Raw genomic sequence first — 144,179 nt, 5'->3', positions numbered from 1 at the left:
AATTCTATGATTCTATTCTATCCCACAGTGGTGTTTGCATCAGTTCCTATTGCTGATTTCAGCATCTGGGCAACAGGGAAGAGATGCATGTGTTTGTTCTAGCATATCTATATGATCAAAAGCACAGTAGAGGTATGAGAAATAAATAGGGATACTTCTGTTCCTCATAGGTAAAAGAAGAGATCAGCTTATAAACTCGGTTTTTGCACCCTTTCTGCATAATTTGTTGATCAGTCTTTTCTTTCTTCCCCACTCATCCGTGAGGAGTTGAAAAGGGCAGAACCCAAGCAGCACGAAATGGGAGTGAGACTTGCAAAGACAATGAAATGAAATGAATAGACATAGGTAAAATAATCCTAAACCAATGACAGCTCTCTTTATTGTAAAAACTGAGATGATAAAACTGACAGTAAAACTCTTAATCGCCTCTTTACCACCCTGTGCAAGCCTGCTGCTGTCAGGGTCCTGCAGTCAAACCATGGCTGGGCTGAGTAGATTTTTTAGAGTTTCATTCTTCATCTGCAGATTTCAGGAACAAAAAGATGATTCCTAGGAGAGGAAGTTAAAATGTAAATTGTCCAATTTCTTCCTTAGGCTGGCATAAATCAAAAGTATCGATTGAGTTAGTCTAGTTGGAAAGAGCTGAAAATCTGGACTGCGGTCTTTGAAAGAAAATGCATTTCTATTGTACATTACCAGAAAATTAATTTTTGTTGCCTCCATAAAATGGCTATGGGAAGGAGAGAGAAAATAAAAAGGAACAAAATATTAGATTTAGTTCAGAGTACTGCAGTAGGTTGCACAGTCTCTTCTTGGAGCATCAATCCATCATCAGTACTAAAATAAGATCCTCCACGGCTGCAATGGGCTTTAAAGGAATTCCAAAACTGTGGCCACAAGCCCAGGCTCCCAACAGCTGACCAGGAAAACAGGGCAAGCTACCATCAAAAACCTGTCAAACCCAGAACATTTCCATGAAGCATTTCAGGTTAAACTAATTTCCCCTTTCTCTGTTTTGTCCTGGCTCCCCTCGACTGGAGGTGGTTGTGCCAGATTTCTGTAAGTGAGCAACAGGAAAGCCTGAACAAAACCCTTCCAATTTTGGATGCAGATGATCCGAGAAGCTGTGTCAGGATCTGCCTGGAGTGGGGTTCCAGCTCCTCATTTGTCATTTATAAATTTTTCCCTTGCATTTATTTCAAAACCACAACCCTTCTCCTTTTCAGAGTCTTGGATACATTTTTTGAACTGAATGCCGGCTGCCACTCCTGCTGATGCCTGCATCTATTTTTAAATTAAAGCTGATAGTAAACTGCAGCATTTCTGAGCCAGGCTGGGGCAAGAGGGATAGGAGAGGTGCTTGCAGCAGGGAAATGACATGTCATAGATTTAGGGCCTCTAATTGTTTTCCATTTGGGGAAGGCCACTCTTTGCCCACTCTTTTACAACAGAGGAGAAACAAAGTCATCCCTCTCCACGCCACTGCACAACACAAGAACGAGGGAACGGGAAGAAGGCATTTGCTTGGAGCTTCCATCCACCCTGCAGATCCCAGAGTGCACGCTTCTATGTCCAGTGAGTGCCCTCCTGGAAGCACAGGGTTCCCAGGCTGCATCTGTACATGTGATAGAGCTGGTAGATAATCCAAGGTAGATGTGAAATATCTCCTCCTGAGACAGGAGAAAAACAGATTAAAACAAATGGGCAACACGACGGCTAATAGCACCAGCAATAGCAGCTGTAATTGTCAGCCTTGGAGCGGACTGCAAAGTGCTGCTGTTACTCTATTCTTAGTAATGATCAGTGCTAACTAGCATTTGCCTGCTTAGCGCCCACAGGTCCTTGTCAAGGATCAGGCCTCACCGTGTCTGGCCCTGAATATAACGTAATGAAAAGCCGCCATCCTCGAGAGCCTGAAATTGAAGCACAAGTCAGAAGACAATAAGTGAATTCTGCAGAGGAACAGGTGGACCCCAGGGTAAGAATGAGACAAATGTGTGATGACATGGCCTGGAAGTGGCCAAACAGTTACGTGCAAGAGGATGAGAAACACGGCTATTTCTGTTAATTTGAAGAGTCCCCTGTACAGTCTCCAAGTTAAAGTTGCCAGGCCTTTTGATGGCTTTTCAGAGTTCACGTCCCCCTTCTGGTACACAGCTGTCACAGAGGCGGGAGGAGGCAGCCCCTCGCAAGGTGACGTGAACTGAATGTGGGAGCAGCAGTGTTGATACCTAAGGCTAACTCTCTGCACACAGACCATTTGAACTGCATATTCTGGAAGCCAAACCAGACTTCTCAGGCAGCTAATAAAGGGGATCCATCTTCTGTCCGAGTGCCTGCTGCAAACTGACCAACCGGTCCCTTCCACAGGCTAGTGCTTTTCCAGAAATAATGATGACTTCACTGTCTCTGCTGACCAGCTCCGTACCGAAATGGGAATGGCTCCATACACGTAATAGGAGCTCAGAGACCATGGTAATGAGTATGGTATAAAAAATGACAGATAGGTGGATGGACAGATATCTCTTTATCATTTCCCTGAGCCATCCAGTTTCCCCAGGCACGGAGTGCACCCTGGAGATTTGGTTTTAAGGCAGAGAAAGCTTTACACGATGGATTGAGTGTAGCGTAAACATGTAAATAAAGAATAGCTCTTTAATTTTTTATGAGGAGTGCATTTTAAAGCCCTGCTTTGGCCTCCTTACTCAGGCAAAATTGCCACCTGAGAAAATGGCAGTCATACCTGAACAAACATAACTACCATCTGCAAATAGAGCATCCGTATTAAAAATTAACTAATGAAAAAATATTTGGATAATATTAAGGGAATAAAAAATCTTGCGCTGAGCGTTGGACAAAAAATTCCTGGGGTGTGAAGTACATTAGATGAGGAAGAATCTGAATAGGCCAAATGCTGCACGTTCACATGCTTGGATCCCTAACAAACAGACTTTGCATGGGGAAGCTGGGGGGGTGGGGAGGCAGGAGAGTGTCAGAGCTGCCCTCCTACCAGGCGTGACATGTCTGGAGGCAGTCCGTGTGCAGCAGCACGCAGGGGTGACACCGTGCAGGGCTGAGCTTTTCAGCAGAAAGAAAAGCACCTAGGCGTCCTGAAGGTGCTGGGCCCTTGATATGCCTATTGGGCAGGATTGTCAAGAGAGCCTGAGATGGACTTGTAGCAAGCAAGCTCCTGAACTGGAAGCTGCAGTGCTGTGCCGAGGTGGAGGGTGCATCGCCCGACCTGGCTGCATGTGTGGGGTCTCACTGCTGCCTGCCTGCCTGCTGACACCGGGGAGAGAAGGCAGCCCCACAAAACAATCCGTGACCCCTTGTGAATGATTGATGTGAAGAGTGGTGCGGCAAAGCAGTGCACACAGCCAGGGACAATCCTGAGTGGCAGGAGCGTGGGCAAGATGGTTGTCTCATAATTGCCCTATTTGCCTTCCAGTGCCTTCAGCCTGTTGTGAGAGGTTTCACTGACTGATAACCATCACTCAAAGGAAACCCATTTCCTCAGAACTCTGGTCCCACTTGCATTGAAGAAAAAAATCTCAGACCTGTTGTTCCACAAAAAAACGCAAGGGTAAATATCACCCACTAGGAGCGACTCCCTGCCATTAGAAACGTCCTTGTTTTGTTCCTACCACCAAAGACACCGTGTTTTGCCTAGCTAAAGGTCACAAAAGCAGAAATTTGAATGCCTCTCTCAGCAACCCCAGAGATTTCATACAAAGCCAGTAGCCCGCCCAGAATGCATACACATACATATGCACAGGTAAGTATTTACACGCGTGTGTATATATAAGGAAGGGGAAAATGCTTCCCTTAACAAAGTGACCTCGTTGTGTGGTGCCGCCATTTAGGAAAGGGGCTGTTAATGAAGTCAGCAGAAGTGAAGCAGTGTTTGTTAAGGCAGTGAAAACACCCTTCCCTCTTTTTTTTTTTTTCAGCTGAACTGAAGCCCTCACATGCGATCCACACTCTTGCAGTGTTTAGGTGTAAATAACACTCGGTGTGTACAAAGTTCCCCCTTTCATATTCATTACTGTCATAGCTTTGAAAGGAAAAAAGCAGAGGTCATTTATTAGAGGTTACTTTTCATGCAAAACACCCTGTGGTTGCTGTCATTCAGAACTACTTAGTCTACGCCCTCAGTCATCTATTAGCAGGGCTTCAGGTCATAACCTTTAGTGGCATTTGGAATTCCAGAACCTCTGATTAGTGCAGGATTTACATATCCTTCAGTAAAAAATGCTCCGCTATAGAAATGCATGAAGTGTTGTAAATTTGTTTGGCCTTTTGTCTGGAATACATATGAACTCTGCATTCAAAGTAGGGTGCATTAAACTATATTTGTTTGGCTCCTCTATTAGCATGGCATCAGTTAACCCATTACAGACGAACGGCCCTTTCAAAATGGACTCAAAATTAAGCACAAGAGGAGATGCTCACTGGCACAATTAAAAGATTCAGGTTACGTGAGCAACCACTAGCACTTTTTCAGGCCTGTTATCTTTTTCTCGGAGAAGTAACCATGTCAGTACCAAGTTTGATTTAATGGTCTCTGCTGGGATTCGTACAATGAAATTTTACTGGAAGGTGGGAGAATACTACTGAGTTGTTGCCTCAAATATTGGTAGTAAGGTGTAACCAATCATGAACTTTTTGGGTTTCAGTAGCACAGAAACATTCATTTGCAGGATCAATGCAGCTTTTTTTTTTTTTCTTTTTTCCTGGAATTTGGAAATAAAGCCAAATTACATTGATCTAATATAAATATCATTAACAAGCATTAGCATGACTAACTGGTTGATTTAGTTCAGCAGCAAGGATTTGTCAAACAATGCTAAGTTGGTTTCCCAGATATTCAAGTACTTGAGGTGTTATTCTGTATTTTCATATATATTTCAAGGAAAACATTTTTAAAGGGGAATAAGGTTCACAGTGCATGATGAGAATCAGTCATTTGTGCATCTGAAAGTACCATAAGTGAACTAAGTCATACACACTGAAATGTCATTGATGTTCTTTCTCTTCAGGAAGTATTATGATTCCCTTAACTGGATGTGAATTCTAATAGAAGTAGTCTGCTGCAATGGGGGGCTCCTCTATATCATGACAAAACTTCACCAAGCCTTTGAGCCGAATTAAATGACACCCAGAAGGCCATTTAACCTGTGGTCTTCCTGGTGAGATGGTTAATTTTGATAACAGCAAGTGCTAATACACAGCATCCACAATACCTGACAGAATTATTTCCAAACACAACATGTAGACTTTTCGTCCTTACATGTCCCCTCTGAGATATTTTTGCCCTAAATTTTCAAAAATATGTATTTAGGATCTACTTCTTACATGGAATGAGTGCATGACCATGTTTGTAGGCTGGTGGAGAGCTTTGGAAATCAGTTTATCTTAACATAAAATCCAGTTAAGAGGTGATATGCTGAACTAAGAAGCAGAAGGTGAAAAAGAAACCAAGAGACAGGCAATCTCAACACATAACAAGGCCGTGGTTAAAGGGTAGAAGCATTACTTTTCACCTAGACTCAATCTCAAAGTCCTGTGTTCAAACAGCAATCTCAGCCACCTTCCTGCAAAATTCAGCATTATTTTCAGATAACTCAGTTTTTCATTGCATTAGGTGCAAGTTTAACTCCTTGATGTCCTGAAAATATCAAAGAGAGACAGAATCTGGAATGGTGCTCTCTGCATGGACTGAGCTTTGGCAGACTGATCTGTAGTCAATAAAGAGGACTTCAGCTCCACAGGAGACAATGTCATAACATACTGCCAGTTGTTCAGTTCTGTAGGTAATTTGGTCTTCTGGCAACAAGTTGATAATGCCTAAACTGGTTTTCTGAGTATAAAACTTGACTTTTGATGTCAAGGTTGCACACTGTTTCATGTGAAAGCTGCATTCCTGGAAAAGAAACATCAAATATTTAAATATCTCTCCTGGTTTTAATTATACTCAATTGTAAAGGGCAGAAAGACTACCCACTGCCAGAGTGACTGGCAGCAATGACTCAGAATCAGCTCACCTTCCAGCAGAGCTGATCACATCTCTCTCCTTTAAATTGGCATTGATGGGAAAAGACTGGTGAAATGTGTCTGAGGTGACAGTGAACTTGAGTTTTTCACCTCAATAAAGTATTTCAAGGCACCAGAGAGGAGCTGAGGGCACAGATGGAGACATACTTCAGTAAGAAACCTTCACTTTTTACAGAATCACAGTCACAGAATGGTTTAGATTGAAAAGGCCATCTGGGTTCATCTGGTCCTACCCCTGCTCCAGCACCCAGAGCAGGGTGTCCAGGCCCATGGCCAAATATCTCTGTGAGATCTCTGAGGAGGAGACCCCACAGCTTCTGTTTGTCTCTGTCTTTCTTACCAGAGCAGCAATACCTTTTCATTCATAAGAGATTTTAGGATTCCAATCTGTGATTGGAAAAAGGCTTTAATAGCTATGTTGGAAATGTTGTTTTCCTACAGCATATGTCTAACACTGGTGTCTTCACTGTTGCTCTTTCCTAAGTTCCCAGGGTTATCAAACTCAGCTGAGTGGAAGCACATCTGCCCCGTCTTATTTTACTTTTTTAAGTTCAGCTGAACAGCAGAATCCAAGGAAAGGCAGATACCAATTTTTTCATTCAGCAGGGTCAGGAAAAAGTGTGGTAAAACCAACAAATACATGCACTCAGGATCAACGATGAAGACATTTCCTATGGGAAACTGAGGTGGAGAATGGGCAAGTACAGGGCATCTCCAGACTGAAAACAGCATCAGGATCTAGCCATATCTCATATTCACCTTTTTATAGCTCAGCATGCTTCAGGTTCTCCAACAATGTAGTCAGAACTCATAGGAGGAAGGACACTGCCGGATGAACGTGGTATCTGGTGCATCTTACACAGGAAGAGCTTCAAAAATACAATCTCTGCCATCTAATCCAGATTTGGCATTGCCCCACCACGCATGAATTCTCACAGTAAACACATCATGTTAAGGCTGCTCTGCAGGGACACAGATGAGAGCTAGTTTTCTGCGCTTTCATGGGATTTTGGAAAAGAAAAAAAAAAAAAGATCAACCACCAATGAAAAGAGAAGCTTCATGCTTGGGGCAGTGCTCATCACCCACAGAATAAGAGCTCCAGGGGACATATCAAGAGTAGGGAAGGATTAATAATGGGAAACAATGAATAGAGAATAGAAAGTAAGAAGCAGTAAAAGACATGGAGGCATGGAATTAAAGCAGTAAAACCACTTTGAAAGCAAACTCTTTCTCACATGGCTGGTTGAAAAGAACAGATGGTATACAGACACTCCTTGACTTACATAGCTGTTTGTCAACATAAGTAGAAGGCCAGCCTACAAATACCCCTGAGCCTGATGATTTCTTGCTGCCTGTGACATGTGCTTTTATTCAAAGTTCACATGGAGAAAGGGAGCAGCACTCCCAAACAGGGATTTTTTTGGAGATATGAAGAAAGAGGACTGGAAAACACTACGAAGTCTGTCCCACAGGGGTTAGTGGTGAAAAAGATGGCTAGCTCCAGCAATTTGTAAGGGAACTTGTTTTCTCATATTTGTTCAGCAACAGACCCTCATCCATCAAAGCTTTTGCACTAACTTTATACTGTTGGACACTAACATTTCTACAGACCATCTTCAATTAAGCTGGATCAAAAATATCTCACTCAAATGAGACTCAAGAAAACCATTTGTTTATGCAAAATTCAGGGCATGCTTTGTCATCAACTTTGGCGTGGGAAGACTTAATCCAGCGTTGCAGTTTGCACAACTTGTATAACAGATGGGAACTTAATGTAGAAATACTGCTATTATGTAAACACAATATTTGTGGTCTTCTCCTCAAATAGATCTTCTACCCTTTAACTATTTTCCTCAAAACCTGGTTATGTAAAACTACAATTTTCAGGAAAATATTTTATATAATTTTCAGGTTTAATTTGAAAATGATAAATGCAAGCACTAATTGGTTCCTGCTACTGAACACAGAGTGCAACTGTGGAGTTTAGTGCTGAGAAGAGTTGTCACCAGATCCCTACCATGTCCTAGCAGTTGTGATATAGCAGACACACACTGAATTATTTGGATGAGATGGTTTAACTTCTTGTGGAACTTTAAGGTGAATCAAATATTCTAAACTAAATAAACAGAGATGAATAGAATTAAATAAGTTTAAGTCAACTTCCTACCATAAGTGAAAGTGCTGTGTTTATATGCACTTATATATATCCACATATGCCTGCAGATTTTGTTGAATTACTCTGATTGCCTGCCTTATAGCTGCAGCATTTTCACTCTGTTTAAGAATGCTGTGACCTTCCCCTGCATGAGAGACTGAATGCAAGAGCAGAAGAGGAATCCGTATGTTCTCCCCTGTGCTTTTCCCTCCTCTGCTTCAGTCCTCCCCCGCATCGTGACACTTGCTCAGTAACAAAGGTCTGATTTTTTCCTTCTTCACAGGTTAGTCTGGATTATTACACCACCATTCTTCAAAACTCACCACCCCCATCTACGTTTGCACTACCTATGCTCTACAGCGCCTTCAAATACAACTCTGCTCTGTCTTAAGTGGTTGTGCACTGACCTTATCAACTTCCCTCGGCACGATAATTATAAACAGCACTTTAAACACCCGATTTATTTAAAAATGAAGTGATCAAGTGAGCACAGCATGACCAGGGCTCAGGAAACATGCTTTTCATGCCTGACTCTCTTGCTGACTGAGTGCTAAGACTTCAGGCAAGTTACTGGGTTTCTCTTCAGTGCTCAGACACGTCTCTCTCTAAACCTCACCGTTTTCAGAGACAAGGACTGTCTTTTATTCCACATTTGTAAAGTGAATGACACAGCAAGGCCTTGTTAGCAGCTGAGATCTGTAGCAATTATCGCAATACCTCAAGTACTGTTAGGATTTTATAATCAGATATTGTGTTGCAAATATATTTAACACCACGTGGTCAATTAACATAACAGGTCCCTGCCAGGTAATCAAGGTGAGATTTCACTTAAAACAGTAACACTACAGAAGGCATTCAACTGTGGAAGCTGGAGCAGAGGTGGAGTTCATCTTCCATGATAGTTTGCAGGCTTACCAAACCTTTTCCACCCTCCATTTGTGGTAGAGCAGAGGAGGGGTCTAAACAATTCACGTGTGCTAAGTCTTGCACTTGTGTGAAGCTGCTGAATTCATCTCTGACATATGTTAGCCAAAATTTGTAAAAAACTACCATGTGACATAAAGAAAAAAATCCCTGATGAGCTTTCTCTGTCACAGAAGTCTCCAGCCCTCTGAACTTTCTTAGTAAAACATCCGTGAGAAGCACAATATTTCCATTTTTAGTCATTGTCTCATTTTCCAGCTGTTGGTAACGGACGTGCTGCTCTTTAGCTTATAATGATAAAGCTGAAGCCACACTCTCCATGTTTATAGGTCTCTGCTCTTTCCAAGTGGTGACATGCATGCTAAAGTACGGGGTTTTTTTGCCTACAGCTGGAAAAAAATACACCAATAAGACAGTTGGCTGAAACTTATTTTATTTTAAAGAGGTGAGAAGGATTATTGCAAAAATTCCCATAAACATAATGGTGCCTTTTAATGATTTTTAAATACTGAAGAAGTACTTGGTTCATAAGGAAAAGCAAAAAGCCTGTTCTATACTGTGTTTGGTCTTTCTGTATCTAAAAGTGAAAATTCCTATAGACTCTTTTAGCTGTAGATGTGGTTTTAGCAGGGAGGAAGCCTACCAAATCCAGCCAGAACAGTGTGTTTATGTAGCGTGTATGAGCAAATCAGTGCTGTGGAGACTAAGACTGCCTGATTAAGACTAGGGAAAAGCCTCTAGTCAAACATTTTGCCATAAATGACCATCTGAAGGTTTTTCCAGAAGGAAATCCACTATCAACAGCAAGCAAAGACAGTAAGTGTCATTTCCAAACTAGGAAACATTACGGTCCCATCTTGATGGACTCCAGCAAAACATGATTGATAGGAGAATGCATTGGTACTGGGCTGTTACAGGATCACAAATATCACTGTACAAAATTATACCAGTAATCAACTGTCTGTTGGAGATGCAAGATCTAGGAGACCTCAAAAGATGCTGTTTCTGCTGTGCACCTCTCTGCCCCAGGCTTCATGCTTAATGCTCTTTGGCTGGAAGCTCTGAAAGTTGTGTTACCCACCACCTCCTTTTCTACTTAATGGCAATGCACATACCCACCATATTTGAGCAAACATAGTGAGTCTGGGTTGTGTTTACTTCCCCACGTTTCAAATGTATTCTCAAAAGCAAACACAAAGCAAACTGAGAAAAAAAAATCCAGTCCTTATCCAAAAGAAAGCAGTGACAGTGCCTAGGAACTGCTCCTTTTAGTTCACCCATTAGACCCATCACAATCTGGGTGACTGGAAGGTGAGGAGGGGAGAACACGGAGCAACGTATGTTTCAAAAGCTCCTGCCCAAGCAGCTTGGAAGATGTTTCACATTTGGGAGGGAAAATATTCATGTATGAACAGCGGTAGTCACTTAACCACTACATTCATAGAAAATTTGAGAAGACAGTAAAGACTGAGGCCTTTCTGTTTGTTCCCGTTGAAACCCCCTGTTTTGGCAACCAAACCAATTCCTTTTTACCTTGCCCCTCTCTCCACTCTCACCACCAATTTAATCTGGAAAACAGTTAAGATGTTTTTCTTAGGCCTGTAAGTCTAATTCTTTGTAGTAGGGTAAAGTTTAGGGTTGGGTTTTTTTAATTGAAAATGCCTAGTTATATGTAACATATGGACTTTATAAAGGTGTCTGTGTACTGAAGGTAAAATAGAAAAAAAAAAGAGTGAAGTTTATTATTTTATACAGTGAAGTGGACAGTCTATATGGCTGATTCTTGAGTTAAATGAGTTTTCCAAGAAAATGTTTAGTCTTTCATTGAACAATTATTTTAAATACTTCGCCACCAAGACAGTAAGGCAGTGTAAGTTATATGAACCCTCTTTTTTTTTTTTTTTTCCTTCCATGGAAACATTTGCTTGACTGATCCCTTATAGTTCCAGAAACAAATATGAGTGCATTTGCTTAAAATAACAAAACCACACACAATACTTAACTCATTAGGATGATTTAGCAATGGTTCAGTATTTCTTTTGGCTGAGTGCACTGGATGAAATCCCATATATACAGTCTTATATTTTATACCCCTACATTTTCTTCAGGTTATACAGTAATCTCTGTCAGACACCATGCCCCAAGTAGTACAAAAAATATCTGCTTATGGAGTATCCCTGTCAAAAGGGCATATGCAAAAGAGATTTTAAAAATTAAACACGTTTAATGCTTTACACTTTATGGGTGCTAGATCAGGGAATTAACTGAGATAGTAAACCCATATTCCCCACCACTAGGAACATAAACACAATTGTTGAGCAAAGGCTGTATTCACAATGATGAGGCAAAAATTCACCTCAGTTCTAGAAAATCTAAATCAAACTGCCCTCTCTCCTCTTCATGCCTAATGCATGTAGAAATAAAATCTCTGAAACTGTAAATTTAATTAAAAGAAACATTGTTAAATATATTATTACAATTTCTATGAGTGCTCCTCTATGCAGAACTTTTACTGGCTTCCCTTTTTATACGCCAGAATAATCATTTATGAGATTTTTCCTTTAATTCATTCCTCTCTGGTGATGGCACTCATACTATGCATTCCTGCAGTATTGAGGCAGTTGATTTTAGCCTAAGAATCATGTAACAAGTGTTGCTGCGCAAACTTTCCCATCTAAAACTCACATGATGCCATACTGCAACCCCATGCTCTGCTATCTACTGCTCGAGACCACTTAGGTACTAAAATGTGACTTTGCCTTGGGAAGGGTGACAAAAAGTACTCCTAAAGAAGGACATGTATTTATAGGGGACCTTCTAACTTTTCTGGTCACATTTTATTATCCTTTGATTTTTAGCCATTCCTCTTCATCTTTCTCTTCCTTTTCTCTGCTTCTTTGGTTGGTTTGGTTTGGTGGATTTTTGTTTTCTTGTGTTTTTTTTTTGTTTTGTTTTTTGTTTTTTTTTCTTCTATTTCCATAAACAAAATTAAAAAAAAAAAAGTCCAGAAATGAGCAATATATTGAAAATCAGTTTATTCTTTTGTCAAAGTAATTGCTAGCTGAGGGTGATAATTTCTTTGTTGAAGGCAGATACAGGGCTATTGTCTTGGCCTTCTAAATTGGTACGCCATACCCCATGCTGCCTGCAAGTATCAGTATGGAGCCATGCACAGTGGATGCTGAATATACTATGTAAGAGAAGTGTCTCTGTCTAACAAAAACTTTTTTTTTTTAATGGAAGAAAAATAATGAGACAACCGCACCGCATTTTAGTCCACATTTCTCTATTTCCTTCCCATAAAAGGTCTCAAAGAAATGCAAAGCACCATTGAAGAGTTCAAAGAGGTACCTCAGAATGTGACTGCACATTCAAGGCACACTGACATATTCAAGACTGGATAGCTCTATTGCAGAAAAAAGGAGAAGGAGAGAGAAGAAAGAAAAAAGCTCAGCATAGAAAATAGAATACACAATATCTAGTTCTACTGTGTGAAACTCACTGCATTCATTTTGCTCACTGAGCAAACTGGGTCCCAGAGTATAACACACAATAAATCCACCCCATTTTTTCCATAGGAGTTGATTTCTAGAGAAGCTAAAAATCATTTGGTGTAAATGATGCAGAGGCTGATGCAGCTGAATTTATAAATTGGGTTGAAAAGTTTGACGTGTTGAATTAGATTATACCATAGAATGCATCACTAAGTAATTGATATGTACATTATGTGCAAGAGAGAGCTCTGCTAACTCAAGTGTAACTTTTTTTTTTTTTTTTTTTTTGCATTATTGTGTAACTCGGCCATCAGTTCATTGTCAGTTGAACAGATTTTCAAAAGGAGATTTAGTCCCTTATTAGCTGAACAAAAATATCATTATGTTGTATTCTGGTATTCAAAAAATAAAATAAGAAATAAAGGTTTTAAAAAATGGAAAATAATAGAAAAATGTGAAAGACCTGTTGGGGGAATCTCCCCATCTTTAGGAAGTTTTCTCAGTGTTTGTTCAAGGAATGCAAAAGTCCTGATGAAAGATGGCAATATCAGCAGCAATTGGAAAGGTGATGGGGAATGGACAGGAATGAGGAACAGACGGTATCCTCAGCTAATAAAAAACGACATAATAGATTTCACAAGGAGGTTCTAGGAGCAGAAGAGGAATTTAAAAAATCCTACCAAAAAGACATCTCTGTTTTATACTAGCTGCTTGGTATGTTTCAGGACTTCTACTGACGATCTGCATTTATTTCTAAGAGATGAGAGCATTTCCCTCTGCAATTACTGGAATATCTGCCTTGATCCACTGCTGATTACAGCACAGGGCCTTAAATCTCTGTAATCTGTCTGAAATGTTATTAAATATTAGATTCAGTGTGATTTGTTTTCTTATCACTTTACTTGTAACTTTACTGCCATTCACTGCCAAGAGACCTTGAACTGGAGGCTGCTTTAATCTCAATTTGTTATACTAAAATGCAAAATTAAAGAAAAGTGAAGAAAGTTGAATATTACCAAGGAATGTGATTGATCACATTGTGTCATTTCTGAGTTTTAATATTATAAACTGAATTTTATGATACTCTACCCTAATAGTGACGTATTTAACATTTTAAGACTGGGTATAATAATTTTATGGGGCAAAATGGGTATTGTTAGAAGATTATACAGTAGTACTTTGTCAAATCCTTGTATATTAAATACCAAAACACTATGATAAAATGATGGTAAGAGACTGACTTCTCAGAGAAGTGAGATCATCCATCCTTATGCCTCATCTCTGCTTAAAGATCTCCTAGAGGTCTCTGGTCAGCAAGAACTGCAGCATGCAGCTTGTGCCACCATACTGCAGAGCACGGCAGTAATGGACAGTTAGCATTTATGACATCCTGGCCATTTTAATTTGAAAATGCAAAGTAGGGCCATTTTTATATCCTGACAAATTCTGCTTAGCTTCCAGGCAATTCCAGTTTGATATATACCAAAGGGAACAGGCATGAGCATGCTTTCAAACAGTACAAGAACAGCCAGGAATGGATCCCTTTGTTTTTCTTGAAGTATTTGACAATTTCCCAAAAAAGGCATCCTTTCTTTCATATCAACTTTCTCTACATCCAAGTTCCTCTAATGCATTTCTGGCACGCTGCTGATATTAATGCCTGTTGGTTTGTATCGTATTTTCTTGCGGTGTCCTCCTTCCCTGATCACCTCTACCTTCCTCTCAGCTTCACTTTAAACTCTGGAGATCTTGAAATGTAAAAAAAATAAAATAAATAAAAACCTTAGACATCCAAATCTGTGTTTGAGTGAATGGCCTCACTGGAGTGCAGTAGGAAATCACATCAGTTGTAACATTGGTCTGTCTGGGTCTGTCATTGTAGAGGTTGGTGGTCTATCATGGTAGAGATTGGTGGCCTTATGGCCTCTCTGTCTGAGAACAAGGAATTTTTCTCTGTTGTCAGGAGTCTGAAACTCAGATGATTTCCAAATGCAAAATGAACACAGATTAATAATAATTAACCAATAGCAATGTCAAATGTTGTATATATATAACTGTAGTATGCAATATACAATTGGTAGTAACGTACTGCCTTATGAGGGATATGGTCGGTAGGCATGGTGGTGGTGGGTTGATGGTTGGACTTGATGATCTTAGTGGTCTTTTCCAATTTTAATCATTCTATGATTCATATGTGCAGAGTATGGACTTACCAAGAAAGCACAGGATTTGCAGCCATGGAAATCTGTAGATCAGGAAACAACATGAGCCACTCTGCTGTGCTGTGTCTGTCTGAATCACTGCGAGCTTTCATACAAGCAATATTCCTCCTTAGCAGTCTATTCTTAAAGTGCATACTATAAAACGAGGCTACTGAGACTTGCACATGTCGACTGTCTCTACTGATTTTAATTCACTAAGTAGCAATGCTGCACAAGGTCAGTTTATGTGGAAAAATCTATATCAGTAGGGGCACACATTGACCCTCCTTTAGGGAGAAAATGATAGGATTTGAAATTAGGTTTTCCATATGAAAGTGTAAGGTCTAATAATGAGAAAAATACCTATTGAAAAGAATCACAACAGATTTTTATATATACATTGAGAGAAGCAATGAGTAGCAGTGCCACAGATTTTTAGTTAAATAGGTTTCTCTGTAAAGACTGTGGATTCACAAAAAATCAACATGTCAGATAGTGAGGTCTGCTGAAATTTTCAATCTATTCTAATTAAAAAAACCCACTGTAAATAAGAAAAGACAATGTTACCTATCTACAATTAATGCTCACAAAAGGGTTAATTTTAGCATTGACTGTTCTAGAGTGTGTTACAGTTCTGCTTCAGAAGCTCTGGAGCAGTGATGTAAAGCTCCAAGCACGATAATTTATTGCTTAAATATGTCATCTCTTACTGGTGAGATACAGGAACTGAGCTCTTTCCCTAATCCCTCTCCACCAAACACCAACAAACAGGTTGAGAACAAGCTTTGTCAACAAACAGGTTAACAAAGTTCTTCCTACATGGGTGTTTTCCTGGCACACTCAGATTCCCATTGGTGACGAATACTGTACACCTTGATCATCTATCTTCTGCTCCCTGGTTTTTGTGCACTTGCTCTTTATTTTGGTCTGTCAGAGAGATTAATTTTTTACTGTATTTGTTTAGTTTAGAGAATCACGGTGCAGGAAAACACTGGAGTAAAATTTTGGGAAACTCAGAACTGCCTATCTATAAGGAGAGAAATAAAGTTGAGATTAGTTCACCTGTTGTATTCACTTTAAATCTTCTAGAAACAATAGAAAATATGAAGGACAAACTTCATGCGGAGCTGTTGGAGCCCCAAGGAAGCTAAACAGATTCTCTTTACACCGATGGAGGGTTCTGGGAAGAAAGATCACAACTTTCTGCCACGTTCTACCACCAAATAATTCCCAAGAAAATAGTGTAAAAAAGAAATCAATTTCTCTGCCTTCACCGCTATCCAGGGGCTCAGAACAGAATAGAAAAACAATTTTTAAAGATGCCAGTTTTGCTCATGGTGAAAGAAAAAAACCTTAAGAATACTTTCAAAACAGAAATGAACAGCAACAGCAATTCCCTAATTAAAATAACATAAAATAAGAAATCAGCATCTATGGAATGAAAAATGATCCTATCTGATCATACTGGAGAAATATGTGCACTTTTGTAATACACAATAAGGAAATGACGGTGGTGTTTTTTCCCTCAGTATTGCTTTTTTTTCTCACCTTATCAGAAAACCAGAAAAAAGAAGGGGAAGGGGAAGTGGAAGGGAAAGGGAAAGGGAAAGGGAAAGGGAAAGGGAAAGGGAAAGGGAAAGGGAAAGGGAAAGGGAAAGGGAAAGGGAAAGGGAAAGGGAAAGGGAAAGGGAAAGGGAAAGGGAAAAATTAGGTGGAAACATGATAGAAAAAGGAAGCAGTGGGAACTGTGCTCTCCTTAATTCCACCCCGGGATATGTCAGCAAACATAAAGAGATGCAGTGGCGTTGGAGAAAATGGTTGTGGCAATCTGGAGCTGCATGTTTCATGCCAGGGTCATCCCAACATGCACACCATGCACACTGCATGGAGCAGTTCTTGGTGGCAAGGCTGGGATTTGCTTTGCTGATTCTATGGAGCTGCTTCACAGAGCAGGAATGGGGATTTGGGGCCTGGGGAGCACCATTCTGTGTAAGGGCCCTGCAGTGAGAGGAGAGGACTCAGTGTGCCTGCACATAGCGAGGTGCTGAGCTAAAAATGACTCTTCCTGACACAGCACTGCTGGGACTTGGCACATGTCTCTATAAAAATTTTAAAAATCAAAATCCACCTAATAGATGAGTTAGACTTCTAAAAACAGTCTGATTGTGTATCAGATGTATTTAAGCAAAAAGCCTGAACGGCCAAGAGCCTGTCCCAAAGCTCTAACATCCTAGCAATCATTTCAGGGAACATTTTTATGCTATGAGACAGCTGTGGCACAATACAGTCATGGTGTTTGGGCTTGTCAAAACAAACAAACGCTGCTAGGTGAAATCTGCTGCACAAAAGAGCTAAACAAATTATGGGGTAGAGGCAAAATCAGCCACACCATCAGTATTCAAGACCTGAAGGAAATAGTGGAAACTTTCAGGGTCTGAAGGCAAGAGTGGGAAAGCTAATTGAGCACAAATGAAAGGATCTATTACGGCTGAAAGAATAAGGGAGAGTACATGCAGGACAATCCTCTCATTTATGGTTCAAATATCCAAAGATAGCATGGAGCACAGCTTTAAATACAATTTACAGCCTTGATTACAAATGACTATGTGCATCAACTTGGAAGGAATGCAAAGACCATGAGCAAGAGAAACAGGCTGCCTTGTCTAAAAGGAAAGAGAAGGCAATAAGTGAAGGCGGAACTCAGCTGGACAGTCAGAAGCAATCGGAATGTGTGGAATTATGAAATAGTGCTTTTAGAAACCTGAAGATGAACTGATTAGTGGCCAAGAAGGCTCACATTTAAAATAACCGAATTGCCCAGTGATAAGATTATAAAGGGAGATTTATGCCAGATAATAGCAGCAAGATCAGAGGAAAGGGAGCATCGTTCTGTCCCTGTGTCTTCCAAAAGCAAGATATAAAAATATGAATGCTGTAAAAATAATAAGTGCTGGAAATGAAGAGCAAGGATGGGATCCTGCTTTTATAGGATATGGGTAAGCTTTATTCCCCAGCTTACAGAAGACCCAAAACCACTCTCAAAACACCCCACTTGCGAATTACTCTCTACCCAAAAGCCGCCCGATCCTCACTGTTTTGACATTATTTCTGTAATTTTTACATTTATTCATTCACAGAGTTTGAAAATTCTATAAACCTTACAAAATCTCTGGCATCATTTGGGCTGTGCAGCAAGCATGTCAGCCACAGCCCCCTGGATCTACGCATGCCCAAAAGGCAGTGCAACCTTCAGATTGCATGGGCTGTATCTTCTCATGCTTTCTTTCCCACATCCACTTCAGGCTCCCAATGGCATTATGTACCACTATGGCTAGCAATAGTCAGAAAAAAAAAAAACACATCAGCTTGCCACAAGTCACAACTTCTCTATTCTCTCAGAGCCTGCCTGAAACCAGAAACTCACTGAAAGCAACTGATGGGAGTTACAGCTCAGTTACAGGGCGGGTTATGCACAAGCAGGAGCAAGCAGTTGGCTGAATGTATGATCAGCAGACATCAGTGGCTGAGCACCCAGCCCTGGTACTTGCTATGGGGTAAGGGTAAGGATGCACAAATCTCTAGACAGCCCTAAACGTGGCTCACTCAAGTGTGCCTCCATGATGTCGGACTGAATTATCAGCAGTGCTCCACATGCTCATGGGTAAATCCCAAATTTAAGAAGCCTCCACTCCTAGTGCACCACGCAGCAGCTCCTCAACTAAACAACATTAAGGAATTGTGCATGTGTCACTGCAACATCACTATCCTGCTGGAGCTGTCAGAATTGTTTTCTGAAATTCACAGGTATTGAGAATGATGCAATGGCAGCACCTACTTCCTCTCCCGTAACCAAGAGCCACATTCTTCGTGACTGTGGGGGTCTCTGTCTGTGCAACAAGGAGGAAGAAAAGGAGAGGCATCTTGATGGCTAATTCAAGTCTACAGGGACTGCATCTGTGTGCCCCAAAAGTAACCACACAAAGGACAAAACCAACATCTCCTCTGCTTTCCTCATTGTAACCACTCATTGTGGAGCACAATAGTGCAGGAGTGAGTGTGAGCATTTTTATTTCTTTTGTAAGGGCACTTTTCTTAAGCAAGGCAGTTAACATGAATAGCCAAGCATAGCACCATTTCCCCACAATTACTCATTTTCAAGAACATTGCTTTTAAAAAGAAAAGAGAAACAAAATATATGGCATGAGCTCCCAGTTTCAGACTGGGTGTGGAAGAAAATAATGGCCACACACTGCTATACAATTAGGTCTGTCTTGGAAAGGAATTATAGTGATGTTTTTCTAAGCAATGCCAGGTGGTTTATTCACCAAATAATGAGACACTAAATGGATCTAAAGATTCTTGGCAACTGGTAAATGCTTACCTTGGACTCCCTACTCCTCTTCAAGAACTGGTTTGCTTTTCCCAAGAGTTTTCCTAAGCAGTTCCTCAGCTGTAATCAAAAATAAATAACAGTGGTCTGAAGGTTGGTTAACTTACACTTGTTTAATGATACAGCTCAGGGAACCACAAATGCACGTGAGATGTCTCACTGATTTAATAAACAACTTCAGCTGCCAGACAACCTTGCTTTCAAAGTCCATAATTCCCTTAAAAAACAAACTAACTAACAAAAAACCGAACAAACCAAAGACAACAAAACAACATCTCCTGTTGTGGTTAACTTCATGTCTGTCTATAATCCAATGTAAAAAATCAACATTTTTAGCAAGAGTAACAAAAGAGTACATTTTTAACTATGCTACAGAAGAAGAAAGTCTCAAAAGTAGGAGAGCCTTTAGCAGTAGTGGCTTCCGCAAAGACTTGTAGCCAGAGCCCAGCATTGAGCATCACAGTGGCCAGGCTCCCAATTGCTCCGAAGGTGAGCAAGGCATGGAAAAGCTGTATGTCAGCAGACTTATGGCAGCCTTCTCACTCCACACTGACAGTGAAGCAAATCTGTTCCATGGAGCAAGAGGGCCTTGAGTGTCCCACTTCCAATATCTACCCAAGCCAAAGTGCCAGCCAAAGGCAAAGTTGGGCCAGGAGGTCCATGGACATTCTTGGGGCTCTGCCATGCCCACAGCAAGAGACCCAGCCCAGAAAAACACCATATGAATCTCCCTATTAATCACTGGGAAACTCTGTATACGCAGCATGGCTGTAACCTCGTACACTCTATTGCTCTGTGTTGCTCTGTCTTCAAAAACTGGAAAGAAAGTGCTCTCGCTCCAAACAAAACTAGCTCAGAAATGGTGCACCTCATATACATGTATCCATAAAGCAACATAATGAATAAACCTGGGGTTGCCATGGACTGCTGATGTCAGAAGAGTGGGCTTCTCTGTTTTCCTCATTGCTGCAAGTTGGCTCCTGTATCAGACCCTCATGGACCAGGATTGAAGCCAAGGTGCAGAGAAGCACAAACAGCTAGTGGATAACAGCAACTGAACATAATACAGAGGAAAGGCCTTGCAGAAATACACCAATTTGTAAATGTCAGCAGCTGGCAAATCAATTAGCCCATGTTAGAGGGCAAAGCACACGATAAAAGAAAGTAATGATGTAAAAAAAAATGCTTTGAATCATGTTTTACTTATGATTTCTTTTCCAAAGATTTGATATTTAACATTAGTACTGCTTTGGTCATCTCTGTCCAAGACCTCTCCCAGTCACTTCAAGAGATGGCTAGTTGCAGAGAGCAATTCCAAATATCATTTTTGTGAATATAAGTGGATAGCTATGTAAAATCCTACAATATGTCTACTTAACAGTAATTTTCTAGAATATTCTACAGAATGCTAAACACGTCGAGCATTGCAGGCCTTCTCAAGAAGAGCTAATTACAATGCCCAAATTAATATTTGAAGGAAATCTTGAAGCAATGACTCTGTTATTTAAATATGTGACTATTGTCTTTATAATGTGCTGAGCATAATAACCATTTATATATGCTCCAAGTGATACATTACCAAGTTGAACCTAGAGTTTCCCCTTCTTTTGTTATGGGTTCATAACCCTGCTGTATTATCTTCCATTACTCTATAGCTTGCTAATGCATAATTCAAGCCTCTGTTATTGACAAAAAAGTGGCAGAAAGAAAGAATATTTCAATGACACTTTCCCACATAGATAGCATTGCTTTCACTTCAACTGGCATCATTTCCATACTAAAGCCAAATCCCTTGAAGTATATTAAGTATCATTTTCCTTGCTTCTTTGCAGTTGATTCACTGGGACAACTACACCTGCTTACCTCCATCGCCTGAGAACACATTATGGCAAGGCTGTTTTTTCTTTTTAAGATAGGTTTCTTGCTAAAAGAACAAAGATGAGGAGCTAATGTGTGACATCAGCTGCACGCTAATCTCTTGGTTTAACTAGAGCTTGGCTTCAGAACTGGTGTCACTCTTTCCTCAGATGTGTGTAGGCATTAGGATCATTTTGTGATCATTCTGCATTCCTGGTTTGAATTCCTTTCCTTCACAAAATAACCATGGAAGTAAGCATACTTAGAGTTTCCATGCATCACTGACCAAAGGTCAAATTTGTCCTCATACACACCTATGCAATACTTAAAAATCCCACTCATGTTAATGCTGTTGCTTCGAATTCCAACAGGCGGGAAGAAGTTTGAACTTTTCCCACATTAGAGAAGCATGGTGAGAACTCCAAGCGCTTTTAGTCTTTACCGGGCATCCTTCCAACGGTATAAAAATGACATAGAATCGTGGATAAGCAGAATAACTAGAAACAATAATTAAATTAACTGTAGAAAGAGGGAAGCATCAAACTGAACAGGTTGAGACTGGCAAGTTCTTGCGCCTCCACAGACCCTAAGCTCAACGTCCCCCTTGTTTGGGGGAGGGGAGGGGGACACATAGAAAGGACACCACGCCTTTCTTTACAGATTGCTATAGGGCAGTGGGCTGCTGTCCTCCTTTTGGTCTGGCCCAGTGGAGAGGTTGCCATCATATCCTCTTTATGCTCTCTATTGTTTGCAGCTGGGCATACCACACAAGAGCATGCGTAGGGTAAGGCTCATCCGCAGATTTCCTACATGGTCATGCATTTGTCTGACCTGTGAAATCCTGCTCTTGCATCTAAACTGTGGGGAGCCTGGACTCAGTCTGAAGCCAGACTGCCTGGAGATCCCACCTACCCCTGTGACAAGCAATGCCCACAATCCAGACAGCATTATTTGTAGGTATCCTTGTTGCAGTAAGGGCAGATTGGCTGAAACCAGGTATGCCAGGGCTCATCCACAGGGCAAGCAATGCCTTCAGAGCACTGCACAAATGGCCCCCACACCACACTTCTCTTCTCAGAGCTGCAAGTGGTTTGCCTTACAGGCAGCTGGAAGGCACTCAAGCATGTATGCAAGGTGAGCAGAGGGTGAATTTACCCTCAAGCCTAGCCGAGAGTCACTTCTGCACAGCAATCTACATGCTGCTATACAGTGCCTAGCACAGACACCTACCTAAAAGGACTTTTGTATAATAATGGAAACAGCAGTATTACAAAGGAAGTTGTTCCACCAAAATTAGCGAGAAATATGATCTGAGGTGTCTCTCCAAAACACATGGTATTCCCCAGAGTCACGTTTACCAAACCACACAGTGGCCAAGTCAACATTCAGCCAGGTTTACAGCCATGATGCTTCTTCCCATGCTACCTAAGCACTCACTTCCTTCTTGCAAGTTCAAATTCCTGAAGTGCTTCAGCTCTGGCTACTACCAAAATGATTTCTCTAGACTTATGTGCTTGTCTTCTGAAAGCTCACACAATCTTAATAAAGACTCACTTTCTGCAAAATACTCAGAAAATAAAATTCAAGAAACAAAATTCAAGTGGGTTTAATGGTGTCTCCAGCTGTGTCTCATTTTAAAGACACCATTTATTTAACAGAACCAATGCAAAGAAGAAAGAACTCAGTTACCAAATAATTTAGTGTCATGCTCAGAAAAAAATAGCAGTTTAGGACAGCAATGCTGCTGCTGCTTGAACTATTCCCCTTTTACTTGCCTTAACCTAGAAGCCACGTAATTTCTCACGTCTTGTGCTTGCAGAGGAGAAAAAATAGAAATGATTTAAATAGCTTTGCAGGGAATTCCTTAGATGTTTCTAACCCTGAACACACTAAAAATTCCAGGAAAATTATAGGAAATGGAGTAGCCCATAAACAGTGTGCTAGGAGGTAAATCATCAGCCTGCTTGTGTTATTTCTGATGCTTGCTTGCTGCCTTTCCTTCCTGCTACCTCGAACACAGTGCTTTGTCAAACATCATGTACAATGCTGAGCAAATAAACTGATCTATAAAATCATCCATCAGATTATCTTCAAAAATAACAAACGGTGAATTTGCTGGAATTTCCCTTAGGTCTGATTGGATTTAACCCCAGTGCTGTGGACAGCCTAGCTCAGGAAGTTCCCACAGGCTTCCTGCGTGTTCCTCTTGCCCATGAATGACCTCTGGCTAAATGCTAGTGAGCTTTACACATGCAGAGGATGAAAGCAGTCCTGCAAAGAGCCTCTCCAGAAATTACCATCCAGAGTTACCCACCACACATAGGGTCCTACAGGGATTGCTGGCACAGGTCCCCAGCTCAGGAGCTCGAGGCTGCTGGCTCCTCTAAAGGGATGGTGAGCAACCAGAAACCAAGCACGTAATCAAATTTCCACACAATCCCACCTTTTAATTAGCAAATTTCCACAATTCTTTCACTGCAAAGAGCACCAGAGCCTGTCAGCAGACCTACAATTTCAACATACATACATACAATGTGTGTAATACCGCATCTGCAGCAGGCTTCCTTCTGACTAGCTTTGGAGTAATATAGTCCAGGTATGCTATCTACTTGTAAAGGAAAAACGGAAGAGCTAAGAAACAATCATTCCTATCTTGACAGCAGGTTTTTGTGCCTTATCTGGAGCTCAGTCACACAATTATCTGCCATTTGTTGGCAGGGAGTAACACAACTCATCAAGACTCTGGCAAGGTTTTCTCATCTACAGAAACTTTTCCCACCACTACTCTGGAGGTGCCACCTCCTCCATGATGCAAGAAACCTCTTATGGCTGTGCTCTCTGAAAAGAGAGGAATGTGCGAAACAGGAAAGTTTGGGAAGACAGCAGCCAGCAAACCAAGCATCATCTGCAGTGCTATCAGGACAGACCTCATAGGTGAGCCAGCTGAAGTGACCTCCCATTGCTGGTCCCTTCTGCAAGGGCAGACCCTCTGTCTCCACAGAACAGGGACTGCTCTCTAAAACGTCATGGTAAGAGCAGGAAACGGTGAGTTTGTGACCTCCCATCACTAAGGAAGGTCCCTAGCAGAAGTGTTTTTGGAGCACCATCCTAGTACTCTGTGGCAAGCCACAGATCTCAGAAACCACCAGTGGCTTGGTCATTGTCCCAGGTACACACAGCATGGCAGTGTCCCAGAAAAGTAACCAGGATCCTGGGAGTAAGATGAACCGGAAAACCAGTGCCCCTTTTCTTTTATAAAACACTAGAACAAAGAATATTTAGAAGATGAGTAAGTCATTTTCTCTCTTCTTAGAGAAGTCTTCTAAGACCCCTGCGATACTCAGGTTGATGATGATGAAATATGACATAGAGATTTTCTCTTACAGAAAGGAAACATGGGTGTGTCACATTTTCTAAACTCTTGAAAAGTAACTTACCTCTGTAGATCACACTGATAATATAGGAACAAACAAGTCAAGCCATCCAGTATATCCACCAGAACTGGTTTACAATAGAAAGCAGTTCACAGAGAGAGTCAAGTGGATGGAGCCATCTCAGTGTCACTTATTTTTTAACAGCTTAGAGCATTCCCAGCTCTTTCCATCTAATATACTAAGAGGCATCTTAAAATATTCTGGGTTAGAATACTATCTGAATGTACCCTCGAGCATCCTCAAAGGATTGCTGTGGTTCAGTATCTGCTTAAAACACTATGCCTTCTTGCCTTTTTTTTTTCTCTCCTGCTTGGGGCTAGACAGAGTCTGCTTGTTTCTTGAAAAGAGCACTATGCTCTTCAAAACCCCTTGGGTATTGGACCCTTCAGTCCAGCCTCGACTTCTCATAATTATGGTCCTAACTGCAGCTCGTGTCCCTTGCAATGAGCAAGACCTCTTCTAGTTAAGTTCCAGAGTTTCTGCTCCATTTTCACAATCTTTTGATCCCTCATGCTGTGGACTTTGCCTTTTATTGGCAAACTATTCACTCAGAAAGTGTTGGTGATTCTCTATGGACTTCTTGTTGTGCTGCTACATTCACCTTAGTCCCATCCTCATAACACATTCCATCTACCTATGTGAACTTCAGAGAGTCAAAACTTAGCCTCTTACTTCAATGTGCTTTCTCCATCTCTTTTTTTCATATAGCCCTTTGGCAATATCCACCTCTGTATTCAAACCCACACAGCTGGGTCATGTTCATGCTCTTGACCTCTCACCCCAAGCTATAACCAAACTATCTTGCTTTATGCTTGCTTCCTATTCCCAATATGGTATCTTTTTCTATATCTCTCAATAGCAGAAGCGTCCTTCATGTTGACTAGTAACAGGTGATCAGTTGGGAACAAAACTTGTTTATAGTACAATACAGATTTTTTTCTCCATTCACACTTTGCCCTTTGTCCAACAGCCTTGAGATAAAGGCAATTCTTTGGTGCAATTATTGTTTTTTTTATTTTTTCCTCCCAAAATAGTACGAATGGAGCTCAAAATAGGTTATATATAAGTTTAAAAACATATGAATATATATGTGTAAGTTTCTCTCTAAGCACCAGGACCATGCAGGCACTTCGCTATCTCTTTTCATAGAATGGCCCAACATGGCACACATACTTTGAAGTGTCAGGCATGACAAATGTCTGTGTGCACTCCAAGACACAGCATCACATGGTACCAGGGGAACAGAACATGTTTAGGGGTTATCACAAAATGTGCATGATGTCAAAGCTTGGGAATCATTGAAGATCTGACAGTTATTAGCAGATTTCTTTTTGCACAAACAGAAGATGCTGTCATCCAAAGGATGATTTTAACTAGTTTGCATATAAGCAGTCTTCTATAGGACAGGCAGGGGTGCCAATTTAAACTTAGTCTTTTCACTAAGGACTTTAAGTAGTTTCCAAATACTAAACCAAAAGCTGTTTTGGCTAATCTGCTTTCCACTTTGCACTATGTAATGAGTTACTCATAACATATTAACAGAAAGAATTTCAAGAATGCAAACAGAATTGTGACAGTGCTGTAGCTGACTGTCATCATGGAAAATGTTTCTCCAAGTTCAACTTTCAGTCAGTGCAGGACGTTCAGGACACAACACTGCTGTGGTGAAGAGAGGTCCTTCTTTCATCTGCACTTCAGCTATAATGAAACACACAACAACAGAGAGAGGAGCGAGAGAAAGAGATGGCAGATACACTGAGAACCTGCAGTGTAGATAATCAAACCCTTTATTGTCTAAGTTACATTAGACTTGCAACACCATAAAAACCTGTTAAGAAGAAGAAACAGTAGATTGGTAGAGGTAGTAGAAAGTCCCTGTAACAGTCATAAAAGGGCTTTTACAGGAGTGTATCATGCCAAAGAACTTATCACGTCATTTAAAGGAGCTGATCAAAGCCCATTGACTAAATAAATAAAGAACACAACTCAATTTTAAATACTACGGCCTAGCTAAAATAACAAATCAATACAATACAGCGATAAAGAAAAAAGAAGAAATCATGGGAGTCATTTGAGAAAACAGATGGTCTTTAGGGTTGGCTTTCTCCCACCCACTCTTATTTCTGGTTTAATTAAGTGAAAATCTCATTTCTGTGCTATACACAGCATATAATTATTTTAACTGATTTTCCCTACTGTTGTTCTTCATGTAGCTAAATCAAGATTGTAAACTTTGCTGATTAGTACCCTGGTAATGGTGATGACAGCACTAGCTTCTCTGTCAGATATTTGGAAGAAAAGCTCCAGAAAAAAAGCTTTTGGCTCTAAATGTTAGCTAAGATTTTTTTTTATATCAGCTTGCAAAGCAAAATTAAAATGAAATAAAAAAGAAAGAAATTACAAATGTACGCTACGCTTTTGTGCCATTTTGGGTACACAAGAGTTTTTAATAACTAAAACACAAACAAATAGGCTAAACAACTAGCTTCTGTGCATTCCTGAACCATCACCATTATTTCCATTCATGGAAAACATGACTCAGAAAAGCAACGAAACAAAGAACAAAACCGAAAAAAGAAACTAATAATAATAATAATAAAAACAAATGAGAAAGCTAGTGCAAACCCAAAATGATAATCATTAAGCAACACAGCAAAATATTTCTCTTTTTTTCTCTCTTTTTTTTTTTTTTGGTGTACAATGGAATGTGTCTATGCGACCTCCCTCAGAATAACTTCACAGAACAGTTAATTACAGTCACTTGTAAGCATTTGCACAGACATTCCTAACTACACCAAGACTTACAGAGAATTCTGGTATACATCTGGTGTAATGGTATAAGGAAAAACTAATAAAAAAATACACAACAGAGTTAATTTGCATTGTTGCAAGTGTTGTAATGTAACAAAAACTGTCAAGTAATTTAAAACAAGTAATAAGAAGTATCCAGAACCAATTACCAACTAGATTTTCTCTTTAAAAAAGCAAACCCTCCCCCCCTCCCACCCACCAGAACTGTTAGAACAGAAAGATCTCGCTTTAAAGGGTATTTTTTTTTGTATTTTTGTTTGCTTTTTTTTAAAACAAATCTTTGTGTCAGAAGCCCTACAAAAACAGCACTATTCCATTATTGTATTAAGTAAACTGTTGCTCTCACCTGTAGTAAAGGTTAGCATCATTTCTGTACATGTAAAATTATTGCTTTTTTGAAAAATATATTTAGCATGCTAAGTTTTTTTAAATTCCATCTCCTGCCTTTACAAAATGTTACAATTTAAAAAAAACAAAACAAAACAAAAACAAACAAACAAACCTAGTAAAGCTTTTGCAAAAAATTTTCACAGAACGTTTTCTTTCAAGGCAGCAGTAACTTTTGATAATGCATAAAATTATATGTGCAAAATCTGAAAGTCTCAGAACTATTACCATCACACATAGTGTCACAGCAATAAGGAAAGAAAATATTTATATCTGTGGAATACATTTTAATTGCTTACACTGCATGGTTAACAACCTGTTATGTGCCACAACCCCACCTTGGAAACTTGCAGTTAAAGAGTTACTGTAGAAGAGGTATATAAAGCTTTTTTTTTTTTTTCTTTTTCCCCCTCGTAACACCACCAGTGATCACTGCGTACAAGACATGACACATCGTATGAACATTAACCTGCCACCACAACAGAAGGACCTCGTCTTCTCAGAGTGTGGCCGGGCCCAGGGAGGAGCAGAACAGCTTCGGGCTGAGGCACTCCGTGACGCCTTCTCCATTAGCAACATATGGATGGGTGGCGTTAGACAGCTGAGCAGGTCTATTTATTTAATTGTTTGAAACGTGAAGACTTCCTTTGTGATCAGGTCGAAGAAAGTAGCCCTGTTACAAAAAAAGGTCCTGAGAGTAAAACACAGAAGCCTGTTTTTCTTAGTGTTCAACGAGCTTTTCTTTTCCCAAACAGAATAGAAGCTTTTCTGTGGAAGTGTTTCCATTTCCATATTCACATACTATTAATGGTGCGCAGTCAAGAACAAGAGCACTAGAAATGCAAGTGGTCCCCAAACTGTAATGAAACAAACCATTGCAGAGTGACGGTCTTTCTCTTTAGTCCCTTTAATCCTTCATCAAGCATTGCTTTCTCAGCACCGAATGCCACCTTCTTCCTACACCCCCCTTCTTCCTCTCTCTCTCTTTTTTTTAATTTGCTTTTCAGCATGACAGGCAGTGGCAGTTTCATTAATTAATACTTCTCCAGCCCTCGAATCCACTGCTGTTTTTCAAATGTATCAAATAGTCACTGTGAGCATCGGGGAGGTTTTTGTTACAGTGCTTAACTTCTTCATGCTGTCCAAATCACATAAAGTTTAATTTTTCCAGTGTCTCAAACTTCTCTTGATTAATATAGATGCCTCGTGCTGCCACGGCGCTTGCCAACTCCACTGTTTATTATAAAGGAAATAAGGAACCATGGGACTGATTAGTACGTCAATTTATATATATCTCGTGTAGCATCTTCATTTATTTCCCAACGACGAGCGGCGCGGCGGCACCCCCTGCTAGCAGAGCGCGGTGCCGCTCCCAGCGCCGCACAGTGCTGCCGGCCAAGGCGATGATCCGTGCTCTGCAGGGACGCCAGGATGCCGGCGGGGCGGGGGCTGCGGGAGGCTCCCGGGCTGAGGCTCTAGGTGCCCTTGTGGAGAGGCAGCGTGTGGGCAACGTCGGCGCCGGTGTGGTCTCTGCCCTGTAGGGAGGAAAGAGGGAAAAGCTCATTCTCACCTCCTCGCCTTCCCTACTGCACCTGCATCAAGCGTCCGGCGAGCCCTTCTGGTGCTCGTTCCTCCTGATTAGTGTCAGAAGGGCATTTGTCAGACCTATAAGGTCTTGGACAGACTAGAAGAACAAGGAATGGAGCCGCTCAGAAATACTAAGAACACGGAGGGATGCTCCTCCAAAGAGAGCCAAGAGGGGTTCATAGCCCGATGAGAGCTTCACAGAGGCTAAAGTTGGAGGTCACAGAGGCGGCTCAAAGAAGAAAAACTGAATTATTGTGCAGTCTTGTCAAAAGCTAAGAAGACTCTTTCCCTCCCCTTGTCATCTTCCTTTAGGTTTTTGAGCCAATTTTCATGAATAATTACGTGGAAAAAATAGAAGGGGTATTCTGAAAATCAAGTGAAATTAAAGATAACATCATGAATAAGTGGGAGCCTGCAGCTCCTGAGAAAGGCTTTAAAATGACATTTAGAACATCACTGTCGGAACAATGCAGTTTACAATCTTGATCCTAAAACAACATGGCAAGATTAATCTTATATAAATGCGCTATCCTTAAGCTAAAGTCCTGATGAAGCGAAACAGACCATTTTAAATTAATGCAACATAAAATACGGCACCCATGTAAAATCCAAGCGTGTTTCAAGCTGTGCCTATGGCAGCCCTAGAAATAGCTGAAGAAAGCCCAGCTCTGGTTGACATAATGTATTAAGTGCATCTCTTTTGTTAATAGATTTAGAAAATTCCTAATTAAACCTGGCCTGAGATTCATGACATTTACCAGTCAAAGTTTGGTTTAAGTCGAAAAGATTTGCAACAAAATTAAAGAAAAAAAAAGCTGCTGTACAGACCGCAGTATATTTGAAATGTAGGAAACAGTAACTGAATGAGAGATGTGATAAAACTTCCTTAGTTGGATGCTGAATTTCCTGCAGTAAACTAAGAAAGATGCTTTACATTTTTGCACGGCTACATCATGCCTGAGAGACAGAGCCACAATTCCAAGTGGAGGCATTCATCACTAAAACCTCTTGCATAGAACCAGACCCACGGACATAGGGGAGCATGGCAAGCTTCCTCGCAGCTGTAAGGGGAAGGAAGGGGAGATGGGCACCATGTCCAGGTTTCCCTGGGCAAGAGCTGACAAAGAGGGTGATAGGGGCTGCTGCTCTGGGACAGCCATTCTGTGGGCAGCACATACCCACAGAGCATCAAGTATATGTGAAAGGGAAGATTAATCACTTTCCACTGGGAAGGGATGCACAGAGGGTCAGGAATGTTTCCCCGTTGTCTTTCTTCACATTGGAGAAGTCCTCCTCCTCGATGGGGAAGAAGGCTTTCCTGCAGCAGCACTAGCAAGAGGGAGAGCTGAAGGCTTCAGAACTCAGATGAAAAACTGCGCCAGCAAACAGGAGCTCCTAGAGAATACCAGCAAAAGGAGGGCAAAGAAAGCTTTCCAGAAATCACCTCTTCATAGCGGAGGAGGCTGAAGGCTAGTGGAGGTGAAGACAAAGGCCCTGGGCAGGAGCCGACCTTGGGGCACTGTCATGTTCTCAATTCCATCAGGAAAAGGTACCTGAGCTTTCTGAGGGCAAAAGTGGCTCCCTCCTTCGCATCCATACCCACTCATGGAAAAAAGGGATGTCCTTCAGTTTCAACCATACAAAGTGGGACCGAGAACTGATTTTCCAGTAGATTGAAAGCTATCTCTAAGTCTTTGGGTTTGCAATTGTTAGCAAGGCAGTCAAGTTCCCAATCAAGTTTTGAGCTTTTCTGTAGAGGAAATCTTCAGCTTCCATGACAAAAGCTATTTCTGTACTGAGTTTTAGAGCATTACACCAGTTAACTAGAAAAGAAAAAATCAGTCTGTGTGCATTGTAATGTATTGGAGATAGATGATCGCATGACATCAAAATAAATTACAATAATCATTTTGGACCATGGGCACCTTTTCAGTTTGTTAGCAAGAGGAAAAGACTTAGCAGCTAATCTTGTCTACTGCATTCCTAACCTGGTGGGTTCCTGGCGCATGCATATTACTCAGATTCCAGTACAGCAGCCTCCATGATTCCTTGATTGTTTGCATTATAATCTCCATATGTATGAACGAGACAAATTAGGTTGCCATTTATTTGTTCATTATCTATTATTTTGATTAATGGAATTCTTGTTCTCAGAATAACTATTTAAAAATAACATTTGCAATAATGAAGACTGAACTATTAATCATGATCTTTAGAAGAAACTCAGCAAGGAACTGGGGCAAGACATTTCATATGAGCAAATGTCATAAATAGGACTTCTAACATACAGTGCTAAAACTTCAAATGAAAAAAAAAAAAAAACAACACCCAAACACAACGCTAGCAGTTTAAATAACTTTTTAAAATATGTATTTTATTTTATTTTGCTCTTCCCCCTCTCCCTCCAGTTGGTTAAGGACAAGCAGGGCTGTGCTGTAGTTGGCCTACAAGCCCGTTAGGAAAGGTCCCCAACCTTTCCTCCAAGTTTCTTTGCAACACATATATTGTTTTCTTGGTTTCTTCCAGTCTATCACTCAAATTCTAGCTTTTCACATCATTATCTTATGTAGGTATTGAGCACTACAACCAATGTTTTTAAATAGTCATAGTGGAATAAGTTAAAGCTCACAGGCTCCTTAATGAAGGTGTTGTGCTCCTGTCACAGAGGCTCTGCTGTGTTCTAGCTCTTTCACAGAAAAGGAGTGCCACTGTCCTCTGGCATGTGGAAAGCTTCAGCCACAGATATCCATGATACCAACCATTATCTTTCTTTCTGGCCTGTAGCTTTTCCTTGATCTTCTGTGAGTAAAAGAATGCCTTTCTGGAGAGGGCAGAGGTTAGAATTTTGGGGCTTCTGCTTGCTTCATTTGAGCAAAAAGCAAATTGGCAGAGAGAGATCCAGCGTCTTTGGCTCCAGCAATGTAAATACGCTTCACACACATGTATATTCTCAATCAGAGAGAATGCTGCTAACCAGCAAGCTATGCCCTTTGAAAATCCAATTACTTGTCTTCAAAAAAAAAATAGATTATATATATTTATTGATATAGATATATATAAAAATACAGATATATTTATATCTATTTATTATAGAATACATATATTGTTTACCACAGCAGTGATAAACTATATCCCTAAAGTAGGACATGTTTTTATATGTTTTTAAAAATGATCAAGATAAACACGAGGCATATGCATTAAAAACTGCCACAGTTGATGTTAGCATTTTGCAAAAGCGGACTATGGAATTGATCCTTGTGCTACTGAATGCACTTGGGAGCTGGGCTTCTGGCTGCAGTGCTGCAGTATCAGGCAGTTTCTCTGCAATAATCCTATGCTTTAGGAGAGCTTTCCTTCAAGAACTGCAGTGGTTTTGAGATTCATGCTGTAACATGGGCCCTTCCGAAAGGGAACCAGCTTTTGTCATGCTATGTATAAGCAACTGGAGTGTGTTTTCTCAGAATTCATGCTTTCTAAATCAGGTCTTTTGATGCTGCATAGTGTATTCCAAATTAAGATACATATTCATAGTGGATAAGTAAGCTTAATTATGGACATATTGGGATATTTAGCATTTATAAAAATATTCAGAATATTCAGTATGTTTAATATGGCAGCATTTCAAGAGGATCTGCAAGACTTTGCACAGATTGTTGTATTAGTTGGGGTATAGAATAAGCATTTTTTGTCCTTTAGAAAAAGAAGACCAGGAAGTATTCTGGAGTTCAAGAGAAATTCATTTGGTGAAAATTTTTGTTAAGCATTTGGGTAGAAGAGAACACAGAAATTAATGTTACGAGACACAAACAAAATGTAGGAAATAAGGTATATATTTCAGTGGTGCTAATGCCAAAGCATGAAATGTAGAGTAATGCTGACATTACCAACATTAGGTGTGCATGGCCCTCTTTACACAGCCCCATAGGTGGCCTACTTTTCAGTGCTGCCGAACACCTGCATCTCCTCTGGGTGGTTCACTACCCTAAAGTAGGCTTCCTATTTGAACACCTAAATATAGACCTAACTGTCTCAACTTTGAAAAAGCTGTAGACTCTATTTTTAACACGTGGAATTAAAATTATTCCATGAGAAAACTGCTATATAATGCAGCACTGTTGTAACCTACTGTGTTGGGGAATTTTAAAAGCCCTACGTAACTTTCTTTTATAAGGGAAACCTTCAGAGATGATCTTCTCTGACTACTGAAGGGAATGGGGGAACTGTGAAATACTAATATTAATATTTTTACTCTTTAGCTGACTACTCAAGGGAAGATATTTCACCTGTGAGGAGGAAACATTATGTAAAGTGAATCACTTCCACTTAACGTTAAAAAAAAGCCTCATTCTAAAGCTACTGAATGTGCTAACTATTGTTTCTTGCTTGAAGCATGTGTGTGGCACTCCTGTAATTCGAACTGACTTTACACTGTAAACTCTCAAGAATAGATCTGTCCCCAATTAAGAAATGAAATGAAGACACAGAGTGACAATTTTTAAAGTGGGAAATTGTAATGTTACCAGAGTGCTGCAGGCATTGTTCCTGGTGCAAACTACTTCCCGTGCTTCTAAAGGTCCCTGCAGCTGCGGGTAGAGACAAATGTATTCCCTTGCTGAAGCCCAGGGACTGTGCAGGTGGAGGGGGAGTGCAAAGCCTGCTTGCGATGAGAACAAGGAAAACAGCAGACAACCGAATAATCCTAACTGACACAGATACTGACAAACTGAGACAAAGGCTGATACTGAAGAGCAAATGACAAAAGAAAGGAAACTGTCTCACAGAAAAGTGATCATACTGCTGCTTCTGTGGAAGAAATACCGATGGAGAAGAAACAAAGTGGTTCACAAGCCCAACCTCTACCCGGTATTCCAGTGCGTCGAAAGATGCTGTAATTTAATCAAATGCTTTGAAGACAGATTGATGTGGACTGAGTCTGGAACAGCAAACTACATTTGCTGTGGAAGAAGTCAGTCAATAAATTCTGGTGTAGCAGGTTACTAAGACAGGGTCATGAGTAAATTTGTTGTTCATAAATAAGTACAACACAATTTTTAAGAAGAGTCCAATTTAGCTTCCACATCTCTTTTTGGTAGATATGGCCATTAAGTTTTTGGAAATATATTTCTTACATAGTCTTTTAAAGCAAGACAAGCAAAAACTGTAACACCGAATTCAGAAATTGATTTCAACTCTATAAGAGATAATCACTCAGCATGAAAAGATAAAAGAGTTCTTTCAAGATGTTTAGGTTTACTAAATCTACATCACTAAACTAGAACCAAAGTTTGCAGCACTGCAGTGTTCTGCCCCAGCATATTCTTCTACTAAAAGGGATGTCCTAGTACAATTTGATGCATCATAAAAACAGCATTTTCATCTAATTCTCCAACTAGAACAGAATTTAGCTGCTCCTGTCCAATAAACCTAAATGAGCTTCGCTCAGAACAACAAGTACTTGAAAACTTCATGAGGAGAGCTGCTGGCCACTCTTAAGACAGACCAGATATTCCAGTAGCAGAGGCTGAGTTCCCAGAGTATCCTCCTGGGCAGAAAGAGGCAAACATAACAGAGAAGACTTGAAGGATTTCCACAAAGGGTGCAGCACATGACCTAAGAGATGTGGTGGTGCCTGGTGAGGATGTTTATTGAATAGATTGAAACAGCTCCTCATCTTCATGAAAGTAGGACTACTATCGAGCTCCATTCTCTAAACATGGCCGTAATCATCTGTAATTGCTTACTAAGAGACAAGAGGAAAGTCATAAAAAATTGTTTGTAGTAAAATATTAAAAACAAGGAAGGAGTGAGTGACGTTGAAAGCGGTTCCATATAAAAGAAAACTGCCCATGAGAAAGTATGCCCTGAAACCCATCTGTTAAGCTTGAAGATGGAGTGGGAAGGTTCACATTATGACAGTGATATCCAAAGATACGGGATATACAAAATAAATTCAGTTTAGTGGTTTTCTAAGTAGTAGATTTCTTATGCATAATTCAGAGTGCTGAGAAGTGTTTGTTAAGACAGGAAACATATTTTGAAAACAGGAAAGCAACACCATCTCAAAAAGTCCACATAAAGTGGGAGATAAGTCTTTGAGACACTAGATACTGGCTGTTTCAGTATAAGTGCTAATTGCATTGTTGCAGCAGAAAGCATGTTAGTTGTAAAAGCAAATTATTCCTAGAAATTCTTTAAATACCATCTCACTATTTTATATCACAGTGCATTACAGAGCTAGCTATCCCACCCACTCTCCAGGAAGCCAGTAACATGTTTATTTAAACACTAACTACTTGATCTACAATTAACTAACTCTCTATATAACAGACATTTAACAGACATTGACAAAATGCTTAAAAATTTAAGAGCTAAATATCAAGCAACACCATTATTATTTATACATGCTATAAAACAGTCAGTGCTTTACTGATGAGTATCACCATGCAACTTTTTCCCAGCTACCACATTAAAAACCAAACATCCAATTAATTGTAAAACATACTTGTTTTGGGGCATCTGCGGAGGTGGTGTGAACTTCAGTACCTCGGAGTCCATTAGACTCAAACACCACTGTGGGAACAAGGGGGGTTGTTAACAGATGAACATTCAAGCTTCGTTAGTGTGTGTACATTATTTGAGACCATTACAGATTAACCACGTTCAAAAAAAGACACCAGCTACTAGCCCGTGGCCGGAAAATACCAATTTACCGTAACACTTACTGTAAGAGAGTGTGCTAATGGCAGCCTAGGGCCACTGCCCTTTTTAATTCAGACTTCAGCGCTGAAGAAAGCAATCACTGACAACATTAATTATCGGTGTATGTGTAAAGGGACCCTCTTCTTGCATTACTTACCATTTGGCCTCTGTCATTTTGCATCAGACTGGCTTATGTATGCATCATTCACACTTCTCAGAGAGAACCCGCTAGTCTCACTGCCTCATGCGATGCTCAGGAGGCAACAATCCGGCTGGCTCTGGCCTCCCCCCAGCTCAGCAGCAGGCTGTGCCAGGTTAAAAAGCCTCTGCTGAGGGCTGCTGATTTTGGGACTGACCCGTCTGAGGGAAATCTCGTTTCCCACAAAAATGGTCCTGTCAACAGCAATGATGAGGCAAAACAAAGCCTTATGTTCTGTTGAAAGGAGTACTTTGATTTCAATTTGTGCTGGTGGCAACAGAATTCATTAGCATATTCATTTCTGAGTACCCTACTCTCTAATTAAAATAAAACATTTGCAAACAGACTTATCTTAAATGCATTGCAATTTTATGGAGTTCGGGCAGGGATCAGGTAAGCAATATCCAGAGAACAAGAGCAATAGTCGTAAAAATAAAAACCTGTATGCTAGATTTAGGTTTTGGAATTACTGAGGTTAACGTAGTATGGGAAACGTAATATTGGCATTTTGTCAGCTGAATCTGAAAGAAGGCAAGCGAGAAAGGGAGAAAGCAAGAGCAAGTGTGAAAATATACCTGTGTGGGACCTCTGATGAGTTCTGAGGTGACTGGGTTGGTTAAAGCATTTTCCACATTCCCTGCAGATGCAGTCTCCTTGGCGTGTTTGTGTCCTAAGCATCCCTGTAGTTGATAGGGAGGAGGGAAGGGAGGGAGACAGGGAGAGGGCGGGGGGAGAGGAGAGAGGAAAGTTGAGAAGAAAACATTATGCCAGAAGAAAACATCATTAGTATGTCTAATGTGTCATTATGTGAGACTACCTTCAGGCCCTGGATGACAACTGTCAGCCTTCATCTAGGCACCGGCTGACAGGCCAGGCACACACAGGACTGCAAGAATGCATAAATTACATTGAATTAAAAAATGCTCCCCATGATGTGCCCGCACCAGGACTGGCATGTCAGGTGTGCGCTTTTCAGAGCAGCTGGATCCACTTTTCAGCTATCACCCAGCTTTGTCAAGCAGTACATCAGGCAAATCAAAGTGACTCCAGCGTGGCGGAGACAAGTCACATGGATAATAGGAAGTGAGTAGGACCAGAGCCCGACTGTCCCCCCCGGGCGGCAATACCTCAGAGACAAATGCAGAGTGAGTGGAGCCATCACAAACTGATCAAACCTTTAGCCCCTGCCTACCTGCCTGCCGGTGCTGCTTTGACCCGGGAGCTCCAAGGCACAGACGAAAGACATCTGTGAATGAAAGTGTCATTCCGGACATTTTGAGCTAGTCGGGCACAGCAGCCTTCCTCCAGCCCTCGGTAAACATGTTTTCTAGGCCATTAGCATTTGTGGAAAACCGCTCAAACCTCTCCTTTTTCTCCAAAGGTCAGTTTACAGTATCTGACTTAAAGGGCTGGTCTTTGTCTTTTTGCTGCTGATCAAAAAAGACACATTTGACTTTTATTGGGCTTTTTAAAAAAAAAAAAAAATGGCTGAACATAATCTTTTCTATTTTGGTAAAACGCCCTCCTCAGAAGGGAAGAGTTGATGTTTTCATTTGCCACTGGAATACTTTGGCTTTTAAAGACATTCTCAGGGGGTTGTCAGCAGAAATGAAGTTTGAGCTTTTCCTTTGTTTTGTTGTGCTTTTTTTTTTCCCCTTCCTGTTAAGGCATTTTAAAAGAGTAAAGCTGTGAACAAAAACAGTCCAGTGAAGAAAAAAACAAATACTGAAATCAACTGCAAGATGCCAGAGGGCCCATCCAAAATACAGACTGCTGTACCTCAAAGTGAATGCAAAAGGAGAATGCAAAAGCTAACTGTGCTTGTGAAACACCAAGCATCCTATGATAGCTTTTACCATAACATAGATTATGAAGAAACTGTCCTGGCTAAGGAAAGAAACAGAAAAACAAACAAACAAACAAAAAAAAAAACCGACCAAACCAAACCAAAAATCCCCTGGCTGTTTTCTACTTCTATAATAGCACCTCCTGTAGATGGCAGTACAGTCTCTATAATGTAACTGAACAGAAACATCTCCAAAAAGTTCCTGGCAGACAAGAATCAGCTCGTGACTGAGACACAAATCCAGACTTGTCACACAGACACAAACACAACAACTCTCTGAAGCCCAGGAGACTTGAGTTTCTCAGGTGGCTTTCTGAGATCTCTGTGAATCACAGATTCATTTGAGTTGGAAGGGACCATTAAAGATTATCTAGCCCAACACCCCTGCAATGAAGGAACACCTACAGCTATATCAGGATACTCAGAGCCTCCTCCAGCCTGACCTTGAGTGTCTCCAGGGATGGAGTTTCCACCATCTCTCCGGGCAACCTGTTCTAGTGAAAGACAAATATGCTCTTCTCCAACTTTTTATATTACCGCACACTGTGAAGCAGAAAAATGTTTTTTCTGCTATCAAGTAACAGTAAAATCTGTCCTGTCTTCTTGTTTCCACCACCACAGTAACCCAGTTGCATTCAGAAACAGTGAGGCTCATTTCCTCCTCCATCCACACACACATGTGCACTCTGGTGAACTCAGCTCCCCACCCAGGAACCAGGGCAGATAAGGCATTAGTAAAAGTCTCTGCAGCAGCCCAACAGTTGTCCCAGCAGTATTCATGGAAGCACACTTCCCATCTCACGTTTTTAGGAGAGAAGGCTTAGAATTGCTGTTGTAAGCTAAAGTGCCCAAATGTAGAGGTGAATGGATTAGCCCTTTTATCAATCCCCTCCCTGGCAGTTACTTAATAGCAGTTATCTTAAAACACAGTTGGAAAAAAGGGAGATAGCATCGAAGTATGGTTGCCATTGTTGTATATCCTAAGGACACCATAAGGCTTTTGATACTCCAGAACTTTGTGCTCTGGGCATCACTGCTGCAAGTAATAGCCCCATGACTCACCACTCGGGACACACTCCCTACAAGTGAACAAAAGACACTGGATTGCTGCAGGTGTCAGTGAATTCAGGTGGATGAGGGTGACCATGTGAATGGGAGGTCCTGTAAAAACAGCTTTCAAAGCTGCCTTCAGATGAGCCCCAAGGAAAGAGCACACTTGCTGCCATAACCCCTCCTTTCCAAGGACCACAAATGATATAAATACTGCAAACAAAATAAACAAATGCTGTTTATGTGTAACAATAAGATTTTCTCTATGAGTTGCAGGAAGTTTGGGCAGCACAAAACAAACCTATTCCAAGAACAGAAGCTTTGCAATGGCAGCTGCATCACTACAGAACACACAATTTTCCAAGGACGTGTTGAAATAAACAAAAATGTAAAAGGAAGGGTCCCAGAAATAAACCAAGGCTCTACAGAGGAAGTTAGTATGCACAACCACACTCTAAAATATTCCAGTATGTTCCAAGATGAGGACATACTAATGCACAACACCCAAGTAAAGTCTATCAGGAGCATTCAAAGAGAAAAAAAACGTGACCAATAGGGTATCTAACTAGGATTTTTTCATTGTCCCTTATGTCACAACGGCCATATTCACACTGCCATATGAAGATTTAATTGCATGCTGCATACTGACAGAAACTCAAAGGGCTCAGCCTGGGACTATGTGTTAGTTCAGATAAGGTTCGTTTAGCCTCCTCTATTTGCACTTAGGAGGCTCTTGTTCCTTTTGCCTGCAAAAGCTTTTTACGAGGACTGCTCTGAAAGTACTGCCTCCTATTTTATTATGTTGTCCCACAACATCAGAGGTGGATGTTGGTGGTATGGCAGTAGAGGTTCAACCTTCCCACCAATATCCTGTTGTTGCAAGGCGTCAGATGTCAGCAGAAGGGCAGTCTGACAGAAGGGCATCTGACTGGAAGTGGATGGAGCAAAGGTGTGTCACTGAATTCCTTGACAAAGATAAAAATGCTACCCGCTGACATTCAGTGATGTTTGCTGAACATTTTATAGAGACCAAACAGTGGATATGAGCACAGTGAGGCAGACGGTGATGCATTTCAGCAGTGGTGACAGCAACAGTGGGTCACCTCTGCTGGTGCAGATGTTTACAAGTGCAGCGTGCAGCCTCTTGTTCATCACTGGTGAAAATGCGTAACTAATGGTGGCAACCATGTTGAAAAACAGTGTTCTGTAGCTGAGAAAACTTGACTGCTGTAAAACATTTAAAATGAAAGAAGAAATTTCAAAGCAGAGATAGGCACTAAATTACTTCCAGTTAAAATGTCTCTGGATATCATTGCCCAGCTAAAACATAAAATAAATGTAATAAAATCCCTCTCTTCGAAAGCAGGTAGACAGAGACCTCCTTGGAAACCTTGCCCCTATTTTTACTGTGCTCCAGTGTTCCTTATGGGTTTTCTGGTGCCTGCATTCACTCAAGTCAGTTTCAGTTCATGTCTTTTATTGTTTCTCCCCACCTTTCTTAACATGGCTGGGAGCTCTGTGGATCAGTAATATTTCTCTGAGCAGGTTGATAGGATGTAGTCTTAGATAACATCAGCAAGCTGACCCACACCAAGGTACCTCAAGGTGCTTGTGGAACAATTAACTGGTACTCAGAGCAGGGAGAAACTTCAGACAACATTCCCAGCCACTGTGGTGCTGAAAGGGGACTCAGCTAAGATTTATACATGAACACTGGCCCTGCATTTGTAGAAACTGATAAAATCCTTCTTCTCTTTTCCTTAACAAAAACCATGACCTTGATGCTCCTTACAATAATTACATAGCCTCTAAGCACCTGCTAAATGATTTACTCAGTAGTGATAACAGTCAACTCTTATGCAACATTACTTTTTAACTGATTGAGTAAAACCAACAACAGAGTGGCTTAAAGGTGCACCTCATTCACTATTTGGCCTCCCTGTCTTCTCCAAAAGGCTTGCACAAAGACCTGACCCAACATTCTGTGTCTTTCCCTGCCTCATGGCTGCCAGAGCAGTCAACCTGCATACAACTTCTGGCAACTAGGCCACAACTGGCCCTAGACTACCAGCTTTTCAATGTCCCATATTTCATATGTAAATGTAAAATGGGCTCATAAACTCATACTCCTTTGACAAAAACAGAAAGCACCATGTCATGCAAAGATACTAGGCATTACCAGCTGTAGGAATAAAGGTGTGAAACAAGTGCTTTTTGCTTGTGGAAGTCAGTTCTTGCACAGTTTCTAGTAAGAGAAGAAATGTTTAAGAAACCTGGACAGCTTACAAATGGCAAAAGCTGGGACTCTAGTCCATTCTCCAATCCCACACGCCCATCCCAATAGTAATAAATCACTGACTTTAAGTTTCCAGCCAGGCAAACTAATTTTGGCAGATAGTCAGAAGTGTATGGTTTCAAATGCAAATGCACAGGTTTCTTTTTTGTTATATATATACATATTTTGTTTTGTTTTGTTTTTACATGGCAGTTGACTGGCAAGAGACAGAAGGAGAGGTGTGGTACTTATTTTTTTATTCCCTGAACTTTAAACTGGTTATTTGCACAGCAGTCTTTCCTGCTTATGCGAATTAGGATGTAACATATTCAGCTCCACCTCTTTTTAATTATAAACATAAAAACAGATCAAAAGAATCGTCTGAAAAATACCATAGCAGTCTTTGATACGGACAAGGAAGATCTTAAGACTTTTGTCAAGAAAGACAAAGGACACTGACAAGTGATTATCTCTTTCTGTTCTTGGAATACTTGTTTGCAGACAAAATTGAACAAAACCTCCAAAATAACATCACAGATAAGCCCAGAGGATGTTTATTTTGCCCGAAGCAAAAAGATTATGATGTTTGCCAGCACCAGCATATCGCTAGAATCATAGTGTGACAGCACATCTGTGTAACTCTAGCCTGCTTGAAGCAAGGGGACAAAGGAACAGTAACACTCCAGGTGGAACCAAATATATTTAACCTGCGACAGAAATGTCACGCAGTGCACAAGGGGGGGATGCTACAATGTTAGAGATCAGTAAACAAATCTATTCAAGCCTATCCAGAAACGATAGAACACTGAATTTATAATCCCAACAGCTAAAAGGAGAGGAGGAAACTGCTAAACAACATGTCGTGGCTCAGATTGAAGAAAGAGCAAGCAAGACATGTCCCCAGCCCTGGAAGGGCTTGTGAAATCTTACCTGCGTGATCCAGGACTGGGCTGTTGGCACCACAGGTTTGGTACAGTGAAGCAAGGTCCTTTGGAATGTATGTTTTAAAGATATTTAAAATGTCCAAACGTTTCTCATGCCCATCTGATCCCAGATCCTGTTTGTTGGAGTGTAAAACTGAGGAGACTCCTGCTGCACCAGGCTGGGGCTGCATCAGTGGACTTGCTCGTGTCACGGCTGTGCAGTTTGCCAATGTCCTCATCTCATTCCCAGCCTTTATGTGAGACTCCCTCTGAGGCACCAATGGCTCTTCATGTTTAGTGTACTGCTCGCTTTTGCAAAGGGGATGATACTGCGGTGGTGGGTTGTATTTGGCCTTCATGGAATCAGATGCACAGTGCTTACCTGAAGGGAGAAAACCAGTACTTCCCTGGGAAACCACGTACTTTTCCACTTGTTTACTGTTGGTAGGCTGCATGCTAGGCCTGGATATGACTGTCTGAGTAGGCGTTATGCTTCCACTATAGGCTCCCATTTGCATAAGTTTGGAATTTGCTTCATATTTATTTTTCAGCGGAGGCTGTTGTGCTGCTGTGTTGTATTGCTCCTGTGAATGGTTTACTTTGGGCTGTCTGTACCCATCCAGACCTGATAAGCAAGGACCACAGTGGCCAAATGCGTGACTGTCCTTTGATTGATGCATACTTCCAGACTTTGCAGTCATCCCAACAGGAAGAGAACTGCTTTTGGACCCTGGTAATGCACTTGGCACTTGAGTACGTGTAAATCTGGCAACGGGCAAAGGCTGGCATTCCTTACCACCAAGAGCAGGAGGGGGACCAGTACGCCCACTCCTTGCCAGGAAAACCAGGTTGTTTTTAATACTCTTGAATCCATTCTGTTGAACCCATGGGGGTACCATTGAGTTGCAGCTGATTTTGTGCAAAATTCTTTTGTGCATCCACAGGACCTCAGGGTAGTAGGTCTTGTGACTGCAGAAAGGGCATGGGTAGATAATTAAAGCAGCCTGCAAGGATATATTCAAATTTTTATTGCATGAATTATCCCTTGTTGATTTTTCACTCAAATCAAGTGGAGCTGCCTCTTCAGCTTCAGCACCTTTTTCTATCAGAGGATGCTCCCTGTGTAAGTCTAGTAAATTTTCTCTAGAGTGACTAGCTTGCATTTCAAGTGATGTTTTCAAGTCCATGACCATGTTTGAAGATGTCTGGCCCACACCTGAAACAAAGCCAGCAAAGTGACTGGAGCAAGGAAGCCCTTGGCTGTGGTGAAATGCAGGCATCTTTGTATCTGCGGAACCTTTCAGATCCTGATATTTTGAAAAGGGCTCCTTGATGACACTCTCCACTGCGGACACCAATGCTGGAATCTCTGGTTTAGATTCACTGGCCTCATTTTCTCTGGTGTTGTGGCTTCCCAGCTTCATAGTTTCCTCCATCTGAGATGTTACCATGGGGGTTTCCTCTTCAGAAAAACTGCAGCGGTATGGCTTTTCATCTGAATGGGACAAACAAAAAACATAATTGTCACTTAATGGAAAAAGAAGTACAGCAGACAAAGCAAAAATCAAAAATAAAGTAAGGTAGAAGGATGAAAGAACAACTTTGGAATTAATATTGTAATGACATATTACAATGTGTACTGTAAGTGTACTGTATAAGCAAGAAAACTGTGAAATAAGACACAACTGTTTGATTCCCTTTTAACAATCACTGTGAAGTCTGGACAAACTCTCTAATGCTGGACATTTTGAAGACAAAAACAATTCAATAATATGCCCACGTTAAAATTCTGTGACTCTAAGAAAGATAAACAAATATGCAGCCATTTAATTCTTTAACAAAAGCAAAGATAATGGAGCCAGATAAGACTGACCTAGTTAAAGGTCTGTCAGCATTTCCATTACAAGCCCCTATTTTCAAAGGGTTTATAACCTTGGCTCTACGCTGAAACCAAGAATATAAGCAGATAGAGAATACAGAATAAATTGCTCACTTAAGAGAGACTTTAGCAGTGGCCCAATATAAAAGATGAGTCATGGAGAACATAAACTTTAGGTTTTCTGTCCGTTAGCTTAAAGCAGACACATTTTTATTTTAACATATGTTTATGTTTTGAGTCAAACTTTAGGTAAATTTTATGACAGCTCAATCTACTGATATAAAGAATTCATTCATTGTCAGCCACCGAGATTACAGAATTCAAGCCAGACCTTCAATTCTTCTCAGTTTCTCCTTTGCCTCTCAGCTCTCCAGAGCAAATTTATCTAACACATGTCCTGGAATGGGAACATACTGGGCAGTAATTAAAGCAATTTAGAGGGAAGCAGAAGAATAGGATTTGTTTGCTGAGAGTGCAGTTACCTCCACCCGCTAACACAATGCTTATCTCTCAGAGCTGCTGATAAAGTCGTTGAATCCCTCCAAATCAGTTCACAAATCAATCCCAGAGAGATTTTCATCACAGCAGTAATGCTTACTTCACTGAATCCATTTAACATGTAACTGAATTGAATCATCTGACAAACTTTCAGTTTCAATTAACATGCAGTTAATGAGCCTCTGCCAGGCAAGTGTAAGGAGACTATGCTCCATCTAAAATTCCACCAGTTCAAAGAGGAGTGGTGAGAATGGGAAAGGAGCAAACTGCTCTGTAGCTGCATATCCTCTCCCATCAACTCATAAAAGCGCTTCAGAAAACCAAGTGCTGTTCCTTAGCAAGATGCAGTGCCACTGGCATTCTTCTAAACAGCAAAATGGAAGAAGTATGTCTCCTGGAGTTGGAGTTTCACTTCAAAAAAAGTCTACTTAACCTCATCTTCAATTTAAGGAGCAAAAAAAAAAAAAGAAGAAAAAAAAAAACCAAACCCTAAAAATCATAGAATGGCCTGAGTTGGAAAAGGACCTCAAGGATCATCAAGCTCCAACCCCCCTGCCACAGGCAGTGTCACCAACCTCCCCATTCAACTCTAGACCAGTCTGCCCAGAGCCCCATCCAACCTGGCCTTGAATACCTCCAGAGATGGGGCATCCACAACCTCTCTGGGCAGCCTGTTCCAGCACCTCACCACCCTCACAGTAAAGAGCTAAGTAATTAGGTTAAAAATAACCCATAAGATTTCAATCCTGCAGGGCTGAGTGCTCACTCTGCCGAGATCATTTTCCTTTCAAACTCTCCAAGGGGATAAACTCAGGAAAAAAACACATAACCCCCCAAACTTGTTTTTCCTGTGTTGCAGGGGGCAGGGTTTTGGGAAAGCACATGCCTGGCACTACTGGCTAAGTTTACAGTTTGAAACAAAGACGCTGCATGCAGCAGCGAAATCCGATGCTGCACATCTGCGTTACTTTCAAAGCACATCCGTCAAAGCCAAAATATTTGTGCTCCTAAATAAGATTTTAAGGCTTCCTTTACGATCACAAGCAGTGGGTCCTTTGATCACCGCAGAAAATAATGAAGGAAAGCAAAACCAAATCATTCAATCGCAGCAGCATTCAGTGGGGGCTGAACCAGCCTCCAGGCTAAGCTCAGCCCAGCACAGAGGCACCGGGAGTGTGGAACACTCCAAATGTGCTGCCCCAGCTGAGGAGCCTCAGTGACTCCTCCATCCTCACAGCTGTTATCCCATCATTTTGGTCAACTTGGCTGTGATGATGGTGTACGGCCACAGAAGCTGTGGGAAGCTCTGCCTATCTCTGGTGCTCCTTGGTGCCTTCTGACTTTGTCCAAACCCACACACTGTGCTGTTTCAGCCAAACTGACTGAGGCAGCCTGACGCTGAGGTATAGCAAGGTCTACACCTCTAAGACTGTGCTTAAGGAGAGGGGAGGATACAGATGGACAGATCACAGATCTGTGTGCTCTAACAGTTGGGTAGAAAGCCTGGGAGGTGGCTATGGCCCTTTTTGGCCCTCCCAGGTTAGTGCAGCTAACAAGAAAAAGGGATTTTCCAGGTGGGAAACATAGCACAGAACATGAAAATGCACGGCGGCGGTGATGAGGTAAACCTGGGCACTCCCACAATTGCTGACATCAGACGGTGCCAGTGCAACACACGAAAATCACAGAATCACAGAATGGCCTGGGTTGAAAAGGACCACAATGATCATCTAGTTTCTACCCCCCTACCATGTGCAGGATTGCCAACCACCAGACCAGGCTGCCCAGAGCCATATAACACAGCTTCTAGCACCTTACAGTAGCATCTTGGTACGTTCAGTTCTGGTGGCTCACATAAACACTACTAAACATTATCAGAAATAATTTTAAAGATCAAATAAGGAGCTTCAATAGCAGTATTTGTATTAATTGCTTAAGCAATTAATGACAATTTTAGCTTCTAGCAATAAAATGACAGAAAAAAATATAATTCTAAAATCAGCACTAAACAAACACATTGCTAGCTCTCTCCCCCATGATGTGCACACACACAGCCTAAGTTTCTATGGATGCCCTCCCACCTGCCCCAGGGACCCGACACCCACAGCAGCTCCAGGGATGCCCCATCCCCATGGTTTATTGGGAAGCACAGGCTGGGTGCAGCAGGCAGCAAGAGCTGGGGGAAGAGGGGATGCAGGCAGAAGGAAGGGGAGACAGCACGTTGCCCAGTAATAGCATCACAACCTTTTTAGAAAAATAGATGAAATTTATTTCTGCCCGCTCCCAGCCGCTTGCCCCAGCTGAAAAGGGGTACTAACAATCCTTTTAAATCACTGGTATAAAATATTGCTCTAACCAGTGCAGTGCAGGCATTACTGTCACCAGAAACTTTCGAGATTTTATTATGGCCAGGTCAAAGCAAAAAGTCATGAATGGGATGCCTTCTGCACAATCTCCAGGGACTATAACTCATGTTCTCCATTGAAAGACTTCTTGGCTAAGCACTCTCTCACTTTCTTCCCTAAAGACTTTGTCATTGTCTTATTTTCATCTTAATTCCTTTGCTTATTACCCAAACAGCAGTTTATCTCTAGTACTTGAGAGTGACAAGGGTCCTTTTACCCCAGCCTTAAAGCATTACAGGTTTTGTGCGCTGCAGTCAGCCAGCCAACACTTGCAGCAGAGGAATTTTGCCAAATGCTCAGGAAAGAGGTGGCTGCTGATGCCATCTCATGCCTTCAGTTTGAACATAGCTTCAGATATTGGCGCTCTTAAATTAGATGTAAAAGCTTGTCTTTAGGATTTTTTGGACGTAGCTTAAGACAAAACAGATCACAGCAGGACAAAGTAGAATAGCTTAAAACGCTATATGGGAAGCACAGGTCCAGAAATACAGGAAGACCTGGGGATTCAACCACTTCTTCAGAAACACACATCTGACTTCTACTCCTTAGTTACATATCTTACACAGGCAAACAAAAGAGAATCCAATTCCTCCCCACGCAACGCTCTTCTCTCCTCTTCCTTCTCACAAGCACAGACTCCACTTATTTCCTCCCAGCTCTGACCTCCTCAGAACCAGAATTCAGAACGGGCTGCACAGCTGTTTTAATTCATGAGGCTTCCTATACAGTAAACCAGGCTACAAGCCTGAGGACAATGAAACTGTGATTTCTATTCAGAATCTATTCAGAATAGCAGAACCATCTAGAAAATGGCCCCTTTTCTGGCTAGCACTGTAACACTAAGAGTTGAGGGAAAGGAGCAGATGTGATGTGTTTGATTTTCAGTAAACATTTGTTAGTGATTAGCACTTTGATAGGATTGCTACGTCTTTATTTGGAAACTGAAAATAAATTCTGATAAAAGCAAAAGATAACACTGGAAAAAGGTGCAGTATTGCAAAGATCTGTATATGGGCCTATTTCACGTCATATTTTCCTTAATGATCCAGAAGAGACTCTAGATAGCATGCTAACTGAAGTTTCCAGGAAATATGACATTTGGAGGAACTGCAGAAATAATGGGGACAGGGAAGTAACGCACAGGGACTTGGAGAGAATAAAAATGCAGTCTGAAAATAATCAAATGAGATTCATTCTGAAAGAAAGCAGGCTAAGACAAGTGAAGGGAAGCGATCCAAAAACCCCATGCAGTGGGAGGGCGAAATCTGGGATGGAGCAATGCTGAAAAGAACAGATGTTACAGGAGACAACAAGTTAAATAGGAGTGTACTAGGTGAGGTTCTTCAGTGTAACTTTCAGAAACAAAAGCATGCTATAAAACTAAAACTACTCCTCTAAAAAGGACACTTACATGATGGCAGTGCCAGCTGCATTGTTATATGACCATTAAACCTATTATATACACCGCAATCATGGGCAGTACGGAACAGCCTGCATCAAGTACAGTCCATGGCAAGGGGAAGAGGCAAAAGCAGGTATGCAGTACAAAATTGTGGCATTCTACCCCCAGAAAAGAGGGCCCATCAAAAACACACCACTCTCAGAATATCTGTACAGACCTGCAAATATGAACAAGTTTGGAGGAGTTCCAAAGAACTGTGACAGAAAAGTAACCAAGTACGAAATAAAGATTAAGAGTAAAATGTCCCTAACCTCGCTGGTGGAAGACAGCAAGGTGACAGGCCAGCGCCAGGTTCCCAAAGAGAATTATGTCATCCTGAGCACTGGAGTGTATCACAACAATAAGATATAATTGCAAACAGGAAAACTTCCAATGACTAAAAAAATAAACTCCCAGTTGTGTGTATTTGTAGAGTAAATATCAAGGGAAGAGTTGGAACACCACACAGAATGTGAAACTTAGATGAAACACTACTTATGTAGGATAAAAATCATTCATTTTCATAGGGAGACAGAAAGCATGACTTAGTTCTTCCCTTTGCTCTACTCACACAGAAAACCAAATCCCCTCCTAAGCTGATATCCACACAGTAAGGCTGAGTTGTGCACACACACCAAAAACAGACTTTTCATACTACATCCCCACAGGGTTAGCCAAGAGAGGAACTCCTGGGGAATTCACCAACGAGCCCTGATCCTGTTTAGCAGTGTGCTGATCCTTTGGGCACAGTTCACGTTCTGTTCTGTTGAGTATTATTTGCTTCCCAGTGGCAATGCCCTGTCCCAAGGTTCTTATCCCCTACACCACCCGTTTTTGGTCCCAGCTGCATTACATAGCAGAACCCCAACATGAAGCTAAAGTGGATGCGAGGTGAGAGACAACTCCAGTGCACACTCTTAGGTTTCCTTACAGCACAAGGCTGCTTGCTGCAGTGAGATACTAGGAAGAAAAAGTTATCTTGTTTTGTTACAGCCAGCGTCTCATCTGAAAAGCTCACCTTGCTCTATATGTAGTTGGATATTTTTAGATGCAGCTGCAACAGCTTCTCAATAATTCACAAAAACAGATGAACACGATTAGACTGGAATAGTCAATACAGCGTGACAGGGCACGCTAGCAGATAAGAAAGTAATAGTGAAGGATAAAAAGCACACGACCAACTAATAACCCTGCTTCCTCTTGAACTAATATTAGAACGAGGGTGTTTTTGGCTGACGTTTGAAGTTTTTAACAGTGCAAACCAAATATACCTCTTGAGACTGAGATGCTGCCCAATACAGGGGATTCATCAGTCTCCTAATTCTCCCCACCCCATAATGATTTCACTGAAGCTATGACGGAGGGAAAGCCAGAAGTCAGCCGTGCATAGAAACAACTCCAAGATGCTCCAAGACGTCCTGTTTTTTTCCCAGTCATCTGGTCACGAACAAGAAGTTTCTGTTTAATACCACACTGCTTTTCCTTATTGTTATCAGCAGCTTTTTTTTTTTTTTTTTTTTTTTTTCTTGACTACATACTGGGGACTTACCTATTCCCTTCTAAGCTACGAGCTGTGTATTTGTAACAGCACTATATTGTCATCTTCAGGAAATGACACCAGAGGCAATGGGAATGCTTGACCGATGCACCATTTTTAGCATACTGATCAGACTAGCTGCCCTGTGGTTTAGCTTTGTTCATGATCTCCATTCTCCTTTTATAAACCTTAGAGTTCCTAAAATGATTCTCAATTACCTTTTTTAATCTCATGTCTTTCAATTTCAAGACAAGGATGCATGATGGTCATTGTCAAATTTTTACTAAACTGGGAGTGGATGTGGAAGACAAAAAAGCATCATCTCCCAAGAACAGGAAAGAACTGCAGATTTGTATCACTGTTTTTTGGTAGTGGCCTAGGGAAGGGAAATTATTATCTGAGCAAGGCAAATTTTAATTTCAGGAACCTTACACCAGCAAAATTTCCTTTCTTTCCACTCTTTTTTTCCTCAAACAGAACTATTCAATTAGAACTATGATGATTAAATGACTAATGCTTGGATCCCTACACATCAACGTTTATTGCAGCAGTATTATTCTTGAGTCACTTTTCTTGCACATTTGTTTCAAGCTTCCCTCTTCCTTTCTATTCCTGAAACAACAATTTATAGGCTTATACAAAAGGCCCATTTGTTTTATTTTATCAATTTTACACTTTGCAACTTTTAACTTCACACATGAGTTACTGTTTCTCCTTGCTGTTGAACATCTACATTCTCATGCTGCCCTAGCTCTTCAGAAATCACATCCCCAGCATGCAAACAGCCAACCGTCCCATCATATTGCTCACTTCTGCACAGAAGAACTGCGGATGGTCCATGAGATGAATGAGAAAAACGACAGCCCAGTCCAGAGCTCCCAACACTGATTCTCCATCTGACTAATCTCTCCTGCATTGTCTGGGAAGACACCTGCTGCTTGTGGAAACAAAACCCACTGAGCTCTTATAATCTGGGCAGCAGAAAACATGAATAGGCAACCATCAGTCTAATTCAATAAAGTTTGCTCAGTGCTGGATTGCACATGTTGTGGGTTGTTGGCTTTTTTTTTTTTTTTTTTTTTTTTTTAATTATTTCAGATTATTATTATCAGAGCCACTGACTGCATTAGTTTTGCACTTTGGAAAGAATGTGAAAGGTCACTGAGCTGATCAGAAAAAAAATACCAAAATTTTTGTTGATTAAATTTGAAACTTAACCTTTAAATGTGAGTGAAATCTGAGTCTGAGAACAGTTACGGTAAAGCACACAAAGGACCTCTTCTACAAGGTATTCCCTAGCTCAGTAAAATTACAAATTCCTTTGCACAGCAGAAATGCTTGAGAGTTATGTCACACTTCAAGGATCACTTTTTTTTTTTTTAAAGGGGCCTGAAACCACCCTCCACCCACACAGCTCCAGCTGCAAATGCCTGCAGGTTTACTGGAATTTCAAGCACTATCTGAGAATATGTACTAACAAAATAACAGAGGAATTAAGAGGGGAAGGGCATCATGTCCAAAGTCTGGCGGAAGCTTGTGTTGATAAAAAAACAGCATGAAAGTTCACAGGGAACTTTTTCTTTCTAGCTACTTGTATTTTTCCTCAAAGAATATTTGGCTTTGTTTTCTAGGGTACTGATGCTACAAGCCTTTCAAAGGCCAACTGATTGCAGAAGCCCCTCCATGTGCAAATGACTCTGCTCTTCCTTTGCATTTCTTTTTATCACCCTCAGCTTCAGAGGTGCTGGCAAGCTCATGCTGATGCCTAAATTCAAGCTCTCTTCTGGGACCTGTCTTCCAGGTATCAGCCTGAACAGATTCAACACAGACTTTTTCTTTTTTTAATCTCAGAGTGAGGGAGGGAAGCATCTGCAGTAGAACAGAGAACAAAGTACAAGCGCACATGTGGGCAAAACGGCTGCTGCTGGCAGCGTGCCACTGACAAACACCACATTTCCAGTGTTTATAGTGTCACTGAACACCTCCTCAACTGCGATTTTGGTAAGTCATTAGATACATGGTACTGATGAATTTTGGACAATGGCAGAGCTAGTGCTCACTCACCAACCCTTTGGTCTCAGCATTCCTCATAAGGAATGCCACATCTTGCTTGCATCCTAAGCAGAGACCTGAGACAGCTTTCAGTAACCATCCTCAGCCATCACCAGTGTCAGGGGCACAGTGGGGAGGCTGGCACCATGCTGCTGGTGACATCAGCAAGCCCCCAAGCAGGGGACCAGCCTGCCCAGCCATGTCTCACAGCCACACACAAGAGCATCAGGCACGCATTGCCTCCGTCAGGCAAAGGAAAGTGAACTGTCCACATTGCACAGAGCTTTTGCACCTCTGTCACCATGTCAAAAACTGGCTTTTCTTCCTAAAAGAAACTTAATGCACAAGCACGTGCACAGGAAAACAGAGAGTCAAAGAATGGCTTAGGTTGGAAGGGACCTCAAAGACTACCTAGTTCATCAGGCAACCAGTGATAGCACCACATGGGTTTGAAAAGTACAGGTATCTTCACAGTCCTTTCACCTTCTGGATGGTGAGAGAATGGCAAGCACTTATCTACAAATTCAGTGGAATAGAGAGAAAGAGAGATGACTACTTACACAAGACTGGTGCAAAATGCTTTTAGACATGGCTTGCCAAAATGAAAACTGTAGAATTTGGCACTGCTTTAATATTACTGATCATGAAGTATTTAAAGAAAATTATGGGATATAAAACCCTTGGAATGCTTTGCAAAATTAGGAAGTAATTAGGCCAGATGATACCAATTTGACTATAACACAGTTTTGTCATAATTCCAGACTTAACAGCAATGCTGCATTAACTGGTCCAAAACTTAAGTGCAGTACTTCCAGTGCACTGCTAGGCATTTCGCTGTGTGTGGTCCTGCTTGTTAACTGCAGCACAGGTAGAAGGGGGGAAAAGGAAAGACTATTAACTCAGCAGGACACATAATTAAATTTGAGAGGGTTAGATTTGGGTGGTGCTTTTTCATTGTTATTAATCAAGGCACAAAAAGAGAAATACAAATGGTTTTGATGCAACAAAACTACTAGAAGAGGAGGTGGAAAACGGTGACTCAAATTTATTATTATATTTTCTTTTTTAAGCAAGTGGCAGCCTGCCTTGCCTGGACAGCCACTCCAAACACAGAACCATGCAGCTGTAAATCTTCCTGGAGATTTTCCCTTTCATTCTTACAGTCAGACATGCCACAATGTCTGCTCCACTGTGTCTTCTTGACCACCACCTGTTCTTCTTACTTCAAGTGTAGTAAGGAAAAAGGCGTTCCAGGCCAGGACTGTGGGCTGGCAGCTACAATGCACAGCTTAACATTCCTCAGCCAATATTTCATTTCTCCTATCATTTGTTAAGCGTGGGCAGCTTTTTGCCATATATCATAAAACCTGTTACTAGACCTGCTCAGTCTAAAAACAGAGGGTACAGCTGTGCTGCAGGCCAGGCTTCTGCCAAAATATCTGCAGCCAATGAACACAATGTGATAACAGAAGGAGCATGGCTACGGAAATACAGAGCTCTGCATGATCTAACTTACCTTGTTTCTCCTATCAAAGGCCATGCCACCAAGGCTGGTTCCTATGTTCAAAGCCTTACAGTCAGTCAAAGATCTCTACTCTGCACATCAGTCTTGTCAAAAGCAGTGGCATATCACTGAAAGGTGAACTTAGATTATAATTACAGGTATTCAAAAGTGCTCTAGTTTTTGGGTATAATTTATTATTATTATTATTATTATTATTATTATTATTATTATTTTCAGATTATGAGAGGGAAATGGAAGAAAATAGTGCTGAAATAATACGGAAGTCCAAAACATGAGATGTTGACTGGACAGACTGACATTGGTGGAAACAAGGGGGTCAGTGAGGGGTAAAACTGCAGGATCTCAGCTACCCCAATTACATGGGATGCAAGCACCAAGCCCAGACCTGGCATGCAGCAGCTCTTGTAGACCTGGTATGTCACATCTCTGTGCCATGGCAAGAAGGATGTGGCAGAACAGATGAGCATGGGTTGAAGTTTCCTGAGGTGAGGCTTGGTGGCAGGAAGGCTCCAAACTACTGATGGACCAAAAGTTGATTTTAACAGTTCTGCTCTGGCTGGACTGAAGGTGAACTGTAAGGGAACAAGGGTTATCACAGAGGATGGGGCTACAGCCAGAAGGGCAGCAAAAGCCACGCTGCTGAGGCCACCACTGATGTGCTGACTGCAGCGACGGCAATGGCCTTCATTGGGTGCTGGCTTCAAATGACCAAATGTGTTGTACGTGTGCTGCAAAATCTGAAGATTTGAGTGAAAAGCCTCAAGAAAAGGCTGAAAGCCCTGCTTGCCAGTCCCTCTGCTGGGCCTCTAGCATGCCAATGGTGGCATTTGCTCCAGCTGACCTTGAACGGCAATGATATTCAAAGGTTAGTTAATTGCTAGGTAAGTAACATTTCCTTTCCCTTTCCATCCAGCATCCTCCCTTGCTCTTTTGTGTAGAAAACAGAGGAAATGGTCACAATAACTATGGGAGGCATTTCCAACAAAGTAAATGGCCTTTCAGACCAGGCTTGAAACAACTCTGACAGCCTTGTGGAAATCACTAAAGACACCAGTCATTTACTGGCAACTTCAACAATACCCCTGAAGAGCTAATGGACAAAGAATCCTGCAACCCACCGCCAGGAACAAGATAACAGAAAAGGCAGTTGTTTGTGGTTGTTTTGAGCTCTACAGAGATTTCAGGGTTTTAATTTTTTTTTTTTTTTTTTCTGGTGCTTTTATACTGAGAGGTAAGTTTTAGAGCTCATGAGAGCACCAAAGTTAGTTACATTAGTTCTTACCTAACTGAAATTCTTGCTTATAAAATCTTTTGTAAACGAGCAATAAACAATAATTTTTAAGAAGTAATTCAAAAGATGTAAGAAATTTGAGCATTTATTCACATCCACCATGCAGGCTTCCCTTTTTAAAAAAGAGGAAGCCGTCTGGAAAGGAAGTCAGATGAGAATCATCCCATGGTGTGTAATGTAGATCAGAAAGGTCAGGAGACAGGGATGTCTCAAAGATGTATTGAAAAAAAGGAGAACTGGCTGTAAATGCATTTTATGAATCTTTCAAATAATAGAAACATTGTTATGCTAAAGGAAGAAGGGGAGAGAAATCAAATCCATTAGAAAAAAAAGAAGCAATAACAGCGCATCGCATTTAAAATAATTTTCATAGACAATGAACTAGTAATTCTGCACCTGTGAGTCATGATTACTTATAAGACACACTCATTTTAATAAAAGATCATGTTAAAATGCTGAAACTCTAACAACTGAAATTAACTATTGCACATAGCACACAGGAAGCTGCCCAACTTTTCCAATTAGTACCGTGGCTTCAGCTTCAAACGCAGAAGCAAAAGAAATGCTGAAAAACACTGCCACAGGCTGGCTTAATTTGGAATTTCTCCTTTTCAAAAGGATTAAGACACACATGCACACACAACCAGAAGGGCTGGAAAGCACTTCAGATTTCTGTCCTTTCCCTAGTCCTTCTTGTTATATACATTGCAAAAGAGCAGGAAAGGATGTTTAAAAGCAACTTGTAATCTTGGTTTGATAGAAAAGAGCATCTATATTCATGCTTACAGCAGACTGCAACCACCATCTTGGGCGAGAGGCCTCATTAACCTCACCTCTGCCTTTTGTTTCCATATTGAGAGCAAGCCCACAGAAAGCTACATAAAAAATCCCTGTGCCTGCCAGAGAGTTATCAAGAGACTTTAAAATTCAGATGATCAGCTACTGAAATGAGGTGTCCTTAAACAGAAAGACACCTGCCGTCTCAGTTCAAAACTCTTATCCTCAGTCTTGAGAAACTAGTGGGATGTAGGCACATCCCACTGAGAACAAGGAAAAAGCTGTGACACTTCTTAGGCAAGGGCTGGGGTCTGGCATATTCTTGCAGTAGCAGTACTGACACCACTCCTCCCCAGGAGCTTCAGTGTTAATTATTCCCCAGCGTTCAGCTCTTGCAGGGAACTGATATTTGGAACCTCAGGGAGACCATCTGCTCTCCCAGCAACACACAGCGGCTCTGCTCACAGAACTCCAGTAGGGTTTAACAGCATGCTGGGGGGAGGGATGGGGGGAATGGAGGTCACCAAACCACCTCCCAGTCCCACTGCCCGAGGGTGCATCAGCTGTGGGCTCTGTTGTTACACGCAGAGAGAAAAAGAAGAGGGTGAAGTTATCAGAAAAAGAACTCTTCAGATTACCTGCTATTTGTCCATATCCTTCTGTTAGAACACGATGGACATGGGTTAGTGGGAAAGGTGGTGATAGGGGTTGGACTAGATGGCCTTTTCCACCCTTAATGATTCTATGAACAAATCAGGCACTCCCCACCCCAACCACATTGCTCTGTTGCCTTCAGTCAACAGAATAAAAACCGGAAGAGGATTGGATTTAACAAATTTGGCACAGACAATACATTAATCTGAATTTATATATATTTTTTTCTCTTAAGCCATAAGGAAAAAACAATTTCCACAGTGCACTGAAGTAGCCACAAGAGAGGTGACACAGTTAATGGAGTCACCAGCCTGCAGCAATTAAGACACACGCAGTGAAATCACTACAGTGCTAGTGGACTGCACTGTGGTCAAGTTAAAATGCTGTGCTAAGAATTTATTGCTCTTTTCAATACTTTACTTCTTAGAATCATCCTATAGTAGTTCCTGCATCCCAAAGAGCACAGTTAAAGAAACCTCTTATGTTCAAACAACGCACAGAAAAAAGAAAGATTCGGAGTTTTCCTTGCTATTAAATGGGCTGATACTTCTGCCTGCCGGAGTCACCTCCAGTACATAAACCTCAGCAGCAAGCAGACACCAGGCAGGTGCCGATGCACAAGGCCATGGCCACCCCCGCTCTACCGCCAGGTGGCGCTGCCGCCCAGCGGATGACTCCCGCCGCCTCTGCACGGCCCGACCCGGGGACGGATAATAGGAAAAAATGCTTCTCATAGAGCGGTGCTGCAGTGGCACAGGCTGCCCAGGGAGGTGGTGGGCTCACCGTCCTTGGAGGTGTTCAGGAGCCGTGTGCATGTGGCACTGAGGGCCATGGGCAGTGGGCATGGTGGGAGTGGGCTGGCGGCTGGACTGGATGGCCTTAGTGGCTTTTTCCAGCCCCAGTGATTCTATGGTTCTATGTCTCTATACTCCAGCCAAGCAGAAGAAACTTCCTGTGCACGCCTGCAAGATGGAGGCATTCTAACATGTTCTATAAGGATGAGCAACTCACCCTGGGTGAACAAGTTTGCAACCACAAAAACAAAGAAAATAAACGCCTTCTTGTGGTTGCAGCCATGTGGTACAGTGATAAGGGGTGTAATCAGAGACAGGGTTAAAACAGTGACAGAAAGTACAGAAACTTGATTATCTGTCCTATGTACGATGCTACATAACGCTCTCTTGAAATAAATATTCCCCAACAGGCTAATATAGGTTACTTAATAGGAAATATCATGTTCACAGATGGTAGGAAAGCATCCATGTTAGGGACAAAAGAAAAACACCCTCAGACACGGAGGTTTTGACTTTTGTTCAGTGCTCCTTGTATGCAGAAAGATCTCAGTCAAAACAGGCTGCAGTTTGTGCAGTCAGCAGTAGAATGAGGTAATGCCAATCTGTATCTTTCTTTTCAGCCATTCTTGATGTCCAGTAATTAGCCCGCATGCATCTCTGCATGCAAGTATCGCTTAAACTTTTGAAGCACTCAGGGAAATACAAAAGCATGGGAGGAGAAAATATACAGACCTCACAACTTTTGCCTGCAGAGTGCTAACTGACAGAGCATTCCTACAGATTGAGAAAGTGCTGTAACAGGCTTCTAATCAGCTAGCAGGAAAGTAAAGCAGTGAGTAGTAATGTGTACAAGAAGACATCTATACAAAGATGATAACCAGCGTCTGCAACTAGGTCAGGTATGAACTATTGTGGAAAGATGTTTTAAGATGTGAGAAAGGCAAGCTATGGGGTTGCAGTGACACATTATTAAATTGAAAATATTAGCAGAGGCCACATGGGAAAACAAACAAGCAAACAAAAAGAAAAACATCTTCAGATTTTGCCAAATTTAACAGTGAAGAAATAATGCTTCTGTGTTTGGAATTCAACTTCAAGTCTAAAACATAGACCAGGAACAGGACAAATGGAGTCATCTCTTAATTCTCAGAAAAAGATAAAATAAAAATAAATTTAAAAAAAAAAAATCGAGGACTTAGGCAAACAATCTCTGATTCAAAGGCCTAGGTTTGTTAATGCAATGAAGAATCTGGGGTTCCCATAAGTTTTTATTTTTATTGTTGTAGCATTAAAGTATACATAAAATACTTTAATTAATGCGATAATGGTTTCAGACACAAAGTGTATTTCATTTTGTTCTGAAAATTTGGAAATGATCATAGAATCATATGTTGAGGGTCACCAACCACCAGACCAGGCTGCCCAGAGCCACATCCAGCCTGGCCTTGAATGCCTCCAGGGATGGGGCATCCACAACCTCCTTGGGCAACCTGTGCCAGTGTGTCACCACCCTCTGTGTGAAAAACTTCCTCCTCATATTTAACATAAACCTCCTCTGTCTTAGTTGAAAACCACTCCCAAGTGCACTTGATGTTTGACTGGCGTCTATTTTCCATTTCAGGGCTCTTCCCTAATGCTACAGTTTTCCTCCAGACTCTTCAGGACCTGAGAGCAACAGTAGCAAAGCCAAAACTTGTGCTTTAAGGATATTTTATGAAAATACAAGAACAGAAGGTACTTTCAGGTTAAATTCTAAAAATAAGTCAATAATAATTAAAAAATTTAAAACTAAAAATAAATACCTTAAGATTTAGGTTTCACTTATATAATAATTCATTATTTCTGAATAAATGTTTCCTGGAAAAAAAAAAAAAAAAAAAAAAAAAAAAAAAAAAAGAAGCATAAATGAGCTTACCAGGGACTTTCCAAGGTCATCTTAATTTTTTTTATTTTTGTTCATGAAATACTGAAAGACTGGCTTTCCCAGCTCTCTGTCTACAATTTCCCTTGTCTCCTCCCTTTTTTTTTTTTTTTTTTTTTTTTTTTAAGAGCCTTTAAAGTTTTCTTTTGTTCACAATTAAGAAATTCCATATGGTCAGGTACCTCTTTCCACTTTGTTTGGTGTTTTCAAGCAGGTTTCCCATGAGAAAAGAATCCTTAACACAACTTCTACAGCTGCTTCTAATCCTTTTCTCCTTTTCCTTCCCTGTTTGAATCTTCCTATCTATCTTTTGGTATTATCCAGCCAGCAGAAAAGCTTGTTACAGCTTGTTTTGTCTTACTCAAAACCATAAAGGTGACTTTCAGAGCTCTCTCTCCTACATCCTTCCACCATCTTGAGAATATATTCTTCTTGTTACACAGCTATAATTTCTGCAGATTTGCTGTGCTCCATTCTCTGTTTCACAAGAAAAAATATATATGTATCACTGAGGATGGACAGTTTTGCAGTTAAAGGCATCCTAAGACATTCCAAGTTACAATTTTCAGCTGTACCACACGCTTTAGTGCCACGACTGACCACGAAAAGGTTTCTCAATCACTCTGAGATTAAAGTCATCTATCTTGTAGAACAGGAGTACTATAACTCAGAAGTACAAGCATTTCTTGGCTCCAGCTAAGTTACATTTGTCCTCTGACTAAGCTCTCTGTGTAAAAGTCTCTACCATAGATTTCAGTTGTGGTTCCTTGCCTTGTTCCTACCTTGGTCAGGACAAGAATCTTGAATTGGTCCACTGCCCATTTTTGAAGATGGAATGCAGTGAGAACAGCCATACACGCAGCAAATCCAGTCTTCATTTACTACAACCAGATATTCAGATCAATCTGGTTATTCCTTCTTCTCACGCACATTAACTACTTGCAGTGAAGCTCTAGATAAATACATACAATGAAGTAACCCCTGTCATCATGAAAAAAATGCCATAAATTTGCAATAAACAAACAGCACTTTGCTGTTGCCTTTCTCCTTCTCTCAACAATGCATTTCATTCTTTTTCCTCAGCTTCTTTATACATTCAGTGGTTTATATTCATGCTTACATAAAGTAGAAAAGCTTACTTTAGGCAACAATTCCTGCCTAAAAAATTCAGCCCCTTTCTAACTAAATGTAAAATTCAGATTTAATTTGAAATACCAGAAATTTTATACAGCTAAATTTTACTGGCACTTGCACTGTGCTAGGTATTTTCTTGCTACTTAGAGTTGAACTTCAAAGAGAAGTAAAGTTTTACCCTGGAAACTTCAGCAGTTTTTTCAGTTTGAAATTGATGCCCCACTGTATTGGTTGCAAGCTTAAGCTGTATTGTTAAGAATATATAACATTTTTTAAAATAGAAACTGTTTCTATGTAAAGTAATTATCCAGGTTACTATCTGAGTCATCTTGTTACTAGGCTGGGAAAAAGAAAAAAAAAAAGAAAAAAAAAACCAACAAAGCAATACTTTGTGTAACAACATTACTGAATCACAAGAAATTATTTTCTATGGAAAGCAGTGATTTAAATACTGTAAGATCAAACTGCCACAAATAATATTTCAAAATACACATATCTGATGCTTAGACAGACTTTCAGCGGCTTCCATGAAATAGCTCACTTCAAAAATTAAGAGAAATCTCATGTATCAGCGTAAATTCAGTTAAAGTTGCTTCAAAATTATAGGCTGACGGGTTTAATAATGCAAGAGGGGTTGTGAATAGTGTCTCTGATCGCCTGCCAGTCTCCCCAACCCTTGCTGATTTTGTTTTCTGCAGTCTCTCTCTCTTTAACTCAGGAGGTTTTCCATTCCCCCAAACCCAGACCCATGCTACCAACAGCTCATTAGTGTGTTTTGTGGAGGGTGGGTGCACCAACCTGCCTCTTTACCATGCTCCTTCCTGCATCTAAGAGGATCTAAGAAATCCCTTATTTGGTGTGGTCTGCCCTCTAAGACATGAAGGCTGGGGGGTGATAATGGGTCAATACAGTCTAAACATAGATCAGCCTGCCCTAACAACTTAATAGCTTGTTACAGAGAGCTGAAGCACTTAATAAGACAAAGAACAGGAACCCAAATCCTGTGAGGTGTTTCTCCCAATTGCTGGGAGTGGCACTCTCTAGCTTGTCCATAAAAAAAATAAAATAAAATAAAAATTGTGGTTATTATCTTACTGTTCAGTTCTAAGCCAATCTCAGGACTGATGACAGTAATGACAATACCTGCACAGCCTAGCTGCAAAACTCATGTTTAGCAGTTGATGCTTGTCACAGATGGAAAGGACGGATCGCTTTTGCCCACTCAGCTGCTGAGCTGATACCTGAACAGACTCACCAGCAGTTTTCCGGAAATGGATGCCAGCTCCACCACATCTCCTCCTCATTGGTTTAAAAGGAAAACAGAAAAGCTGTTGGATTGGCAGCTCTTCCCCTTACCCTTGCTGAACTCCAGCAGTGGATCACCTGCTTGGCAGACAGTCTTCACCCAGCCTTAACCTATGTACCTATCAAGCACTGCCAAAGAAGAGCCCTGACTACAGCCTTAGGATACATGGTTTGGAAGAATGCAAAAGCTCGACCTGCTTAATTAGTTAATTCCTCAGAAGGAGTTCATTCCGAGGAACATCTGTTCTACCAGGGAACTTGAAGTACTGTTAGAGGAGACAAAATGGTGCCAAATCCACAGTATCCATAGGATTGACATTTTTAAAACAAAACTTGCAAGACAGTTACAAAGAAGGTCTTTGTCTTAAAACCATCTCGCTACAATCCACTGACATAAGACTCTGGGAGAAAGCACACCTCTCCTGCCATGGCCTGCTACATTGGAACCCTTGATACACCTCAGATTTGTACAGTTTTATTTTGCAGGAAAAAAAGTGATAAAGGACAGGCTTTTTTTGATTGCTTTTTTCTTAAGAAACTTACTTCTAGACCCAGTGCAGGGCCTGTATTCCGACCCTTTCCATATTAAAATATATAATACCTTGGACTTGGTAAGAAGTAACTGAAATTGCTGTGATTCTTCCCCTGTGAGCAAAGTAAGTCAGGAAGAGAAATGTATGAGCCACTGCCCCAAGTGCACCAATGGTACTTTGAGGTGCATCAGGCTGCCGAGCAGTGAAGCATCCCTGAAGCACCACACTACACCTTGGATTAGAAGTTACAATTCAGAAATCTCCCAGTGACCCCATTATCAGCATAGCAAAGAGAAAGCAAACTTGAACTTGGTATATGACAGCAATGACTATTCAGGGAGCTTTAATCAGGAAGAATTTAACTGAACAAACAGCCACAGCTCCCAGGGAAGGGCTGAACACTTTGAAAAACTGAAAGTAGTTGACCGTATGCTTTAGAACAATAAGATAAAATTATTACACTAAAACCCTTTAATTAATGCATGCAACAGAAGCTGTGATTCTTAAAGCCTAATCTCCCTGTCATTTCAGTTTTTAAGAAATAGTACGAAGCACCCATCTGCTCAAGCTGCCACAGGAGGCCCAAAGTTCTGTTCTCACACCAGTTTTTGTGCCGGATGTCTCAGTAAATGTACTGCTTATTTACATCAGCCAAAATGGAGGAGAAAGCTGCTGATCCCATAAGTTTGCCCTCCTGCAAAAATGGCTAAAATGCATTTTGCCGTTACACACACCCCTTTCACCCTTAAGAGCTGGGGTGCTCTCCCCCCTCCCTCCCCAGAAGAAAACCCGCAGGGCACTTTGAAAATCCTGGCAGATGTTTAATTACAGAGGCACTTGCAGGCATTATTTTGATAAGGTCAAACAAAGAATGACTGTAGCTGACGACCAAATGGTTTAAGTGTCTGCTGTACTAGCAAAGCAAAAACTTTGCTAATCCACATTTTGCTAATTCAAACACCTAATAATTCACATACAAGTAAAAAACTGCTTGTAGCGCAACACTTCTGAATAAGTATTCAATAGCAGGAATCTGTAATGCCATTTCATGTTACTAGGGGCATATTATGAAATACACCAAACAGCAGTCAGCACTGTGTTATGAAATATCAAACCAGACTCTTAGTCTCAACATCTAAGAACAAAGTACCTTTTGTAATGCAGTTTTCTTTTTCCCTGTGCTTATTAATTCATGAAGTTCATTCATTTAAAAAGGCCCTTTAGTCACTGATGTAAATGAACAGGGTTCCACAGTACATCCGTGGGTTTGTGGCTGGAACAGAATAGAGATGGCACTGCCTTCTCCACTGTTATTTCCCATTATTTCTTCACATTCCTCATCAATTCACTGCAAGTTCTCACACCAGGTCCCTACTCAGAAAAAAACTGTTTTATTTAGAAGGCCAGAAAATCCTATTTTGACTTACTAAAAATAAAATAAATAACAAACAAGGCATGCAAACAAACAAAATACAGACACACCTGGACCAGTGACTAAAATTTCTTGGATTTGACTTTGAATGGGGCAAGACCTGCCCTTCTTTGCTGAGTCAAATGCAATAGCAATTAGCCTTTGTACATTATCCACCTTCACAGCTGAGAGCAAAACACAGGCGCTTCTCAGTGTTTCTGCATCGTGTACCGAGCATGCACTAACATGAAATATTTTACTAACAGATTTAATCACATTTGAAGCACATTGTTCTGACAGCACCTGGGTCTTCGTCATCACTCTCCTAACTATCAATGATTCTGGTTAATTTTACAGTCACAAGAGGTGCAAAACTCCATCTGGTCAGCCTACATATTACTGCAGATCTGGAATCATACTGATCAACAAAGTATGTTAGCCAGGAACGCTCTGTTAAGGTGGAGCAGTGGAGCTGGGCTTGAATTTACCCTGAAGATTCATCATGACTACAGGGCAGTGCAGAGCACGAGGATTAAGGCTCACAGTGCTATGGGGCTCCCTGGGCAGGGAAAGCAACCGGAGCAGGACTCAGGTGTGCCAGCTGAACTGCTTGGCAGCACGGTGACCTTAGCCTCCTGCGCGTCTGCAGTGTGCACAGCAAAACCCTGCTGCATATTTTTCCTTGGAATGAATGCAGAAGCTGGGGGAAGAGATTTCCTGGTTTAATGCCTATGACTAAAGCAACCTTGTAAGTTCATGAGGCAGGATTTCCAAATGCTTTTTGTTCCCTGCTTGTTCAAATGCCAACCACAGCACCCTCGCCCACGACAGAGCAGCCACGTAGCTGCTACTACCACACGAGCCATCACCGTCCCCGTCACCCAACCCTCACAGAGAAGCCCTGCCTCTTGGGCTGGCTAGGAATCAGATGGCGAAACTAGCCATTGCTTCAATGTGCAGGGCCTCAAGCCAAGAGTCCCAAGGCTACATCCGTGCCAGGAGCAAAAATCAGACACCCACAGGACTGTTGGTAGGGATGCAGCTATCCTCTCAAGTCTGTCACTTGCACCATTACAGCCAAAACCTCCCTCTTTTGCATAAGACCAACTTAAAATGCTACTTGACTGACAGGTGTCTCTGTACTAAGGGGTCCTTTACATTAGACCTACACTGGCCATGGAGTGACATCCCTATAAAACCTAACAGAGATGATGCTGCTGGCAGAGCCTGCCGTGCAGGCTGCCACTAAGCCTCCTGTGAGAGTTGTCTCCCGCTCATCTTGCTGTGGGCTACCATAGGCTGGGACCTTACCCCACACACTTCTGTGTCACAGTACAGACTCCAGCGTTGATTTCTCCCAAGTCTGTCTGAATTTTACTCATCTTCTAAACATGCCCTCTGCATGAACCCCTGATAAATAGCATAATCAAATGCAGAAGTAAGTCTCCCAATATCTGTACCTACAGCAAGTTCTCAAACTAGCAAACACCAAAGTTACCATGCTTGTAAGTACCATAAGCAAAACAAATGCAAAATTGAGCATTTTCTAATTCTGGACTTCAGAAAACACCTCTTCATTAGGATGTTAAGTATAGAGATGTAAATGCTCTTTAAAAGGCAGGAAGCAAAGCACCCCAACCCTCCAATTGTTTCAGTGCATTCTTTGCATTTATCTAACACACAAACAGAAACAAGCCATGAGCAAAAGAAAGGCACCCCTTCTTTTCTCTGCTTTTGTTGAACGCAACTTCCCATAGCTAACTCACCATTAACCACAGTGCAGAATTCCCCGACCACGTTTTACTTCATTCAACTAATATTACTCCAAATATGTAAAACAAGAAGGCTGTCATGACCTTGCTGCAGTCACTGATGAAACAACAGCTGGAGTCTTTAAAAACCCAGTGGTTCCATGGCATAAACAGTGAAAACTGGGTTATAAAACTCAGCAAAAAGAATTAATAAAAATGACCAAGGGTCACCTGTAGCCTGTCAATCATTGTATCGTTTATAGTTCATACGACAGTAAAAAGGTCCGAATGTTGTCAGAGCTGTACATTGGCTACTCTGAGACCTACCATGAATAATGGATGGAGGTTATCCATTTGAATCCCAGCCTATTATTCAAAACTCTAAACCTGCCGTTCACCAACAGCAAAGAGCACTTTGGATGAAGGATGGAGGGGTACTACAGGGAACCATTTTCAACAACGCCAGCAGTGATGAGGTAATGAAGATTATTTGAAAACAAAAGCTGAATTTTTCTGAGAGCTGAGGCACTACTTTTTGTGATACAGTGAAGCAGCATTTCATGTCTATCTATTTTGCACAGTTTACTTTAAAGGAGAAAACATAGCAACAAAAACTGAACTTGAGGCTTCAGACCTAAATCTCTCAAAAGTTTGGTTGCCTGAGTTAAAGTCTGAAAAGTGCATTCATCTCATATACCCTTCCATGTTTTTGCACTGAGCAACCAATATGTGTCTTTTTGAAAAAGGGACTTCGACCCACCATAAAAGAAAAAAGACCTTAATATCCAATCAGGACCTCCCCTGACAAGCATGGAGCTGTTGTTGGGAGAAGGTCAGGTGGAGAGTTAGGAAAAGATGACGATGGGCATGGAACAAGCTGTCCAGGGCAGTAGGCACAACACTGATCTGCCAGAGTCCTACCACTCTCAGACATAGGGCTTGAATTTTGGGTGGTGCTGTGTGGAGTCAAGAGTTGGACTCAAGCATCCTTATGGGTCCCTTCCAAATTGAGGTATTATATCATCACCATTACAGGGCAATGCTTTGATGATACTTTTAAAATAAGTAATAAAGAGCTGTATTTCTGAACTACAATGGATGCCTGAGGTACTTAAATGTGTAAAAATGACCAATACTTTATTAATCCTGGCACAGCTGTTATCCAAGTACCTTACTCCACTGATGGCATTAATTCCAACATAGGCAAACAGCAGCACACCTTTGAAATGAAGAGTAAGGTAAAAACAGTGAATATAAATCTGTTAACCACTAACACAACCATTAGTCTGCAAGACAGGATGTTCAACAGCTCACCATGACTGAACTCAAGAACCACCATCTTGAATTTTAAGTACGTACTACAGGGTGCAAAACAGATCATAATTTCATGTCAGATTTAAGAAGGTCAAGCTCACTGAGCCCTCTTTGTATGCTCCATAATGTCAGAATAATCCTACAATGCTACAATGACAGGCTGTGAAGATGAATGGCTAAGAACAGCAGCTCTGTTTACTTCTTACAGAAGGAGCTGATCAGCAGTGTTCGAACAAGCCACAGTGTAGTTCATCCTTTGACAAGCAACACCTGAAACAACTTCCTTATCTACATACCTCCCAGAACAAAGCAGAAATGTACTTTTTCCCATTAAATATGAAAGACAGGTAGTAGAAAGATTATTTTGCAAATCCAGGGACATCAGAGCCTGCTTTTAATTCCCTTTGCTGAAACACAAGGCCCTGTCTAGACACCAGCCTTAAGGCTTTCTCTTTGCATATATGGAAGGGTAGACTACACTGGAAGTGTAAGGATTGTCAAAAAACCTGTTTGGACTTTAGCAAGTTAGTATTAAACATTGTGTAGACAGTAAAATTCCTATGTTAATGTCTAATAGAAGCAGAAAAAAAATGCTAGTCCTTTTGAAAAACTCGAATTTTCCACAGCAAAAGCCATCTTCTTTCCAATTCAGCCTGTTAGGAAGCCAGGCCTGAAGAAGACTGTACTCAGATCTTCACTTTTTCCTACCAGGAGACATTTTGACTGTGTTTTGGAGGCTGCATAATTTGGTCTTTTGGACTTCGAAAATCTATAACACTGGTTTCATGCCTGACTTCTTACAATCACACACTCATCATTTCCATCAACAACACAGTGTCATTTTTTTTTTTATTTACCAGAAACTAAGTAACATCCCGCTTTAACAAAAGAGCAGCATTCCTTCTCTTATGCTTCATGTAAACAGCAAAGCCCAATCCTGCTTCCATCTTTCTCAATGATCATCAACAGATTCCACATGTACAGTCAGCAGTTACTTTCAATGGGACAAATCCTCACTTACTCCACTCCTGAGGCTTATGGATACAAACAGCAAGGAAAGAGGGTGACAAGGCGTTGAAACATCATTTTGATGAGCCAACAGTTGAAGAGACCAAGCAGTTTTCACCAAAAAAAACATACCATTGAATTCGCCAAGTGCTTCGTATGGTGGAAGAGTGGCAATTGGGAAGACAGAGAGAGAAAGAGATTCGATTGCACACAAATGATTTATCACTAACACAACTGTGTGGCTTCCATATAATTCCTCAGCTAGATATAAGGTCAAAAGACCACTATAATATTTGATGTGGATAGGCAAATACAAACAGCAGCATTTAGTAAATCAATTACAAAGATTAAATCTGAGCAAAACATTAGATCTAAAGCCCAAATGAACTTCATCATGTAAGAAAAAAAACTAATTGCACTTTAAAGAAAGCTTAGTAAAATTACTACACAATCAGAAGGCAGTCATTTATTAATACATAAAGATTGTATGCTTCTGTTCTCTTAAGTTAAAATTAGAACTGAAATATGAGTCTTATATGGAAAGAAGCTTTGATGACAGTCATTTATTTGGGAAAGCTTTTCCAGCCTTTTTGTTTCACACAAATGATTTGAATGTTTAAAGCATTTAAATAATTCCATATCTAAATATTAATAAAGAGATGCTGTCTTTTCCATCTTTTATGTTTTTATTAAAATGATAGTAAAAATGCAGCTGCTGACTTATAAGAAATTCAAAATTAATATACATACAAGCAGGCAGCCATTTTCACAATCTGGCAAGTAACACATTTCCATAAATAACAAAGAATACAGGGTCATGATATCAGCTGTTGAGAAATTTACTAAGTCACCATATCACTAATTCTGCTGTAACCATTTGCTAGATTGTTTCTCTTATGGCTTGAAACTGAATTTAGAAATGCTTTCACTAAAATACTGCTGAACTTTATATATTACGTTCCCAATTTAACAGCTTTATCTCTGCTGCTTTCTCTCTAGAATTCCATACGTCTTTGTCCACACTGAGCACGGCGGATGATAACAGAGCACAAGCTTGGTGGGCAAAGGTTTATGAACATCCGAGTCTGGTCTTCACACATTCATCTGTACACACTGCAGCAACACGGGGTTATTTGTCCACATACATGGTCAGATGCACTACTACCCAGCTCTTCAGGCACACAGTATTAGTTAATTGCATGGTACATCAGCTTTAGATAATTAGACACAGCTGTACATTTGAAAATAGTAACACACAGTGGGAAATCCTGCTGGAAGAGTTTTGTCATAAACACTTTCGTGGTTCTCAGATATACCATTATCTACTCCTTACGTCTCTATTTTGATCACTGTTTAAAGTTCTTTGTCTTAACTTTTCTCCTGGGGACTGTGCCAAGTATTCCACTTAAAAATAGTTTTGTGGCATTGTCACACAGCATCTTTCTAACAGAAAAATATAGAGACAATTCCTTGAAAATGTAAGCTGTTTCCTTAAAAGAATCAAGGAAAAAGAAAAATACTACTTGTTACTGACAGAGCTAATGGACAATGAGGGGTTATTACATTTTGCTTTTAAATAGCATGCGGAGTAATGCAATTCAATCTTCATTTTCTCCAGAAACAGCTCCCCTGCCCCACCCTCAAAGCTGTCAGGAAGCTCCAAGCATTTTTTTTTTAAATAAAACCATCTCAGATCTGTTTAATTTATCTTCTTCCACAAACATAAAAGTTACAAGCTATATTAGCTTAGAATTGGTTTTGACGATCTGATTCTTTAACGATTCAGGTGACTGAAAAAGAAAGAATGACTTGGTTTATTGTATTGTATTGAAGGAGGATGCTTAAAAATAAAGGAGGGAAATTTATATTGGTGATTCTGAAAGATTAAATGGTCACAAAGGCATGCACGGAACTAAACAGAGCAAAATAAAAATAAAGACATCAATCAAATCTGAAGGCATATCTGACATCACAGAGCCAGAGCACAGCATTAGTTTCAGCAGCATAATGAAGTGATTTCTCTCTTGGTTTCTGGAGTGCAGACACAGAAGCGCTGCGATCACACAAGTAACTCCAGAAAGCAGAGCAGAGAAACACCATTTCATTTTGATTCATGAGCTAAGATGCTTTTCCTCATTTTTTCCTAACTGCTGCTAACTGTATTTCTGGTCTCCTGTCCAAGTGAACTCCAAGCTACTGGGGGATTTCCCAAGTAGGATTACACGTGTTTCTTCTGTTCCTACTAGCCGCTTACAGTGGCACCTGTGACAACTTAGTTGAGCTGGCTGTCAATGACCAGAAACCAAATGTGAGGAAATAGCAAACAGACTATTTCAGAAGACAAAATGTAACTTTGGGGTGGGGCTTCTTCTTCTGTCTGAAATTCATAAGAAATTCTAATTCCTAAGGAAAAAAAAAAGAACAGAAAATTGAACTATACTAAAATTTTCTGCCTTTTGTTCTAGGAGTTTTTCTTGTTGTTCCTCTCAGCTTTTGCCGAGGTACAGTCACAATGCATAATATAATTAACCTCCAATTAAGGAAATAGTGGGAAAATGTTTCCCCTTCTATTCCTAGGAAAAGCACTGTGAGGATAAAAGGTGGGGAAGTCAAAACAGGAGAGGACCACAGCTTAAAGTATAGAGAAGCACCACTAAGACTTCATACAACATCTGTATGACATTTGCACATGCATTCACTTCCAGTGAAGAGACAGAATTCAAAACTAATGGAGAACATCCCAAGTCTCCCAATGCAGGAAGAATCCCGTAGCCTTCCCAGCTGTGTTTTCAGGATTGTGAAACGAGAGGCTGGCAAAGCAGCCTATTTTCTATTAAATTGCTTTCACTGCTATTTTTGGCCAGGAGGTGTTACAAAGTTCTTAAACAGATCTATCGTACTACTGCATGTACTATGAGAGACCAGAGTACACTGAGACTACTGTAAAACAATAGCTACAGAACAAGCCTCATCATCTTCTGCTTGTTGTACACAGTAATTGGTTCTAAGGTCAATGCTGTGATGTTGCAACAAAGGACGATAGCTTAAGGGTAAAGAATGAACAGCAGTTGTTAATGGAAGTTTTGTTCCTATACAAATGCCCCAGAAATGAATGAAATAAAATATCCTGTATTAGCAAAACTGATTATGGACCCTGTTCAACCTTAGCTCTCCATAAACTGTCCATTTCACCGAGAAAACGCAGCAAATGCTTTCAAGAATCTGAAACAAGAAAAGAACACTAATGATGAATTATGATTTTGAAGCAGATTTGACAAACGCAGCACTTGCCATCAGTGCTAACTTATTTGTGTAACAAATAAGGAAAGAAAGGTACCTGGATTTACAGTGTTACTTGTAAAATATCCATTACTAAGAGTAAGGCAGTTTTGTTCAAAGCCCCATGTGGGACTGCTCGACTGAATCTAAACATCTGGGGCAAGTTATGTATCTGGCTTTCATGCCTTTGGAATGACATGCTACATTTAAGCCAAGAGGTTCACACACACCACTTTTAACAGCCATGTTTCAAAAGTCCATGACTTTATCATTTTGAATCTTCCCACTCAATAACACTTTCAATTTTAAAAGTTTATTCTTCTTTTCCGCTATCCAAGTAAAAACAAGCATAGACATTGCAGATGTCATCTTCCAAAGTGTTTTCCCAAATCCGGTGAGTACCACTGAGTACTTAAGCTCTCAGATGGAAAGGTACAAAGGAAGAGTCACCTTGACGAATCACAGTATAAAATGCTAAGATACAGAGCGTATCAAAATGTGTTCTCTCGTTTACACACTTCTTTCTCTTTTAGTTTCCCTCACGACCTCAGAAAGACTTCTATTTGTTTTTCTTTCACCTGTTCTGCCTCCTTACGCTGCCCTGAGCTCTGAGATTGTTCCCGCAGGGCTGTGGCAGCTGCTCTGCTAAATCTCCTGTGCTGACAAACCCCCACCCCGTGCAGACAGGATTACGCTCAGCTACAGCCTCTCCTTCCCCGTACTCCACTTTCTCTGTGTGTGCTCTGCACTCATTCATTTCCTCCCTTCAAACAACACTCGTTTTTACCCTGCCAACTGTGTCTTCACAGCCTAATTCCTCACAGCATGCCAACCTTTCCAGCACGTGCTGACCCATGGCTGGGCTGTCCTTGTGGCTTTCAATCAGCAAGCTAAAGCCTAGGGCTGGGCTGTCCTTGGGGCTCTTCTATCACCAAGCTAATGCTGTGACACCACTTACGCAAACATAAAACGCTTACCTCCAGCTTACTTCCTTATGCCATTAATTCACCCTTTTTTCAAGGCTCTATTTAAGGCTCACATTCGCTACAATTCCTACACGAACCACCTATGGTCAGTAGCTGACAAGAGCAGCTGAAATGGTTCAAGTGGGATTTTTGGAAGTAAATGCTCAGCTGTGTCCTTGATCCCTCCAGCAGGCACAGCCAGGGGATTCCCTCAAGGTCTCCTCCCTTCCTCAGCTACACTACATTGTCTAGCCTAAGCCCAGACAAAACTCTGAGACGAAGTCTTCCACTGCTTCTTTTGAGAAACCCCAAAGCACCTTTACTTCTTTACAGTAAGGGTAACAGAGCACTGCAACAGGCTGCCCAGAGAGACAGTGGATTATCCTTCTGTGGAGATAATCAAAACCCATCTGGACACCTACCTGTGCAACCTTTTATAAGGAGCCTGCTTTAGCAGTGGGGTTGGACTCAATGCTATCTTGAAGTCCTTTCCAACTTCTGCAGTTCTGTGGTTTCTTGTATGATCATCAAAGCAAGCTGGATCAAGTCGTGTCTTCTGAATAAAAGAAAATGTCCCCAGCCAGGTCCCACCTTCCTTGTCACAACACAAGCAGCTCTCTGCCCATAGAGCTGCATCCTGGAGCCAACATGGCAGGCAGCTCTGCAGAGGTAAGGAGAGAGACTGCACTTCTGTCTTACTCATGCTTCAAACTGCCAACAAAAGAAGTGCATGTTGGCTATCACAATGGTTGAGTAAAATATTTAAACTTACTGAATATATCCTAAAAAAAATTTAATTCTTGCTCTAGTATGAATGACAAAGAAAGACCAGTCCAGAAGAAAATTTTACTACCACATATAACTAATTATGCATTAGTAACATCTAATTTCCCACTGTTCATATGAGGGACTCGCATGCTGGCAACACCAGAGATCTAAAAAACCAAAAACAACAACAACAACAAAAAATAAAACACAAATCTAATAGCTCTATTGCAAAATAAAGTGATTATGTTTGAATTATACATAATACATCATGCCTTCTATTTTTATTAATTTTATTAATGAAAACAAAAATCAACACTGCACATTTCCCACACAAACAACTGTGCTGGGCATCCTTGTCAAATATATTTAGCACTACAATAGCAAGTAAGTGATTCTCGTGTGCACCAATTTGCTGTTCCAGAGCAATCCAAGTAAACAATTACTTTTTCCTGTTAGAATTTTACTCTCTGTTCTGTTTTTGGCAATTTTTCCTAAGGCTTCTCTAGGCTTCAGAAGTACTTAAGGTTAAGATGTTTGTGAGAGATTGGTGTGCGTGTGGATACAGCAAGTGTAAGGACAAGAAACTTCTGCAAAGTATTAGAAGAGGTTTAGGATTAATGTGTTCCATGTGCAGTGTAAGCTGTATTTCCTGAATACTCTTTTAAGGAAAGAGAAAGGCCTCTTTACTTCATTACCTAGTAAAAAAAAGTTTCACTACCTACTGAATAAATGCTTAATTGCTGAAAACTGAGCAATCTTGTGGTTCACTGATGCTCCACATTACCAAAACACGCAAAGGGCAAAGTCCAAATGCAGCACTTGCTCCACTACCTTGGGGTACAGAGGGGATAGGAAGAGATGAAGCCTTTGCATCCCTCTATCACCCTGACTCTTACAACACGTTGCACTCAGTCTTTCACCATCGTGACACTTGCTCAAAATCACTATATTAAAACATGCAGAAAATGTTCCACGGAGAGCAAAAGTGCTGTTTAGACTGAGGTTGGTTTTTCTGAAAGAATCCATGTATTTCCCTTGTGGCTGTGTTTTCTTCCCCCCAAAATTTAGTTTTTTGCTGACAGCAGCTTGCCTCAAATGCTATTTAAGTAGTAAGACATCACAAGACATATGCTATTCTGAGATAACACACACCTCTGAAGTACTGTTAGGTGTAGCTGATGCCTTCAACTGCCTGATGAATTTGTTATCTCAAAGAAACACAAGGTTTGGGAGGGTCTTGTATTACGGACTAAATCCAAATTTAGTCTTAAAATTAAAAAAAAAAAAAAAAAAAGAGAGAAAAAAAAGTGTTTTTTTATCTCTTTAGAAGAAAATAGATTTCACTTAGAATAACTACCCCTAATATAAGGCTGCCAAAACAAAACCAAGATTACAGCTGTGATACGACAACAAAATCATTTTAATGGCTGCTTATTCTTCTGTTACTTGAAGTAACAGAGAAAATGAAGTGATATTTGAAGTGTGAGATGGCCAATCTGGAAAACAAAGTTCTAAAAGAATGTAAGACTGTGTCTAAAAAACACGTCCTGTAAAAAATACTGACCCTGACAAAGAGGAGTATCTACACCCATACTCAAGTTACAATAACCGTTTATTGTGAAAGTTCTTGTCTTTCTCACATTAACACTGCCTTGGTAGAGAATCTGCACTTTAAATGAATGAAGTGTTGGATTTTCATTATTAGCATCACTAAAACCTTACTGAACCTATTAACAGAATATCCACAAAAGGCAGTTTTGAGATTTGCTCCTCACAGTATCTTATCTGATAGGACTAAAGTCTGAATGCTCCAGTAGATTTCAGGATATGTAATTTACACTGGCATTGATTACTGAAAAGAAACGTTTCTCTGTTTTTCCTTTAACCTTGAGCCAGCAGGTGCCAAGTGGTTCAACAAAGCAATTAATGATGACTCCAATCCGACTTTGCAGAAGCTGAAAACCAAGCCAGCAGTTACCACTTCTGCTAGATCAGCGCCGAGGCATTCAGCAATTCACCAGTTCAAACCCTTGCTGTCTATAAACAAGAAAAGCTGTGGAGGGACTTTTTAATAAGGGCAGGTAGTGACAGGATGAGGAGAAATGGCTTTAAACTGGAAGAGGATAGATTTAGAAGATTTATCAGGAAGAAATTTGGAAGATTTAGAAATTCAGAAGATTATCAGGAAGAAATTCTTTACTGTGAGGGTGGTGAGACACTGGAACAGGTTGCCCAATAATACGGTTGTGGATGCCCACAATCTGAAGGCGTTCAAAGTCAGGCTGAATGGGGCTCTGAGCAACCTGGTCTAGAGGGAGGTGTCCCTGCCTATTGCAGAGGGTTGGAACTACGTGATCTTAACGGTCCATTCCATGATTCTATAAAAAACAAATTCTCCATGAAAACAAGTTCATTAGACTTTTACAGTTCCATTCCAATAATGCCTGGATGCTGGTCACAAAGCATGGAACAGTAGCAGTCACAGACCAAGCACAAAAAGAATCTGAAAGTATCAGAGACTAGTTCTAGGGCATTGAAAATAATGATACAATGAAAAATAGGAAGTTTTTTCTCCAGTGTCCATAAAATTTACTATATTTGTTTTTAGTGACTCTCAAAAAATCCATGTTTACTGATGATAAATCTTGAAAGCAATCAAGAGCAAACAGAATAATGGGAAAAAAAGGTTATTGACGCTCTCCCTGTAAAGGGTTCCCTTGACTGCAGCTAAGTTGCTCTTGACTTTTAGTGGTTTGACTGATGCCACAGCCAGGTCCACTCAAGCTAAAGCTGAATAACTGAATGAGACTACTGGTGTAGGAAATAAGTAAATAAATACAAGAATAAAGTGAAGTCAGGTGACCTAATAAAATCCGTATTTGCAAAACCCAGCTGCAGAAAACAACTTAGCTATGCATACACCAAGCTAAACTCTGCGTTATTTTTATATCCTGTGCAGCTCTGGATCCCACTAGGTTTCAGCTGAGGCCCATTCCATCCACAAAGACACATCGAGAGCATCCACTGCCAAACCCAGCCCTTAACAAAGAAAACCTGACTCTCAGGTTAAGACGGATCAAAACTGTGAACCATAATGTTAAGGGCAGCAAAAAAGATCAAACATTAAAGACACTCACACTTATCCCCTGTTAGCAGCCATTTACAGACCAGCAGAATACCATCTCAACACAGCCATGGTGCTACAGAAATATTTGGAAATCAGATTAAAGCCACTAGCATTGCACAATTTGCATTGCTTAAATCTTGCTTTACTACTTGGGGGGATGGGGTCCTTGCTCACCAATCAGAAACTACTAGAAAATAAAAGCATTACACAATGTGATTTTATGCCTATAAATGTCAAAGGGTGATACTTCACGTGCTATATATTAATGTAACAGACACATCAGTAAATTGCTACAGTGGCTTTTAAAAAGGACGCAAGGTTAAGGTAGGCATAAAGAAGTGATGTTTTGTGGAAGCTGTTAAAGTTACTGAAAGCTGAATTCAAAAGTAGGTGTCTTACATGCTGAAGTTTAAAAAACTTGCTGAAAAAGAGCTAAAAGCCAACTGCAAAAACTGGACCCGCTGTGCAAATACATTAAACATAACAGGAGGTATTTTTTTGAACGCATAAACTAAATCCAGCATTGCTAATAGTTTTCCACATCCCTGAAAAAAAAGTAGATATATATATTTTTACATTCTTGTTGCATTGGTAAACATGAAATGGACACTGGTGTTTTAGAAAGGATTAGCCAGACACAAACAGTCCTTGAAGAACCTGGTGTGACAGCAATTTCAAAAGCTACTGAAGAAGTATGAAGATATAATCTCGCTTTGGGCATCTCACACAAGCTTCAGGGCAAAGTTTATCTTGGTATCACATCCCTTTAAGAAACCACACTCACCTCCTTGCTTCCTCACAGATAAAATAAAGACTGAGGAAACCTATCTCTCTCTCAGTATCTCTGTACAAGTTTTCTTCCCAGCTGAGCCATGCCTCCGTTGTTCATATCACATACCTACAGCTACAATAAAATAAGTGTAAACAATACACTGACCTAATTGAGTCACTTGCTATTGTGCATGTCAACCAGACAGAAGAAAGTAACAGTTACAACTAGAATACAGTGGAAATATCTACGATGTACAAAATTCTGCAGTACATACACCATGGGACTCCCACTGAACCATTTGCACAGAATAAAATGAGTGCAACAGTTGCATTAGTAAATTCAAAATGTTGCTGAAGTTCGCTCTCCATCAACAACTAACAACTTCTGCGATAACTGCCACACCTGGCACAAGTCATGCACTTACTGAGGTATTTCCATCTCAGCCAGAGCTTGCTGCCTTAGTTCTGACTTGAGCTGACTGTGCGTTATCTGCTCCCCATCACCCTGCCCCACTGCAGGAGCAGCTGGAGCTCCTGTTCAGCTCTTGTGCTGGCCACCCACACAACATCAGGCTGAGTAAGACAGGACCTAGTAACAAGGAGCTTGGTAATCAGGAACACAGTGGAAATTACCCAAGATGCCTACAGGGCAATCATTAAATGTTCCTTAGTTAGTATGATGTCAGGGTAATATATAGCATTAAAGGGTACAGACTGCATTATCCCACAGCTACTGCCCTGTTCCAATCAATCATTTTTGTAAGAGCTTCTTGGAGCACAGCCTCCAGGAGCCTAAAATAAAAGGCTAAACAACTTCACGCTTATGAGGTACATGCACCAAAGAAGGTTTTTAACCACACATCAGGAAGTCCTGTTTCTCTCTTCTCTTGCTCCTTGATACGCACTTCAGTGATTCTGGCTGCCTGCAATCTTCTTGTCATCTATTTCCTTGAGATGATCAGAATTATTTCTATTTCGTTCTGTTCCCTCAGTTCTTCCCATTCATATTGTCCCATCATTAAGAAGGTAAATAAAAAAAAAAAAGCTATTGTGGGTGACAGCACCACAGGAAGATACACTGCAGATTTTCACTGCAGTCCTGAAGATTGTACTAGGGACCAAAGGGGAGGGAAGAGGCAATGGAGTACTGCTGTGCAGATGCACACAGGTCTGTACTGATCAAAAATGCTTAAACCCGCAATGCTTTGCAAAGAAATTTGAGCTCATAAAAAAACACCACCCCCCATGCAGCTTTCCCACATGCATCGAAATGGGGCTACGTGCATTACTGCAAGGTAGAAAAGTTTTTGAATGGTATTATTAGACATGGCACAACTATGATTCAGTAACTGATTCAGTCCTGATCCACTCAATTTGTACATTACAAAGTCCAAACTATGCCTAGCAGATCTCACTTCTGCAAGCACAGGGTCCTTGTCTCTTTATTTCCCCTGATGACTTGAATTGTCACTCTGCTATACTTTTAAGTCTCAGCATTAACAATAAAAACAATTAGTGAGAGTTGTAAAGTTGAGATGGTTTTGTATTCCAACAACCACTCCTGGGCAACACCAAAATTAACTGCTACGTGAAGAGCATAATCCCAGCAAAATGTTATTTTCTTTGTAGGGTTCTAACAGGAGCCACTGACGCTGTTCTGCTTTGAACCTACTCCATTACAAGGAAATCTGGGGCAGTAGTTACCAGCTGTCCTGCATAGAGATATTCCCCAAATTTTAGTACACTTATTCTGGTAAATAAATAATGCTAAATAATTTCAGCACACTTAGGATTGTACCTGTAGAACAAGAACTTCATTTGGTGTAAGACGTCATAATAGCATTGTCTTCAGTGGCAGTTATAGAATCACTGAGGTTGGAAAAGCCCCCTAAGATCACCCAGTCCAACCATCAACCCATCCCTACCCTGCCCACTGACCACATTCCTCAGTGCCACATCCACATGGCTCTTGAACATCCCTAGGGATGGTGACCCCACCACCTTCCTGGGCAGCCTGTGCCACTGCCTCACTGCTCTTTAGGAGAAGAAATTTTTCCTAACACCCAATCTGAAGCTAATGCAACTTAAAGCCAATGCCTCCCATTCTATCACTAGTTATCTGGGAATAGAGGCCAACTACAGAAAGCAATTTGCACTGAATGGGAGAATGGCATGAGAAGTTCCTAAAGCACAGTTATTTGATTAAGCTACATAGCAAAATCTATAAATAGCGGAGAGGATTTCCCTTGTATACCCTCATATACAGATAAACATATTTTCATATAAGCAAAAAAAGGAAGTTCTGGCATTAGATCTTGGCAGCTATATTGCATGCACTCAGTTTTTCCAACAGTATATGTTCACGAGAGCTATCTTTCTTTACTCTTCATTCTTACTCTGGAGTTCTAACATATTTTTATTTTTCTGTTTTCACTTGCAATGCCACTCTACACATACGTAGTGTTCTTCTTCCCCAAACGATAGTCTCACCATTCCACTGGAAAATAAAAGCAACTCTTGAAGGTGCTTACCTTTTATTTACCTATTTTAAATCAAAACCCCCATGACATTAGGCACTTTTTGTTATGGTATCAGTTCTTGGATTTGTAAGAACTTGTATCTGAACAAAAAAAAAAAAAAAATAAAAATCCAAATCTATGCTTTACAAATCTCTGCCAGTCTAACAAATGTCATTATCTTTCTATTCTAGCATTGCAATTTACATACAGGATTTTCTTATAATGTGTTTGGGATAAACGCAATCTGTTACATCTTAGTGTTTGTATAATCTGTAGCAATTCATAGGTAGCTCTCCTCCCTTTCAGCTCACTAACAAATACACTAAGACACCAAATCCATTGGATTTCTAAGAGTGTTTAAACAAATGCAAACAAGCCCAGGCACTTCTTTTTTTTCTTTTTTTTTTCTTTTTTTTTTTTTAATAAATTAAAACCAAGGAAGAACATCCAAATTCTTACAACTTACTGAATCCATATCATCAACCCAGTGGATGTACAGGGAGATGCAAACACAAGAAGCTCCTGCAGCTCTGCCTCCTGTTTGTGTGACTGTACCTGACCTCTTGTTTGTTAACATACAAAACCTCCTGGCATCACCCACCTCAGGCCAGAATGCTGTAAGTCCTTTGGCTTCTGCGCAAGATGCCCAAAATCTTAGCTCTGCCTTGGAGGGTTCAAAATCCAGTGCTGTCCTACCATTTCCTTCCATTCTTTCTTATTGCCACCTCTCGTCTTGCCCTTCCATTGAGCTCATCTTCTCACCAAACCACTGGTACATCCCAATGCAAAAAAAAAACACAGTCACACACAGATGTTTTGTTTTCATTGTTTGTTTTTGTACTCTGTGCTTTCCAGCCATTTATGTCCATCTTATCTTTTCAGACTAGGAGCTCCTTACGCCTCGCACTGTATTTGTACAAGGCCTCACACAATAGTTTTCCTCTGCAATCAGTCCCTTCCTGCATTAGCCAGCGTAATAAAACCAGCATGTATTGAGTAAGAATGAATCAGTTTCTCCTTAAAGCATTTTGAAAATTTGGAGGAGTCTGACATAGGAAAAAAAAAAAAAAAAAAGGAAAAGAAAACAGAGGGAAGAGGCAGAAAAGAAACAAAACAAAATGGAGGAGACTATTCCCACTGAAAGCAACATCACCTCTAAGATGCAAAACACTCTTTCCTTTCACTTGCTTCCCTCCTTGATAATGTCAGGCTAGAACAAGAAGCATTCCTTTCCTTTATTCCTACATAACAATCCTGGGTTTGGTGTCTGACTGTTTCTTCCTCCTTCTAGGTTTATTTTAGTATTTTGCATTCAAACACCATATTTGGCAGGAAGGAAAAGCAGCAACTTTATGACATTCTCCCTTTCCCCAAGATACAGACTGGGATATCAAAGACCTGCTGTTTTAAGTACATGTTTGCTGAGCACCAAGTAGTATTTAAATTGTTTTCACTTCTTTTCTTCATCTTTCCACCTGTCAGAAGCAGTTATATCTTTAAAATCATACTTCCTTCTTTATTTCAGGACTGAAATAGTCCCTGGTGCCTACTATAACAAAATGCAACACTCCAATTCTAAATATATCATGATCACATGAGTGCCTGCATTAAGCCTTAAAAATACTGACCACTGAATACACACATATGTACATGCACACAGACTGAACTGTTTCATTTGCACATTAAATACTGCATTTTAGGAGAGAAGCTGTTAGACTGAAGGAAAAAAAAGTATTTTTTCCTTCCACTTTTATCGCTGTACAACTTCCCTTTTCTTGCTTAGTCATAACACTGGAGTTCTTTTAATTAAAAAGTTAAAATCATAGAACCTGTCTTTAAATTGGTGAAGTGCTAAGCAACAACTTGCCAGTGGCTCAAACAGTGTCAAACTCAACTGAGTGGAAATTCAGGTACAGTTTGCTAGTGACATGAATGCCAAATAAAAACAAAGACTCATTTGGAGCAGGGAGAGCTCAAAATTATTCTAAGTCTGCTCTTAACAGACAGACCGCGCTCTGGGGCTCCTTTTCCCAGGTGGCTGTCATACAAAGCACATGTATATGGTGCATATGACAAGTCTGTATGATGGGTATCACATGGTACTCTGCACATGAAATGTAAGAGAATTGTTTCATTTTTTGCCCTCCTAATAAGATGGAAAACAGTTTGTAACCTGCCAGCTTCCCCCTGGCAGCTGATAAGCAGGGTCTGCATGCATCACTCTCATGCCTGAAAAATCATTATGTTACTCTACGTACACAGCAGAGACAAATTACTGATGTGTTAAGAGCAAAGAAGTGGCTACCCTGGAGGCTCTCAACCCCATTTCACATGCAAAGTGCATTCCTTGCTTTCCTCCCAATAAGCTCTGCCACTTTTCCCCAGCTCCAGTCACCCTCAGCATCAGTTGGCCCTAAGTGAGCATGGAGGTGCACACCCAGCTCCCTTGCTGCAAGATACTGGGCAAGCCAGTTACTACCTACCCTGCATGTCAGCAGGACCAACTCAGATTAGTACATTAAATGCACAGAGGGGCCTTCAGCTGAATTAGGACTAGAACTTTCAATACCTGGTAGTACCAAGACTGACTCTGTGTTACTTCTGACCCTGTGTAACATGGCTAATTTGTCAAATGGGGGGAAAAATAGATATGAAAGTAAACTTATTCAAAATAATCTTGTGATTAATGCAAGATTTTCTTGACCACATTCTGAGTAAAAATACTACCACAACAGGCACGTCAGGAAGAGGAACCGAGAGCACGGTTTGCCCGCCTCTGCTGGGGGTGGCTGCTGTCTGGGGCACTGGAGCTCTGCTCTCAAAAGAAAAGGTTCAGCAGCAAGAACGGCTACAACAAACCACAGCAGAGGACAGCAAAATTCAGCACTTCTAGGACAAAATGCATTTGAAGGTCACACTGGACCATCTGATTTTAACAGGATGTACACGAGCGTGGAATTTGGCCTGCATTCTTAAGACCTTATGTTTATGGTAGCAGAGGAGGAAAAGAAAGCCTCTCCAGTTAAAACTGTAATTTACAGAAGAGTAAAACCAATCCTACAGCTTGCTGGAGAGAAGGACAACAGTCCCATAGCAAACAATGTAAGTGCAGCCTCAGCAAACCTGATACCAGAAAGAGAAAAGTGAGAAACTTCAGTCCTGAAATTTGATGTGCTATGGGAAAAAAAAAAAAAAAAAAAAATCCTTCCTTTTTAATTAAAAAGTCTTGTAAAAGACTTTTTAAGACTTTTTGTAAACTTGTAAAATATAAAATGCACGAGCCATTGTCACAGACAATCAATGCAAACGCATCCCTTTTCTAAGATGTATCTTTATTTAGGCCTATCAGTTTTCTTCTTTAGTATTCAGCAAAATAGATAAGAACCAAATTCACACCCAAAGGAATGAGTTTCCTGGTGTTGGTTAGAGACAGTAGTTAATCCAGTCACCTTAATTCCTGTGAGAGAATCTGCTGTGCAACTCAAACTCTCACGTTTCACTCATGAGACAAGGGCTGAGCTTCAAGTGAGGTAAGAACTGGGACAGGGAAAGAGATGAGACAGCTCCTCTTGTTAAAAATAAAGTGCTGAATAGGGAGAGCACAGAAGAACAGCCTTACTGTTTGAACATCATGTGAAAAGTGTTCCAGTGTTTTCAGCCTGTCTCCAGAGAGATGGTTTTCCATCACAGCGGTTTCCATAAGGGCACTGTACATTACACAGGTAAAATACGGCAGCCCCACTTAACTCCAGTCAAAGCTGCAGCTTTAGAACTACGTTTCGTATCAATTGTATAGAGGTGATTCAAGCAGCAGCTGATGGGTTTACACGCAAAACAAGTACAGTCCCATAAACAACTTTTTTTTTTTAAAGGATTCAAATCCAAGAAATGTAGATGGGAAAACCAAATACTGTGTTTTTTAACTGTGCAAGTAATAACAGTGACAATATTTGAGTTAACTTGTCACTAGGACTTCTTGGAGTTGTGAAATGGACAAGAAAGCATTAAAAAGGGTGGAGGTTCTCAGTTTAGTTTAAATTTCTGTTCTCCTTTGCACCCAACTTGTCCACAGGAGACTTGACCCAAGTTATAGTTAAACCAAGTTGAGGACCCTTCTTGTAATTATTAATGACACATGGATGGGTTTCATGAATCCTCCTTTGTTCCCTCCTCTTCCTGAACACTTTGACAGCCACACTGTCAAAGAGTGGTGGCCCCAACATTAGCTGCCCTTAAAACCCCCCAATATTTTATGAAAAAAGCTTGATGACACAATATCCCAGACTGCCTTACCACTATACTTACTAAAAATGTGCAGTTATTAATACACAGCACTGGCAAGCATTGCTTTGGGGTCACTATGGGGTTTGCGGCCACTGGATTATATACATACACTACAATACACTACATTATATCCACCTTCCTCTACAATGAGATGGTCTTGAAAATGAGTTTAATTTACAGATAACATTGTTCTTCAGAGAGAGAAAAAAAAAAAAGGAACAAAAAGAGGAGGAGTATGCTAATATTTGCCTAACAAAACCAACAAAAAAAATCCACATAAGGCCAGAAAGGAAAGAATGGTTAATCTCATGTTTCTAAGAGGGCATTATAGAACAAATAATGGTAAACAACAAAAATCAGAAGAAAAAAAAAAAAAAAAAAAAAAACATACAAAAGTGGTTAATAGTGTTCTTTTAAATATTTACTTTGCTGTTATTTGGAGCATAATTTGTTCCATTTAGTAGTGTTGGGCTCAAAGGACCGCTTTAACCCGAAGAGATTAATTATAGCCCTTGGAGTTATAAACACAAGTTTGAGAAGCAAAGCAGAAAGGAGAGGAGAGAAACACCTTCCATGCCGGCTATTAATGAGTTCACATGCTTAGGAGCAACACCACACAAGCTGCACCCTTCCTGAATGAGCTTGCTGAAGGTAGGACTGAGGTTGGGTGTCCATAATCTGGGGAAAAATAGCCCCTGAGATGTCACAGAATGGAAAAACACCTCTAAGTCATCTAGTCCATCTACCAATATTGTCCACTAAACCCTAGGTACCCATCTACATGTTTCTTGTGCTGGGAGGGCAGCATGACGTAACAGCAGAGGTAACTTGCTGCAGGTCACTGAGATAATTCTTGGGTATCCCCCACTGAAATACAAATTTATCTGCACCTTCTGAAGACATCCTCTGTCATTACATCTATCGCAACAGCATCAACGAAACTGCCACACGGAGCAATGCATGTTGGGCACAAGGCTCCATCCTGCCCACACACTTTGCTCACTGCGTGCCCCAGCCAGCAGCCATCTTACCTAGCGAGGGGTCGGCCGCTCCCTCCTCCGAGCTCTCCTCAGCCCCCTCTTCCCCCAGGCCAGAGGTGGCCGAGTCCTCCAGAGCAGACGCGGAGTCAGGTGTGCTGGGCCCACTGACGGAACCCAAGTCCCCCTCTTCGCTGCTGGAGCCATAGCGGTCGGGCTGGGCGGCCGTCCCACCTTCGCGGCAGCTTCTCCGTTCCTTGCGGTGCACCCGCGAGTGCAGCACCATTTGGTGGTAGGTGCGGAAGATCTTGCCGCACTCGAAGCACTCGGTGGACTTGTTCTGGGCGGCCCGCCTGCCCTGCCGTGAGGAGGGACGGTAGTCCACATCACCCTGGGCAGGCGGGCAGCTCTCCCCGGGCAGGACGTTGCTGGCCTTCTCCAGGCGCCCGCTGGGACAGCTCTTCTTCTTGGGGTTGCTGGAGGAGCTGGGTGAATCCTGCTCCCGCTTGCGCTTCTCCTGGTTGACGAGGATGTACTCCCTCTTATCTTTGTCGTAAGTCACATCCGCGTCCGCCAGGGCCTCGTCCCACCCCAAATACTTCACATACTCGGAGGGCTCTGCTACTTTTCCTTTGGTGGCCAGCTGCCAAGCTTGGTAGCTACTGACTGGATCCAGCTCAGCTACTCTTTTTCCAGACTGTCCTCTTGTAACTCTATCCATCCCTACAGATGGCCTTAGACTGAGACACTGCAAGAAAAACTGCTTTGTTACTGAGGGGCTCAGGCTCCCATCGATTAAGCCCTCGGCTTTATCCCCAGTGCTGCCCCGCTGAGCCTGGTAGTGCACAGCATTATGTGCTTTTAGGCTTTCCATATTTGTAAACAGATTTCCACACTTGGCGCAGACTTCGTACAGGGACAGGCCAGTCACAATCGTCTCCTCCTGTATCACATCATTGATAGTGGCTATGAGCTCCAGCTCGTTTTTCAGTTTGTTTTTGCTCCCAGATCTCGGGCCGTGCGACTTCATGTGGTTTTTGAGAAACCAGGGCTCTTTGAATCTTCTGCCACAAATGTGGCAGCCGTGATCAAATGAGCCCCTATGCTTTTTCATGTGAGCTTTAAGGAACCAGGTCTGACTGAAAGCCTGGCCACAGACTTCACAAGGAAACTCACCAGCACTCAGCTCGCTCTTGCAGTTCTCAGTGTAGGCCTCTCCATTTGGGACCTGAGCAGTAACATGGTCCTTCTCCACGTGGCTTAACAATGACTCCTCCCTCAGGGTCATGAAGCTACACAGCCTGCACTTGAACGGTTTGTGGATCTGGTGCAGGTGCTGCTCCAGGTCCTTCTTCCTTTCAAATCTGCTTTTGCAGAAGGTGCATGGGTAAGCAGACAGCTTGCCATCCTCCTCAGCAGGCGTCGCCTCTGTGATGTCCTTTTTGCTGCTTCTTAACAAGATCTTGCTGCTGTCTAACTGAGCACTACCATTCAAGATCTTGTTGCAGGCAGACGTGCTTTTGGTGGGGCTGGTGCAGCCGCCAAGGCCCTCTGACACTCCCATTTCACCCAGCTGAGCCTCTCCCATCTCTACCTCATGTCCCTGACTTAAAGTGCCTGTCCTGTGGCTACGGATGTGGATCTTCAGGTTGCCTTTTTGGGAAGCTCTGTGATCGCAGTAAGGGCATTTGTAGGGCTTCTCACCTGTGTGCTTCCTCATGTGCTGCGATAAGGAGCTCTGAAAAGGGAAACTTTTACCACAAATGCAGCAGCTGTGGCACATGGTCTTGTCAGCATCCATGTCGTTCTTGCTCAGCTTGCCTGGGCTGGAGGATCTCCGTAATGCCATTTCTGCTTCTCTGCTACGATCCATCTGTATTACTGCAACAGTGGGTGAGTGGGGCAAGAGGATTAAAGCATGTTCAGCAGCAGAGGAGGGTTGAACTGCGTTCTCAATCATACGGTTCTGCGGAGATGTTTTATTGCTTCATTCTTGGAGTAACATTTCTCCTTGCAGCTGCTCAAATCGCCAATTTATTTCTGCGTGTTCTGTAAGTGGATGGCGGAGATCACCTGGAACAAGAAGAAAAGCACATAAACTTACAAAAATCATGTAAGCAGATTCTTAAATGTATTTCAAGCCATTAATATTTTGACTTCAACAGATTCTGACGCTCGTGCCACACTCGTAAGCACACTATGCTACGATTTATTGCACCAAGAAGCAGCTTCTCTGATATTCTAGACTTCAATGGCAAGCATTCAAAGCACCATTAATAAAATCCAAAAGGAAGAAACTATGAAAAAAGAATTAAATTTCCATAAACTTATATCACGTTGTCTTTATAGAAATGCAAACTTTAAAAATATTTTTTGTTTTAAAACCAAGCAGAAGTGGCTAAAAAATGCAGCTTACATGAGGAAAACATTTCTTGAGGGGGTTATTACACTTCAAATCTGTGGCTTTACCATCATGAGTAATTTCATGTAAAATACTTACTTGCCAAAGATAAAAGGCTTTCCTAGAGACTTTAGCAAATATCCTATTCCTGCTGGCAACTGCATTACTTTGCATCTCAGACAGTTCTGCTGTGCTTGATGTGGCATGCAAGGCGCAGGCGCAGAAACTGAGCACATTCAGTACTTTGATTAAAGAGAAAATGAGAACGCAGAGCCTGACAAAGCATTCCAGGTAACTAATAGTTATTTCCTGATGGGCAATATGGATGAAATCTCCAAATATAATATTTAGTTTCAATCTGACAAAGTGAACTGATAACATGCTTAGGTATCAACTCATCTTAAAAGTGGGTGATTTATGTCAGCAAGACATACAGGAAACCACAAGAGCAACCACCTCAATGACTAAGAGCCTTAACCATAAACAAACAAACAAAGGAAGCAGCAACTTCGATTAACAAAACAGATTAATAAAAGTCAAAAAGCTTTTGTGTTCTGCCACAGTTAAATACGATGGTCATTATCTGCCTCAGCAATGCAATATGCAATGCACCAGCATCCCTCCCCTTTTCATATAGCAAAAAAAATCAATGGTTAGATTTTAATAGATTGCTTCTTTTTCACTTACAACTGTAAAACAAAAATCTTCTCCCATTCTTATCCTCATTAAGAACTACAGACACCACATGACTAGATCAAAGGATACGATGGTCTGTAATGAACAGCACCAAACCATTATTGAGTTAAGAAAACATCAGCATCTTAAAATGTAACTAGCAAAAACAAAACTATGTACTCATGCATCCATCATTTGAGATCTATGACTCAAAAAATAAAGAGCTACAGATCTAAAGTCACAAAGGTTTCTCATTGTATTCACCTTTGAACCTCTTCAGTACATAAATGAGTAAATGCAGTCTAATCACATCACCAGCACAAGCTTAACAAAAAGCAAGGTAAAGCTGATGCAACGCTCATCTCAGTTACACAGTATAGAATAACTTCATTATGTCTAAGTTAATTTAGTCCTCTTATTTGCTACAAAACCATTCATTTCTGGGTTTGATTTTCTACATCTTGTATCTGTACAGCACGTTACAAGCTATCAACAGCATCTATTCAAACCACTCTTTTTTCATAGAGAGCTGATACTAATATCTAAAACAGATGTATCACAAATGCAATTTCATTTCTTGAACAAAGCATTTTTATATTACAACTAGTTTGGAAGTAACATATTAGCCTGGGGGTGAGGGGTGGAAATCACATCAGATCACAAATTCAGAAGTCCATATAAGCAGGAAGTGTGCAAACAAGAGCATCTGAATTAATCTCTGAAATTTGTCATTTAAGACCAAGTGAACGGGCTGCCTGACAGCAAACTGAGTATATAAAGGATGGCAGCCGCTGGAAGTTTTTTGCTGTCTCAGATGGTACAAACATGCAAAATCGCAAATAAAAACATGGTTTCCACTGCTGAGTGAACTGAGGGATGAAACAACACAGAGTAATATTTTCATTTATGTGACTCATAACCCTAGACTGCCAAGTAGCAACCCAGATTGTCTCATAACCAAAGACTTGACCTAAAATTCATTAAACAGTAAGAAGAAACAGCAAGGTAATACTTTCTGCCTTTCACACTACAGTATACTTGAATAGGCTGCAGCTGCTTCTGAAATGTTCTGTGGAGAGAGGGGGGAAAGAAAACAACTCTAGTAAGCCTTGGGGACAGACTGTCCTGGGTATTTTAGATGCCTTCTACATTCCACATTTTCTGCACTTTACACCAGCAAGAACGCTGCTTAATAGTAAGCTTTTAGACAAACAACCTTTCTTTTTTTGTTGTTGTTGTTTGTTTTTTTTTTAAATGTAGGTCTCATTCTAATTCAACTTCCTATACTGTTTCTTGTCTGAAAATTCAAGAGTGTTAAAAGTCAAACGTAGACAAGAATGCCGCACGCCACAGTTAAAGCACATATAAATCCAAAGCTTCAGAGTCCCTTTGTTTACTCGGCCACAGCTTTTCTATGCTTAGCCATGACATATTTCATTTCAATTATTCATAGCATTTTCATTAATGAAGCTTAGTTACGAAAATGAGGATATGAAGAAAGCATTACTTATAAGACAAATACAGTCACTTAGAGGAGATGCCCCAAGCCCTATATTCAATTAGGCCTGGGGGGGAAAAATAAGCCAGAGTTTAAAGATTGCCAAATGATTTTATTAATCTAAAATAATTAATGGAAGTATATCATCTTCATCAAAATATTGCGAGACAATTGGTTCTGCTTTATTACTTAGCTTGGCCTGCGCACTGCAATTTATAGCATAAGTTGAACTGAGCGTTCCTGGTTTTGCACAGCTTCAATTAGTACACATTTAAAACCTGCAGCATTTCAGGTCTGATCTCCCCACCGACAGAAATTCCAAGGGGAGGACGGGCATCCACCAAATCTGAGTCTCTACAAGGTAAGTGGAGGTCTGCTTTAGGCCGTAGTAAACGGACTGGCAAAGACATACAGGAGCAGCTTTCAGCTCCCACTTTGCATCCTCTAAGTGCCTCTTATATGTAATTCTCTTTGAGGGGCTCTTTGCAGAACAACAAAGCTAGCGTTCATTAGAAAGGAGAGAAGCAGCAAATGCAAAATAAAAACGACAACTTTGAAAAATGCTTCCATTCACAATACCAAACATACAAACCAAGGAAAGTAACACCGAGAATTCTACCAATTTACACTTAGTAACTTCCAGATTAATCATCAGGCAAAAATTTCAATGTCAAAAATGGCACAAGAGATGGAAGATGTTGAGTAGAAAACCAAATCATACTTTTTTCTCCTTTGCAGCAAGTAAAATTTTGCCACAGCAGTGTGCATTTTTTTCTGGCTGACTGCAACAATAAAAATATTTTGACCTAATTATGAATTTGAAAATATTCTGAAATAATACTCTGTAAATGCACATGGTATCTGTCCACCTACTCCAAGGTATCAAGTCTAAGTAATTCAGGTAGTAATCAATACCCTTTCATCTCTTTGGTCCAAATTAAGGCTCCACAATTGTCATAAACCGTTCACAGCACAGTTGCATCCAGCCTGTAGATTCCCCGCAGGCTGCCAAGGCAGGGGGAGTCCTGCTAGCAGAGGCCGAAGCTGGAGTTAAAAGTAAATTGACTCTATTTCAAACATTTATGCACCAAAACATCTAATAGGCTCTAATATTAAAACTGAGCTTGGAAAGATTTTTTGGCTTGAGAGAAAATGCATTTGGCCAAAGCCAACCTGCTGTCACCAAGGAGCTTGGAGCTTCAGCATCACCCACAGTTTTGATAGAACAGGGGGAAAGAATGGTTTAATAGGACAAAGGGGAATAGTTTTAAACTAAAAGAGAGGGATTTTGATTAGCTACTAGGGGAAGTTTTTTTACAGAGAGAGCAGTGAGGTGCTGTCACAGCTGCCCAGAGAAGCTGTGGGTGCGTCATCCCTGGAGGCTCCCAATGCCAGGTTGGATAGGACCCTGGGCAGCCTGATACAGCAGTCCAAACGTCGTCTGTGGCAGCGGGTTGGAACTAACTGATCTGTATGGTTCCTTCCAACCCAAGACATTCCATGATTCCCCAGTAGAGCATTGGGCCCTGCCAGCACCACAGCAGAAACACATGGCTCTGCTGTCCTTACAACTCCATTGTCCTCACGGCTAAAATGAGTTGTAAAGTGAGGCACGGGTAAAAGGGCAAGGCACAATGCTTTAAATAAAACAGGAGCACTCTGCAATACCTGATACTCTACTTTTTATGCCACCTGCATGTTCTGAAAGAAGATGAGACACGCTTAGTCCCTGCAGCTGGCCACACAGCCCTCTCAAGGCCTTTTTGTGCCTTTTGGAAAACACTGAAGGAAAGAAATACATAGAAAATAAACAAGGTGAGAAATTTGGAAAAAATACAATGTAAAGAGAAATACCTCATTGAAAAATTGCAAATTCATTTCTGTCACATACTTAGATACAAATATCTTTAGCAGTGTAGACAGAGTAAAAAAGAGAAGAAAATTATCCCTGTTCCAACATACAGAAAACTGTAAATCCTTTGTTTTCCTGCAACAGATGAGAATATTCTTCAACAGGTAATAAACAAGAAGATACATTTTAGGAAGCCTATGCAATCTTTTCCCAAAGCAACGTGTGTATTTTAAAATCAAATGGTTTCAGTTTGGGTGTCAGTATTACAAGTCCCATCTGAAAGATAAATACACTGTAGAAATACTGCTGTTCTCATCTGCAAGAGGTTTGAATACGCACTGCAATCGCTGCATTGTGTTTCTCTGCCAAGAGCAACAGTGACTTTAAAAAAAAAAAAAACAAAAAAAACAAAAAAACAACCACAAAAACCAACACTGCGAGTTGTGATCTTAGGAAAAAAACCTCACTGAAATTCTTTTACACGATGCAGTGATAGGATATTGCATGCAAATATCTATAGGTAAATGGAAGGAAGTTGTATCTTTCAAAGAAGGGCAGCCTGGAGCCTCTCTAGGCTTGTGAAGACTCAGACTGCCCCAAAGTTATACTCTACTTATACTCTACTGCACCACAGAAGACCAAGTGTGTCTTTAAATAGTAAAGCCCATCCTTGAATTTACAGGAAATCCTCACATTCTCTGACCTAGGGACTAAACTTGCCAGTAGGTAAAGGCAGCATAGCTTTCAATTGATTTTCTGAAAGTAATCCAAACTAATCCAGTGAAAAGCTATCAGCGAATCCAGAGACAGTTATGGAAGACGACTGTCTAATTTTCAAATGTATTCAATTATTATGAATGCATCTTAACAACAAGCCTGTTTGAAAAGTTTGTTTAAGCCTGCCAAATTGACACGATGACAGGAAAGGAAAAAGAAAAAGGTCCCGGAAAAACAGGGAATTTCTGCTAGTCTAAGTTTATTCCAGCTACATTTTACAAAACCCAATCCTTAAGCAGACTTTTGCAATACTTGTTGTTCAATCATTTTAAGCTAGCCATCCCCTGCAGCTGAAGAAGCTGGTCCCATCTGGGAAGTTTGCCTTTCAAACACTGAAACATTATTTTGAGCTCCTCTGACTACATCGGAAGGTTTTGTGTCTTCCTCCCTCCATGAGCTAATGGCATCCTGCAGCAGGCTGCAGCCCAGCAGCCAGGGCTGCAAAAGCAGAGTCAGGTCTTTCCAAAGCGATGTGGCACCCTTCGTGGGGGGTGGCAGAGGAAAAAGACGCTGGAATGAAGATCAAAATCACTGTCATTGAAAAAGCTCGAGGTAGCCATCTGTAGCGAGGTGACCTCTCTCAAAACCAAGCCGGCAGGACAATAGGGACAGCGCAACCCAGATTTTGGTGGTTCTTAAAGCAGCAGTGCAGGAGCGTGGAGGGGGGGAGTTTGCCCTGTGCTTCTCCTGGGTTTGTCGAGAAACACAGAGCTGTCACCCACTCAGTACATATTTTGTGTTTTAGTGCACTGTGCGTGTTTGTCTTCTGGAGACAAAGCAGTGCGCTCTCTTGGTTACACTGTAGTATTATGAGCAATGAATTAAAATATATCATTAACATCCAGGACAAGCTTTATCTTGCTCGCAAAACAAAGAGACCATTCTTTGAACAAATTGAGGGGGAAAATCCTATAATGACAATGAAGAGTTCCTCTCCCTAAAACCGGCGCTGTACAAGATTAACAATTACGGGCTTATATCCTACAGACTGGGGTTACGAATAGCTGCATGAAGTGATGCATTCACTATTGGGAAAGTAAGTACCATTGATGACAAGGCCTTGGGGCTTCTGCTGTTCTCAGACCAATCAATAATCCATTATGAACAAACTACATTTCCACTCTAATATGAAGAAATGAATAAAAGGGAACCAGTATCACTAGTACTTCCATGGAATGAAAACAACAACGCAGAAATCACAAAATGCCACCATCACAAGACTTAATCTAGTGGTGATACGTAACACTGACACAACCACCCACAATAACCCTTTATTTTAAAGCAGTTGTGAGTGACCACTACATTATAGTCCAAAATAAAAAGCTTATTTTAAAGGCAAGATTCTTTCAAGACTACTTACTCTGGCTGCAGGACAAAACAAAAAAACAACATTAATCTTACAAGGCAAGAGGAAAACGAACCAACTTCACTCAAAAGCCTACCAGTTTGCTTCAAACTATTTTCTAACACAACGTAAATAAGAACTTCTAATTAGAACTAACTTGTTATGCTTGACCAGTCTCGCATTTGGACAGACCTCATAGCACCAGCTGTGTTGCCATCCAGACAAGAAGCCCTGGAATTGTTGTTCTCCCATTGTCATGTTCACATTCAACAATACAATGAAGAGTGGATCCATTTAAATAGCAAAACCATAGCCAACTTCAGCATCCTCAAATTCCTACTTAGATCACTCAGCACTGCACCATAAGGTAGAAAAGAAAAGCTCTCACGAAAAAATGCTAAAAGTATTAAAATAAAGCAAAACAAAGAAAAACAAGTTACTCATTCTGAGGGGGTAACAGTAAATTAGATCCAAAGGAAACACTGAGAACAATATTATTAATGCATAAAGCCATCCACGTCCTTCATCTGAAATATAAAGACTAGTAGTTAAAGTTGACCTTGCAGGGTGGGGGGCTGGAGGGAATGAATACACAATGTGATTATTGATCAGCCCTAGAAAAGCCAAGAACTGAACTAGTGCAGATGTGATTTTTTTTTTTTCCTAGGGTCATTAATGATATATGTTGGGAAGTCAAAAGCTCTTACTTTGACATGCTGTACATTACTAATTCTGAGTATGAGCCTCATTTTAAGTTAAAAAAAAAAAAAAAAAAAAGAAGAAAAAAAAAAACCCACAATGAACAACTCAGTTTTACTTCAATTTAACAATAATGTTCTCTTATTTGGCCACACCTGCACAAATGAGTTAATTTTGTGTCTTGAAAATATTCAAGTGCTAAGAATTAAAAACTGAGGAAACATTCACCATGCTGTCCATAGCACAATAAACACAAGTCACTTCCAAACACAAGCAAAGTCACCTCAATTCTGCACATTACCTCCTTATTCAAATCGATGGCATTGATGCTGCCCATTCATGCACGTCCATGGAGATGCACACATGTATGTGCAGCACAGTAGCTTCCCAGCATCCAACAGGGCTTTTATATTTAATGATCTTGTTAGGGTTTCCACTGCAAACCAATTTGCAGGGAGTTGCAACATGGCTATTTTAAATCTGCAGCATGGGGGCTGTCTGCAAACTGGCTGGGCAGGGCATTTTCCTGCCAGTGTGCTTCACTACATTCTGCTCAGTTTTTAATCTTAAAATAGGGGGGGAGGGGGAGAACTACCTGCTTTTATTTTCAGCATCATGATAAGAAAATGTTTACTTTTAATGTATTTGTATTTTCTTCAAAAGAATGGGAATTGGATCATCAGCTGGCATAAAATGCTAGTGCATCTCACACATACATCTCCTTTCTCCCTCTTACATCTGCCCCATCAATTCAAGCTCCATACAAACCACGTCCCCAGCTGCTGTGAGTGCACACAGTGCCATGAGATTAATTTATCTCAAATGGGAAGCCATACCATTAGCTAAAATTGGAATGCCTTTGTGCTGTGTGCATCAAGTCTTGAACGCAAGAACATGTGTGGCTAAAAATAAACATTTTGAATGGTGGATTCCCTACCCCAGCAAAAGTTACATTAAGAACACTGTCCAAAGCACCCAGATTCCTGCTGTCACAACACACAATTACCACAGCACACATCAGTGCTGTCATACATGCATACTGCATTGGAATGGCTTAATGCAGAGCAGACCCTGAATGCAATAAGCTGTGTGTTTAATACAGAGCAAATTTACTAGCTATAGCTAGGTGTTCAGTGGGTCAGTGGGAGGTAACGATTATTTCTACAGTACATTGCTATGAAATAAGCTGTGTGCAGAATTAAGAAATTCAAGGTAATAAATTGCTTTTTCTTATACCTAATATATCCTGCTGCTCAAATTGCTACAGTAAAATCATTACCTTATAAATATAAGCATTGCCAAGCGTTAACCTGTTAACAGATCCAGAATTGCAGCACTGTTGTTTGACTAACTACTAAAGCCTTAGTGTAATAAAAAAGATCTCTGAACGAACACCAGCAAGTTATTTGCTCACTTTTTCCCCCAGATTATAAAACAATTGTAAAACACTGGAACAAGGCTTTGGGCTGACGCTGACTTCCTTATCACCTTTCAAAGTCCCATTTTCAAGAGAGCTACAAAAATACCCAACAACAACAAAATGCATGCACAAAAAATAAGAGTGAAAGAGGAAGGGAGAGGAGTGCAGGGGAAAGAGAGGAACTGTGCCCTGAAATACAAGGAGGGATCTTTATATGTAGAAAGCCATAAAAGCCTTCTGTTAAACATTACTTTCCGAGGTAGCAGGGTTTAACATTGAAAAACAACACCAAACTCACAAAGCATACAACACCGAAAACTCATTCTCAGTTGTTAGCTTACTTTTTTTGTAGGCACTATTTTCCTGTAAGCTCTTGCAAAGCACTAAGCAGAATGGACTAGCTCTATTTTAGGAAGCTTTCTTAAACGTTTAAGAACTTAAGCAGGTAATTAAGACATTCAATTACAGCTTTTCCATTCTCTGCAAGATTTCTGAATGTCAAGCACATGTACTATGCCCACTCCTACATACACACACGCTACACGGCAGAGATCCCAGACCAGCAAAGCTGAGACCTTTTACATTACTGAAACTGCAGGCAGCTTTGGCTCAGTAACACCAACCACAAAACAGATGAGAACAGCACAGAAGGCAAACGTGCAGATATCCAGCACCTTGAAAATCTTTTCCTTTTCACTTTCTCTTCACTAATGTCCACAGCGCCCCTAAAGATCACTTAATGCACAATTTGTGATGATGAGCTTACCTTGTACTTGGTAATAAGCCAGAAGACTGCTAGTAGTTTAAAGGAAGGCTTGCAAGTTTCAAAGTTCACCAGCAGTTTTAAAGACCAGAAGATGTTAGATGTTGATTCATCCATCCATAAATTTATTTTAGAGCTTTCTGCAGCTCTTAGCATTAAAAGCTACTTCCATTACGCATTTGATAAACCCAGCTGTGAAATACATGGTGGCTTGCACTGATCTGTCATTGTCAGCACAGAAAAGGACACAGGTACAGCCAGCGTTAACAAAAGCTATGTCGCCATAAAGCATTAGTTACCCTACACCAAGATAACTGTTTTTCCCATCTTTTTACTATTGTATTTCTAAGACACAAAGGGAAGAAACTTGATAATAACTGTATGTCAAAATAACATAAAGCACAAAATTACTTTCTGAATTTCAAAACTCATTAGAATTATAGAATGGCTTAGGTTAGAATGGACCTCAAGGATCATCAAGCTCCAACCCCCCCTGCCACAGGCAGGGCCGCCAACCTCCACATTTAATACTAGACCAGGCTGCCCAGGGCCCCATCCACCCTGGCTTTGAACACCTCCAGGGACGGGGCATCCACAACCTCTCTGGGCAGCCTGTTCCAGCACCTCACCACTCTCTCTGTGAAGAACTTACCCTTGATATTCAACCTAAATCTTCTCTCCTTCAACTTAAAATCATTTATCCTTGTCCTGCTATTATCTACCCTTTCAAAGAGTTGGCTCCCCTCCTTTTTTTGTTTATAGGTTCCCTTTAGCTATTGGAAGTCTACAATGAGGTCACCCTGCACCCTTTTTTTCTCCAGGTTGAATGCACCCAGCTCCCTCAGCCTGTCTTCATACGGGAGGTTCTCCAGCCCCTGATCATCTTTGTGGCTCTCTTCTGCACCCTCTCCAACAGCTCCCTGTCTTTCTTGTATTGGGGGCCCCAGCCCTAGATGCAATACTCCAAATGGGGCCTCACAAGGGCAGAGTAAAGAGGGACAATCACCTTCCTGTCCCTGCTGGCCACTCCTCTTCTGATGGAGCCCAGGATACCATTTGCTTTCTGAGCTGCAAGAGCACACTGCTGGCTCATGTTAAGTTTTTCATCCATCAGGACCCCCAGGTCCTTCTCTGCAGGGCTACTCTCAGGGATTGCTCCTTCCAGTCTGTAACTCCTAGCTAAGAAAGGAAAAATTGAACCCCAAACCAAATATTTCAGCTGTCAGTCAGACAGGCTTATTTTGGTATGAAGTGTTGAGTTATTTCTGTGTAACATCACTGCAGTGTATCACACAAAGAGACAAACAGCTTCTACACATTGCTTACAAATATGATTCCTAGGCACATTTTTACAAGTCCTGTTAACTTTGCTCTCATTAGTGCACAACATAAAGCATGCTTCAGATTTTGGCAGGTTGGGATGTAGTGAATATCACAAGATAAACCCTGATAACTCTGTTCAGGGAAACTCTATTTTCCTTATATAAATAGATACAGTCGCTCCTTCTCCTTATCATTTAATCAAATACTTTGAAACAAAAGGCTTTAAACAGTTGGGCCAGCCCCTCACATACAGAGAGAGTATAATTTTCCCCAAAATCCACAAACACACACCCAAGTGTAGTGCACAATAACATGGCATCACAAAGTCATCCAGGTTGGAAAAGACCTCTAAGTACAGCTAGTCCAGACACCAGCCCACCCCCACCATGCCCACTGACCACATCCTTCAGTGCCACATCCACAAGTTCCTTCAACACCTGCATGGATGGTGATCCCATCCCCTCCCTGGGCAACCTGTGCCATAAAAGAGAAGGGCCCAGCGGGACATCCATCCCCAAAACCAACTCTAAGCTCGCTGCTGGCCTTCTCAGGCATCATAAATCAGGAAGAAGGACCAAAATCCACCCCAAATTAGGAAGCGCTATACAGCCTCGACCCACAGACGCTGAGTAACTATTAGGGAGATGGAAAACAGACAAAGCCCTGGAAGTGCAGCAAGCAAACAAGCCTGCAGGGAAGCAAGGCCTGGCTGCACAGGTTGCTGGTTTGTTTATTTTTCCACACATTACAACTTCCAAGACAGATCTATCAACAGGTAAAACAAATACGAACCACACACACCTTGAGACACATGGAGAACATAAATCTGTTTGCATCGCCAGGTGTTACAGAGTTAGCCTTTTTCCCTCCAAAGCACCGTGGCTGTAACACAGCCACCCTCCTCTCATGCATGCTCTCTGTGACAAGGAAGAAATCAGCCTGATGTTATTGCCACACACACACTTCATTCAGCTTCCGTCGCAGCATATGCCCACAGCATCTCACTCGCACAGCCTGGATGGCGCTGACCTCCTTCATTGCCGGCTCCTCCCTGCCTTCGTCACCGCCATGCCTCCCAGCCCCGGCTGCCCATGCAGGCTGCTGCCCGGCCTGGCTGTCACATCCCTTCTGGATCACCTGCATGCAGCTTCACCCTCCTCACCTCTTTCCCAAGATATGCCCATCCGGCTGACAGAGTTTAAAGGCCACTTTTCTCCACCTCTTCCTCTCTGTCAGCTCACCCTTTAGCCTTTGCTTTCTCAACTCTCCTCAATGCCTCTGCTTCTTCCAGAAGTGCCTTCTCCTCCTCCTCCCTCTTGCAAACCTGTTTGGGCCCCTTTTGACTCATCCTTACATTTGTGCTCTCCTTTGCTCAGCTTTGGCCCTGACTCGTTGGCTCCTCATTCACAAGGTCATTTCAGCACAAGTTTAGCAGCTGTGGCCCCGGGGCATGCAGCCTCCTTCCTTTCCCCTTTCACAAACCTCTCTCTGCATGCGCTGCCCCTCAGCACATGCCCCATCAGCTACTTCAGATCCATATTTAAAAACTCATTGGGCATCCCCAGTCACCAGCTCACAGCTCGCTCCTTTCTGGCCCAGTCAAGTGGGACTGCTCCCAGCAGCATCCTGCTCTTCCAAAAACCAAAGGATACCAAAACCCAGGTCAAACGCCTTGTGTGTTAGGCTCAACTGCCATTCTTCTCCCCTAGGGATCTCCATAGTTCCATCCTCTTTTATTCTGTGTGGACAATGATTCACACTCCCTAATGTATCTTGTATATCCGTTTCCCACATATGACCAACACTGCATTTAGAACCAGTTTTTCTTTTTTGTTATTTTTGTTATTTATTCTTAAAAAAAAAAAAAAATAATAAATCATTTTCCATAAAAGGTTCAAAATTATTTTAAAGAATGAAATCCATCACTGTGTTTATTTACTCAAATGCATAACACTATAATACTTATTACATATATTCTAACTGGTGTTCCTCAAGTCAGAGGCTTGAGACCTTTTATACACTTTTATACAGTGTCAAATGTTCTGACTTCAAATAATTTCTAAGAGCAAATTATCACTCTAAAGTGAAGCTTCACCTTTCAAAGTGTCATAGTCCCTCTTTCATCAACAAGCAAAACTGAAAAAAGAAAAACAAAAAAAATATTTTCCTCTGACCCCCAAAACTAAACCAATACCCTCTGTTGTCTGCCCAGACCTCATCTCTTATTGTGCCTCCATTTACCACCAGGTACTCAACAAACAAACAAAGCATAAATGAAGCGTCACTGGGCTCAGCTCTTCTCTTTGTGCTTGCATAGTCATCCTGATCAAACTTCTTGGTTCTCCTCAGGCACCTCAGCTGATATGTAGAGACCAATGAGAAAGAACAAGCACCTGAATAACACTACTGCTCAGCTCTCTCTGGGAGCTCAAACCTCTCACGTCATTTCCTTTTGAAACATAGGTATCCACTCATTTACAGTGTAACAATTAGAAGCAAGAAGCTTCACAGCAAAAGCATTTCAAGTGCCACATACCACTAAAGGAAGCACTTTTCTCCCCACTTCTTCAATTCACAGGTAACTGGAAAAAATGTGGGCTCTCCAGCATACCAAATTAAGGTGTAAAGTACCTAGAAATGAGTCTTCTATCAGCAAGGTATTCTTACAGCTGTTATCCTCTGTACCCCATTAAAAAAGGGGTGGCCAGTAGGGAGAGGGAGGTGATTGTCCCCCTCTACTCAGCTCTTGTGAGGCCCCATCTGCAGTGCTGTGTCCAGGCCTGGGTTCCCCAGTACAGGAAGGATGCGGAGCTCTTGGAGTGGGTCCAGAGGAGGGCCACTAAGATGATCAGAGGGCTGGAGCACCTCTCCTATGAGAAAAGGTTGAGGGAACTGGGCTTGTTTAGCTTGGAGAAGGCTCCGGGGAGATCTCATTGTGGTCTTCCAATACTTGAAGGGAGCATAGAAACAGGAGGGGGAATGGCTGTTTACAAGGGTGGATAGTGATAGGACAAGGGGAAATGGTTTTAAACTGAGACAGGGGAGGTTTATGTTAGATATGAGGAGGAAGTTTTTCACTCAGAGGGTGGTGACACACTGGAACAGGTTGCCCAAGGAGGCTGTGGATGCCCCATCCCTGGAGGCATTCAAGGCCAGTCTGGATGTGGCTCTGGGCAGCCTGGTCTGGTGGTTGGTGACCCTGCACATAGCAAGGAGGTTGAAACTAGATGATCATTGTGGCCCTTTTCAACCCAGGCCATTCTATGATTCTGAGACTGACCTACAAGCTTTCCGAACCAACTCTACTCCAGGAGGTACCCGCTGCTTGATATCACACATTTTACTATTCTGCAAATTCAAGTACTTCCTTGCTTCTTAGGGCAACACTTAGACAAGTAGATTTTCCACCCAAGAAGCACGACATAACTGTGACTCTTTAACTCTGAGAGTAGAATTTGAGCCACACTGATAAGTCCTTAAACCTGTTACACAACAAATAAGCATGGATTACTGCATGACTGACTAATTACAGGATGTTTGGGGATATTATTCCTAACACACAAACGTAGTTTGCCTCAGCCACGTAGGTGAAGACCAGCCTTGTATTTTCTGCTACATATCTTTTTATCACTTTCACTTTCCTGCACATCACCCATTTATTACTCAGCTATTCCTTCTCAATATACTTACAGCCCTTAGAGAGTGCTAAATAATCATGATGTAACAGCACAGTATTATATTTCCTCTGTGTATAAATGACTGCTTGCGCTACAGTTACTTGGCACTTCTCACTATCGGAACAAACCATTTATAACAAAATAACATCCTTAGTATTCTACGGCTACTTCATTTTCAGTGCTGAACACACAGCACAAACAAAAAGGGAGCAATCTACAATGAAATGAAGAGGGTCATATTTCAGTAAGAATATGAAACAAAAGTAATAGAAGATGCCTGACTAAAACCACTTTTTTAGGCAAGTATAATCTAGTTTTGGCAAGTTTACAATAGTCAGCAACAATGTTTGCCAATACTTCAGAGGATTTTGGATTTTAGCAGGTTTAGATAAGCACACCCGTATTTACTTCCTTAGGTAATGGGTACTTTGATCAAAGTCACTGCTTTTAATCTGAAGAGAAGATTTCCTTGCAAGAAAAACTTGTTGCATAAAGAAGTCACAGTCTCATAACTCAATTAATGATAAAAAACCTCACACATTTTTAATGAAAAAACAGTACTACTGAGTACTATCTAATACGAAACTAGATAGTACACTATCTAATATGAAATATTTTCCAACCATAAGAAACCCTTTTTCATTAAAAAAATATTTATCAGGCTCATAATCAAGTAGGATAACTCCTTATGACATCACGACTTTACCACTAAATGCTAAATATCATTCATCATTCCATTACACTTCTCTACTCATAGGTTTCTGTGCAGGTACCTGAACTTACCACACGTGATTAATTCAATTAACAAATAAAATCAAGAAGGTGTAACTTGAAAACATATCCAAAAAAACAAGTACATTTAAAACTTGCACATAAGGCACAATAAAAATCATGATTATAGAACTGCCAACTCAAAGCACTAAATCTCATGGGTCAGTTATTCCATATCATAAGGTAGCCAAAGACTTTGGAAAGGTTTTTAAACATAACATAGCTGCGGATTCTTTTAGTTGCCTTTTGAGCTTTTACAATACACTTAGTTGATTCTCAAGCTTCTTCCAACAACCACGAAGCACAGGAATTTACTTTCTGTTTTTGGATGCTAACATCCAGGATACAGAAACACAAGCTTTAGGAAAAGATGCTTATTCTTCTCCACTGACAAAATCAAAACACACAACTGAATTGTACAGATGTGGTATCCCTTCTTCCCTCCAATCCATCATTAAAACACTCCTCAGAAAACTATACCAGTTTACCTACCAACATCTAATGCCAGGTGATAGAATAATCTTTCTACACACTCCTTCAGTGGAGGTCAGATGTTCAAACCATAAGCAGACGGCACTTCATGGGATTCATGTGCCTTTAAAAAAGGAAAGAAAAAAAAAAAAGTCTATGAAAAACTATTCTTTTTGGGGGGTAGGAAGAAAAAAGTACTTGATTGAGATATTGAGCAATAGAGATTTAAGTTCATAAATATTTTTTCTCAGCATTTTTGACTAGATTTAATAAAATTAGGAATATTCAAGTATAGTGTTCAAAGCATCTTAATTTGGTAAATATAACCAAAAAAAAAAATAAAAAATTAAGGTACACAAAGGCAGACACATGGTGCCACATTCTCCTTGGCCCAGCTACTTCTCCTGCAGGACACGAGTCCTTTGACACACAAGCCAGGTGCCTTACAGTGCAAACGTGACACAAACACAGCAAAACCGAATGGTACTAATAATACCTCCATCTCTTCTCAGAATCTGTCCAGTAAACTGCAACTCAGTATTTATGTAGAAGAGATGGTGACAATAACATCAGAAGACAGGACTTTTCTCAGGGAATGGACAAACCCCACAGAGTCAGTGGGTTTGTCACTGGGTTGCTTTGACTCAAATTACTAGGTATCCTGTAAAAGAGAAGGTCCAAAGGCCAACTTTCTGAGTTGCACCACTGATGCTAGATGCTACTCGAAGCCTTTATCTTCTGTTTCACCATATTACTTCTTCAGCAGCTGCTAGCAACAACCAAGTTACTGCACATCTAACCCCAAATACATTGCATTTCCCTAGCTGCAGTCATCTTCATCAACCAATCCTAAGGAGGGCCTCACATAGGGGCACATTCAAGCAGTGGCCCTGGAGCAGCATGGTACCCCTTGCACAAGAGTAGTCTTTTCCAGTGACCCTTTCTGGCAGCATTATATAGCTCTTTTATTCCACAAAGATCTCTCATCTCAGGCCCAGCAGAGGGATCACCAGCTCACAGGAGATTCAGGCATGCTGAAAGCCAGTTTTGTTGCAAACCATTAGTAAAATCCTAATCTGAGTCAGTTGGGTGTCAATCCAGACTTACTGCACTGACTTCAGCAGCCACCACACACTTAAGTGTGCACAAAAAGGATGACATCAGCCTTTTGTTTTTAAGTGCCAGGCTGCCATCTTACCTTCCTCATGCACCAGTACTGAGCAGGATTTCTTTTGAAACTCAGACTGAGCCCACTACGTGTATACCAGCTGGAAAACAAGGCATGTAACACTATAAAAAAGCTCTCTATTTACTTATTCCTTCACCACCAACTGACTGGCTCAAATGATGCTGAAAGACAAATGGACAACCTCAGACAAGAAAAGTCCATCCGGGGCTAAGAAACCAAAAAGATGCAGATACAACCTCCAGTTTAGGAAGTGACCGAGCTGAAAATTGGTCAAATGATTGGAGAGATTGGGGAGTGCCCAGGAGGGCTGGTCACCAAAGGCTCATGCTGTTTCTCATATTTTTTTTCCCCCAGCATATGACACCAAGCACTATCAAAGGAAGAATTCTAGAGAACACAACCTTTAATTCTGAGTCAGTTCAGGCCCTCTGAAGTTCTCATGACTACTAATACCAAATATTAAGACATTTCTTGCTGCACAGGAAAAGGCTGTAGGCTTGCTTCCCTTTGCTCAACTCTCACAGCCCGTCCATCTCCAGTTTAAGGGTGGGGAAGTTGCTTTTATGTGACCGCAGAATTTCAGGCCAGGCCTTATCTTTAACAGTGAGTTGCAAAATAGCAAGTACTGGAGTATACTGAGCGGCTCTGGTGGGAACACACCCTACCCAAGGTGAGGCTGTCTCCATCCTCTCTTTTTTACAAACACACGAGTGGTCAACAGTCTAAAGAAAAGCTGACACCACCACTTCCAAGCTGGTAAGAAAAATGGCACTGGTTCCCTAGAACATAAAAAAAACCTACTCTAAAAAGCACATACATCTCCTCCCACTGCAACCTGGTGCACGTCTTTGTCCCAGTTTCCCATCACACAGCAGCACTGACAGCTCCATCGCTGCAAGCTAGACACACCACACTACATAAAAATGACAAATAGTTGTGCCTTAGTCAGATAGACCCCAGTGACAAAACCAAGCCAAGTGTCTCCAAGCTGAAGGGGAAGAACAGAAACCCAGGGACAAAAAACCATACAGAATTATCGCAGGGATTTTCCTCACTTAAGCAAAGTAATTCAAAAAGATGTTGTAAATTTTAAAGTGCTTCAGTAGTCAACACCATTCAATTTCTGTAGTGAATAGTATACTGCTAGGAAGAAACAGGACACCATTAGTGTATTTACAAACAGCCTCCAGAGCTTTTGCTGCAAGATGAACATTTTCTCTGTCCGATATAGTGAAACTCATCTGCAGAGATTTTGTGGCTAACAAGCATTTGATTTCACTTACCGGCAACAATACAGCCATCATATTAGAAATATGATCAAACGAAATTTTAATTATTTTCTAAGAGTCACTTGGTAGCAGTTAATGAAGGCAAACTGCTAGGGAAACCCTGCCAAAAGAAAGTAATGACCAGATGTGTATCAATGCCATGAGGTCTAATTTAACTGAATAACAACTTTAAATCGTTAAAAAGAGTTGGACCCATCTATTGTCTACATTCATTGGAACAGTCATTTTATAGCGTTTGTCCTCACCAAGAATCTACGTATACATGCAGGCTCAAAAAAAGTAGTTTAGAAACCATGAAATATATGGAAATTTCTGAATAAGAGAAACAGTAATGCTATTAAGGGCTTCCACATTTAAATCCCAAATTGTATTCAGCAGCTTCTATTAACCTCTCTTTACAGCTTTTTCAGAGTTCATAACGCTTTTTGCCACCTAAAGTACAACAAACTGCAGAGATGTCATAAAGTTAGATGTACACTTTAATTACCGTACGTTAATAATGTTTGTCATCTCTATTAGCATTGTAAATGAAAACAACATATGCAAATTTGGGGATTTGCTTGCAATAGCTTATATACTTTCCTGCCACACCTATGCGCTCACAGCTCGTTATGGCAGTGAGTTATGCCGATGCTGAGCTGTTGCTAGGCTATGTGATACTACGTTATAACTCCCCGGATTGCAAAAACACCCATTTATATTCCAGCTTAGTTTTAACTGCACAGCGGGTGACTTGAAGAAAAGACTCATTTCTTATTGGTATTATTAGATTAATGGCTTTCACAAACCCAAAGTGAACTATGTTTCTGTATGCATTAAATAATCGGAAAGCGCAAGTGAAAGAACAGTTTGTATCATCTTACATTTCCTTATAAGGCCTTTGCAACCCCAAAATATTTAAACTACTGCCATAGACCTTTGTGACGTAAACATACTGAAATCCAAGGCATAAAACCACATCTTCAGCACAGTGCAAAAATACAGAAATTAAAAGCTACTTCATTTGTAAATGTTCCCTTATTAGAAGAATGTTTATTGCTTCACTGGTTCATATTCCCATGTCTCCAGTCCGTTGTTCAAATCAGTGAAACAACATCTACGCGTTTCATAATTAAGTTATCTCCACGTTATTGTTACTGTTCTCCACTGGCAAAAGCCCTAAAGGAAGAAATGCAGCTGTTCAGGCATTGAAGGCACTCCTCATTTAAAGTACCTCACAAAACATGGAAGAACAAAGACGGAAGCCAAAAGTTGGTCTCATTCACTCAGCACAATAAAAGCTTTCCAGAGAGATTCTCCACAATGATCAAATACAAACACACACACAAAAACAGAGTGGAGGTCTTCACCCAACAATTCCAGCACCCACAGGCAGATTTCCTGAGAGCATTATAATTACTTTTTACTGGATTGTTTAGCCGAAGAATACAGCCAATAGCTGATAAGAAACTGTGCACAAAGTTTTAATTATTCAGCTAGAGTCTGAGCATCAAGTTTGTTCTAACATTTTTTCAGCTGGCCAAGAAAAGCAAACAAGTGTCAAGGTCAGAAAGAAATAGTTGTTTCTTACTTCATCTGAATTCCAGTCCTGGGCAACAAAAAACTGCAATTTAAACAGGAAACTGGCTTGATAGCACTGAATCCAGCTTTTCCGTGAACAGAGATGCAAAATACAACAAATCTGCTTGCTGCTGCTGGATTCATCATTGAAGGGGGGGAGAAAAAGAAAAACACACACACCAAAATTTCAGCCCTGCAGTAAATCTGCAAGGAACTGCTGAGTTTCTGGTTGAATACAGCTACTCTTCAACGAAGTACAGTAGATGTAGATTGCAGAACAAAGAGAGCAAAGTAGTTGTTTTTGCAATATTATATTTGTTTCTAACACAAACTGAGTCTCATGAACAAAACATTTCTAAGAGTGAAAGTATCCAAACGTCAGCGCTGCCAGGTCACCCAATTCATTGCCGTGTAATCCAGAGGAGTTTCAGAGAAATTGCAAGCACAATGTTGCTGTATTTGGCTGAACTAGAACTTCAAGACCATTGGGGGAAAAAAAAAAAAAAAGCCATTTTATGACATACAACGTTCATATTTGGTGCTAAGATAACAGAGCGTGCACCGTCACAAGGACGCTTCCTCAAAATCTGAACTGCTATACCAGCAATTCACAGGAAAAAAACACTTTTTCTAAAAACAGTGGCATCGCTCAACATCAGAACAGCCAGGCAAGATGAGACCGATGCCTCTAACTTTAGAAGACAGAAAGTAATTCAGAAGCATCCTTGTTTAAAAAGTTGTCTCTCTAACTTACTGTTCTTTGTAGCTCTCTTACGCCATAAGGCATATGACATAACCTCCTAATTACTTAGTCTGTAATGCGCTGCTCAGATAGTATCTAGGTACAGTGAGTTCTCCAGATCAAATGTCTTTGGGAGGTCAGCTCATTCCTGCATCCAGCCACATGAAGACATCTCTCTCCTCCATGCAGTTTGTGAGCCAACCTCGTCTTTTTAGATAAGCATCACTCCAGCTCCACAGACTATTATGCAAGTTAACCATAGAAGACCAGTAAAATAGAATGTGACCACAGCTTGAGCTTTTCTAGTAATGGAAGCTTGCTTTTCTTTTCCCATTTGACATGAAAGAGATATTGCCAGGTTTACAATCCAGCACATTTCATACACTTACACAGATACACAACAGTTACACAGAGAGAAGCATAATCTGAAAATTTCAAAGCACTCAAAGAGAATCAAGCACCTAATTCTGGAAGTTCCCTTGGAAACTTGAGCTATGTTTTTACATGTCTTCTCATTTGCGTTTTTTTTTTAATCTAAGGAATAATCAGATAATTTAGCACTATGTACCAAAGAATGCATACCCAGGAAAACACATATATATATATATATATTTTCTTCTCAGTACATGATTTTATATATATATATATATATATATATATATATATATAAGCATACTATATATTGTATACATTATATTTATATTGTATATATTGTATTTATGTTGTATATATATTATATATACACACACACACACACAGTAAAGGGCTGTTAGAGCAAGTTTTTGAGGCATTTTTTTGAAGCACTTTTTTGTCCATCTTTTAGTGCATAAGGGTTTGGTACATTTTCAATTGCTGCTTTGAAAATGCCCCATTTTGTCTGCAGAGCAAGGCAAAAAGTGTCTGAAACCATTAAACTTCCAGGTATTGCCTGGAACATCTATTTAAAAGGACACACACTGAATCCTGTTTAAAATTTAATAGCAATGAAGCATTTTATACTGTCTGAGGAAATCTAGGATGTTCCGAGTCATGTGGTTTGTCCATACTGTATGGCAGTACTACAGAATCTATTTCAAACTATTTTATGAATATGCTTTTCTAAAAGATGCTGTCATACCATTTCTACACGTTCTGTTGTACATTGCCTGAATACAAATACCTGATGCACACGCATCATAATGTCCTGAAGTGGCCTGCATTAGAAGAAAAAAAAAAAGCCTCATCCTTCTCCTCATTCCATATAAAACCATTACCTGCTCAGAATGGTCAAGTCAGCATTTCATAATTACAGCTCTAAATTAAGGCTTTTGTGTTGCTATTCCCCAGGAAAACTTGCGCCTACATTTTACAATGAGAGGGAAAAAAAAAAATACCAGAATACATCTTAGCAAGGTTTTATGAATGAATCCATTGTACCAACCACCAAGCATACACAAAGCCAAAACCCTTTCTACTTTACTTCCCCCCCCTCCCCCCCCTTCTGCAGAAACAGAATTTGACCTGAAATGATTTTCCCTCCCAAAACGGAATGCAGAGAGTGGGTTGTGCTGTAAATACGGGCTTTTCAGAAATTTTCAAGAAGTTATTAAGAACCAAACAAAAAGAAACCTAAGTCGTTAACTGAAACTTTACACAAGCCCCAATTCTGCAAACACTTACGCAACGGAGTAACTTCACACACATAAATAATCTGATTAAGTCCAGTGGGAGCACTCGTATTTTCAAAGCTACTCATACATATTAAGTGTGAGTGGAATCATGTCGCAGTAGATTTAACAAAACCTGAAATCTCTGATTTCAATGTGAGACGTCAAGATTTTTTCCATACGGCAGTACTTAAAACACTTGATCAAATTCTACTCATCCGCTCCAAGCAAAAAACAATGTATTTAAAAATTATTTAATATTAAAGATGAAGTTTTCACAATGATCCACAAATATTTTTCAAACAGTTAATTGGTTCTGGAGATATTAACTAGGTTACTAAATTAGGTGAACACTTCTCAAGTCTCGGGTATCTCTACAAACCATCAAGTTTAAGTGCTTAACAAGGAGAGCCTGCCTTTCAAAGTGCTTATTACTGCAATTCCCGTTGACTGCAATGGGATTTCTAAGTACTCAGCTCTTCTGAGTAAGGGAATACTTAATACCAGGACACGGGACTGCCAATTTAGACATCTATAATGAGGTCACCGAGACTTTACAGTTTTTGTCTGAATAAGTAATTCGAGCATTGTTCTAGCGATGGTAAACCATCACATACTTAAAACTAGGAATTACGACGCAGTAAAACAAAAAGCATGCTCCCTTTCAAAGAATTGCCAATGGAAGACTGGAGCTTTGATCTTCTTTTTAAACAACCACTCACAGTGGATACAGCGGAAGGAATAATCTTAACCCTCCGAAATATATTCAACAAACACTACAAGATGCCTGCGCTTTCTCAACCAGCATTAAATGGAGGATGACCTCACCTGAGAAGTCCTTTAATCCTTCCTGCGTTACTTTGTTGTCTGAGCACATAGCAAAAAGCTCTCCATCACACCCCTCCCTGCATCTGCGGATGGCACTCTCTACAACTCGGATGCAATAAGCTGCAGCTCATTTTTCCAATGCACAATCAATACTATTAAGTGGGAATGTGTTATTTTTTTTTCTTTGTATGAGTGCTTGTAACCATTATTGAATCATTTCTCATCGGCTATCTTGCATAATGTCGGTGTTTGTTCTTTCAAGTCTTCCCTTTGTTTTTGCTGCATCTCCACTTTCAGAACCTGCTTTCAGACTCATTTGGGAGGTGTTTAGTCACAGCAGGGCTGTAAAATCATGTCTTTGGGATGCTCACTCAGTGCTGCGTTAAAGAAACAAACAGCCATGCTAAATATATAAAAAGCAACACTTCCCAATACTTTTGGTTTTTCTTCCCCTTCATTTCAGGGTATCAGCAAGCCAACTCCCAAATGAAATTGATGCTGGAAAGCTGTCAGGAAGCTATTTACATCTTGCAGGTTGCAAAGTGCCGAGAATGTTTATGCTTTAATTTAAAAGAATTACCTGTAACCAACACTTCAGCCCTTTCAACCATTTCATTCTTCACATAGCACACCCCCAGCTGAAAGACCAATACTGGTTTGATAATCGCCAAACACGAACGGTCCATTTGTAGTATTGATCAGCAGCTCTCTGCTTGTGCAATAGTTCGAGTAAGTAACAATCCCTTGGCAGCGCCAATGCCGCGCTGACAGAACGAGAAACCGGCTGGCGTTCGTGCAGCAGCATCCTGTCACCAGTTACTATGTCCATCAAAAGCTGACAGGTTGGCAGATCACTGCCATAATATCATAATGACTTCAATTCATTCTCCGCAGCACCTAAAGGCTGCCATATCTGCTGCTATCTGAGCCTCTCTTCTTCAAGAGGAAGGCTCTGCATCTTTTACATTCTTGACAGCTCTGTGCATTTCCTGGAACCTTCCTACAAGGCATAACAAGAACACCAAGGAACACAAAGCTGTTACCACTTCCCTTATGATCTACACAAATAACTACTTGCTGAAGGAGAAAAGCAGTGGCAGCTGAGGATGTGTGGGCCTGATGAGAACACACGCGTGTCACTGCGTGAAGTCAGCAAACAAGAGTCGCAGGTGTTTCCTCACCGATATTCAGATGTTGCAACGGGGGCAATCATTCTGTCATTCAACAGCTGAAATGAGTTTTGGTATCAGAACCTCAAAAGATCCGTAATCACACTGCACTACTGCTTCTAAGAGGATAGCTGAGTAAGTCCCCCTCTATTTCCTCTTCCTTTGTCACCTCCCAACTCCCTGAGGTTCTCTGTGCTTGCCAAGAAAAGTATTTTAAATGTTTTACATGGCCATGAATAGTACTATTTGGGTCCTTTTTCTTTCAAACAGAATGAGTGGAACAAAACGAAACAACAACAACAACAACAACAAAAAAGCCCAACAAAACAGAAAAAAAACAAAAAAAACACTTTTTTCCTGAAAGAGAACAGAGACTCAGAATTGAGAAATTAAACACGGGTTTCTGCATGTAATATCAGTTTTCCACAGGAAACGTTTTCTTCTTGTAAAGCACAGCAGCTAAACCAACACTTCTGGTAAAGTGTAGGTAGAAAAACACACCCAACTGAGAGTGAAGATGGGGGGTGAGGAGAAAGTCTACCAGAAGACTTAAAAGCCCTCCTCAACTCAAACAAAATAATCTCAGGGCATCCAGGTGAGTACCATTTCCATGTCATATCCCTGCCCTCTTCTGCTTTCCAGTACCTACAGCAAGAAGGTCCCCACATCTCTACCTCTGCCTTCCACTGAGAGCTGCAGTGACAAAGCAAGGCAACAAATGGCACAGCGGTTCTTTTACACAGGATTTGGCTTATAAGGATGGGTACGAAATCATTACAGCATGAGGAACACAAACTACAGGCACAATTTAAGGACAACTTGAACCAAAATACAGTGATTTTGAGTCACCTCAAACATCTTCCAAGTTACTGGGTCAAAATAAACCAAACAAGTCTTTCATTTCTGTTTGCAGAGCTGTAATGGTTACATCCTATACACAGAGCTAAAAGCAATTTGGTCTCATATTCAAAATACAATAATCAAATAAATAAAAACTTCTCAGCAACGTAATAGCTTTCAAAAATGAAGCAATAAGAAACAATCCTAAGGAAAAGATAGATAAACTATTCAGCATGCACCACTCCAAGTGATTGTTATATAAATACAGAATAATTACCTTTTAATCCCCTGCTTTAAGAGAGACATCTCGTTAATCTGGAGAAGTAGGCAAACTCTTTGTTCTGCTGTAATACCTGTCCAAATTATTACATCAGTATGGTAATGAACTAGGTCATGCACACAGATGCTCTGCTACTCTACAGGATGCCTCACCCATCAGTGCCACCAGGCACAGAGTTAGCAACCACAGGAAGAGCAACAACCACGGGACAATCCCAAACTGACTGCACCCCAGCAATTGCACCACCTTGGCCTTATCATGTTTGAGTACACTTCCAAGTTGCTACATCTCAGCCAAATCCTTTCCTCCTCCCCCTTTCATAGTTGCATAGCACATCTATCGTGTTAACAAAAGTTCTCAGTAGTTCCTGTCTTCATAGAATCATAGACTCTTTTGAGTTGGAAGAGACTTTTAAAGGTCATCTAGTCCAAGGACTGAGGACTCCACATCTGGATGCAGTACTCCAGGTGAGGTCTCACCAGAGCAGAGTAGAAGGACAGGACCACCACCCTCAACCTGCTGACACCCAAGATATGATTGGCTTTCTTGGCTTTTTGAGGGCACATTGGTGGCTCATATTCAGCTTGCCATCCACCAGTACCCCCAAGTCCTTTCAGAAGGACTGTGCTCTATCCTTACACCCTCCAGCTTGTGCTGATATTGGGGGTTGCCACAACACAGGTACAAGACCTCATATTTGGCTTCACGAGGTTTCCCTGGGTCCACTGCTAGAGCCTGTCTAGGTCTCTTAGGATGGCACTTCATCCCTCAAGTGTGTCACATGCACCACAACTGAATATCATCCACAACGTTGATGACGGTGCACTTGATCTCAGTGTCTTCATAGGTATTGGTGTCAAACCCAGAAAATAAACAGTGGACGTGGATTAAGAAAAGCAAACAAACAAAAACCTCATCCTGTTGATTCAGCCATTTCATAGCAACCCTTTTCAGAAAGAAGGAATAGAACAGGGTGAGGGATCAACCCAAGCCCAGGACCTCTGTGGAGATCATCAGTCAGCAACCACAATAAGCTGTCATTTCTGTGTCCAGGTGCATCATGGTAGTAAAAACCAAACAAACAGTGCACATTTCTACTTTTGGCTGGGTAAGAGGTTGTATCTTTTATTCTCTGAAGATGTCCTTGGAGTCTGAACTTTTCTTTCAATTCCAGAAGTTTTCTTTTTCTTTCACATAATGCGTTCAGTTTGGGCACCTCAATACAGAAAGGACACTGAGGTGCTGGAGCAGGTCCAAAGAAGGGCAATAAGGTTTATGAATGGCTTGGAGAATATGCCCTACAAGGAGAGTCTGAAGGAACTGGAGCTGTTTAGTCTGGGGGAAAGGAGGCTGAGGGTACACCTTATTGCTCTCTTCAAATACCTGAAAGGTGATTGCAGTGAGAGTAGGGTTGGTCTCTTCTCATTGCTGACAGGTGACAGGATAAGGGGAAATGGCCTCAAGTTGCACCAGGGGAGGTTTAGTTTGGATATCAGGAAAAATTTCTTTACAGAAAGGGCAGTTAAGCACTGGAATAGGCTCCCAAGGGAGGTGATTGAGTCATCACCCCTGAGTATGTTTAAAAACCCTTTGGATGTCAGGGACATGATTTAGCAGAAGATTGTTAAATTTAGGGTAGTACAGTTAGGTTGTGGTTAGACTAGATGATTTTGAATGTCTTTTCCAACCCGAGCAATTCTATGATTCCATGACTGGGGAATATTCCCAGTTCATACATGTCTCTAGATACTGCAAAAGTGATCTACTGAATACAGCAGCCTTGCTTACGAGCTTAGTACGTCTACCCTCCCAGAGAGACCACATAGCTGTGTAAAACACCTCATCAAAGAAAAAGCAGTGCAGTTTGGGTAAAATGAGTACAGTTTGGGTAAAATGAGTATACCTGACACTGCAGCAAACACTCCCTTGAATATGTTAAATCACCATTTTGGATTAACCTAAACCCTTTGTAGTTGCTAATGTGCTTTCCTTCCTTCACCTGGAACTCTCTAAACCAAATGTGTCACACTAAAACAAACAGCTTCTCCTAAGGTAAAGTCAATACTGATATATCATTTTGTAACATTTGTGCAGTTTTCAAGAAGATTTAGTGCTTTTTTTTTTTTTTTTTTTTTTTTTTTTTTTTTTTGAGCAGCAAGTAATTCCCCCTGATTCCTTTGTCTTGGAATCTCCCAACTGCACACCAGAGAAGAATTATCTGCAGTGACACCTGCAGTGTCTCTCTCTAAAAGCATATGTAAGAATGCACTGTCAAAACATGCTTCCCCAAGTTGTTCCAGAGAGGAATTTTGGGCCAAAAGACATCCATATAGGGACTGCAGCAGGATAACTTGGGGACAGGAGCCAGCATGGCCCAGCAGAGAGGTGCTTCCCTGCTGCCACACAGGGCACATGGAGCAATGGGAGAGGTACACAGGCACATTATCATGCCTTTGCATTGGGCAGCTGCTGAAGTGTCTCTGAGGGTAATTGCCATGCTGTCACTTGGGCTGCCTGTAACTCTTTTAACTGAGAATAAATTACGTCTGGCTTGGGGAAGAGTACCAAGCATCCTGGAATAACACAGCTAGAGGTAAGCCATGAGAACTCAAGACGCTTTCTTGGTCTGAAAGCCATATACGAATGCTTAGTATATCCCAGTGTTCAGCAGAGCACTCAGGACACTGTGGACTTTTGACATTTTCAGGAAGACTCTGAATCCATAAACTAAGGGATGAGTTACACAGATGTGTAAACACAGCAGCTCTAAGCAGTAACCAGGCAAAATTGTTCTCCTGCTATGTAAGGTGAATTACCTGGGTTTCCATCCCTGTCGTGAACATTTCAAAGAGAGGCAGAGTTTCTCCTCTTAAATAAACAAGGCAACTATTTGAGCTCTGAAATTAGGCAACAGTGCATCGTTAATTACCTCTGAAATGAAATCCCTGACCATACAGACTGACCCACGCAGGCTGACCCACACGAGCCAATCTCTGCCGTGAGTTCAGTAGGTTTCTACGCAGCCACCAGAATGTGCTGGCGCAGCTCTGCTTGCCAGCCCAAGGACAGGCTTTGTACTCAAGGCAAGGATGTTTATTTTAAACAAGAAGTTACATCCACTTTAATACTAGCAGAGTGGCAACCTCATACAGAATCTTCAAAACCTATTTAAATTTTGAACCCACTCTGATACCAGTTTAAAAATACCAAATCAACAACATCCTTTAGCTAAATAGCTACATTTATTCCTGGTTAAGCTCTGCCAACACTGGAAATGAACCAGAGATTAATTTGGTTCAACGAATTTGGCTTTTAACCTAGACAATAAAATTTATTGTAATAAAAGCTGAAATCCTCACTGGCAATGTAAGGATGCCTTAGGGGCACTCTGGTTCTTGCCAGGACCACGTATCCACCTTTACAGCTTTAAAATAAGTCTTGCTACTTTTTCTTCCACGTGTATAGGCATACACTATGCTCGTGTTATACACAATGAACTCTGATGTGCAAGGGTTAATAATACAGTGCTTACAAGTATATAACCCCAGAAGCATGGAGGACTATGAACAACCTATTTCTGAAAAAATATAAAGAGGGAGAGGATTAAAAACAAAACAAAACAACAAAAAACCAAAAACAAAAAACCAAGAATGGGAAAAGGAAATGTTTTTTTCTTTACCAAGGTAAGAAATGCAGAAATACTGAGAATACTGAATAACTGCAGGACTCTTAAGTCACTGTTAAACTGCATTCTTGCCTGTGGCATTAACTGTATCACACACTGCTATTCTAGCAAGCAAGTTTATTTTTTTAGCAATACTTAGCTAGGCATCTTTTGCCATATTTGAGAAACTGAAGAAAACAGAACTTCTGTATTGACCTAAGGATGCCATAACAATATTGCCTTAATTTTCCCATTGCTTAGCAAGCCACTTACCCCTCTTCTCTAAACAGTGGACCTGTAGTTGGAACAAAAGCACTCAGAACACAGACGTTTGTGTCCTGTATATGCAGAGGAGAAACTTAGCCAGATCTGCTCCCCTGAAATCCTCTCCTCAGTGGGCAGTGACAGCAAGCCATCATGGAGAACATGGTCTACCAGGATGAATGGGAGGCAGGGGACAAAAACACACCACAAAGCGCTGTCACAAAGATGAAGTGCTATACATGATGCTTCGCTACCGAGGAGGCATTTTTACCTACAGGCTATAGGCACTGTGCTTGCCTGGTTTTAAATAGGTTGCCAATATCAAGAACAGAAGTGAAAACAACAATTTCACATTTTTCAAGCCGGGGCCTGGTAATACCAGCACTTAGCTCTGTCTCCAAGAAATGCTGCACTCAGGATGGCTGAGTAATAACACTAGTCGTTGGGGCCAGATTGGTAACCAGTGCTGACGTGGGGAATTTTTACTCATGAGAAAGCACCTGTGAAGTCAGTGAGACTCCTCAGATGAGTGGTAAATGCTCATCGATGTCAGGAGAAGTTATTCCGTGATGGCTTTATGTTGTAACAGCATTTGCTGCTACAGCACGCACACACACACATGAGTGAAGGAGACTAAAAGCCACGGTGTGATCACGATCCTACACAACCATTCGGGTTATAGCAAAATGCAGTCAGAAGATGAGATCAATGAGCCAACTACATGACCCAGAGCTGGCACAGGCTATGGGAGGACAGCACTTGACTCAGGGAGTACAGTGCAGTGCTTGATGTATAATGTAGGGACATGGGAGATACTCCATCAGCATCTCCCTCCATTACCTGATCTTCCTTCCATCCTGCTACACTTTCTATGCTACAGTGCATATTTAGCACACTGAATACCAAGCTTTGCTCTCATATACACTGATTAAGTTTAAATTAATGTGCCTGAAGTCAGGGGAGAAACCCCCCAAAAAAATCAAAGTACCAGTCCCTGGGGTCAAAGTGACACAAGCTCCTAACACGATGGAATTTGTATCATTTTCTAACCATTGCATTGAAAAAAATTACAAAGCCATTGACATGTTCATGGGATACAGCACCACTTTACTCCCAGCTGCAATGCTCAGCAGACACATAAATGTGAGCTTTGTATCTGTGCACATACACTATGCCATAGAGCTCTTACTAATAAGCTGCATCACCAAAACCAGAATGATGTCAGGGCTGTTTGGAAAAGCAGACCATCTTCGCACTGGGGGAAAACTGCACAGACAACACCTTAAACGTGAAAACATCCATGCCATATGTCATGCAAAACTTACTCCTTCCCTGGCTGCTCCCATCTACTGTGACTATTCATAGAACCATAGAATCATTAAGGTTGGAAAAGACCACTAAGATCATCTAGTTCAATTGTCAACCCATTCCCGCCATGCTCACTGACCACGTCCCTCAGTACAACATACACAAATTTCCTGAATACCTTCAGGGACGGTGACTCCACCACCTCCCTGAGCAGCCTGTGCCACTGCTTCACCGCTCCTGCTGGAATTTTTCCTGTTATCCAACCTGAACTTCCCCTGGCTACTCTCCCTCCATACAAAATATAAAGAGGGCCAGTATGCAGATTAGCCACCCCCAATTTTCCAAATAGCCATCAGGTTAACTCACGGGACAATCCTGGTGTGCTCATTACCCGCATATCTGGGTACCCACAGAGCAGGAGCCCCATGGCACTGTTCTCCTGGAGGACTGGGTGGAGCCCACGGTCATGCACAGACACCAGCTGCATTTGCAGGAGAGCAGAAACGCAGAGTGTTTCCAGAGCAAAAGCACACAGGCAGCAGCATTCTCTACCACAAAGAATGCTGGCAAATTACTCTGTGTATGGTGGACAGACATTCAAGTGCCAGCTGAGGATCAAAGGCTGAAGTCGGCTTCCCCCTTCTCTAGTGAAATGCACAGTAAATTCAATTCTAATAACTTAGTATTGTGAAGAGGGCTATGATAATTAACTGACATTTATGAGCATTTAACTTGACAGCAGATATGCTTTGAGGAATTTTAATGACCCATTAATGGATCCATACAACCACATGTACACACAAGATACAATCGAGTCCAGGGACTGATTCCTGCTATGTGTTTGTACACATCCCAGGAAAAACAGAAATAGATCATCATTGCTGCTGGGTGCCACCGTATGACAATGGTTATAATTACGCTGCCCTGATAAATCATTGTCTTTTGTAAGCTTAAACCACTGAGTTTGTGTCAGATGAAAACAAACGCCTGGCACGTTCCCACACACCTTTACCCGATCGTCATGCTGTGGTTTGATTTATAGGATGGCTTAGCAGGAGATAGCACAACTAGAGAAGCTTGGAAGAAGGAACTGCTGCGTGTCTTCGTTTTAACCCCTCTAACGTGCTTGGTACATTAGGTTATTACTCTTCTCCACAAGAGCAGAAAAGTTGTACCCAGCGCATTCTTTGTAAAAGTAATCAGCGTTGAGGTCATAGCGGTAAAGGCCATATCTAGAAAATGCACTTTCATCAGATTCATGAGCATACGCAGAAAGGACAGGCTATGAACAGACTTCCCCAGTTTGTACTACTGTTTTTTTAACGGCTGGTTTTGCTGACACACGGTCTTTCCTAAACCTAGCTACTTCTAACAAACTCTGGCCGTTCTCAGGAATTTCTTTGTTTCCTTTCTCAAGGCAGTTTGCTGCTGAGCTGAGCAGCGATGAGGCCCCAGTGCCATCAGCATTCTGCCAGCCGCTGCCAGCACCCGGTGTTCCCGGCACAGACCCATTCTCCTCCTGGCCCTCTTGTAACACTCACATCGCTCCCATCTTCATCCCTAACACAAACCTGCTCCTCTTCATACTCCTCCTCCAACAACCCCACAGGCTCCACATGCCCACATCCACCCACTCAGCCCAACGCTCCCCACGCTCGGGCTGCCAGTGTTGACACCAGCTTGGAGGCAAGCAGCAGTCAGGAGCTGGGGACCACAGAGCAAGGCAGGTCTGGGGACAGAGCGGTGGGAGAAGGGTCTGGTTCCCACTATACTTTTCCTCCCAAGTTCCGTGTCCTTTAAAATAACCACACAAAAGAAAAATCCAGCCACTCTTGCACATGCAGACACATGCTTGGCCAGCTTCCTCCTCCTCTGCTTACGATCTCCTCTCCCCCACCCCCAGCACTACTCACACTGTAACTTTTCCCAGGACCCCTGGTGACACAGAGGACCGCCCCAAGTGAGGCAGTGCGCAGACACTAGACAGCTCTTGCACAGCTCTGAGCACTCCCCTGCCTGATGACACAAAGAATAAAGACACTCACCTACAAAAACCAAGTATTCCTAGGGATGGGGATACTGGTTCTTCATCCTTCGTGTCTTCCTGAGCACCCACAGATCGTCCCGAAAGATCCCTTTCCCCCTCATATTTCTGTACAGCCTGGTTGCATCCCCCTTTCCCTCAGAGCTGTGTTCAGCTCCACAGCCTGATCTTCTGTGTTTTGCTCTCCTCAAGCATTTACAGCAGCTGCTGCCCACCCCAGCTCCTCAGTGCCTCTGCGAGCGCAGAGCTGATGCCAGCTGCAGAATAGCCCAGAGATGTGCACAAGTCACCCAACTAAGCCTGCACAGCTCGACTATCCCATGTGCAAGGCGTGACCTCACGGTGGAGTTACACAAAAAAGTAATTTGGGGCATCTGTTCCTCAGCTGAGTTCTCAGAGCAGCTGTTCTGCTCCACAAGAAAGCTCTGAGTTATGCCAGATAAAACCCACCAGACTCACAGCACAGGAGTAAAGCAGGGCTGACTGTATTGCTCCTCTACAGAATTACTTTTCATATTTTTTTCCACATTCATATACTCCTATACCTCTCTATATACAATATTTTTAACAGAAAATTAGAACTGAATAACTTTGCTTTGAAAATTACAATGACATACTGGGATTTCAGCTCCTCAAACACCACTCTGTTCTCCAAAGAGCAAAGCACACTCAACAACGCATAGTAAGATGGCTTTTTAACAACAACAATCTGTCTCATATCTAACATCTCCTCTGCTGTCAGACTTGCAATTCTGATCATCTTGTCCCTCTTTCTCAAATGCTGAAGGGAGTATATTCTCCATGGGGACACCAAAAGGCACGGACTCTCCTGAGCAATAGTCCCTTCCATGTAAGAACTACCAACTTGGATGGCAATGCTCCCAACCCCATTGAGTTAGGACTCAAACCAAACTTTAGACAAACTTCTTACCATTATGCTGGAGTGCTCATCCTTCATCATGCCCACTCTGCTTTCTCTCCAGTTTTCTGGGGGCATGAAACTCACGCGTGGACCTACAGGAACCATGTTAAGAGAATAACTGTCTGCCTTCCTCCCCAGATGGAAACCTTGACCTTGGGACACCAGTCTCAGAAGCTGCAAGAGGCCAAGACAAGCTTTTGCAAGGGGAGAAAAGTAGCTAGGCTTTAGGATGGTTAAGAAATCCCTAACATCTCAAGGACACCATTTCTTCCCTTTTCCTCAGTCTGCCAGACCTGTCCCAGTGGATTCCTCTATATGTAGTACCTTCCATTCCTCTTTCAAATCACTTCTGCATTTCTCACACTTCTTGCTCAACCATGAGACCCAAGCTAGCAAGAATTACAAGTCTCCCCACTAGCCTTCTCCAGCACCCCAGATCTAGCTATAAAGTTATGGGAGTCTTCTACATCTGTCTTTGACTACATTTCTCTTGGCAAGTATTGGAAACCCACCAAACATTGCAGGTTATCTCAAGGAGCACAGCAGGACATGGCAGCAAAGGGAGTATGAAAGCCACAGCACCTCCTGAGCTAGAAGGCAGTGATAACATTAAGATCTAAAGGACTCCAACACAGCCCTCAGCCTTGATGAAGGCTCTGAGGGGATGCTCTGGTTTGCAGATCTATGCCTAGCTCACAGATGGGTTTGTGACCTGCAAAATACAGATGGAAATTAGAAGATTTTGTTACGCAGAGGTACAACTGAAGACAGTTAGTTTGGAGGTTAGAATAGGACAGGCAAGTCACCAATCTACAGCACGCCACAGCTCCTGTGCCATCAGCAGCCTCTGTGCAACCCCAGCTGACTGAAGCAGGCAGGGCCCATCAGGTCCCAGTCCCACCCAAGACACTGCTTGATTTTGTGGAAGAAATACATGGCAACCTATAATCCCTAATCAACCTAGAAAATAAATGACTGATAAACCAATCTGCTTGTAACCTCATTAACAGATTCTGGCTTCAGTATCAACAGGGTAATTTGCTGACTATTTTTAATCCCAACTGCTAAACCATTAATCCCACAATTTCCACACAGGGTTTTTTCCCCCTCTAAATTTACCCCAGGTTACCACCAATTTTGCAACTCGTGAAAAAGCAGATAAATAAGTAACATCAGCAAATATACACCTCCTGGCACTGGGGAACTGAGAGACTCCGATTACCTGCTTTATCCCCTTAAAGTCATTACTTTCTAATTGGAAGGAGTCATTCAGCAGCAAAGCCGTGTGCCTGCCGTGTCATCTGACACCTGTATGTACAGCTCACAGCACCAACTCCCAATGCACTTGCCACAGTAAGAACTGAATTATTTCCTCCCATCATTGATAGTCATTTCTCTCTCTAATAAAATCAGCTCAAATTTAACAGGATGGGGGTTAACAACATAAATTGTATTATCTTCTCAAACTGGCATTAAAAGATTCTCTAACTATCATTATTAATGTCAACATAAATTATGCATTGAAGATCTCAGCATTCATTACAGAGGTAAAATCCAGCTGGGGGGAAAGTACGAAAAAAACAAACAGAGTAAGTCCAATTAAAGTATGTATTCATAAATCCCTTGCAGCGTTGCTCAGCATTGATGAAACACTTCTCTAAAAATGGTCTTACAATAAGTATTCACAGAGTTAGAAACAGTATCAAGAAAGTATTGCAGTAATCAACTCAAGGTAGTGCTTAGTGCTCCTTTCAACTTCCGTAAATTACAGAGTTAACCATTTCTAACTGCTGTAAGTCAGCATTCAAATACTACACTGAAACTGGAAGCTTAGCAGTCTTGGGGTACTTCTACAGACACTTCATACAAACAAGTGAATAATCTTGGGGAAACATTTTTGTGTTCTGAGGTTAAAATAGATGACGTTAGGAGATAGGTGGCAAGCAGCTGATATCTCACTTCAAGGAGACTCCCATCTCCTGAAGACTCCAAGATAGCCCTACCTATGGCTGCACAGAGAAAGCAGGCTTGAGAACAGAGCCGCTAGGGGCTCCAAACCCAAAGGGAAGATCTCATTCCCATAATGGCAAGGTTTAAGCCAACCCTTCGGCTGCTTGATTCATGGCTTTATCATACTTGTGGCTGCCAATCCCAGAGAGGATGCCTCAAAGCCAAGTTGAAGCCAGACGGCATCTATTAAAACAGGCAACTCAGCAATCTCTGTGCAATGGAGGAGGAGGGGGAGTGGAAATAAGAAAAAAAAATATATCTTTCCAAGCACATCCTCAGCTATTGAAGGACAGCTCCAGTTTCGGACAGCAAAGGCAGTAACACCTCACCCACAGTTCTTTACAGCACGTCCCGTTACAGGCTATTGTTTGCAACCCTTCCCGCAAATCATTTCAACATTCAGAGCTCAACTGTTTCTTAAGGAAATTATTTCAGGAGGAAAAGAAATTGCTTACTCATGAACCTGGTATTATTATAACAATGAGCTGAAACAGCGCAAGACAGTTACATTGCACAACTTGAAATGCATCACTTATTGTCCCAGATCTCAGAAAAAGAACAGTCTGAACACTGAAACAAGTCAGAGCATAAATGTGACTCGGTGTCAGCTCACACAATATGGGTTAAACGCTACCACATGGGCAATGAACACACACTGCCCTTTCAAAAACAAAGAACATGGATAATTTCTTTCCCAAATCTATTGTTACCAAACAAACGTGGTTATTTTAAAACCAGACTACGATTGTGACTAAAGCACGTGTGAGCACCTCTGTTTCCACCCGTCTCCCTCTATTTCCTGAAAACGAATGCCACTTCACCGCTCACAATCTCCTTAAAAAAGCCAAGAAAAAATTACTATGAAGGCAGCTTTATCACTGCAACAAGGCAACACGAGCATTTCCGTGCCGTATAAAAATAGCAGCAAAGCACTCGCTGCTCTTCCTTTCTCTTACCTGCCTGAAAAGAAAAGCATGTGTGTGTTTGGAATACATTAAAACTCCCTGATCTGATTTTCAGCAAACACTCCAAACCCTCCATAATGTACTGTAACATACGTTTTCTTTAGACTCCAGAGCAAAAGAAGAAAAAGAAAAAGAACCAAAGCAACCAACCACATATGAAATAGCACAAATGATGCCGGTTTAAAATCATCTGCCTATTTTTTTTTTTTTTTTAACATCATAATATAAACTGAACATGTCAGGATGCTAAAAATAGCCACAAATTGTAATTACACGTGCTTTGTAGTTTCTATTTTACTTTGGAAAGAAGATTAGAAGCCAGATCATTTTAAGAACTGTCCTTAAAGATTTGGGGAGCCACAAAATTCACCCTGCTTTGCAATTTGGAGTAGGCTGCTGGAACACATTTCCTCTGCGACACGGCAGCAAAGAGAGACCAGCTCCCAACAGAGAGATGGAAATGGAGAAGGGCAGACAAAGAAAAAAGTAATTTCTTAGAGATTCTGAGAGTGCCCTGATTACTGATGTAATACCATAAGCTTTAATTAGGAGCTAAGTGCTGTGTGCTAAATTCATCCTCACACACAGCCTTGCAAAGGCAGAGGAGCTCTACGGAAGGTTCCTATGGCAGTTGGGCAACAGCCTGCCCTATGGCTTCCACCACTGCCTACAGCAGAGTGGGGATTTGTAGAAAGAGTGCTCAGCTACACAGTATCCTGCTGATACAAACAGAACTCTTTTGGATACGCAATGGTTTCAATGAATGGTTAGCAAAAGGGGCAGTTCTTGGAACGTGAGCAATTGAAAATCCCCAGCAGAAGCTGTGTGTCTCCATCAGGCTTATGGCAGCTCAGAGCACCATCTTTATCATCAGCACCACACAAACAGCCACGTTCCCTACTCAAAACGTTAGTGCACAAGCCAGGAGCAGCAAACAAGCAGCACCCAAATGCTACCACTGTAAAATACCTACTAAACTCATGGGGCAATACACAGTTGGGCAGCAGGCTGAGAACCACAAGCTAATTCAATCTCAGGACATACGCTTAATTCCCTGAGTCTGTTTGCATAAGAAGTGTTGCTGTAATCCAGTTTCTGGAATGCAAGGAGAAACTGCGAACATGAAACGTCTAACTACACTGATGAGGCTCTATAGATAACCAAGACGTAAACAACATCAAAAAATGAATAATCAACGTTGAGTAACCATTGCATCAAAAATAACAAAGCTCAACAGCTTCAAATAGCAAAGCAGGTTCAGCAGATCAAGAGACAGAACATTCGCTGACTAACAGTTGGGTAATGAAAGTAAACACTGGCAATGAAGTCATCATCCTAATGAAAGCTAAGGCAATGTAACTACCTGGACCATACGCCAGCAGCGTGCTTCAATGCAGGCTCGCTACCATAATATTTACTAGAATCACTTCTGCTGGAAGAGGAAAGGAAGTTGCACTTGCTTTCACGTATGAGTTGCAAACAAGAGAGGTGCTCCTCATTATGTCGTCCCAACTCTCAAACACTGTGCTGGCAGCGTCCACAGTTACACAGGGGAACCAAACAGCAGAATTCTGCCTTCAGTGACTGAGTCACAACGGCTTTACCCTTACTCTGAGACGTATAAATATTTGCAGCATGTAAGATGTCTGCTTTCAAATAGCACTGTTGCTCCAAAGTTCAAATATTTCTATTACAGATATCTCACAAAATAATGTTGGGGTTTTTTTTTGTTTGTTTTGTTTGGTTTGGTTTTTTTTTTGCAATGCAGTGATTAGTAGTCTGGGCGACATTTACGGCTACAGAAAAGAATAATAATAATTAAAAAAGAACTCTGAAGGATTTCAGGCTCTGTCACTGAAATGCAGAAACTGTAATTCCACCCTGAGAGCCCTCACGCAGCTCCCAGCAGTCACAGGGAGGGGCGAGCATGCTCACTGGGGACAGCAACCAGCAACCAGCCCAGTCGTGGGAAGGCTGTGCATGCCCCTACCCAACGGTGAGGAAAAACAGCTGTCCCTTCCCTCAGCTTTCTGTGCAGATACCCAATGCCCATTCTGGCTGGAAAGGCATCTATCTACAAAGCCATCCGCATGTCTCACACCTTTAAGCAGGCTCATCTTCCCTGTGAAATTAGCAAGCTCAGACAAGTTACTTCCTGCAAAACGCAATCACTTTGAGTTTCAGCTTTCTATTTTGATGACTTTAAGAAATAACACGGTCCAACCCAGCTTTCCAGTTTGAGTACTCTTTGCAGACTGTCGCTGATCTCACAAAGGCTCACCCTTTTGCTTATTCTGCATACGGCGGGTGTGTATTCCCAAAGAAGCGCTTGGCAGAGCATGAATTTCAGTACTTACAGAACCGAGGGTTTCCAAAGCTGTTAACGATTTCAATGGGTTTGGGCCACGCTAAAAATAGATCCCACCCCTCCCACCCCCTTCATTCGATGGGATCTCAATGTAACTCACCAGGCGGTATCGCAGATAACCACTGCTAACTGTAGAAGTCAGCAGCACACAAAGACCTTACAAAATAATCCAACTGCCCACAGGGCAACGTGCACAGCACTTTTTGACTACCTCGCCCACCTGGCTATTCTCTCGCAGGCTGTCCCCTGTGGTATCGCTATGCAAGCACCCACATTAAGCTACATTTTGAAGCAGAGCAGCCCAACAGGCAGAGGTTCAAGAAGATGGCATAACCCTCTCACCTCTGCAATGAGGCCTTTAGCACCGATAACTGACATTATTAAACCCTGGTGACAGCATGATACTGTGACCAACTGTGAAAACACGGGATGCACCTCATTTTTAAAGCAGAGCCATTTGTCACTGCCGCAGGAAAACTTTAATCCACAGAAGTTAAATGTCACCACTGTTGCTCCATCCCAGTCAGCGACACTGCTCCTGAGGTCACCAGCAAATAACAATAGGCAGCTTTCATGTTAGTGATGCAAACTGTTTTCCTTTCTGTGACGTAGAGCAACAGCCGCCCATACTTATGGAAGGACTGCGAGCAGCCCTTGGTGCAGAGTGGTTTCAGAGAATCACAGAATGGTTGAGTCGGAAGGGCACTTGGAAGGTCACCTAGTCCGACTCCCCTACAATGAAGAGGGACACCTACAGCTACATCAGGTTGCTCAGAGCCCTGTCCAGCCTGACCTTGAGTATCTCCAGGGATGGGGCATCCATCAGCTCACTAAAGCACTGGAAAAATGCTAAAGTTTTGGTCATGTCCAGCAATTGAGAAGGTCAGGTAGGAGCCCAGTTAGCAGACACCACTCCTCTCTTCGGATGTGTTATGAATAATCGTCTGTTACATCACTCCTTCCTTTAAAACAACATTATTCTCACTGATGTTTAACAGTGCCTTCCCCCCGCCACCATCTGTATTATCCCTACATATTCAACTAAGAGCACGGGAGAGTAATGCCGTCTTATCTACAGTGGTTTTATGACTTACCACCAATGGGGCATTTCTTCAACACCCACTGATGTTTCCCAGTGATGCCAAACACAAATCATCAATGCAGTCTGAGAGCGTTCCACACCAGGTGGTGGTGAAGGCGAGCACAGAGGCGGTCGAGCAGCCCACCCACTGCTGCTGCATGGGGCTCAGCCCCTTCCTCAGCACAGCCACCACTCCTGCCCCACAATGCTCCCTGTCCCTCTCCACACTCCCCCCCCACCCCCACACCCCACATGCAGTGCTATGCTCCCAGCCCACATGCAGTGACAGCCTTCAGCACAGGGCAACAGAGGCACAGCAAACAAAATAAAACTCCCTTCTACCAACCATCCCACACTTACATGGGGAGGGGGGCCCAAATCCGACAGCAGAGCTTGAAAAGCACGCTCCTCAAAAGCAACCCACGTTTTGCCATTCAGCTTCGGCACAAATTTATGCTTTTTTTTTTTTTTTAGTGGTGGGGGAAGCAACCAAATACCGGTTGCCACGTCGAGTTAATGACAAACCCCCTCGCTGTTAACTCGTTCAGCGCAGGCAGCGTGACATCGTGACATACAGCCGGCACAGCAGCGAGGGGGACCCTCGATGGACTGCTGTCCGCACGTCTCTCTCTTCCAGTCCTCCACCATCCGACACCGGCTCGCACCTCACCGCGGCTCTCCCCCCCCCCCCGAGGAGCAGCGGAGCCGGGCGGGGCCGGGGGCGGGCGCCATGCGCTGGGGCCGCCCCAGTGGGGCGGGGTCGGATGCGGGCGGGGCCGAGCGGAGCTTCTCCCCCCCCAACCCTTATACCCAGACCTCGATCTCCCCCCGCCTCGGCCGGGCCGCCCCCGAGCCCCTCCCCGTAGAGGAAACTTCGCCGCTCGCCCCCAGAGTTCGCTGCCCGCCGGGAGCCGGGCCCGGGGCGAGTGGGGGCGGGACGAGGAGGAGGAGAAGGAGGAGGAGCAGAGAGTCCCCAAAAAGGGACTGTGACCTTACGCCCATCCCGGCGCTCCCCCAATTCCGGATTTTTGGCACAGGTCGAGGCGGAGCGGAGCTCGGCCGCTTCTCGTTGCGGGGCTCCCCGGCCCTAATTTCGTTATGGAATCGTGCGGGAGGCGAGCGCGTTTCCTTAAGAAAGGAGTGACCTATTTTTGGCTGGAGATAAACGATCGTGTTAACAGATGTTAATCTTGTAATCTGTTTTTCCTGTAAGCACTTCGCATCGCCGCGTTTCAGACGTTAAACAATAACAATAATAATAATAATAATAAGTAAACCTTTCCCAAGCGACGTCATGATTATTAATAAAAACAAAAAATAAAAATGAAAAATCTCGCGCTGGTTTCAAAGCCATTAAATCTTTCCCACTCTATAAATGCCGATTTGTTCTGCCCCAGCTCCCACGGGCTTTTATTTGCATTACAAATTCCACAGGTTACACCGGTCGCCTTTTCAGGACGCGTAAACCCCACAGCGCGGCGGTCCGGGGGGAGGGGGACGCGCATCTGGATCGAATCAGGCGGACGCGGGGCAGAGCCCGCACCGCGCATCCCTGCTGCCCCCAGCGCCCGGGGCCGCTCCCGCACCACTCGGCGTTGTGGTTCATCGCGGAGCTCTCTGCTTTGCCCACCCGATCGACGCCGGCTGTCATTCCGCACAGCGCTCCGCACACGTAGTGCCCGCGCCGTGCACCCCCCCCCCCCCCCACCCTCCCCAACCGCCCCTCCCCGCTCGCTGAGCACAAAGTTTCCCCCGTGCAAACTTTCCTCCAACTCGCCCGAGCCCTTCTCTGCCGTCGCCACGCTAATTAGATAGCGGGGGGAGGGCAAATTTAGAGCACAAAATGTCTGGAGCCGCATTATTTCTTTTTTTTCCTTTCCTTCCCCCCAGCCGCCCCCCCTTTTTTTAAACATATCCATGCACGCACCGAACCGCTCCCCCACCCGTATCGGCGTCGTCCTCGGTGCCCCCCCCGCTGCGAGAAATTGGTCCCTCTGCCCTCCCCCTCCCTCCGAGCAGGGACACCCGGCTCCCCGCAGCGCGGGGACCGAACCCGCGGACCCCCTCCCGCAGCCCGAACGCTGCACTTTAAACTCGGGCGATCCGCTCTTTGTCTCTTCCCGCACCCACGTCGCACCCACCCTCCGCACAAAGCCTCCCGCAGAACCCCCCCCATCCCCATCGGAGCAAAGTTACCGTTCGGGGGGAGGCCGCTCTGCTGACCGCTAAGTTTGTCCCGGCGGCTCCCCCGCACCGCAGCCCCGCTCCTCACGGCGCCGAGCTGCACATGAGCCGCCGAGCGGCTCCACGGGGGCGGCCCCGCCGCGCCCCGCGCCCGCGCACCGCCCCCGCGCCGCGCCCGCGCCGCGCCCCGCCCGCGCCGCCGCCTCGCGTCCCCCCGCGGCCGCAGTGGTGCGGGCGGAGCGCGGCGCGGTGCAGCGCGGAGCACCGGCGGCTGTCGGCAACGGGGGGCGGCCGTGGGGATGGGGGGGGATCGGCCCCGGTTCCCACGTCCCCGCGCCCGGCGAGGTGCGAGCCGGGCTGGTCCAGATGCATTTCTAATAGAAACTTTTATTATTATTATTATTATTAGTATTATTAGTGTTGTTGTTGTTGTTATCGTGCGCGAATCCCGCTGGTAAAATATGTGTGGATCTATTGAAAATGCGCAGAAACAACAACATTAAAGTCCTCCATCGAGATCAAAGAGGGATAGTGCTCAACGGCCGCTCTGGGGAAGTTGAAAGACCTCCGAACAAATCAATCTGCCACATGGCTTTAAAAAAAAAAAAAAAAAAAAAAAAAAAGAAAACAGCAAACCCCCCGCACGGAGCCCATCGCTGCTGCGTGCGAGAAGTTCCACCCTCACTGCCCCGCGTGGTTCCACCGCCCCGATGCGTGCCACGGGCGAGAGGAGTGCGTTCCGCCTGCGGCTGGCAGCCCTCCTTTAACCCGCTCTTAGGCACCGAGGGTGGGAACCTTGGGGTTTTCCTCATTTTTCTCCCATTTTTCCCCCTATTTTTTTTTCTCCTTTTTTTTTTCTCCTTTTTTTTCTTCCTTTTTTTTCCCCTTTTTTCTTTTTTTCTCCTTTTTTTCCTGTCCCTTTTTCTTTCTTTCTTTCCTTCCTCCCCCCCCCCCCCTTTTTTTTTCCTTTTTCCGTTTTTTTTCCTCCATTTTTTTTCTTTTTTCTTTTCCCCCTTTCTTTGTCTCGCAACGTGCGATGACGTCGCAGGGGCACGGAGCGCTCGGCAGGAGCTCGGGGTGCCCCTGGCCCCTCATCCCCCGGCCCCGTCCCGCGGAGCGCTCGGGTACCGTTCGCCAAGGAGCAGCGCAAGGGCGGAGGGGCGCGGGGGGGTCGGGCTGGCTGCCAGCAGACTTGGGATAAAGGAAAGGGGCGGGAGCGAGCGAGGGGGAAAGTTGGTAATGAAGGATACACGAATCATAAAATGTAAGCTATGTGTGATTAATGATCTGCACTAATTTGAATAGCAGGCGTGTTAAAGGTCAGTGACAATTGTTGCTGCTTTCAGCATGAATGCCCGAGTGGGATGGATTCGGGACAGGCAAATTTCGTTCTAAGTCACAGAAAAAATGCCGGGATGTGCGGGCAGAGGGGGCATGCTTGGAAAAATGCACTGTGCATTAACGCCCCGATGGTGTCCAGAACGTCTGCCTTCTGATCTCTACGTAGCACCATGTCAATGCTCAATTTGCTCAGGGACATGATTTAGTGGAGGGCTGTTAGAGTTAGGGTATAATGGTCAGGTTGCGGTTGGACTTGATGATCTTGAAGGTCTTTTCCAATCTGAGCAATTCCACGATTCTATAATTCTATCTTCCCTACACACTTTGTCAGTGCCGCCACGCTCTGTGCTGGGTTACTGTGGACACACGTGTGTGCCAATGATGTGCTCCTTGCTCTGGTGGGACGTGGGCTGGTTCCCCAGGTTCCCCAGTCACAGTTTGTGTGGTGGTTCAGCATTTCTTGACACAAAGAATAAAAATCCCATTCTAAAAAGCATTCCTGGGCAGTATTTAGAACACCAGCATTAAGTTAATAATTTCCATATGGTGAACATTGACAAATTCGAGCAACGAAAGGTGCTTGGGACTTCCAAACTACATAAAAACGCAATTTTTGTGACCTTCTCCTTTTCTCGGTGTATATTCTCTGTGTAGATTGTGTTCCTCAGGCAGTAAATTGTGAGCACGCTCAGCACTGTGCATGCTCTGTTGCTCAGTGAAGTCCCTGCAAAGCTTTGCATTTTCCATACTGCTCCCATAGGCCCTGCATCAAGCCCCTTGTTCCCACAGAAGTGAGGTGCTGAGGCTGGGAGGTGGAGCCCAGCAGTGGGGATATCCCACTTTAATGGCAAGGCAATTAAAAATGTAACAGAAGCAAAAACCTTTGAACACTCCAGTGGTAAATTCATGTCATGAAAGTTGTCGGTGGAGTTCCTCTGTCCATGTAATTTTAAACAGGAGATTTTCACACATTTCCAAGCCTGGAACAGGATAGGGATTCATATCACAGAATCACAGAATGGCTAGGGTTGAAAGGGACCTCAAGGATCACGAATCTCCAACCCCCCTGCCACAGGCAGGACCACCAACCTCCACATTTAACACTAGACCAGGCTGCCCAGGGCCCCATCCAGTCTGGCCTTGAACATCGCTAGGGATGTGGCATCCACAGCTCCTCTGGGCAGCCTGTTCCAGCACCTCACTACTTTACTACATAGTAAAGAACTTCCCCCCAAATCCAACCTAAATCTTCCCTCCTTCAGCTTAAAACCATTTCCCCTTGATGCTGTTATCTACCCTTTCAAAGAGAGGTAAGAAAATATCCCTAAAAGATATACAAAATGTTGTAAAAAGCATTGCATCCTTAGGAATCATCTGAAATTTCAGGTGGTAGATTCCTAACTTCCAATCCATTCCTAATGCACCCACACCTCGGGTGATGAATCTCTTTGCAGACGCTGTTTACCCACTTTATCTTTGCCAAAAATCTTCCAGGAGATGTCCTCCTGTTTGAAATTCCTTAAATTACAGTATTTTGTAGGAAAATGTCAGTGATATTAATGGCTCAATCCGTGTTTTGCTATTTATAGACTCCTATGTATAATAATTCTGGCTAATGAAATACGTGGAGCAGGAAAGCATTTATTTACTTTTGGTATAGTCCAATAAATTATTTGTTCAGCGTTCGGGACTTAGCTTGCTCAAGTTAAGGAAAATGGCATTTTGATGAAAATCTGTGCAATGACTTGTCTGCATAACTTAGCCTGAGGAGTGAGCGGTGGAGGCTGAGATAAGAAAGGTTCCTGGGAAACACTATGATAGAAGAGCAGGGGAAAAAAGGGCCGTGTCTCTAAAAGCAAAGTAGAAAGCATGTATAAATACTTCAAGGCAGGCAAACAAGCCAAGTTTAGATTACATTTTATATGTGTGTGTGTGTCACATGCACAGTTACTTCCAGTGAAGTGTAACTGGAGGAGTCAGCTCCAGCCTCAGCTTCAGCTTTTACTGTGTGCTTGCTCAGAGTTGCATGTATCTACACCATACTAATCCAGGGTGGCTCAGGGCTCTTGGGGCTCTTTGAAGGATTCTGTTCCTCCCTCTCAGGACTCAGACCAGTACTGCCCTTGCTGTCTCCCTTCACATTTACCTCAGCTGTCACAGAAGCACAGAATGATGAAGGTTGGAAAAGATCATCTAGAGTTCTTTGGTTCCGCCAATAAAGCAATATACGTATTTTCTAATCTAATCCAGAGGTTTTGCTTTCAAAGTGTGCCTGCTCAAAACCAAACCAAAACAAAATAAAAATACCCCACAAGGTTTGAAAACAAATATTTTTGCATTGTTTTCTATGTTCCAAGGGAGTCTTTTTTTCTTAGCATATTTGGAAATGCAAAGAGCACGTGCAGAATTTACAGACTAGAAGGCATGGGTGGCTCATGCACATCTGAATATCAATGCACAGAACTATTGCCAGTGATGATTCCTAATGAGAAAGTTACATTTCTGACTCCAGTTAGAATGGGCTCTCCTACCACCCATGTGCTTTCAGTGTTTATGTGGGTGGTACGAATTTCCTCTGAAACAAAATGGTTTCAATCAATAATATGCATATACTCTTTGATAAAATGCATTGGTTTCTCACATACACTCCAGAAATCTGTCTCTCTGCTTTAACTGTGCCCTGGTGTGAGGCTGGTCCTGCGGGAATGCACTGTGATCCAGCAAAGGTTTGCATGCTGATGTGCTCTGGGTCTGCGTGCCATAAAGGCAAGCTCCTGTGCCCCACTGGTTTAGTCACGCATTAACTCAGCAAACAGAATGAAAAAAAAACAAAACAGTTTTCCATTGGAAGAGCTGCACATATTTCTGGATCTGAAGAGTCTATTGGCATGTAACCACAAGAAGAGACTTGGGCATTTCTGATGACAAACGGTATGGGGCGTGAGGACATGGTCACACCTCTTACTCATCATACAAATTGACCCATTGCTATTCAGGGAATTACTTTAATGATAAAAGATGACCTAGGTTTGTCCCTGTCATCTTATTTACGGTGCACGACAAACTTTTCCTTATGGCAGAAACAATCTGGAGAACCTGCTTGAAGAATCAACATCTCGAACTCTGATGTCTTTCATATTTGCCCCTACCATCAGTGCAATTGCTAGGAAATAGACTGATTCTGATTTCTGTGCTTTGATCCTCTCAAAACCACATTTCCTTACATCAAGTTATTCAACACTGCTGTTACAATGACACTGAGGAGGAGAACAGAAGAAGTTAATGCTGCAGAGTACGTACAGCCCCGGTGAATGCGGTTATTTTGGGTTCCCGTTGAACGCTGGATATAGTACCAACTTTTCTAGCCCTGGCAGTCAGATTTTCTCACCCATATGTAATTCTATAAACTACATCACGGCTTCACAGCAGGTAGGGAACCCACAAACCTGTTCCTAATTTCAAGTTAACTGAAAGAATCTCGGCAGCAGCTGCTTTCAAAATAGCTGATACAGAATTCCACAGATGTGGCCCATAATAGGTTCAGAAAGAAAAAGAACTAGGCCACAGCATCAAATTAATTTCAAGGAAGACAAATTCAACAAGGATGCCACTTTCACAGATATTTTTAAGAGATCTTTGGGAGCACATATTTTGGCGGCCTGGGTTTTTTCATGCTGTCTACTAACTGTAGTGCCCCATTTTCTGGCAGGCGGAACCAGGCTGTTAGTGTGCTACACTCCTCCCAGCTCAGGAATGGGCTGTTTTGGAGCTTGTGTCCCCTCCCCCAGATCCTCTTATGTTCCTCCAAGCATAACTGATAGCACTGGCGTGCCTCTGTGCTTCTCTGACGGGACCAGACAAAGGGACACAGCAGCTAAACACGGCCTTTGGGACACCGAACCGCTTAATAGACCCAAAGAAACTGGCAGCTAGCTATGAAACAAAGCGTCATCGGATGGGATTTCACAAACATGAACTAAAGAAACAAAAAAAAAGTTTCCCAACCATTCAGTAATGGAAATGCTTCTAACAATTTGTAGAACAGCATGGCAAATTCGTTGATGCACTGTCTCTGCTGGGTAAAACATCCCTCAATAGTAAAAGTGGAACAAACTCGTCGCTTGTTCTCGCTGACAAATTTTCCCTTGACATTATGTGCAGTGCTCAAAGTGTTTGAATAATCTCGTTTCGTATGGTTTTTCAACTCAGGCATGCAAGGAAAAAGGAACTTCAAAAAGAGAATATTTTACCTGACTCACTCTTTTAAGGCTTCAGTAATTAGAGAACTGCAAAGGTCAAAATAGCCATCAATATGGTGAGCAACAGAGTAGAAGTAACATGTTGAAGAGGAAGTAAGTTGGTTGGCTGTAACTTAATACGCCATAAGCACTAAGATGTGGATCTGCAGTGACAAGCAGCAAAAGAAATGGTAACACATAACCACCATCAGACATTTACTTTGCTGCAATCACACCAAAAGCTGTAAGTAAGACATAGAGCTCCTTTCCAGTTTAAATCCCAGCTTTTTATCTCACTGCACAGAAATTCATCCACACGTATCCATTCGCATGCTGGAGAAAAAGTTTGCCAGTGCCCTCCAACATTTCAGTGAGCCAGACAAAAACTCCAGGCTCAGAAGCTCCCAAACTGTTTTTCCACACTCTGGTTCTCCTTCAGATCAGAAACATGTGGTTTTAACCTATTTGTGGTGTACTACTGCCCACCTCTTAAACTCAAATCATGAGATACTAAATTAAAGTGAATAGTTCAGACGTTGTAGATTCGCTGCTCCTTAAACTGCATGTTGCAGACGTTGCAGCCTGTATTTCTGAAACAGCATAACTTGAAAAGGAGTTACAATTCTGTGCTTATATCCGAGGATGCAATAGTTTACAGCAGGGTAAATCTCAATAAAGATATGCAATTCTGGGGAAAATTATTTTGAGAGTGGGAACTCTTCCAAAACCTTCCCTCTATTTCTTTCATTGCTGATAGACCATTTTTCTTGCCTGTACAATTTTATGCCAAATTGGCCACTTTTCTAATTTACCCATAAATCACAAGAAACTCACGACTCCTTTTTCCACATTTGGATTCAGAAATCAACCGAGTAAATTTTTTTCCCCAAGAGCAAGCGGCTGAGCAAATACTCCAGATTATTAGCAATAAATGAATAAACAGATAGTGACTAGCACAAAATTATCCTCACATTTAACAGAAATTGCAGAAGAGTTTGAACTCATTTCCCTCTGGTAGAAAGGCAGCAGTGAGCCATGGAAGCCAGTCCGCTGCAGACGTTGAGAGGCATTTGCCTTTTTCCTCTGTTAAACTCCAAAGCTAATAAACCTGGAGCATTTGGTAACAAGCGAGGCACTCATGTCAACAAAGGCCTTACTTAGAGGCTGTTCGGTTTTTAGAAACTTCTGTGGTGAGGATTTGAAGATATTTTAGTAATATGTGGCATACTCGGGATCTGAACGTGCACTTTTGCTTCTCTGTTTCCAACAGCGTAATCCCTTTGCTTTTCCTCGATGTTTTCAAACGCGCGCAGAAAAGGCTGAGTGTTAAACTACAATATACAATTGTCCAGTGAGTACACAAGTTCCGTCTGAATCAGAGCAAATGTTTTAGTAGATGGCGAGCGCTGCTTGGCTTTCTATGTGATGCCAGTACCCTGCTGAACACCGGTGTGCAGGGAGCACGGCCAGAGCCGGCCAACAAAAGGCTCCCAATGCAGCACGACCCCCCCGCTCCTCTCCCAGTGAGCCGGCTGCCGTGGCTTTGCTACCGTAATTGTTTGCAGAAGAACCAAACCTGTTCTGAAGCTGTTCCCTGCATTTGTTTGGGAATAAGGAGCGCTTTGATTCCAGGTTACTTACCTCCCTTCCCATGGAAATGAACAAGGTTTTTGAAAGATATTTCTTCGTTGTTCTTGTGGAGTAATGCCTTGTCTTTTTTTCCTTCTCTTTACTCTTTCATTTGCTCCTCTGCCACAAGTAGCAATGCCCGTAAAACAGTTACTGCATACACCAGTAACCCTTCGATTCCCTCTGCTGCACAAAAGATTCCTGAGTACTAGTTTTAATGCAGAGGACTCCATTAATATCAATGGTGCAAGCACCCTTTTCACTTCTAGAAGCTTCAAATGTATCATAAAACAGTTATGCTTAATAAAGTCCAATGAAGTAGGCAGATCTGCTTTTCACATCACTAGTATCACTGTATTCTTGTAACACAAGCTGGACCCCTAGCCATACTTCTGTTACTGCACAGTATATTGCCATGTGATATCCCAGATATTTCCCCCTAAGACATCAGAACACTTCATGTCAAATCCTTCTAACATCTGAGGAGTCCAAGATCCTATTTACTTCAGTGTGATTTGGTGTAATAAAAATAATATGCTGCAAAAATAATTGAGGTAACAGCACAGCCAAAAATGTTTGCAGAATGCTGCTGTTAGTATTGTGTAAGCTACTGTTTTGTGTGTGCTGAGAAGGATGTGTACAAGAGCATACTGGCAACTCCATTTGGTTTGCCTGCATGTCCACTAAAGCTGAAGTTACCTTTTGCTTGTTTGTTTCACAAAATTAAAGAGAGATGGGTACACTATTTGATGCTTAGCTCCTGGAAGGCTCCTTGAGGTAGAATTTAATCAATCCATGCATCTTGCCTTTTGTAGTTCCTAGAAGAGAAGACAGGGATGGTAAGAAGGATGAAGGGGTGGATGTGGAAGAATGTGGAATGAAGGGAGAACCCACTGGCCATGCTCTCTTGCTTTGTTGCCCCAGCCACTGTAACTGCCTCACCTACTGCGACAGCCCTGCTGTGAAGTCCAGCTGAGGTCAGCTAGAAGCTGAGCTTCACCCTTAAGAGTTTTCTGCTCAGAGCCCACAGTGCTCTGCTGCAGAACGGGTGTAGTAGATATAATCTTGTTATTAAAAAAAATTGCCAGTGAATGGGATATTTGCATGAATGACCTCATTTTTCACTTGCTCCCTAGCACATTTTTTAAAAGGAAGTATTTGTTGGTCATTAGCCAAGAGTTTTCTCCTTGAATACCAAATGTATTTAGTCCATATAAAGGGTAAGATTCTCTTCAAAGTTCACTTCTGGTTTTCAGATCCTGTAAGATTTGCATGCAAGAGACTGAAAGCAATGTTCTTATTTAATCATTTCCTACCATATTTAAAAAAAATATGCGGTTTTCAAGATTCTTGCAACTCCCAGACACAAAGTGGAAAATCTCAAAAAAGGCATTAGTTCATCTAACGCCATTTTGTGTGCTTCTGTGCTTCTGCTGCTGTATTAAAAGCAATTGGATGTGTATAACCTAAAGTTTCTGCTTATCTGGACTTGCATAAGTGCCTTCCTCAGATGTGTAGTTAAAAGAAATTCTGGGAGTTGCACACTTCAGCTTCAACACTCAGAGATATGAATGGAAGAATGCAGCCATCAAAGCTACTGCAAGGTCTTCCACTCCCTGACCTTTGGGCCCATAAACCCATGAATGAATTACATTCATCCACACACTAGCCCATTTTTTTTTTACTGGTAATGCAAAGCATGGTTAGAACTCTGACTATTCCTCCTAGCTGAGTTTCACATGCAGTAGTGGAAGCTCAGTCTTTACCAAGTGTATGCAAGAATTTTATTTTTTCAGTCTGCACAGCTCAGATCCAGCACAGGGACAAGGCCAGCTGGATCTGGTGAAAAGCAGATGTACAGGAAGAGAGGTAAGATCACACAGAAGAGCTGATGTGGTTGCTATGGGCTGGCCAAAATAAGCAACTGCATCTGCCCATTGTATGCCATGCTGGAGGTTCTCCTTTTTCTAGGCACTGTCTGGGTCATGCCACACTTTCATTCCTTAGTTTCTGCTGCAGAGGTGGAGAGCTGCTGAGTGCATGCCACTGCGGATTCAGAACGTCTCATCTGAATTCAAAGCACTCCCAGGTGATCCCACTTGCTAGACTCTAACGTAGTCTAGAACTGACCAGGGTGAGGGAAGAGAGCAAAGAATTAGTAAGGGGCTTCAAGGGAGGGTTCAACTTGACCCCTGCTAGCCAGTTGCTGGGCTGATCTTGATGCTGGCTGCAGCCATACTTACTGGGAGTTGATCACTTTCTGAGTAAAACTTGGCAGAATATGTCAAGTTTTCTCTCAGTGCCTCAACTTTTTGCAGCCGTAAAATGAGTCAGGGCTTTTAGGGAGCTACATTCACTACTGGCATTTGTTTAATTTGTTTAAGGGCATACTCAGAGGATTTTCTTGATTCAGGCAGAACAAACAGTGGCACGCTTCATGCACTGCACCTGTGCTTGAGATAGTGCTTTTGGAATTTTTACCTGTCATGGTGCATAGCAAGGTTTATATCCATGCAGCAATCTCAACCAAAACATTTTTGCACATGCCTTCAGTTGACTATGCGGTCAGAAGGAGGCAGCCACACAGCAGAAGGACAAGAAACATTCTTTGAGTGGAACAAAAGGTCCTAAAGTCATACCAGAGAAAAACAGGGCCTACTGGTGGTCCAGCGTGAGTTCGTTTGGTTTCCACTACCACTTCAACTTGAGAAAGCACAAACCGAGAAGTGATCACTGAAGTATGGAGCTCTAAGAATAGCTCCATCGGTATGAACTGAATAGGAGACAAAAGATTAAATAAATGGGTATAATAGGGTTTTACTCAGTGAAAAGATAAACTTTGTTCCTTTTCAGATTATGAACATGCTGCCCAGAGAGGTGCTGGAGTCACCATCCCTGGGAGCGTTCAAGAAAAGGGTGAATGTTGTGCTGGGCATCTAGAGGGATCACAGGCATGGGTTGATGATTGAGCTAGATGAACTTTGTGGTCTTTCCAGCCTTAATGATCCTATGGATGGATTAAAAGAAAAACATACAAATTCCTCGCAGCTGATCGATACAATTCGATTTTGTTGTTAAAAAAAAAAAAGAAAGAAAAAAGAGTAACATCCAGAGACACTCCTGTGCCAACTTTCACCCTGATGCTATTTGATACAGGTGAGATATTAAACCCTGCAGACCAAGTTTGCAATGGAAAGAGGAACAAGCAGCTAGCAGTGCTGGGTGAGCAGCTGCCACTAGTGGGGCGAGCCGCACATTTTCCACAATACTGTGGGATGGCTGACAGGGAGTGGACCTGCCTACTGGCTGGCTGAGAAACCTGCAGCGTGCTCAGCCAGCGCTGCTCAGAGTGACCCTGTGTTTGCCAATTAGTTCTGCACATCGCTTCATCAGGAATTAGAGCGCTAAATCAACTCGAATGTTTTTAATATCGGGAGTGTTTTGCCGAGTTTCTTCATCATCTTTGTAATTTAAATATCCTGTTGTGTAAGAATAAAGACAGGAAGTGAGCTATACAAAATCTTACAATAACAGTATTAGGTTTCAGATAAGCTGATGGGCTCAGTGTCGTTTGTTATTTTTTTTTTTTTCTGGAGGTAATGTAAGTTTTGCAAATGCTCAGAGAGATTATGTTTGCTCTTAGGAAAGCATCTAAAATTTTTGCAAATTAGGCTTCGCTCATTATGCATTAAAAAACACCCTCCCATTAACAATACTCGGCCCACAATGCCAGGCTTTAATTATTTAGCGTCATGCTTTATTTGTGCTCCTGCCGTGAAACCAAACCCTCTCCAGCAGGCAGACCCGGGTGCTGGGTAGGTGCCTACCTACACACTCTCCCATTGTTTTCACTCCTTCTTGGCGCTGGTTTTATGCAAATTCAGCCCTTTGTGCACATGCAGCCAGCATAGATATTCTTGCACTTGGGGCACACCACAGCTTTCCCGCGGGCATGGTTGCTGGGTTGTGTCGTCTCCTCCCACACGATTGAATCTCTGCAAAAGAGATAACAAAGTTTGTGAGTTATAAACACAAGCCTTGTTTCATATCCTGAACCTAAAGAAGAATGATGTATTAATGGGAATATTTAGAATTTCCCAAAGGAATCAAATAATTTTTGCTAGCCAGATAAACATAGAATCTTTCCAACCATACGCAATCCCCAAAAAAGTATCCAGCAGTGCATCATTTAACAAATGTAGGATATGATTTCTGAATCTATCCTTTTCTAATAAGATTATTATCCCACCCGCCCCATTCCTACTGAAGCTGGTGTGCTCACACAGCTGATCCCTAGTTACACATACTACCAATGTGCGATCATCTTCAGCATGGCAAAACTTTTGATGTTCAAGTGTATTTACACAAGCACCTTAGCACCTACATGGCACATGCAAATCCATTATCACAATCACAGCGTGTAAAGAGATTTTCACATTTCTGTATATAGCAAAAGGCAAAATTGCCTGACACTCTGCCTTAACAAGCCTCTCTTTGCAGACAGCCACATTCGATCAGAGTTTTGCCATTCTGCTGTAATTTGCATGGAGAGTGTCTGAATCAAGCTAAAATTTTAGTTAAAATTTCAACCAAACACATTTAGCTGCTTCTGAGGTTAACAAAAACCAGGTTATTCTGCCCATCTTTACGCAGTTGGGAACTTGGAATTGTTTTAGCATTGCCACCATTTGAAGCCAGAGCCTGAAAAACCTGAAGAGGTTCCCTATGCAAGGGCTTTGCCTTTTGCTATTCTTGTTATACATTTGGCTGTATACAAGCCTGTGAAAAATCACAGTTTGCACATGCTCCATCACTGCTTGTTCAATTTTAGTCACTAAATTCTGAGAAGATTCTGCTGTAGCTGAGGATGCTCAGGTTTCACACAGCTGGTAGCACCGACTGAACCACATATGCTGTATCCTCAGTTACAGTGTCCTCACTGTTGCATGCTAGAGTATAGATTACAAGGACAAAGCCAAAATTTCACTAAAGTGAGAACTCACAGCAGTGAGGCTGGGGTGAGCTCCAACAGCAACTGCTGAGAAGGAGGTACATCAGTACATGAAGCATTCAGATATTACAGAACTGGCCAGCATGGGAAATTTCACAAGGAATTTAGTTATTTTTTTTTTGAGAGACACGTCTGACTAGTGTACAGCAAATAAGGCAGGGGATAAAAAACTGAAATCCGAAGGTAACAGAATAGGGAATTGCTGATAATTCTGAAAATTAAATGATTCTTTACCTTAAAATTAATATGTGCTTGTGCAAGTAAAGGCAATACCATGCCAAAAGCATGCATTACAAGCGCCTGGGTGAGCAGACATCCTCAGCAGCGGCACTTTCAGTAGTATTTTGTCTGCAGGAGTTAAAAGCACAGTAACGAACTTGGCTGCTTTAATGCATGCTGTGTGTTTATACATTCACACGGACAAAAAAGCGGAAACACACATTGCCTATGGACAGTTTGCCTCCAGACCAGAATAATCAAATATTGATGGACCATGCAGTGGTTAATAGTTAATTGCATTTGACAGTATCAAAAAAAAAAAAAAGAGTCAGGAATAACTAATCCAAAGTTATCAGAGACAATCATTTACTAGATGTTATGGTCGGCCTCTGGTGTGGAGCTTTCAGCTATCCCACATGGAATATTACAATCTGGGATAATTGGTGAAGTGCCAAACAGGGCTTTATGGAGTTTCCACTTATGTCTCAGCTAGCTCTGAGCAGAACAGCGAAGGAGGATCTTCTACAGTGTACTCCTCTTTTCCCTCACTTCTTCCAGCTGTAGGAAGAGATGAGTTCCACTCTCAGCTATGGAAATGAGCCATGATTTCAGTTTTATGAGGTCTTATTTCAGTAGCCTGCTTTGAATAATAAACGATTAACTCTCAGAGCACACAGAAAGGCGCATAATTTTTAAAGCACATCCTGTTTCAAGGACTTCAAGATATAAACCATTTAAGAGAAAGGAATTAGAGAAACAAATGGAGGATAACAGCTTCAAAACTGTTCTTGATACAGTGAGGTTGTCAGCACTTGTCACTATAGCATGTTGGGCCTGATTCCCTGACTTCATTTGAGACCTCTCTGGGAAAAACAGAAGTAACATAACAGAGAAACGTTACTCCTCTAAGGTTCATTTTGAGGACTACTGTAATATAGTGCTTCAAAGCTTCACAGGAATGGCACATTATTTCCTCTTGGCGAGCTGAAAGGTGCAGTGTGCTGCTGCTTGTACAGTCTTGTTCCTCAATAGGCCATTTAAGCAGGCTTTAATGTTAACTTAAACTTCTTAGCAAGCTTAAGTACAGCATCACATTTTATTTGGTTTTGCAAATGTCTGGAACTTTTCATGTGGAATTAGCAGAGCTCAGTCTTAAAGCCTAATGAACTTAGATAAAACTCAGCAGGACGTCCTGCTAGAAACTAATTTTTTTTGTGCGAAGACAGCTCTTTGGCCTCCTTTTTTTACATTGCATTTGTTGACTTGTCTTAGAGGCTGGTAACTATCAGCTCTCTTATTGATCTGTACGGGAGTCACTTGAAAACATAATTCTGAAAGCAGCATTTCAGTGCCTCTCCTTGCTTGATCTCTTTGCGTGGTGAACTGTGGCACAATTTTCCAAGCAGTAGCCTGAAAATCAATGCATTTTTTATGGATAATAATACAGATATTTTATAAGTCTTTACATCTGCCTAGCTGTATTTGAGATAACTCTCTTTACGTTACACGTTCTGCTTTACTAACACCTATCCTAGAATTCACATCCCTCCACTTTAATTTAGCTACAAATTGATTTTTAAAGTATCACATTTAATAGCCTTTGGGGTTTGATGCGCAAACTATTCTGACGTCTATTCATAGACCCTTATAATGGGACCCACTCCAGTTTATCCCTTGAACTGTCAGGCTCTCTGGGAAATAATAGCTCCTGACAGTTGTAGAGTTAAAATATAGGATTAATGATCAGCTTTTAACGTGCAAATGGGGTATTCAGCTTTCCTTTTACTCATCTTATTTAATGCAAATTCACTATTGGAACAGGTAGCTGGAGTTTCTCCTCTAACTAAACATAGATTAATCTATCAGGGTAAATTCCTGAATCAAAATAGAAATTCAGATACACACCACAGAGTAAATACTGGGCTGCCTTAGGACCAAGTATTTTCTGCCTTGCCAAGCTCACAATTTATTTTTAAGGTTTCAAAACCTCTCTTTCACACAAAAATAAATACAGCGATGCATTGCATCAAGCAGTTTAACCAGCAGGAAGGAGTCTGCCATTCTCTAGTAAATACAACTGTAAAAAGCTCTGATTTAATTGTTTACAATAGGTCCACACATTCTGCTACCTGCATTTATTAAAGAGCAAAAAAGTACAAAAGTGAAACAAAAAAGGATGGAACAGTTCATAGGTTTTCATTAGGAGACTAATAACGTGTTAGAGACACAATGTCTTAAGAATTGTATGGTAATTTTCCATTGTGGCATTCTACTGAAAAGCTACTTACGTATACAAAATTACGCTATTTGTTTTGAAAATTTTATATACTAATTGGAAAATACACTTTAAAGTAGGATATAATAGGAAGCATTTGTCCATTATGCTCTGCAGTGACAGGCAGTTCTTATATCAAAGAGTGGAGCATGGGAAGGAGACATTGGATTAGAGTGAGATTTAGTGAACCTTGCACCTTTCTTAGAGTATCTGAAAGAAAAACGATTTGACTGAGAGTTAAATGCAAGCCAAACAATGTAAAAATAAAACAAACACTGAGTCGTTCTGAAAATTCTTTTTTTTAAGTCAGTTACACACCTGTCCATACATCCCTCATAAGAACTGCCTTTCCCTAGCACATGAAACAGAAAGGTGCTCCTCAAAACATGAGGCTTAATCTCTGCAATACATGAGTGCCTTGGACTGACAATAAAGCAGAATGATGCCTGTTGTTTGCACTGACTCCTTTGAAGGAGAGCACAGCCAGCACATGGGAGTGCACTGAGGAGTAAGAAGAACAAGAGCGTGCAGCGTGCAGCCACATACATGTGGCTTCATGTGTCCTGTTACTAATTCTTATATCTTTGTGTACATGCTTCAGGAAAGAATACGCTTACATTGTATGGGAAAACTGGTTCAAACAACTTCTAAAAGCCCTCCACTGAATACTATTAATTTCTGAAAGAGCAAAGCAATATATCATTAATAATTCTTAAGAAACATAAGCTACATTTAAATTAACCTCACAAACATTGTTTATAACATTTTTTGCTATTCTGTGTCTCAATTTCCACAAGCCTTCTAGCTTGTATTCATATCTGCGCAAAGTCAAAACAGCAGCGTAAAATAGGAATGGTTCAGCCAAGAATCAGTGGTTGCAGATATGCTAATTAGTATATATTTAATATCCATTGCAAGCAGAGGGTCTCTAAACTGTGATCCGACACTCCATAGGCCACAGGCTGCTCAAGCTGCACTCTGTAATCTCTGCCCCTGACAGCTTGCTCTGCTGTGTCCCTCCCACTGGACTGTCCTCACAGTGTAGTAGGAGGGACAGGGGGTCTGATCCCCTAGGAAAGGAAGCCAGGAATGATAAAACGGACAAGTAAATAGGAAATATAAGAAAAAATCATTGCTTTCCCAGAGGTTCAGTTCTCTCTCCCAGTTTGGTTGGGCAAACAATGCCAAGGACAACAAAAGTTTGTCAAGGCAATTGAGAGAAGAGGCTACTGAT

General features: G+C 41.8%; 1 protein-coding gene across 3 annotated transcripts; it reads right to left on the bottom strand.

The window, feature by feature from the left end:
• Positions 1-26,274: 26,274 nt before the first annotated feature.
• ZNF516 (zinc finger protein 516) lies at positions 26,275-128,374 on the bottom strand. Of its 3 annotated transcripts, XM_052703819.1 has the most exons (7): positions 128,245-128,374; positions 101,901-102,003; positions 84,262-86,280; positions 42,295-43,782; positions 36,769-36,873; positions 35,798-35,865; positions 26,275-29,243 (listed from the first exon to the last, which is right to left on the bottom strand). In XM_052703819.1, the coding sequence occupies exons 3-7, from the start codon at positions 86,165-86,167 to the stop codon at positions 29,184-29,186; spliced, it is 3,627 nt and encodes a 1,208-aa protein (XP_052559779.1). In that variant the 5' UTR covers positions 86,168-86,280; positions 101,901-102,003; positions 128,245-128,374; the 3' UTR covers positions 26,275-29,183. The 3 variants fall into 3 exon arrangements, with proteins under 3 accessions (XP_052559779.1, XP_052559778.1, XP_052559781.1); XM_052703818.1 differs by lacking the exon at positions 101,901-102,003; XM_052703821.1 differs by lacking the exons at positions 101,901-102,003; positions 128,245-128,374 and adding an exon at positions 126,409-126,720.
• Between the last annotated feature and the right edge of the window lie 15,805 nt (positions 128,375-144,179).

Source organism: Tympanuchus pallidicinctus, unplaced genomic scaffold, assembly GCF_026119805.1.
Source record: "Tympanuchus pallidicinctus isolate F22 unplaced genomic scaffold, pur_lepc_1.0 scaffold5, whole genome shotgun sequence".
NCBI classification, from domain to species: Eukaryota; Metazoa; Chordata; class Aves; order Galliformes; family Phasianidae; genus Tympanuchus; species Tympanuchus pallidicinctus.
This window is presented reverse-complemented; position numbering and strand designations above follow the sequence as displayed.

What these genes read in the sequence shown, in the direction of transcription:
- ZNF516 (XM_052703819.1), bottom strand. Translation starts at nt 86,167, where the DNA reads ATGATTGAGAACGCAGTTCAACCCTCCTCTGCTGCTGAACATGCTTTA. An exon ending in CCCAGTCCTGGATCACGCAG is followed by an intron (nt 36,874 to 42,294) that starts GTAAGATTTCAC and finishes TATCAACTACAG; the next exon opens with GGATGCTTAGGACACAAACA. An exon ending in TCATCAGAGGTCCCACACAG is followed by an intron (nt 35,866 to 36,768) that starts GTATATTTTCAC and finishes TTGTTCCCACAG; the next exon opens with TGGTGTTTGAGTCTAATGGA.